Below are 143,623 nucleotides of genomic sequence, written 5' to 3' on the forward strand. Positions count from 1 at the left end.
GCAGCTATGATTTCTTTACTTTTGTGAAGTTCCTTCTACCTAGCACCTAAGGGGAACAATAGAAAAAAAGACTACAAGGTGCTGGAACTTCACTAGCAACTTATTTGAAAGTGTCTAATAATTGCAGTTATTTAATTCTTAGTTCAAAATTTGATTATGAGCACTTTGTCATAGACACATGAGGTGCTCTTCTGGGTGGCAAATGGCAATTATTTGGATTTAGTGAAACATTAATGTATTCTGATAATTTGTGGTTTGGTGTCACAATGTTTTTTGAATGTTGGGGGGGGGGGGGGGGGTTTGTCCCCCACAGATATGACAATTAAGTTCCTTCAGTTTAGATACTCTTTAGACTGAATTTCAATTTTAGAACTCCTGTAAGTAGAAATAAAAGCAAATACTGACTATCCCAATGAAGTCCAATGTCTTCTCAAAGCTGCTTGAAAATATGCAATTCTGATGATTTATTTCTTTGCTGTGTAAGGAATTAGTCTATCAAGCCTATTGTTTTCTTGAAAAGAGCTCTTAAATGCCAACATGCCATAACTTTTTACATTTTAGTCAGGAGGGAAACACTTACTGACTTTCTAATACACAGCCACGTTTCTTCTAATAAGAAGCAAAAAATGCATTCAACTAAGGTAGGCCAAAACTACTTTTCAAAACCTGGTCTCTCCTCCTTTTCCTGCTCTGCATTCCACAGTTCAGCAATGCATGTGTTTGTAACTCTAGCTTCTTGATTTAAATATAATTATACTGACAATGGGCCGGAAACTGCTGCTGTTCCTGTTTGTGATCTTATGAATGTGTAAGAAGTTTAGAAGAGGGAAATCTCAGTGGATTTTCCATAGAGCAAGTGTTTATTTGCAGCAAAATTAACTTTAATGAGTATCCTTGCTAAAGGTCCTTAAAAAAGAGGAAGGCTGAAAAGTGACAACTCCCACTGGGGCTGAGCTTCAGAAAATATGTGAGTGGTATGTACCACATTTGGGGGTTTTCCCTGTTTACTCTGAGGTAGAATATCTTCAACTTTTGCAGTGGGTCAGACTGCTTTTTAAAGAAGCAGTTTGCTTGATTTATTACGTTATCGGGTGAGAGGATCTGTTCCAAACACGTGTATGCTTCTTACACTTCTCAAGTAATTATGACTAGATCAGGAGCAGAAAGCTACAGAGGAATCTATACAAGAAAGAAAATTCTTTCTTTATAATGTAAGTTCTCTCTCACCCTGCACTGAAGAGGTAAAGCTTTTATTTTGCTTTCCATTGAAAGTGTATTTCACTTTTTAATAATTTCTTGGTTCAGTTTCTTCTTCTATTGTATCACCTTAGAAGAGTTTTCAGCTGAGACATTAGCCCTAGAGTATGTAGGAGTTAGATTAACTCTTAAGCAGTTGTTTGAAGCAAGTGTGATCTTAACTGATATGCTTAAAAGCTAGTCCCCACCTTATAAAAGAAATATTTTGTCTAATCCTTTTGATCCATATTTGCCTGTACATTGCCTATTACTGGTGCTGTTTGTTACAGTAGATGTCAAAGTATTTCTTGAGGTTTCCATAGACAACAACCTTTTTGTAAACCCCTCTCTGTTCTGTATTCTTTTATACCAGAAATCAGGAGGCTGGCGGTTCATAATGCCTATTTTGTAGACAACTTTGCCATAGCAACAATGTGGACTTAGATTTTGACTGTGATAAAGGTTTTTCTATTTTTCTAAATTCACCATTTTGTGGATGTGTTCTTGTATGCACATGTTTCCTTAGTCAGAGAAGCTCTTTTCCTTCAGTACCTGACATAACTGCTCACAGGTTACCAGTGCTTTCTGACTCATTGGTATCCTGACCAGCTGGGTTTTTTTGAAAAAAAGAAAAAAAACTTAAAAGTCTGAAATTCTTTGAGTCCACATAAAATTTAACTCCTCTCTCAAGTTCATCTCAAGTGTCCAACTTGTTTTGAAGCATGTGTTGCTGTGCTGCTAAATGTTTAGCCTTCACATCATAAAACAGATTTTAACTTGGGATTGTTTATGTAGTGGGGAATACCATGATCTACTGGTGACAGTAAAATCAAGGGCCAGATAGGAATGTCTCAAAGTGTTCAAGTAAGACAAAAATCTGTGAAAAAACTTTTCCTCATAAAGAATACATTTTTGAACACTCCTCTTTGTTCTTTCAGATTGCTTTCCTTAGCATTAGTCTTGAAGAGTGGTTAGTGTGTAAAAGTACTGACACGCTGATATTGGAAATAAATTACATTGTGCATTTTTCTATATTTCAATGAGTGTCTGGATTGCTACAAAGGGACTGTATTTATAAATTTCACTTCCCCTTAGTTGAAAAACCTCCAGTTTTTATCTAAACTACAGAAAATATTTGGTTTCAAACAGATTAGACTAAATAAAACTGTGTTTCTCAGACCTCTTGCAGGATTGAAATTTTAGGAAGAGAAAAAAAAAAAGAGAAGGAAGAATGATTGGGCTATTGATGACAGCTCTTGGGACCTGGCTGTGTTTTGTGCAGCAGCAGCAGCAGCAGCAGCAGCTTTGCTTGGGGCAGAGCCGTGTCCATGCACACAGCCCAGCCTTTGCCTGCCACAGAGCACATCCCAGCCTGCAAGGCAGCGCTGAGTGTGATCCTGGAAACTTTCGTGTGCCTGTGTGCCAGAGAGGGGGAGAGAGGGAGAGCAGAGACGAGTAGGGAGGAAGGCAGGGAGAGAAAGGAACTCTCCTGACACACTGCTGAGGGCTCTCAGAGGCAGGCTGTGCGTGCAGCTCTCTGGCTGGTGTGCACTTCGAGGGACAGCATTCACTGACTTTAGCCATTGAATCCCTGAAGGACAGATATGACACCCAACTGCTGCTTCTACATGCTCTTGCTTATTGGCACCAAGGGTAAGTGCCCCTGGCTTCCTTTCTTGTTTTGAACGTTGCAAAGCAGAGAGCTGATAAACTTCAGGAGCAGATTTCTTTTAAAAACCGTATCTCATGTTATTTTCCATTTCTTCATGTCAATTATTTTTCAATAGAATCTAAGTGTAATGCAGTCTCTCAAGGTTACTAGCTACATGTCAGGATCAGATGTTTTTTGCACTTAATGCCTTGAGTGTTACTATTAATAGTTATGAGCTGAAATTTTAGAATGAGAGAGAGCTTAAAGATTGCATAAATACTTGCTGTAAATATTTATTGAAGGTACCTGCAGAACGGACTTTACTCAGATGCCATGAAATCCGCATTTTAGACTCAGTTCAGTAGTTTGAAGTGATACTGTGCAAGTGCTACTAGAATAGGTAATTCTCAGAGAGCAGAATCTGTTCAGGTAATGGGAATTTTTAGCATGATAGGCAGTAAAACATGCAAGAGAGAGACTGAATTCAATTTTAGTTTTCCTTCAGATGCAAATCACTTCAGTGTGATGAGAGTTACACAAGACACACTGCTTACTTTAGCTGTGTTTTCTTCATTTCATTTGAGTACTCTGTTTGGAAGTGCTTCTTACGACTTGGTAAAGCTGTCCCTTTGAAGCTGCTGGTGCTGATCTATATGCTGAAAGTTCCTAATGATTATCATTTTCTTTACTTGTAATTTTTATTGTGCAATGCCGATACTACAATAGTGTTTCATTAATTGCATAGATGAAAATAGCTACTCTTTATAATATGAACAGTTTTGTTAAAATAATAGGAGCAAAAGGTCCAATTCTGTACTCTTCTTTTGTATTGTGCAACAGCTTGTTCTCCTTCCTGTTTTTAAATGAAATAACTTTGGGTTCATGTGTTCATAGGATGGTGCTTAAGATAAGATTTGTAAGGGGTATTGCCCCCACTAGGAGTTTGGGAAATAGAGCTCCATACACAGCTATTTTTCTACTTGCAAAACTCCGTTAAATCAGTGGAAAAACTCTAAGCAATTCCTCTATGGTTTAGAGGAATACATAATTGCAAGCTGCATGCATGAAAAAACCAGTGATATTTGGAATTTGGAATTAAGAAAGCAACAATATTGACATAGTATCAAACCTGTGAGCAAGGTCTGGTTTCATATGCACCTGCATTTTCTGTGAGCTATCATTCAATATTTAAAGTAGTACTTCCAGTTATGCAGAATAAAGGCTAAGTGTTTTCAACAAATTTAGCCTTTCACATTGCTGTTTTCTATGCCAAAACATTAAACATAAAATATGTGCCAATTGTTGCTATAATTTCTGCTGTTAAATTCATCTCTGCTATGGAGTTTATTAAACATACTGGAATATATTAAAGCATACTGCAAAATAGGATAGCAAGTGAGGACTGTAAATTACTACAAACCTACTAATTATGATGACCATTACCTTTTTAGGTTTATACATCATATATAGTGTATTACAGTAAAACCACATGGCTCATCTAGGTTTGTTAAAGTGAGGATTGAATTCATAGATTTAAGCACATCCATGCCCAGAGTCTCTGGCACCTGTTAGTGCTCTGTTTTGCACCAAAATTAGCTCCTGTTACTGTCACATCTCCTCACTGTGCACAGTTACAGCTTCACTGCCTTTCAGAGTTTTAGTCAACAATGCAAATTTTAACCACACCTACAAGCTGACTGATTTCATCTGCTCAATAGACATCAGCTCTGCTCAAGCCTTTAGGCTAGCTGCTATTAAACATTCCTGGAGTAAGGATAGCTGTCCTTAGAAATTGGATTTATTTTTTCTTTTTCTGTGGATGGATGCAAGTTCAGCTGCATTTTGTCATGGAGGTTTTTATGTTTGGTGCTGGTATATTTTTTTTTAATTTCTACAAAGTCACGTATCCTTCTAATTATCTTAAAAGTAAAATAAAAATGTATATATTGTACAAAAGCTGCTAGTTTGATTTACTTGGATCCATTCAAGCTGTGTCCCTTTAGTTTTCCATTCAACAGCTGAAGTTCAATCACTGTTTTTACTCTCTTCCTTGAGATTCTTCATTAAAATTTTTATTTTATGTATGAAAAACCTTTCCCTCCAAAATCTAAATAATCAAATTAATTCAAGCTATCAAGCTTTGTACGTACTGGCAACCACCTGAGTATCTTCCCAAGTGGAATACACTGTCCCAGGTAGAGCTTTCTATGAAAACAAAGCAGCATCTCTATCATGTTTTTTGTCCACACAACAGCAGTGGTTATAACATGGAGATAAGTAAATTCAGACTCCAGCTATGGAACTGGTGGCTCTGAATGTGTAGCCAGGATGAACTTCTGCCTGGGTGGGTCACCCCCCTTGCAAAGCTAGCAGGTCACTTCAGGTGTGTGGCTGGCATTGCTCTGGCTGCTGCTACATCTTAGCAAATACTCAGCTGTAACTGCTGCACCCTCTGGAGCGCACGTTTGTGCCCCTAGAGTGCCTTTGATTTTCTTTCTGGGGACAAAGGCTATTTTATCCTCCTGGACCTTGGCTAAGTGACAGGATCTCAAACAATTCATTTATCAATCATTAAGCAAAACAGAGGAGCGTTAGTATTGAAAGTGAGTTCCAAAAGGAATTTGGCAGGCTCCTTGTGAAAAACAATTACAACTCTTACAATTTTAACCCTTCATGCTCTGTGCCTCTACCTGATGCTTCCAATCCTATTTCTGTTTGTACCTCCAGCTCCTTTAGCCTCCTCCTTCTGTTCTTCCCTCATATTTTTTCCATCCTTTACCCTCACTTTAAAATGCCAAGGAAAACTTTCTTTAAACTATCTGAATCTCATTACTTGTTCTGGTACTTCATGCAGGTGACAGCTGTTTTCAAGGCCAAGATCTTTTATACCAAATGCTTTCTGTCAAATGTGGGAAAGAGACATTCCTGAATCCTTCAGAAAATTGCAAGTTTATGATTGTGCTCCTGTTTACATAGTTTGTAACATATTTTAAGATTCCTTCCAGATTTGTAAATAGGAAAGTGAAATTACTTCAGCCTTTGCACAAGCTGAAATAATCATTTTGTAATAATAATATTTGGTTATTTCTTTCATTTAACTTGGGCATTAATCTGTCTGGCTTTCCTGTAGTTAGAAGAACAGTGTGCATCTTGTGAATCTACATGTGGATAACAGTATATTTACAGAAAACTGGGGATTCAAGCTGCATTTCCTGAGGAAAATTTACTCTAGTATCAGTTAGAAGGTAGTGAAAAATCTACACAATGGTAAAATGAAGCTTTGAAAGTTAGATCCTGCAGCTGCTGCTTGGGCAAGAATGTTTTCACCTCTTTGTTAACAGCCCCAGGAGCTACCCAAGTTGAAAACTTGAGTGTTTAAAACTTGAGTTACTCTCTTGAGTGAGAGCAACTCTACCAGACTTGAACCATTTGCTCTGAAATTTTATGTGCAGTCTGTGGACCTTGAGCAAGAAGACAAGCAAAACTTTACTGCATTTTTTTCTGAGGAATATGAGGAATCGTTATTTTGCCTACAGAGATGAATTTGGATAATCTTGTATTGAGCAAAGCATTTTCTTAAACTGTACTTTTGAAGTATCCCTGTACAATATCACTGGGCTGAGAGACAATCCTCTGATGAGCCATCCCACTAGAGCTGATGAGGCTGCTCAAGCCTGGTTGCAGAAAAGTAAAAATAACCTTTTCTAATAGATGTTACTTGCTGCTAGAGACCAGTGTGACACTCAGAGGATCTGTCACCAGCCATCTCAGCATGAGTTTTCTCTTGAGTGCCATGACTTTGAAGCCATCAAATCAGACTTTGAAATGGCTGGTGCAAGGCTGGGAGGCACAGGAAGCTGAGAGGATCAGGAACTCATAATTGTGTGTCTGTAAAACAGAGAAGGTGACAATGTATTGGTAAGGACTGGAAAAGGACAATGAAAGCAGGGACAAAAGGGACAGGTAGATGGGACAATGGAAGAGAGAATTGAGGGGAAAGGCTGATGCTGCTTAGAAAGGGAAAATGGAAATCAGGAGGACTATTAATCCAGGAGAATAGAGACTGAGGAAAGGGATGTGAGAGAGGGAGCCATCAGGGAACAGAAAGTTAATTAAAGGAGAAGGACAGGGAGTTCTGAGAGAAGGGAGTGAGCATCTGAAGAATGAAGTCAGAGGATGGTGAGATCAGAACTAGGATTCTGTATGGAAAGAAGGGGATGAGATGATGGGAAGCAGACAAAAAAGGATGGGAGTGAAGCAGCTGGGTTGAGCCTGAGCAGAAAAAGAAGCCGTGCTTGGTAGGGTGAGCTTTGTATTACAAAGTCAGAATGAAGCCCAAGATTGTCCTGTGACTGACTTCTTTCAAAATGTCTCCTCCTGAGTAGCACTTCTGCTCAGAGGCTGGTAATCACTCTACCCTCTCAAAAAACAAAGGTCTGGAGAGCTAAAGCATCTGAACTAGTGATGCAGCGTGCTGTCCTATTATAAAATGCTGGAGGGAAACTGATTTCCTCTTCTAATAGTAAATGTTACATATGTCAGAGAAAGTTATTAATTTTGTAAACTCAGTGCTTAGGAATTTAGGCAAGAGACACAATCTTAATTTGTGCTGTGTTCCCATACTGAGTTTTCTTCATGTTATAACTGCACAAAAACACATGCTTTGTGTCGTGCATTAAAAGGATGAATCAAAAATTATGGTAAATTATGCTGCCTGTGTGATCCCTCCTTCATTTGCTGTAGAAGATTAAGATAAAATGTGGATGAGGCTGGGGATTACAAAATGAAGGCCATTTCATGAAAGCAACTGAACTCCGCGGTGGAAAACTTTTCCTGTTTTTTGCTCTAAAAGCCTTACAATTGGATAATAATTATATAGCAGATTTTCTGGGGTTTTTGGTTTGATCATTCTGATGTGGCAGCATTCATTGCATGGCTGCCACTGACATCTGTAAAAGCTGTGCTCTAAGTACTCTGTGAAACTGACTGATTCAGAAAGTAAAAACCTCAAATTAGCAGAAACCTTTGCCATACGTATGTTAATGTCTCAGCTCCCCATCTGAGCAGTAATATCATATTCTAAATTGTAATCTAAGAAATCTCTGAAGACTTAAAAATGGGAAGTCTAATTATTGTAGCAGTATAAGGAACTAATTGGGAATTTAATATTTTAGCTTCGAAGTGGTTAAACTGTAGACTAAAGAGCATGATGCCAGTAAGACACTAGAAAACTAATCAAAGCATAGATAAAATGCCTTTAGTAATATATGGAGGTGTTATCAGAAATGTATGAAATATAAGGATGTGGCACATAAAGTGGCTGTGGATAAGCAAAGAAGTATTGCAGACTCTTGTGCTCACTGCCTGCTTTGTCTCCCCCAGTGCTCATGGGGGATCCAGCATGCAGCTGATGGTGTGACAGGGCAAGACAAATACACCAGGAAGAGAGACTGATGGGAAAACAAGGTTTTGGACGAGTCTAAGGAGCCACCAGCTGTGGCCTGATGGGGAGATCCAGGCTGAATTCATGTCCTGGTGTGAGGGTGAGCTGGCAGTGGGAGGAAGAGCCCAGCAGCAGTGACTCTGATCCTGGGGGATCTGTGCATGGGAGATGACTTAGTGAGCTTATCCAGAGAGGATGTTAAATCACCCAGTCCCCTGTAGCACAGCTCATTGTGCTCCACCCAGCTGCTCTCTATCAATCCTAAGGCTTTATTTGGTCACAATGGTTTATCTCAGTCAAGTCAGTGCTTCCTCCAGAGAAGGGCAGGTGTCAATATGGCACTGGCAGTGGGAGAGGCTGTGCAGTCACTGGGGCTCAAAGGCATGCACAGGTCTGTCAAAGCAGGTGAACATTACCTCTTTCTCCTCTGTTCTGCAGAAGAAATAACTGGCTTGACCTGGGAGAAGAGACTTTCCCATCACAGACCTGATTGTCAATGTTATGCTCAACATAGGGAAAAAGGGATAGTGCTTGGGAGGGTAAAAGTGGTATTTTTAAACTTAGAAATATATTTTTGCCCTGTTTTTTTAGTTTTGTTTTGTTTTTAATAGATAGGAATAGATCAGCTCTTCTTTGGAGTAGGCTAAGAGCAGAATCCATTAATGAAACTGCCCACATCATAGTTAAGCCAAAATTTGTGTGTATGGGGGAGAAAAGGATTAAATTATTGAATTTAAAAGCCACATGATTGAATACCTTGATTAGTCTGGAGTACTTAATAGCAATACAGTTGACAAAGATAATCTACATTTTTAGAAGTTTTATTCAAGAAGGCCCATCTACTGTAAAAATATGCTTCTTGACCTCATTTTTTTTTTGACTCAAATTCCATGTAAAACATGTGAATCAGCTGTTATGTAGTCTTACCTAGAAATTATAGACACTGGTTTTCAGACAGGAATTCTTTTCTAGTAATCAAGTAACACTGCAAACATGCATTTATAAATCCTGCTTTTTCTTCAGTATGGATTCTCAGCACCATGCACAAAGAGTACAGCCACTTTCTACTTTTTCCAAAAACATATCAGAAACAGGTATTAAATAGTTGGTTTTTCTACACCCCTAAGACTTAGATATCATATGAGGTCTTTCTTTTTCTTAAAATGGTTTAGCAAAAATAAAACACCTTGTATATCTTTCTGTTCTGTCACTATTTGGTTAAATTTTCATTTTTTCTTTTAAAATCTTTCATTTTTATATGCATTGCTTTCACACTATCATTTAACTAGATTGGTTTCTTGGTTTCTAGATTGGCTCCACAGAGCACTCCACTGCTGGCAATGAGAAAACAGTGTCAGGAGCAGACACCATCCTCTTTTAGGTTAGATGAAGTGGCATGAAATGAAGAGAAGCAGGAACTATAGACTGTGTGAAGGTTAAATCCACAGCAATCCACACAAAAATATTGCTTAACCAAAGTGCATCCAAAACACACATTCAGAGCCACACTTCTGAGTGCTGTTTCTTGTTATATTTTCTAATTTGGATATACAAACTTCCAAATATGTGCTGCTAATGTGACATTTCTTTATGTACATTAATAAATGCATAAAATCTACAAGTTATAATTTAAAGATCTATTGTTCTCAATCTGCATGCACATGTTGATACAACCTGCAGAAGAAGAAACAAGTCAGATGTCTCTGGTCATGGGGTCCAGCAGCTGGATGACATGATCTCAGAGGCTTTTTCCAACCTAAACAAGTCCCCAGTTCTGTGGTTTAACCAGCTAACATTATTCACTTCACAGAGGTCAGAAATCCTATTAACTTGAGATAATTTCTGTTTTATGCACATAACTGGAGTGTCACAACTTTTAGTGGTGAGTTATGTGTACTCATAGTGGAATACAGTTGAGATTGGAAAACTTGTCATATTTAAATCGAAGCAAAGATTAATGAGTCAGAATCCAACAATAATGCATTTATTTAAGCACATTCTGCAAATTGATTTTTACAAAATAGGTCTGAGAGGTCTTAGAAAACAGATTTTCTAAAATATTTAACTTCAAAACAGAACAAAGGGTTCCATATTTTATAATATCTAAGGACGGTGGAATCTCGTAGGGCACAGGGCAGAACCACCTCCCAAATCTGAACTTGTAGTTCTATATTCTATTTAAATTCTTAATAGTTATAAATGGTTCTTAGTAACAAAGGTATATGAATTAATAAAGTATATCAGACAGTCCTGTCTCCAGCTGACCAAGAAATAATGTATTTTCATTGTTACAAGATTAATCTTGAGTGTGCTTCAGAGCTTCACTTCAAATTATGCTGGCTTAGTTCCATTGTAAGAACTATTATTGCAATCCTTTTAGTCTTTACTAAAGCCACAATAAAGGGAGAAAAAAGGAAAAAGAGGAAAAAAACCCAGATTATGTTTTATATTTCAAATACAGCATTAGGGCTCCCAGACTTTTTCTCTGTCTGGAGTCTTAGAAAAAGCATAACTGAGATTATTTTTTAAGGACTTACTTGGGATTGTGCTACTTGGGAGAAGAGGAAAAATAGTGGAATCTGAAATTGTGGCTGATGTCCAGCTTGCTTAGCTCTAGTGCCTCTGTAGCAAAATAAGAGGCTAGAGAGCAAAAGACAAAGATAATAGAATCTCCCGCTGCCACCCTTCAGGTTCTTTCCCTCAGACTGTTTGGGCTGGCTGTTCTCAAAGCTATTTTTCTATCATCAGCACTGCAAGATGCTCATTCTACCATGTTGTTGGGGTTTTGTGGGGTTTTTTTCCCCATCACAAAAACATACCAAAGTTGGAATAAATTGCATAACTTAGCTATAACCGCTGTTTTGGGGTGGGGGTGAGAGTGTAAATACTTCACAGGAAAAAAAGGAAGACAGGTTTGCCCTTTTTGACAGAAGAAAAGTTAGGCAATTGGTTATGATCTTTTAGATTGTTTCTGCCTTGAGGACAATTAATGATACACAGGTAATTCTTTTCTGTTCTGTTTTTTTTGCAAAATAGTGTGTTCCTACAATCTGAATATCAGCAAGTAATTTCCATGTTCATTGCCTCTCTAGTTTCATTCCCCTTTCTCATTGAAGCTTTCTCTTAAGGCTTTGCTGCAAGTACTTTCTGTCTGATCTGCTGGATTTCTTTTTGCTTCCATGCATGAATGCGCATGTACACAAACTTCCTCCTGTATATGACATTGTGTCATGAAGTCACTTAAATCTGCCTTTTGTTTATGGAAACTTAAGAGAAATATTACAAATGTCTGTTGTTTGTAATTTAAATAATTTAGTTTTCACTAGTCAGTGTTTCACTTTTGCTTACTTTATGCATGGCTGACTGGATTAACTCGCTGAAAGCAGCAAGTCAGAAATTAATTTCCTTATAGTAATCTCTACCTACTGTCCTTATGTATTGAAATTCAGAATTATCTAGATGAGGTGAATGACTGTTGCTTGAGAGACACTAGTTTATTGATAAATATATGTCCTTAATTTTTTTGGCTAAAGTGTATTTTCAATTATTGGATTGCTCAGATTTTAAACAATAAAGAACATTCACTAGCATACTACTATGTTATAAGATACAAAAATAATTGTAATATACCTGGCAAATACTGCAGTAGAAGAAACCTCTTACCCTAGGATTACAAAACTTCAGCAATGCCATTCCAGGTATGAAACTTCAGCGGTCTTATTTAATTTTTTTTTTTATTACATGTGTTTAAATTGTTACCTTATAAGTGCTGCTTTTCAAATGAGAGGGAAAAAATTACTTACAACAAACTTCTTTTCTCTTTGGAGCTCAAAGAACCAGGCCAAACACACTCAATAGTGGTTGTGAGAAAGAATTAACTCCTGGGAGAGCAGTTTCCTTTATTTTGATGGCTAACCCTTCCCTTTCCAGGCCTTCCAGGTGGGATGGTACTGACTAGTACAGTGTATTTAACACATTTGGATTGGTGCCTTCATTTCTACTCAATACCAAACACCATTTGAACAAAACCCCAGTGTTTCACATAGCCAGCTTTCAACTTGATATTGTCCTGCTGTGAAAAAGAAATTAGTGAAATTGAGGAGTAACACTGAGGCCAAAAACACAGGGGCAAAGGAAAGCTTACCTTGATGTATTTTCTATTGGAAAATCATGTCAGAATATGGAGCTAGAACTTTTTTCTAAACAGAAATAAGAGTCAGATATCATTTAAATTCTGTTTATTTGGGGAGAGAAAGAAGAGGGGAAGAGGAGCCATAAAAAGGTTTGGCCCTGTTCATTAATTTGTGTCTTTGTTGTGTCTTTGTTGTGTCTTATTATGCTGAACTCTCATCCTCTGGGAAAGCCCTACAAAATTTGAGGGTTTGGATTGAACTTATTTTACTTCATATTGAGGCTTTTAGAGGTATTATCTCTTTCAGTTCTTTATGCACTTATTCTAAATTCTGTACAATCAGAACAAAACAACAAATAAAAGGTATAAAAGTCAATGTGGCAATGTGCCATGTCACCAGTCTGAGTTGTTCTACTGGCAGTTTCCTGCCCTGGAGTGGATTTATCCGGCAGCTAGACAGAAAGGATCTTCCAACACTATAACTGCATTAATTAGACTGAATTATCTGTGGCATAACTGATAACTTGTGATGTTGTTGTGAGATTGGAGGTGATATTTTCAAAAAAGATAGCACAAATTTTCTGGTTTGGAAAATGCCTCTGAAATTAAAGCATTGTGTGATCCACAGCAAGGTATGAAGTTACTTTATGAAATTAAAATCCAGGATAGTTACCAGTTTGGTGTGCAAGAGTCATTATATATGCATCACTTTTGCTGAAATCCATTTCACTATATTGCGTTTCATGGAAGCAAATATAAACTTAGTTGTGCAGTTCAAGTACTACATATTCCTAGAGTGACATCTAATGTAGTTTGCTAAAGATAAATGTAATGCAGTAAAACTGAAAATGTATTTCTGGTTGCAAAGGTAATAGCTAAATATTCAAAACAATTTCTAGTGTTTTATAGATTAATCTGTTATACTGAATAAATGACACTGTGTCACTTGCACCCAATCAAACCTAGAATTAAAAACACAATGCATATGCACTAAATACATACATTTAGAAAATGTTATGGACTTCAGGGCTGGACAACTACCAAAGCAGAGGCACAAATTACAGAAAAGGCAGTGCAGTGATAACAGTTTGATTATGCTTCTCTCAGTGCACAGACATTTTGTCTCAAGGATTAATGCCAAAGAATCTATTGCCACTGGACCAAGGTCTGTTTTGGTATAGAAATTTTGCCCAGGGTGTTACCCCAAGTGTGTGTACATTAACAGCACTAAAGTACAAGTTTATGAACTCTGTTTTGTTCTTGTATGAATCTGGAATCTATTTTCAATATGCTATTTATGGAAAGTTTAAATTTTAGTTTTATTGACATTTAATAATATGAGAATCCTGTTACATTTTTCCAGATATCACTAGAAAGCTTTTCCTAAAAGAAAATTTTAGGAGAACTTTTATAAAATTACATGATGTAAAAAAAGCACTCTCACTGATAAATTCATAGTATGTTCAATGAAATTATGCAGAAGTTAATTTTTATTTCTATCGTTAAACATGATGGACTAACTTCATCCTTGTCTTGGTCATATATTACTCAAAAATCCCATGTTTAGTGGGAAAAAGCTGAAAATTCTGAACAAAACCAGGAAAATTAATCTAAGAATTAACTCCATCTCTTCATTCACTTCTACATATTGTTGGAATGGTCAAATTCAGACAACAAATTATTTTTTAAAAATATCTTTTTAAGTTGTCTCTTCTTTTCTGTCATTTGGTAATTCAAATACATCTGATCAAAGCTGGTCACTCACTAGTCACTTCTGTTCTTTGTTAATAATTAATTAAGCATCTTGTAAGGTTAAATAATTCATAGTTGTAAACTTTTATAACCTTGTTCTGATGATTCATCTTTACAAATGAAGGTAATAGGCCTATGAGACCTGTTCTATGTTATGTTAAAGGTTTTTCAAAACCATTTCACATGCCCTTAATATACCATTCAGCAGAACAGGATATTTTTTAGTCAACTGTCAGCTTGAAGTGTTCAAGCTAGCACAAAAATTACAGGTGAAATTGATTTTAACTTCAATATTTTCTGAGTAGATTCTGTTTTATTAGAACAAAACATTCTGTCTCAAAGCAAGAATATTTTCAGTCTTCTGTTTCTCCAGCCCATCTCCCACTGTGTCTAGAAGTACAGCAACTAAAAAAAGTTATGTAAGAGTGTAAAAGTGCCACTGGTTTTGCATGAGTGCATTTGAATAACTTGGGCCCTTGTAGGTAAAATAATTTTTCACCAGAAAAATACAGGGTGGATTCTTCAGGACCATAATCACTCCTCAGTTCTTGGCATCTAGGGAGCCTTTTTAAAAAGCAATTGGATTTCCTCAACCTTTTGAAGTGCTAATGCACTTAAAGTGAGGAAAAACAAGTTAGCTTAATTGGCTGATGGAACTCATGAGTCATTTTGGATTCATGACATTGGAGTTCATGTTATTCAAATTCTTGAAAATACAAAAATATTTTCCTGGTATTATGATATGCCTTTATTTGAAGCTATGTGTGGCACAGTTGAGACTGGTGTGACTAGTGGGTACCAAGCAATGAGTAATGCCTTTGGATGGTTTCAGTGCTCATGGCTCAGTCCCATCAGCCCAGAACTGTTCCCTTTATGGAGTCATCCTCGCTTCTTTTACGGAACCTCCAAGTGTTAAGTCTGTGTTCTTATAGTGCACGTGTGCCTTATTTGGTTTCTCAAACAGCACTTGTGACCCAATCACTGTATTTCAAAGAATGCACAAAACTAGCAAGCCTAATTAATCAATTCAGTTGGAAGCCAAGCCATGTTGTCCTGGGAACATCTTGTTCTTGGCTTTCCCAAATGCGTTCCTTCTTTCGATTTCATTTTATGACTGTTTAAAGAGGGGCTGTCATGTTCTTTCCCCAGTGATTCTGCATCCATGCTACAGAATTAAAAGGCTTATTTTATTTACTAGATGACAACCCAACTCATGCTTATTCCTTTAGCAAAGGAAAGCAGAGTTAACTCAGTTAGGTCTTTAAAGACAAGCAGGGAAAATTATCCACCTTCTTCCTTACCGCTCGCGTCTTATAGCAATAAGCATCTCAAAGCAGCCAGTCCGGACAAGCTTAAAAAGTGCACAACAGAAATTCTTCTTTTCTTTTTGAAAATTTGAGATTAATTTGGGGTATTTCAGGGGACCCTAAATACACAACAGTCAGAAATATTTAATTTGCAGTATCACGAACATGCTGCTAAGTAGAACATTTTTCTGTATTGAGACAAGAGTCAGAAAGAATTGGTTTTGCCATTTTGCCATTTGTACTGATACCAGTTCACTTATTTTTTTCTCTTTTTCTTGAAACATTGCAAATATTTTAATATTTATGCTTAACATTATGAAAAGAAATTTTCTGGTACAGAATAGCTGCAATGTCTGCAATTATCTCTATGTCACAGGAAGCAGAAGATGATTTTCTCTACGAGGTATATAAAGAAGAGGCCTCTTTACTTGGTATCTGTAAAAACAAACCTTCTGATAAGAAAGTCTGTCATGGGTTTATCACTTTTCATCTTCTTTCAGCTGCTAAAAAAAAAGAACAAACAAGATACAAGAAGAGTGGTTCAATTTTTTCACAGTGGAAAATCAATCAAATGTAGAAAAGCCAACAACCACATCACAAAGATGGAGTGATAGATCATTATCTTGTCATGGTGAACTCCAATGTCAGTAAAGTCTGTATTTGCAAAACAATAACCATAATTTTTAATTGCTGTTGTTGCATTGCTATCTTTATCCATTTTCCTCACATAAAAGACCGAAAGTTAATTTCCTCAATCTGAAAGATAATTGTTGGAATATTATCTAGCATTTTACAACAGTTTTTACTGTCTTATCTTCTGTCTACCTTCGTCAGCTTTACCAAATATTTCCCCAGAGAACCGGGGGCTTTTCCAGACATAAATCTCCTGCAATCAGCAGAGTCCAAACTTCTGTCTTTTTTTGCATAAACAAAGTGATGTTAACAAGTCAGTGGACAAAGACCAGTGCTTTCACTGATTTTATAACTGGGATGAAGTTGTTGAGTTTTGAAGCTGTGTTGTCTCCTTTCCCAGGCAGATATTTACATGCCAGGGTAATCCAACATAGCATAAATGAATAATGCAGAGATTCAGAATAGATATCATTGAGGCTATAAATGTACTGAGAATTCAAAACATTGAACATCGTGAGGGACTTACTCTTTGTGGCAAAGTAAAGATTTCTAAAATGCAACAGCATTATTAGTTCAGGGATTAATATTATTTGAATAATTAATAATAATTTTTGGAACATGCTGTGAAATTCCATTGAATGCTAGTGTGAGAAGATAAATGCTTTCATTTGAAATTTAAATTGCATGGAGATCAGCCCCTTTAAGCACAAGGTTCAGATCAGTCTAAATATGTCTCTAGCATGTAAGATAAAAAGCTTGACAAAATGTGTGAGGTTTTTTGATGATCTGTTTGGGATGTTTTCCTTTATGGTGGTTTTTTCTATGCAGGTGTCTCTTACCAATGGTTTGGTAGACTGTAACAGGTAATTGCTCTTAAGGGAGCCTCAGTTGCCTGCTCAGCTTTTTGCTAAGACAGAGACTTAAGACACTAAGTAGTACACATACACTCTTTGCTTAACAGTATGCCTACATAAGCTTTTCTTGCTGCTTCTTTTTGGGTGGAACAAGTTAATCATAATGTTCTGAATACAAGCACAGAGCAGCAGAGAAATTTATGAACAATATGCAAGTGTGAATTCACCCTGTGACTAGGATTTAGCTTTATTTTTGGTACCCATACATAAAAGCCTTAAGGATCTGATGATCTTTGAGTAATTGCATGGGTTATATACTTGTGGATAAAAGCAAATCAACTTTTCTAAATCATTCAGTGGTGGTTAGCTGGAATATAAGAATTTCTGTGCAGGATGCTTCTGACAGCAAGGATAATTCTGTACATATAGAGGATACTTATCTCCATTTTCTGCAGCTACAGCTCTTACATTCCAATTTTCAGAGTTTTAAACATTGTCAAGGGCTTAACTGGAAGTAAGTTCTTCTGGAAGGGATTTTTTATGAATCTGAAGTAATTGATTGAATTTCAGGTGATTTCTCTTAGTTCAAGAGAAAAATGAGTGCAAAAAATCAGATTTTCCAAGAAGATTCCTTGTTAATCTGGGAAAGTTGTGTGAAAGATTTATACTTTGTCTTGGAAAATAGCCTGGAAAAATAGTTGTGTGTTTCAGAATTAGCAGTTTACTATCTGAACAAGCATCACATCACAGTTAATAAAGTTTTTAGAGAGTATCTAAAGTGCTATAAGATCGCAATGAAATTTAAAATAAAGTCTGTATTTGATTTTTGGGTTTTTTTGTAACAGTATGCATTAAGTCAAATGGTAGCTCTAAAAAGAAAGTGATACTCCTTTTTGAAAGTGTTTCAAAAATTAAATTAGCAGAGCCTTGCAGAAAGGTACTAGGTAGGTTTAGGGAAGCTTTGGAAGTGAAGAACACTGGGTAGTGTCCTGTCCTAATGATGCTTTTCTCCATTTCCAATGTATTGCGGGCTGAACAAATTTAATTCTAGTGTAATTTTAAACTCTCTCCATAATATGCTCTTGGGAAGAAGTTGGTCTTGTACAACAAGAAATTTGACTTGGCATCCTGCAATCCATTACAGAAGTAGTAGTTAAGTCACCCTTTTTTGGGGAAGAAAATGGTGATGGCAGAATTTGTCCCTCAGGTGCACTGGTGGGACTGGTACCCTGGTGCACTGGTGAGGCATCTGCAGATGTGGGAGATTGCAGCTGCTGCAGCACAGAGAACTGAAGAAGAGATGACAAGCAGAGTGCTCCAGCTGCCCTGGCTGTCCCTCATCAGCATCTCTCAACCTTTCCCCTCAGCACTGCTTTAATGAAGTCCTGTGTTCTCTGAAATTCCTTCCTACAGAGCACGGGTTCAGCAGAACAGTACCTGTATATCTAAACTTCACACTGATATATTCTGACCAATATCTCCACAGTTTTTTGGATCAGACTGACGTCAGCTCTTCTGAAGGATTCATAACTGGCACCTTCATGATGTCTTACTAAGTTTTCAGCAAAACTGTGTCACGGATTTCATCTTAGTTTCCTTGTTTTTTGATCCTTGATCCATTTACACCAAGTAGTTTCTTTAGAATTGGAATATACACAAACATATATAGATCTGACTTTGTATAAAGGGGCTTATCTATCTGGATCTAAAATTTCAGCACAAATGAATGTCATAGAATGGTTTGGATTGGAAGGGACCCTAAAGATCATCTAGCTCCAACCACCCTTCCATAGGCAGGAATACCTATAGCTTATCTTGTATATCATTATAATAAATACTGAAAAAAATCCTTTTAAATGGTAGCCTTAGGTTGTTTGTCTTGTATAATTAACATTTTGATCTTATTCTGAGGAAGAATAGGGAGGAATTACCTGCTTGAGAATTACCTGTTTGCTTTATATCAAATGGAATTTTAATTAGCTAACAATATAAAATAATTTTGCCAAGTTTAACAAGTACTTCATATACTGTTTTTAATTTCATGTCCAATGAATTAAAACATTTCTGTTGCTTGATATTCACATTCAAATGTAAATGAGTACTTACAAAGGCATAATATCAAATACCCTTAAACACATCATAAAATAACATACTTTTTCTGTTCCTATTTAGTCATCTGTGACTCCTTGGAAGATCATGTTTCTGGAGCTGGAACCAGGTGCCCCCTGGGCTACTTTCCATGTGGCAATATCACAAAGTGTTTGCCCCAACAGCTGCACTGTAATGGTGAGGATGACTGCGGGAATCGGGCTGACGAAGAGAACTGCGGTAAGTGGCTGTGGCTTTGCTTTGTGCCTAGCACCTGTAGTCACTGAAACCCAGGCAGTGCTCACACCAAACAGGAGGCTGTGGAGTGCCAGCAGTAGGAAAGTTGCATGCTTTGCACAGGATGCAGCAGCTCTGCCTCAGCTGATAAAGCCACCCTCTTTCCCTAGCAAACCATTTGCTAGGGAAAGAGTGGGCCACATTTTTCTTTGTATATGGTAATAGTTATCAGTAACCAATTTTTTTCCCTGCTTTGAGCTTCTTTGAAAATGTCATTTTGATGTCTACAAAGGGATGTATGTGATCTATCAAAGACTGTTGCTGAGGAGTGTTAGATGTGCGTCCAACAGAATTTATGAAAAGCTTAATGTGACTTAATGTGGGAAATAGAATTTAGAAGAATTTTCAAGGTTTTCCAGGAATTATTTATGCCCTAATTTGGGAGAAACATGTGTATCTGTAAGTGTACTGTGCAAGCTGCACTACCAGCAGGCTTTGGTGGTTGGAAATGTAAAAATCCCACATACACATAGTCGTACACGTACGAGGTCATTTGTGCATGCTGTTTTGATCCTTGTCACTCCTAGCCCCTCTGGATGGTAGCTGTGATCTTGACTTGGCTTGTGGGCTCTGGCTTTACCTCTACTGCAAACCAGGAAGGGCTTTGCACGGGCACTTACCTATCCATGCCGCTTCTTTGTGAGCATGGCCCTGGCATAGCTCTTGTCCATGCTGAGCAGCATCTCCCATGCAGTGTTTGGACACAGCTCAGAGGTGGCACAGACCTGGGATAGTCTGGAAAGGGGCCTCTCTGTTCTGTGAAGAGAGAGCTTCACCATTTGTTTGTGAGCGAAGACCACAGGGAGAGAAAATGGACCCTAGCATATTTTATTTACTGTTATTGCCACCTTACTTACAGCCTGGATATTTCAGAGATGCTCTCCAGAGCTGCTGATCTGTGGCAGATGTGGGAAGTAAGCTTTGTACTCTTTGGTAGTTTTCCTGTAGCCATGGAGGACAGCCAGGTGCACCATGCCCTGCCCCACACTCTGCCTCCAGCCCCCAGAGCCAAGCAGCTGAACTGTTTGTCTGTCCCAGACAGGCACATCTGGAATCCAGGCCAACAGATCTGGGTGGGAAGACTGTGAAGAATTAAAATATTAAGTGAAAATTCCATGCTATGTATACTGAAAGAAATTTTGTGAAAGAAATTTCAAAAAAATACGGTAAAGGTATTTTTCACCAGCACTCTCAGTAAAGTCAATGAGGTTTTGAAAGTAGTTGTTCTAATTGCGTGTGAAGCTGATTTGTGTACCTATGAGAAGTATCTTATTATTATACCTATGCAATTTCAGGGTCTTACTCCATATGAAAGCAATTTTAAATTCTAATCCCATATAATGAACCTGCACCATTTTGTAGTTTTATACCATTTGTTGGTGCTATAAATGTACTTTCTGTTGTAAATAATCAAAATCCTGAACAAAAATGGCTTGCTCTGTTTTTTCTGTGGTCATCTTGACCTACAGTAGCAGGAATTGCCAATGATGATGCCCTCTCATGTTTAAGTCCAAGGACAATAAACAGTTGCTTTATCCATGTTTCATTTCTGATAATACCACAAAGTCTATCATACAAGGACTTGCTGGAAGATACAGCTTAGTATAGTAATAATTAGGATATACATGGATTTGTAATGGGAGTTACAAGACAATATAGGATCACAGAATTTTTTAGGTAGGAAAAGAAATTTAAGATCATTGAGACCATTAATCAAAGAGCTCTTTGCATCTCATCTTATTACTAACACAGAACTGAGGTATTCTTGGATTATGAATAACCAATTTCAAAAATTCAATTAGAAGTAACATGGGTTGTCAGTGAGCAGGGAGAGTGCTGCAAGTGATTTAATACTGAACCCTGTAGCAAGGAATAAAAAAGTCCTTAGTAATGCCTTAGTGTTCTTCTATAGAAATGAACATACAAAACAATTCAGCTGTGATATTGAATCCTCTTCTGTGTATTGTAATTCAAGAATGAGCTAGCCTTGATTTTTGAAAACCTAAATTACAAAAGATGAAAAGTCATTGTATGGATCTACAGGGAAAAACTATTCTGCTCATGTTTTTCTCATATATTGACCCCCTCTTCTCATTTAGAAATGCATTAGTGTAATATTCAGCAGGAATGTTTTCTCAAAAATTGATATTGCAGTCATACTTTGTTGTACAGTTCAAGAGTCACCTCCTTGTCTGAGTATAGGGAATGTTCTGAGATTTTCTGCAATGACTCCACACATAGGAAGTGGGGAGATCTTTGTGGGGTAACTCTGGTTTTGATTATTCATTTTGCTTAAAATACAAGAAAAGAGGCCTCAATGTTCCTGAGACAGAGAAACCAGATGTCTTTTCTTTTTTCCCCTGCCATTCCTAGGATCACTTCAGGATGTCTCCCTCATGCCAGCAGTTATATCTGGCTCCTTCTCCCCATTTTTTTTTTTTTAAATTTTCAACTAGTTTTCAGTTAAAGTCATTGCTCTTGGTTACAGAAAAGAAATTTAAAATTAAATTATGCCAGTGTAGTAATTGTTTCATTCAGTACCATAGAAATTTTAATCTTATATATGAGGTATTCTAATTAAATAACTCAGCTTCTCAATTCCTGACCACTTTTGCATCAATGTGGGGAGCTTGGAGGTGACCAGTCAACAGGATTCAACCCAACAAGTGTGGGAGGCAGAAAAACCTATGAAGACCCTCAAAGCAGTTCAAAAGTACCCCCTGTGTTTTGCTTTTTTTTAGTGCGTATATTTCAAACAAAGCTAGGTAAACCAACTGTTTCACTAACAGTAATGGTAAAGCACGATCTTAAGTCTATAGTAAAACCTATATAGCATAGGTTATATGCTATAGGTTATAGCTATAGTAAAGCTATATAGCATGGAAACACAAAGCAAAATATGTCATTAGATGTTTCACTTCAACTATCTTGTAATGGTTCCTTTCTTCTTTTAGTGAACAAATTTGTCTCATTCCCCATTTTATTTCTATAAGGAAATTATAGTTGTAATCTTTGTAAGATTATGTTTGTAAGAAATTATTGTTGTAAGAAATTGTTGCTGTAGTCTCTGATATTATTTGCACTATTAGTCTTGTTTCAGGCACTGTGTGCCTGGTAACAGCAAAGCATGATTATGAATATTTCAAACCAAACCAAATCCACACTGAGACATGTGTTATCAAATGTGCTGTGATAACGGCTCATTATCCAGTTTAGGCACACAAAGATTGGCTTTGTGGTGCCCTCTTCAATTCTGCTTCCTCTTTCACTTCCACCCTCCTTTCAACTTCCAAATAATAAACATCAAAATAAGGTCCAGAGTAGCGAAGATCTCAAATTAGGATCAAAGGTAGAGTTGGGATCAGACTCAGAATGCTGTGTTAGTGGTTAACCTCAGGGTGTGGATATCCTAGCTCTTCTTCAGCATTTCTTCCACTTCTGGAAAGGAATGAATTATAGCTGATATTTCACACTAGAGTGAAGCCACTCATCTTTGAAAATTCATGCCTTTGCCACTTAGCCTGCTTTCCAAAATCAATAAAATACTGTGTGCTATACCCTAATGGGGAAGAGCTTGAGGCAATGTAGTAAACTGCAATAAGAGGAGGCAGTTGGCAATTTATCCCTGCAGTGATGGGAGGCTCTGCTTGAACTATGGCTGGATAACCTTAAATGTGCATGGAAAATGTAATCTTACCTTTTGAACTCAAAAACATAGTCCACCAAGAGGAAGCAAGCATCTCAGAAAATCTGTCATGAAAATAATATTTTTAAATAAAAATAGTTTAAAGTTTTGTAATTTGTCATAAAGCTTATGGTTTTGAGGAATTTGCTTTTTTAGGCTCAAGAGAGCGGTAAATTTTACTCTGCTGTCCTGCTCCATGCTCATCCTTGCTGAAGTACCAAGTTCTTAATTAGGCTGAGGGCATTGTGAGGCAATTTAGCCTCTATCAAGTTTCATTTGGAGTTATTTTTGTATCTATTTGCAAAATTCAAAATGTGTAGGGAAATAAGAGATAGCAATTTCAGCATCCTTCTGCACCCAAGCTTGTTTAAAGATGAAGTTGGCAAAGCAGAGCAGATATTGTTTACACCTAGTATCTTTGATTTCAAACATAATGGCTTCAGCCTGATTTTACAGGGAAGAGCTTTTCCCATTTATTTACAGCTGGAAGGTTTGAATCTGTAGCTACTTGGCATTTATAGATGGGGGTTAGAACTTCTGTTTACTGCATAGCCTTTTAAACCTGAGCAAGGGTAAACAGGCATAATCACAAATTCTGCTCACATAATGCCATGGCAGTGTTGACATGGAAATTGTTCCTAAAACAAGTAACAAATATTTCTCTCATTGAAGACACTACTGCTGTCATATGAATGTTAATGCAGTCTAAACAAAATCTCTAGGCAAACTCTTTGATGGCCAGTGGCATACTAAACATGCCAGGTATGTGTTCCCAAGTACAAATTCATGGAAAGAAGAGTTTTGAGATCTCTGCCTTCACAGTGAAGTTTAATGATAAAATAAAAACAAAACTAACAATAGATAACAACAACAGTGATTAATGCAAAACAAAAATAACAGAACAACAATATTTATGATGTAGATTTGCAGTGAGCCTACGTGTGTTTTCTCATTACAAGGTGTGAGTTTCTTTAGATGAACAATCTTGACACACAAAATATTGAAAAAAATATTAAAAGTTATTCATAACATAAATGTACTCCATGCATTTGGAAGAAGACAGCTAACACTGTCAATAATGATCCATGGTTATTTCTGTTTTCAAAATATCTAGAATACCTTTAGACACAGGCAAAAAGGTTCTTTCATATGCTTCTAATGAAATATTTACATTTTAAATCTTACACTTTTTTTCTTTTTTTATTTCTCTGATATGCCTTGTACTTAGAGGGCTAAATGAACAAGTTTTTTTCCTAGATAAGAGTCTGCTTTCCCTGATTAAAATTGTCCTACTATTGGTTGCAGTGATAAAAGAGCAAAGTTCTCAATCGAACAACTTTTGTGTAATTATCTCTGCTGGATACAACACTGAGTCAGTTGCCATTTTGTAGTCATAACATACTAGTTAAAAATTAGTATGCAAAAATTCTAAATGCAGGTAAATTTTGAACCAGTGAAAGACTGAATAGATGTTTTTCCTGCCTGAGTTTCTAAGAAATTTGTTGCAATATTTTTTCTCACATTCCATATATTCTGCTTGGTGATTAGCACAGTTTGATCATCAGAATTGTAAATTAGCTCTGCTGTTAATATGATGCCAGTTTTTGGGGAGAAGCCTCCCAGTAAATTGCAGTGAAGGTTACCAGGTTACCTCCAGTTTCTTGTTTCAAAACCACCCATCAACTGTCAAATTTAGTTTGGGGAAAATATAGAAACAAAATCAGACTTCAAAAGGTACTGGGCTTTCCTCTGGACTTTACATCCTACCTGGCCAATTTGAAAACATATTTTATATGTCTGGAAGATTGAGATTAATCCCTATTGCTCTGTCACTAATATAACTAATGCTATGTGTCAGCATCCTGTAGCTACAGGTTCTGAAAATCCCTTGTATGTAAAGTAAAGCTGGACTCATTGCTTTATAAATAATCCTGCTGTCAGATTTAAAAGTTTTTTTCCTAACTTCCATTAGGGTTTGGTAGCACACAAACACGCAGTTTAAATCTATACAGTTATTGGATTTGTTATGTTCTGTTCCAATTTAAAATGCAAACAGCATGACTGATGTGATATCTGCAGTCACAACACCTGGCCTATGAAGCAAAGCCAAGCCCAGTGAGAGCTGGCCTGGACTGACTCCACTAAAATCAACAAAAAGATTCCCACTGTCTTCAGTGAGCAAAGAATCATACCTTCCCTAAATTAGGAAACTAATAAAATGCTCATATGCTTCAAAAACCCAGTATGTTACTCATGTACCAGCCTTCCTCAATAGATCTGGAAAAGATTGGAAGCACTCTGCTAGCAGTGGGGTTTTTTCCTTTAGATGAAGAAATCTAGGCTTTGCAACCTGTCAGAGAAATAATATAGGTATATTATGGTATACCTTTATATATTATTATACCTATATATATATTATTATAATATAGGTATATTATGGTATACCTTTATATTATTATTATTCCTATATATATATTAGTATAATATAGGTATATTATTATATTATACAGGTATAATATACAGTCTCTTCCCATGCAGTCTGTGATATATAGATTCCATAAATAAATGCCTCAATCCTTTTTATCTCAGACTTAATTTGTTGAGGAAGTACAGTTTATTCTTCGTTTAAAATTAGTGTTACTGTCATGTCACACTACTGAATAGGTCTTATGCTCCATCTCAGAGCTTGTTGTTAATATAGGCTCTTCATTTATAACTAATAAATCTCTAGAGGAAGTCTTTATGTGCAAGTAACACAGGTATAAGTCCTACTCAGGATAAAAAGTATTTTGATGTAAGAATTGTAAAAAATGCAAGCACCAGAATTCTTCTTAATTTCAAAACAAATATCACACATGTTGGCCCTAATCCCTTGCCCCTCTGCAAACCAGACTGTTTTGCCATGAATGGGGCATTATAAACCAGCAATTATTATTACACATTTGGCTACTCTTTACATAAAAGCAATAGTAATAGGGAGAATGGAAGAAAAAATGTGCTAGTGTTTAATTCTATCTTTTTTTGTAAGCAGTATCTTTAATTATGTAGAGCAGTTAATGGAACAAAGTAGCCTGAGCTATTTTGAGAGCACAAGTTTCCTCAGTGGTTAAAAATTTGGCTTCTGGACAATTTTGCTGATAGTTCTGTAAAACTGTTTTTTTGGCAGCTAGGCAATGGTTGCAGTGTGTCTGCATTTGTTTTTTAATCACAGTGTCATAGGCACATTTTTCCAGTCTAGTGAAGCAAGAACAGGCATGCAGATTTAATTTGTTTCTGACTCCAGAGGAGTTTTTTTGCTGGCTAAATGTATTTACTATTGTGTTGCTCTCAGCCCCAAGAGTTCCCTGAACAAAGGACAGCGTTCCGCTCCCCAGCTGTAAATTCACTTTTAGACGTTCATCACACACAGAGATTTCCTAAAGAACTGGGGCAGGGAGTGGCTGTTTGAAGTCTTGCACCTATTTGCCCCTAAAAACACAGACCTCATCTGTTACTGTGTGCCACACAGTCACCAGGGGACTGGCTTGCCTGAAGAAATAAGTTACTAGAGAGCAGCTCTTTTTTTAAAAGGGACCAATAAAAACTCAAAAGGATAAACATACTAACAACCTGTATAGTGTAATGCTGATTTGTATATGCTTCTTCGAAGGTCTATAATTGTTCACAGAATTATTGCAGTTCTGTAGGCTCATTAAATCATCTTCTAGATTTCCATAGCAGAAATCTAAATTTCTATGGGGTGTTTCAAAATATCTATAGAAAAGATTTATATTTTAATATTACAGGATTGCTCATAAGGGATGAGACATTTCATTTTTGTCTCAGCACACTCCAGAAGACCTTGTTGTTTTTATATTTCTAATTAATACTAGTAATGAATAATGTTATAGTTGGTCCTGTGTTTTCCTGGCATGGCATTTTCCCAGCATGGTATTTTCCCCATCATACTTAAAATACAGGCTTTGAATGTATGAGGTGCTACTCAGTTTTGAGCCTAGATAGCAAATTCTGCTTGTGAAGCATAAAGTAAATATTTGACAGTCAATAGTATACTCAAAATGTATCAAATACTTGGAAAAACATAGAATTTTCAAGCTTCACATGGAAATTTTTTTGTAATGGCCAAATTTTATTATCATTGCCATCCATCCCCGGTATATGGCATCAAAACAGGTGCCATAGGTTCACAATAAGGTTTACTCTGATGTGCAAGTATCAGCACATGGAATAGCTTTGCTGAAATTTTAAGGGTTTTTAATCACTTTTGCTACTGTGATTTTCAAATATTGTTGGTAATTAAGAGGAACTTGCATTTCATAAGACTTATGTCTCTCCTGGTCTCCACTGTAGTGGCTTACTGTCAAAGGAACTTTTAAGCAACTAAAGGTTCTATAGATGTATTCATGCTGTTAGATTATTTTAATTTTAAAAATATATTTCAAGAAAATCAGAACATAAAATCTAGAAAACTCTATGCACATGTTTCACAGGAATAAAGATTAAACATTGAGAAGATGTTCATCTTCTGGAAATTTTAACCTGCCTGTTTTCTTAAAAGTTGCACTAGCTTAATTAAGTTGTCCTAAAATCATAAAAAAACTTTTTATTATTAAGTATGTAATCTAGTTCATCCAGAGAACTGTAAACCTTATGCAAATTTATTTGTTTCCTGTCTGGTTTACTATGATTGCATTGTCACATATAAGATATATGTGATTGCAATTAATCATCAGGTAGAGGAGACGGTATATGTGCAGTGACATCTGGGGTAATTTACCTTTGAATTGACTGATAAGGTGTCCAGCTTTAAGTTCTTAATTTTTTCTGCTTGGATGCTTAAACTGAACCAGTGAAATTCCATCCCAACTTTGCCCTCCCTCCAGGCAGCAGAGCCCTTGGTTTTGTGAAATCTCTGTGTGGTTTTGGTCTTGCTGTAAGTTATGAGGCTGTATCAGGATGCCTCAACACTGTGGGAAAGGGCAATTATGTTCCTTAATTCGTAAATATTTTTAAAGGAAATGCTTCTTGTCTGAAGGACATGGGTCTTCCTTGTACCAAAAGATACTTTTGTGAAAAGCCTGAAATAATTCTTGCAGCGAGAAAAAGTTTATTTGAACAACTGACAAAAAGAAATATGTCCAAAGGTTATGACAAAAACAGCAAACTCAAAGGGTGACACAGTGTCTCCTTAGAGTGTTTATGCATTTAGCTGATAACATTTCTCTGTATAATACCCACGAAGACATGGCTGAGGGAAGGGGGAAGTCATACAGAGAGCATCCTCATCATAAACGCCATACTAAGTAAGAGATATGTCTTTAATTGAGAAAAGATGATATTTTCTTGGATCTGACACTGAAATGATTACTCAAATCTGTAGTTTGTCAGGATTGAGATGCTCTTTCTCATTCCCATCAGAAGTGGTAATTGGAAACTTTCAGTAAGAAAGAGCATATTAATCTCCAGTTAGATAAATCCAGTTTGCCACCACTTATTTCACTTATCCCATGTAGAGGAAGATTTGATGATGCTTTATTTTCTCAGATCTCTTTTTTTTAACAGAACTGCAGCCAACATAATCTATTTTAGAGCTGGCTCAGGGTAAAAGTAATTTCTCATCTGAGCTGTACAGCCTCAAATGATAGATTTGGGGTTTCAAGATCAGTATTATTACCAGTCATTTCTTAAAGTGTTTGGAGAACCTCACCTTGAAAGAGGTAAAAACAGGCCACAAACCTTCATCTAAACCCTAAATGACCAAAAAGTGATTTACAGTTCTGCCACTGAGTGTTTCACCAAATGGTCATACTAAACACATAGTTATTGGCACAATACATTCTTTCAGGATTTACAAAACAACTTGAATAAAATAGAGACTGTCCCATGTTTGGGCACAAAGTTTGGCCCAAAGCATATATTTCTGGAGGTCAAGGGATGCTTAGTAACTTGTTTTATTATATTCAGATATGTCTTTTTATTTCTAGTAGAAAGCATGCCATAAGAAAAGCCCATTATTTAAAATGAACTCACTAGAAACACCAAACAGCTGGAATGATTCCAGTACAAAATAATCCATCTTCTCTGTGAGTCTTTCCCCTTTATTTTTATGGCCACCCAAAAATACACAGCTGCCTCTAGACTTCCTCAAAAATGCTGAGGAACTTCCCTTTTGTAGCAAACTTCTCCATCATTCCTGTTAGTGTGGGAGGCACTTCTCATCCTTTTTCTCTGCAGATGTGAAATGCATTGATGGTTGCCTCTTGTACATGCTTTGTCACATGACAAGGCATTTTCAAAGTACAAAAATGTGGAATAAAATCTCATATATCCACTTTCTATGAACATAATAATAAATTAGAAAATCCAAGAGTACTTTCATACTATATTCCTGATTGCAAAGCATTCACTTGGTATAATTTATACTTCAAGAATAATCTCATTTTTAAACCTTTTTCCCAAGTTTCTATTTAAAAATCCTACTTTCTCTGTGTATGTTGAATTCCCACATATTGCTGAGTCCAGTCATACAAATGAAAGTCAATGGATGTGCTCCAGTTAAATATTTAGGAACAGTGGTAGAGAAGACCTCTTTATGGTCCCATCTACAGGGCAGTAGGTTTTAATGCACTTGCCACTTGACAAAGGGTCTATTCTCATCACTTCATCAACTACAGATTCCATGCTGCAGGCAGTCCTAAAACTGATCTTCTTTTGAGCATTTAAAGCAGGCAGGACAAGGTTGGCCAATACCTTTCATTTTGTCCAAAATGCATTAGGCTGCTTCTGAATATTAGCTTAATGATCTAGAACAGCAAAACTACTAATGGATCAGAGCATGCAAGGTGCTCTTGAGGAAGTTAGTAAAATGTTCTTAAATGTCTTATCAGGTCTGTCTTTTCTCTCACTGGAGCAATTCTTGAAGACAAGCACTTATGTTTGCTTTGAATCTTTCATCTTTTTAATTTATGCATAAGAAACAAATAACTAGATGAAGGATAATTTGCCTGAAGTTACTTAATATTTCATATTATCATTAATCAGTACCTATAACACACCTTTTCAGCTTAGACAGCAAAGAGGTAAGCATCTCTCAAAACCAGCTTCATCTGTAGGCAGGTGTCAGAAGATGCTTTCAAGGTCGTTTCCCTGCCTGTCTGAGAAAACAACAACTGAGTTGTAATGTGGCATGAAAAATGAGAAGCCATTTCAGAGCAAAGTAAATATTTTTTATTTCTCCCTGCCTATTTTGAAGCCTATATATATTATAATAATGCTTAGTTAAATATAGAGATTTATAGAGAAATATCCATGAGGAATTTTATTTAAGTATAACTAAACTATTAACCTGTGAAATTGCAGTGGTAAAGACTATTGCCAGTACATAAAGGTGAATATAAGACTCTAATTACTAGCAAAGCAGAGCCATCCTGAGAGCTCTCATAGAAATGTTTTGCAGTAGATATCCTTGAAGTGTGCTGCTTTCAATTGTCATGGATGCTTTGGTTCACCAGCTAGTGAGTGCCATCCCAAGGAGCATTTCTGCTACTGCTGCATGTTCATTAAAGGAGATGCTTGAAAAGCTGAAGAGAAGACAGGCTCAAATTCAGAAAACTAAAGTCAGATCCAAATTAAGAAAACTAAAATCCAATCACAACTTTTGAAGGCAAGTTCCCTTTCCCTTTCCAGCCTGTTTGGAAAGTTGCTACCTGATCAATCAATTTACAGGTCTCGGATATACAGTAGATTTTCAAGAAACAAGTTACTAACAGATCTGTAGCTATTTCTAGCATCACTATATCTTGAAATGTCCATTCTTTGGAAGGAACTAAAAGGTTTGCTCTTACATTTTGCTCTTACAGCCATTAACTACTCAGTCCTAGTACATCTATGCACAGTGACCAAAGGGGTAATATGGAATCATGCTTTGTTTAAGATGCATATTAAGCTTAACATGAACATTCTGACTTGAATATGTTACACTAAGTCCCTTCTTCTCCTGAAAAGCAGTGTTCCTTTGGCCTTCATCGAGATTTTCAGGAAAGAAATTATAGGCTGTGATAGTGCAGAAACCCTTCTGTACAAACTAGTCAGAGTCATAGTAATCATTTCAACATTCCTGGACAAAGTGGCAAACCTGCATGTTTAAGGAAGTATGAAAATATTGTTCCCTCTCATTTTTAGGCTTCTACATAAATAAACATTTCTGAAATCACAACTATGTTTTTTCAGTGTGACTGTCACAGCAAATGTTATTGAAGGTAGAATAAGCTGTTACTTCTATGCAGCTCATATCATTTGTAGACATGTAAGATTAAGCAGCTGTATAAAGTTATCTAATGGTGTGTGAAACACTCTGGAATAAAGACCTGTATTAATTAGACAAAAATTGATGCAACTACATTAAGTGAAGACATTTCTACCTTCCATTTATATATTGATATCTTCTATTTGTGGTCTGTTTATGTTGTGTGGTTTTTGTTTGTTTTTTTTTATTAGAGGACAACAATGGATGGTCTCTGCAATTTGATAAACATTATACAAAGGACAAATACAATAAATTGAAATCTCTGTATGCATTTCAGACAAAGACACCTGAGTGCTGTAAGTAAATTATAGATATTATTTTATTACTGATGATTCCTAGGAAGAAACACAGAACAAATATATTCTTAGCAGGAAATTTAGTGCTGTTTCATTTTTAGTTAAACAGCATAATATCTCAAATGAACAAATGCTAATTTGAAACTAATTTCAGTTCCATTAAGGATGATTTATTTTCTGCAAGAAAAGTGTCAAACATATTTTAATTAGCATATGCCAATTAGGAGGACAATATAAATGTTTATCTAAATATGCTCATACTGCTAGAGAGACCATAGTTCATTTCTTTGTACATCAAATGAAATTTGCAAATCCCCTCCATTTACACAGGTCTTTGCACAGACTTTTTGGTTCTGCTGTCTACTATATGAGCAAAGACTTCCTGACCCTTTCTTGACCTATTTTCACCCGTGGAAATTGTGTTCCTTCTAGTAATAAGATTGCTGAATAATCTAAAGTGTTGAAAAAATCGTATTCCAGATTCCTGTATATCGTGCCTAAGGTTCAAGAGTTTTTACAAGGTCTTTCACAGCAGTAATATAATTTTTGTGTCCCTTTATATTTATTGTTAGATTCTTCCAAGGTCTAAATCAATTTTGTAAAAAACATGTGCCTTAATTGTGTTTAAAAGAGCCTGCTATGTCTGTTTTTGTGCTTGTTGTTCTTTAATACCATATTTCTTTTCTCCACCTCCCATCACATCTCACATGCCACCTCTTGCCCTGACCATGTTCTTGCTCTCTGCAGTGGCTGGTGATGTGCCAGCAGAGTGCACCTGCCAAGGCCTGGAGGTTTTCTGTGATGCTGCCAAGCTACGTGCTGTCCCATCAGTCTCTTCAAACATAACCATATTGTAAGTAGAGAAGTAACCTGGTCTCTTGCTCTGTTCAGGTTTGACTGTCAATCCTACAACTTTTTCACAACTACAGCCTTATAATTATCATCAGCTGATGCTTGGGAAACACTGTGTCTCTCTGTTGACAAGTACCTTAATATTTTAAGTACAGATTTTCCTTGCACAAAAGGGGAGAAAAGAAACTGAGGAACCAAAAAACTCTGTGAACTGATCATTTCATGTTTGCAACAGTGACTTGAGCTACAAACAATTTCAGGATAAAGGAAAATCTACAAAAGAAATGCTTCCTTTTAAGAAAAAATGCTTAGAACCTGTTTCTTTTTCTATGATCATGCCAATATTCCTAGTCTGTGTTCCTGTCAATAAAGTCAATAACCTTGAACGTGGTGGTACTCCCTGCTGGAGCAAATCTATTTAGTTCTCATTTGATGTTTCTGAATATGCTGTTATTTAAAAGGATTTAATTGGTCTGACTCATCATGCAGATATGTATTTGGAAGCCAAACTCTTTTTTAAGAGACCAGAATATGGTTGATGTGCTCTTGATTTGCACATTGCTGTTTGAGAAGCAGTTTTAGATGTGGTGAGCAGGGAGCAGCATCCCATGTCCTTACCTGAGGTGCTCCCCTGCAGATCCAGGTCATGGATCTTTCCTTTTGGTACCAGCCTGTGTTCACATGTGGCTGAAGTTCTCCTTGTTGGGTCCACGTTCAAACACTGCAACCATTCATAACAAAAACTGATGTGGAATGTCAAAAATCTATTTCAACTGGCTTCTGGCTCAGGGTCAGAAAAGAGTTCAAAAATACTGACCCAGTTCTAGCTGTAGAAAAAGCAGTGAGTTCACCTGTCTTTCAGGCTAAATTCTCTTCTAATCAAACCACAACCTAAAGGAATTTTATTCTTGACAGGACACTTGATTGTCCCCAGTGGAGATGGGACATAGGGATGTATGAACTGGGAAATACACTCTGTGTGCATTTGAGGTTTGAAATAAACCTGTAGTTTATATTCAAATCTTTTTTATTCTTAGATTTAACTATTATTTTGCCAGTTTTTCCTGGGGACATGGATTTTTTTATTATAATGTATTTTTCTTACTGTTTAAGTAGACACAAACATACAGAAAAATGGAAGTAGCATGTTCAGATGGTTTCATGTTGTTTTCTTTATTTAGCAGAGTGAGAGCTGCCCTTATTAAATAACAGAAGTGCTGTAGGAACCTGGGACAGTAGTTTTACTGTATGCATTCATTCCTACAGGTCTCTTCAGAGGAATCTCCTGAGGAAACTTTCTGCTGATGTTTTCAAGAAATACCAAGATCTTAAAAATCTGTAAGGGAGCGCTATAACATAAAATACCTATTTAGTGTCTTAAACATTCATCCTTTCCTTCCCCCATACGTACACACGTGGAGCTTAACATTTGAGTACCAAAAGTCTTGTTTGTCTCACCCTTTGGTACCTCATGTGTACCCTGTTTTGCTCAAGTACCTTGATTTGACATCTGTCTTTTTGCAAGGCCATAATTTCTGCATATTCAATGGTTTATGTTTATAGACTGGTTTATACCAAAAAAATACTAAATTTTAATTTTGTCTGAAGGATGCTACATTTATAATAAATATGCCAAATCGAATTAAACTAAGTTAATTGATTTATTCTGGCAAAAAATTTGGAAACTCAAACTTTCTATTATCATGGGAAGTTCATTCCCATGGCACATGGTTTTACTCCTAATTATGTCTGGTATTGATTTGATAATGCCCAAAAAGTCAAATTATTATAGCAATATAATACTGTGTTATGTTTTCCAGGGTGTAACATACATACCATTCAAAAATCATAGCCTAAAACAAGTTTTCTTTATATAGAAGTAGTGAAATAAAAAATAAATGCAGAAGTCTGGAGTAGAGCTTCTATGTAACCTATTCAAAGTGTTCTTTCATGGGAACTGTGCTACACTGCAGCACCATCTTGTGTTCTGAAAGTTAAGTCCCATTATGTCCCTTAAATTCCTGAAAGGTATGTTTTCACTAAAATAAATAAATCCATACCTATCTATATATGCATAAAAAATTTGATTCTAATATCAGCTTCACACCCTTCTGATAGATAATTTTACATTTTCCAAAACGTCTTGAGCAGTGTTTGGCAGAAACCCATTTTGTAAAAGTCAATGTCCTATTTCTTACTGCTTTCCAGCAGGAATGCATCTACATGCTTCATTAGGTGGAATTTGATTTAAAGGACCTATGTTTAAATACTATTTAAAGAGAATAGTGTTATAATGCCTTAAAATTATTTGAAAAAGATTTGGCATTTGCAGTTGATACTTTTCAATTCATTACTTCATCAAAGTAGATAAAGAAATCCAGAATTTTAAAAAACAGTATCTATAGTTTACAGGAGATCAATAAGTTTTGCTGTATATTTTTAAATAACTTACAAATGCAATATTTTGAGAATTTTCAAGTACCCCCAAAAAAATTCAAAAATTAAAATAATTTTACATTTACTGTGCAAAATTTTGGTTGCAGCAGAGATCTTGGTAAACACAGCAATCACACAGGTGAGCACTGCAAGGTTAGGACCTAATCAAGGAGATTGCAAACCACCACTCCACTGTTCTTCTTTGGCAAAGCAAGCATCCATTGGAATGGTTTTTGTAATTTTGCTCTTTGTGGGAATTTCTTTGAAAACAACCCTGCAATCTTTCCAGCTATAGCTGTGAAATGGTTTTTGGAATTTGGAAATGGAAAAATTGGAAAAAATGGAAATTGTCAAATTCAAGGTGTAACAAATATAGCAGCTTCTTTTAAATTATCAAATGTGCATTCAGTTTAGCTGATAGATTTTAATTGGTTACTTATGTTTGCTTTAACTTCACTTGTTTAGAGAATAAATTGTTTTGGGTTTGTATCCTCTTAGGTATCTTCAGAATAATAAAATCAGAGCCATATCTGAACGTGCTTTCAAAGGTTTATACAACTTGACAAAACTGTAAGTATTGCTTTTAGAATACTGAAGGAAAAAACAGCAGGCAGAATTCTGAGAATCTCTCTCTTCCTGATTCCATATTAGGATCTTACAAAGTGGTCCAAAACTTTAATCCAATGACTGGATGGAGAAAGCAAAGACAGAATAAGAAGTATCTGTGCAAGTTTATCTTGTAGGACAGTATTTTGAAAAGACAAGCTGGCTCCATACTTCGATCCTATTCCCCAAATCCTCAGGATGGAAGAAGGAGACAGTATGGTAGTTACACTGCAGAAAGTCAAGGAGAATGAAAAAAGAGTAAAATGAAAGCAAGAGCTTGTGATGGGTGAAAATTCTTTAGCACGGTGTTTTGGTTTGCAAACACAATTCAAACTAACCAGTATAGGTGATGAAAGGAGCATTTTTTTATTTATTTTGAAGCAACTTGTTGAAAGGTGTTTCTAACTTTTAAGGGAAATGCTCAGTGAAAGATACAACAATACATAAATTGCACTGTTTGGTTCAGAACTTTTACTGCAATGTTTTCAGAAGGAAAGTTTTACAAAGCCGTACCTCTTATTGTTTCCATCACACAAGTGTGGCTGAATATCTGTTATTACAGCTGCTGTTATTATCTTCCCAGACCATTTATACTACCCCTCCCCATTCATTTTCAGCTTTTCTTTTTCCATTATTCTGGTATCTACATTTATGACTAATATCCTTAGCAAAGACTGAATGGGATCCTGGAAACTTTCATGGAACAAATCACTCCACAGAAGGAAACTGGAAAGGGTCTAAAATACGACACAGTGAAAATATTTAGCTGGCTGTGCTTTCTTATAGATAAGACAAAGTGCTGTACAGAATTGCTCTTAAAATCCTCACTAGAGAGAGTCCTGCCTTGATCTCAAACAGTGGCATGAAAATTACCAAAGTAAAATAAAAGATGTTTAAAATATAGGAGTATTCTGGTAAATTATCAAGGAAAAATAATCTTAAAACTCATCTTCATGTGTTTGTGGCTAAATGATCATTCCATTCATTCATCTTTGGTTGGTCTTGCTTTAGATACCTGAGCAACAACAAGATAACGAATTTGGAGCCTTTTGTCTTTGCAGACCTTCACAGACTTGAATGGCTGTATGTTGTTTTTCTATTTGTATATTTATTTACTCAAGAAATAATTAATTTTTATCTATAATTAAATATTTTGATTGCTTTCATTTTTGTGCATAGCATTACTTTGGACTAGCTAATAACTAAGGAACTCCTGTTAGACTGTGCAAGGTAAAAGTGCAATTGGCTTTGGTAAAAGCAGGAAATAGCTCTTGAGCCTTAATGGCTTCAATGATTGATAACTTTTAACAATGGTAAAAAATGTTTATTAATAATTGCTCGTTACAAAAGAATATATTAAGTAACCTAGGTACTACAAAACAGTAGACAAATATTTTTTGGGCAGGTCTTTTCCTGTAAATAGTGCTTAAAATGTCCAGACAAAATTACTGTCATAACCTGAAATATTGGCTCATTACTACTTTACTGAGAGATTTTGAATAAGTTATTAAAAATAAGCAAATACTGTCTTACATTCTCCTGCATGCTTGGGACTGTTGGATTGCCACAGAATACTGTTAGGTTGGGCCACTTTGTTTTTACAGAGAATCCTTTCAAAGTGTCTTGATCAAAGGATTTAAAAGCCTCAAAGGAAAACACTTTTTTCTAAGTTGAAAAATTTTTTTTTCTCTGAGTTACTTTTTTTATTAAATTTTTCTGAAAGGAAATTAATATCTTAAACCATCAAGGAATAGTGTGTTAATTTTTATAAGTAGTTTGACTGGACTTTTGAAGAAATTCACTACACAGTTTGTTAGCTTTAATTATCTCTTCAATTTAAGACTGAAGTCAATAATCAATCTGATACATATTCTGCTGTAATTTATAGGATAATTGAAAACAACAGGATAAATCGGATCTATCCATTAACATTCTATGGACTCAAATCTCTTATTCTTCTGTAAGTATGAAACAAGAGAAAAAAGGTGCTATTTAAAAGAACAGGATAGGAAGGGCATACACATATGAAAACATTTTTACACCGACTGTGCTTGCTCATCCCAGAGTGCTGGCAGTACCCCTGCAGTTTTCCCTTAACCCAGGCAAAATGTGCTATAGTGGGAGGATTTTGGCAGCAGTGGACACACAGTGTCTGGAGAAGTATAGAGAAAAGGGTGAGGAAAATGATAAAGGTGTCACTGAGAGGGCAGGGTGGAGGCAGCTGCAGCTCTGGGTCCAGGTGTCCTCCAGAGCCATGGTGGGACAGGAGGAACCCCGTAGTCCCTGCCCCCGGTGACACCCCAGCCACCCTCCCCAGTCTATGATCTGCCACTGCCCTCTCCAGCCTAAAAGATGAGGGACCCTCTTCCCCTGCATGCCAGAGGGAAACCTCCCTCCACATCCCACTTCCTCCATCACCCATAGAAATTACATGTTCTGACTGAACAGTAGATTTGTACTGGATTTCTATATTTCATTTCAATAGCAGTGAAGTGGAGTGAACATCTTTCCTTTATCTGGACATTAGCAAGCTAAGGATCAAATATTGCTGCACAGAATGCCACAGAGAAAATATGTGAATGTTGAAGAAAATAATACTACTTTCAAAACTATTCAAGATTGGAATGATTTTTTTCAGAAGTGCATAAGAGACATGAATTTTTTTTCTATTATATAACTGTGTAAATATAACCAGCTGTACTATTCCTTTTTTTTTTTTTTTTAGGGAGATGATGAATAATTCTCTTGCTCGTTTGCCTGACAAACCTCTGTGCCAATATATGCCAAGATTAAACTGGCTGTAAGTCTACCTTATTTCACTGGAAAAATATTATTTTGTTGTCTTTGTATGGCAGTTCCACACCACTTTTTCTTATGGGGTGCTGGATCTTGCAAAGTGCCTGCTGGGTCACTGCAGGGCTGATGGCCTGAAGTCATGAGTTGAGTGTGCAGAAGTATTCCATGTCTGCCCCCCACTCTCTTCTGTGTAGTCAAATTCTGGTAGTAGTTTTCTTCAATTACCTTAGAATAAGTGCCTGAGTTTATTTTCAATGACTTAATGGGGTTCTTTTATATCCCAGAGACCTTGAAGGCAACCATATCCATCACGTGAAAAATGCCACTTTCATGTCCTGCAGCACTCTAACTGTACTGTAAGTAATTGGATATGCTGGCTAGCCAGAGTGAGATGTGCTTATGCTGAACAGTCAAGTGATTCATTACAGCTAATATTAAAGTTCCCTGAGTATGGTGATTATTCATCTCTTGAGGATATTAAATTAAAATGTTTGGTTTGAAGTGAGCACCACACAGAATATCCACTGTTTATATTTTACAGCAAAGTTCAGTATTGAAATATATAACTGGACTTCACTGAAGAGACTTTGGCTGATACTAAGATTTAGAAATTTTCATTATAACCTTTGTATTGGAGTCAAAGATCTCATAATGAAAACTAGAAAACATAAAAATACATAGCTTGTTGCTTATTTTGATTGGCTGGTGGTTTGACTGGTTCGTCAATTTTAGAATTTTCTCCAAAGTTTCCTCAGTGATGATGTACCCATCTTCAGAAAATCCCTTTTTGGTAGATCAGTAGGCTCCATGGTAAGTGTCACTTTCATTTTTTAACACTTCTGCAATACCCATGTTCTTGGCTTTCTAAGCTCAGTGGCAGATGAAATAAGGGTGAATGAAAAATTGCACAACTGTGTACCTGTGTCTGAGACATGATTAGGTCACAAGTCTTTCAGCCCTCAGTCCTTCCATGGATGTACATGTGTGTACGTATACATATGGATATATGTAGAAGTACATGCATGTATAGGCAAAAAAAAGTTATTTATCAAATGATAAAATGGCAAACTTCTAGATGCAATTAGCTTGTTAACTGAGTTGAGCAAATATTTGAAGATGCAGAGAACTTTTAAAGTTTATAAAATCTTATATTCAAAATTAAATAGACACCAAGAAGAAGAAACATATGTTTGTTTTATTCTTTCAGGGTGATGAGACGAAATAAAATCAGTTCCCTAAATGAAAACAGTTTTTCTTCTCTCCAGATGTTAGATGAATTGTGAGTAGATTTTTTCTCTTATTTATAAAAACACACAGTTTTGTGATTTATATTAGAAATAACATTCATCATAAATTGTATTTCGTATAACATACTCTGGAGATGGCATCCTTCCTTAGGGTATTTTTTAAAGATATGTTGAACAGGAAAGAAATAATGAATAAAATACATCATCTGTATCAATCATATTGGGGTTTTTCTCACATTATGTTCCCTAAATATAATAATATTAATTATTCTTGTATCACTACAATCTAGGTGCATGTGTGCCTTCAGTGTCTTTTAGGCCAGTTTGACAGTTTTGGTTGGACTGAGACCTTTATTCCTCTGTTTTTAGGATTTCTGCACAGTTAAAGTAAGATGAAAGGTAGAAATAAAAACAAAAGTAAAGATATGCAGTTTAGTCCATGTGGAAACATTCCCATCATGAAAAAATATGTTTAATTAATTTGTAAGTTTCTACAAGCCAAATTAATGGTATTTTACTTTCTTTTTGATGGAAATAAAATAACAATAAATTATGTATCTAACAGCATATCTGAACTAATGAGACAAAGCAAGATCTGATAGATCTAGCTTCCCACCTTGTTTTAACATCATTCTTTCAAAATCCATATTTCTGATAACCTTTAGAATAAATAATATTCTATTAGGCAAATAAAATTGTGTATATTGGAACTGCAAAACTATTCAGTAAAATTACTGCGTGTAGAAAGAACTTACTGTAACCTGTGTGTTTCTGCAGAGATTTGGCTAGCAACAAGATTGAATCACTTCCTCCATATATATTTAAGGAACTAAAGGAGCTTTCACAACTGTAAGGATTCTTGTTTATTGTTATACATAACTGTATATTCATCATTTGATATGATGCTTTCAGTCATATGTGTCAGAAAAGAGAAGAGCACATTTATTTGTATGCATCATTTAAGTTCTGCCTAAAAAACAGATCAAAAGCAGTTTTATATAGCATTTTGACCAGAATAATTTTGTCAAAGATGTGCATTTTCATGTCCCAGAAGACAGCATGTCCAAATTCTACCTTTTTCTAGATCTTGTTAGTCCATACAAGATGAGCTATGCTAGCTACATCATGAGAAATTAATAATTTCGTGAAAACACTTAACATGATATCAGGATTTAACTTTAAAAGTAGATTGACTTTATTTTTAGAACAAGTTGTAAGGAATGTGGCCAAAGTTATTTTTGTTGCATTTACAGGAACCTTTCTTACAACCCCATCAAGAAAATACAAATAGACCAGTTTGATTTTCTAATTAAACTCAAATCCCTGTAAGTATCAAGTTTTTATATTTTTAGCTATATTTTCTTTGTGATTTTGCACATCTTCCTCAGTGGGACATGATCCAGAATATGTTTTGTAAGAAATTGCCCCTGCAGAGTTTAGGGGGAGTTTTGCAGGTGCACTAATACAGTAGCTCTAACTTGAATTCTGCCAGCAGAGCTCCTCCTAAAAATGTGAGATAGTGCAGCAACAATCTTGCAAATCTGAAATTATCCTGCAGGAGATTTAAGTACCTCTTCACTGGTCACTTCAGCTCTGAAGTATTGGTTCTTGTCAGACATCACTTCAAAATCATAGAATAGTTTGTTTTGGAAGTGACCATTAAATGTCATCTAGCTCAATTCCCCTGCAATGAGCAGGGACATCTTCAATTAGGCCAGGTTGCTCAGAGCTCTGTCCAGCCTGACCAGGAATGTTCCCAGGCATGGAGTATCTACCACCTTTCTAGACCACCTACTCCAGGTTTCACCACCTATTCATAAAGAATTTTTTCGTAGTATCTAGTCTAAATCTACCTTTTTTCATTTAAAACCGCTACCCCTTGTCCTATTGCAACAGGCCCTACTAGCAGTGGTTGTGGAGATCAAAAAACAGATGTTTTCTTGGACAGCAGTGCAGTAGGAGTTTATGGTTTGACCTGATGTGATTATGTGTGAGCTGTAGCCAGCAGCACACATACCTTTGTTGATCAAAACAGCTTCCTCACAGTGACTGCAATCCCCTGGCCAAATTCAACTTGGTACAAGGCTAATGAACTGAAAATACTAAATCTATGTAAGTGTTATGAAAATAAGCATCTGAGCACAGAAAATAATAACCAATTACCTCCTTAACAGTCAAGCTACAGCATGATTTTATCATTTTATCTATTATTTAACACCAAAGAAATCGTACAACTCAGTGGTGATGGCCTTCCACCTGTTTTAGTTAAAAAAAACTGTTAAATCTTGAGATAGAAACAGGCAACTGTATTTTGGCTGCTTGTAGAACACCAGTTCCCTCTTCATCTGTTTAAAATAGTAGAAATAGTTGGGGAAAGCACTCTCTAGGATTCATTGCAGCACTTAAATAAAAGTAGCACAATTCCATGTTGGGGCTTTTCACATCTGCCAGCAAAACTGCCCACCAATCCACATCAACTAACCAGTTCTCCATTTTTGCCTAAATGAATTCAGAACTCACAGGAATATTACATTCAAATCTTTAACAATAAATACAAATAAGGCTCCCCACAAGGAGAACCAAAGACCCCTGAACAAGTGCGCATCTAACCAGAGAATAGGAGGGACTGGAAGGATACAGAACCTGAAGTTCTAAGAGAATGTCTTAAATTTTACAGAGTTAAATTTTATTGATCTAGCACTGCAGGGGAGAAAATATTACTGCTTTCATATATGTAGGTGTAAAATTTGAAATAAGGAATCCCACCTGTGTGTCACAAAAAAGCCAGCATTTTTCCTTACATGCTGTGTTCTGTGTCCCAGCTTCCTGCTGGTTTTGACATAAAGAAGAGACTGAGTTCTTGAGTTGGTTTGTTTGTCCAATAAAGCACTCCCTGGGATAAAAGAGAGAAGAGATGTGTAAAAATATTACTACTAGACCAATTTATTATTTATTACTACTAGACCAATATATTATTTTATATGAAATTTATTATTTCATATTATTATATGATGAAAGAACATCAGTAGAATAGTATTTTGAAAGGGCAACATATTAATAAGACATTCATCAATTCTCATGACTGAGTGCAGCACTAAGAATTTTCTTCATGAATCTGGAAGAACAGTGAGTTTATTAAAATTATTTGCAATTCCTTTTAGTTCCACTCCAGATTTTACAAAGACTTTTTGGTCAGGTTTTGAAGGGTTGACAGATTAGATGCAATAAAGTTATTCTCTAGTTTCCTATAATCATAAAATCTCAACTAAATGCTCATAAAATCTGGGGGTTTGCCACTGAGTTTCTATGGCCTTTTACTGAGAATGTATTTTTACAGCAGCTTGGAGGGCATTGAAATTGCAAACATCCAGAGGAGAATGTTCAGTCCCTTGAGAAACCTTTCCCACATGTAAGTAGATTATTTTAGAAAGTTTGCTTTCCTTGGCCTGAATTTTACAATTACGGAATACTGGATAATTGAAAACAAAGGTGTATGAAAAGCAGTACATGAGCAGTTGTCAAATTTTGATCATTTTTGATTCACTTTCCTTCTTTCAAAATATGTTTTCTGAGCAGTTACTAGATAGTTTTGATATTCTGACAACCAATCTAGAATTATCTCTCATCTGTTTCTCACAACCAGATATTTTAAGAAATTCCAGTACTGTGGGTATGCTCCTCACGTGCGCAGCTGCAAACCCAACACTGATGGGATTTCCTCCCTCGAGAACCTTTTAGCCAGCATCATACAGAGAGTGTTTGTCTGGGTTGTATCTGCCATTACCTGCTTTGGGAACATTTTTGTTATCTGCATGAGGCCTTACATCAGATCAGAGAACAAGCTGCATGCCATCTCCATCATGTCTCTCTGCTGTGAGTACTCCATATCTACAGTATCGTTTTAGTCTGCTTGTAGCATGTATGATATTTGTTATTATAGTATACTGATGTATTTCCAGCACTGGATTAACTCTGCTTTCGTGACCCTGCAAATGAAAACACAAAATGCTGTGGTTTATATACCAAGAGGTCTCATTAAATGCTGCCTTTGGCAGCTGGGACATTCCAAAGGTTTCATGTTTGATTTTCATGCCGTGGGAATTCTGTCAAATTCCCACTTTTTTCAGCAAGAAGAAATAAAATTCCAATATTTCAAATGCCCAAAAACCTATATTTTACTATGCATTTCTCAGTAAGTAGTGATTTCTGCATGTAATTATTGTGTTCAAATATTCTATTCTTTGCACAAACAAAAGTTCCTTATGCAAATATAGAAAATTAATTTGTCCTAGCTCCCCAATATTAGGAATTGGGGTGATTTTTTTTTTTTATTTCAGTCCTGCAAGCACGACAAGTTTATGGATGAACTACTTGGCAATACAATCACTACAATCCTGAGTCTCTCAATACAGGAGAGTCTATAAGGATTGCACAAATGCAATTAGATGCATTTTGAGAAGTAGTTGTCAACATTTTCTAGAATTATCGCAACATTTCTAAATACAGCCTGTCAATGATTTTGAAACTTTGTTTTTCCCATAAGACAATCTGAATACTATGCAAAATTTTTAGCAAAATACCCATGAAGCCTTCAGTTCTGTGTTGACAGGTCATCTCCCCTTACTAGTCTTAGAAGACTATTCACATGAACTTTGAACTAGCAAAAGGTGGAAAAAATAAACTTTGAATTCAGCAGAGATGGCCTACTCATAGAAAATTATCTTAAGCCAAATGTTAATATAGAAATAAATAAAGAAATAAGACCTAATTAAAAAGGGTTGCAAGAATATTTCTATAAATAAAGCTGTATATTTTTCTATCTGCAAAACAATTTTACCAGAGCTTTAAAAAATGGAAACAAGTATGAAACATGAACTGTCAGACCAAATGAAAAGGAAAACAAAAAAAGGAAAAAGTAATATAATTACTTAATTACTAAGTAATTACTATAATTAAGTAATTATAATTACTTAATTGTAATTCATAACACGTAATTGTAATTCATAGTACTATTCCAGATGTAATATTGATTTGATATCTATGTAATATTGATTTTATATCTATATCTATGTAGTAGCTTACTTGTAAGTAGATACTTATATATTTATTTATGTGTGTATGTGTGTGTCTGTTTTCCAAGATACATGTACAGAGAGAATGGGAAATTCAGATGTGTAAATAATGATGTTAAGCACTGTGCCCACAGGTGCTGACTGTCTGATGGGGATATATTTATTTGTGATTGGAGCTTTTGATCTTAAATATCGTGGAGAATACAACAAGCACGCTCAGTTGTGGATGGACAGTATCCACTGTCAATTGGTTGGATCGCTGGCTATTCTGTCTACAGAGGTGTCAGTCTTACTGTTGACTTATCTGACTTTGGAAAAATACATCTGCATAGTTTATCCTTTTAGGTGTTTGAAGCCCAGAAAATGCAGGACAATTTCCATTTTGGTTCTTATCTGGATAATCGGGTTTGCTGTTGCTTTTATCCCACTGAGCAATAAGGAATTTTTCAGGAACTACTATGGCACCAATGGCGTCTGTTTTCCTCTTCACTCAGAACAATCAGAAAGTACAGGAAGTCAGATTTATTCTGTTGTGATTTTCTTAGGTAAGTTGATTTTCTTCTTTATGTATTACTAGAGCTGCAAAGGAACCAAGTTTTCAAACAATTAAGATAGCTGTGATGTTCACACCTCCTCGGATTTAGACGCTTCAGCAAGCATTTAAAGACTATTTCCAATATAAATACTTCACTGTGTTAAATGTGTGCCTACTTATCTTAAAATGCATGAAGGGATGAGAAAGTAGAAAGAAATTATTGATCATTATGTTCTTGAATTAACAGACTATGTTAGGGAGGTAAAGCAATGGTAAGGCTAGAGAAGAACTATTTAGTTTTAATCAGATGGCAATCTTTTGCCAATTATCAGTGAATAAAATTAATACCTGAGTAGAGACAAAAATTCAGTAATCAGGATGAGGACAGACTCAGATTTTCTGACCACTTAATTCCATGGGACTAGCAGTTTAGATGAAATATTCTTCTTTATTATCCAGAATGCAAATAGGTGATGTAGAATTGCAATTATTCTTTTAAGGTATAATTAATTTTAACTTTTAAACAGGTGTAAACTTGGCAGCTTTTATCATCATTGTGTTTTCCTATGGGAGTATGTTCTACAGTGTTCACCAGACAGCTATTATGGCTACTGAAATTCGGAATCATATTAAAAAAGAGATGATCCTTGCTAAACGTTTTTTCTTCATTGTATTTACTGATGCACTATGTTGGATACCTATTTTTATTTTGAAACTCCTTTCTTTACTTCGAGTAGAAATACCAGGTATGTCCTTTCTTTTATGAGGCTGTTTCAACAGTGCCTGCATGAAATGTTCCTTCTACTTCAGAAGAAAAATAATTTAATGAAATGAACTATGTTGCTGAAATCTATATCTATAAATATGTACACACAATATCATGAACTATATAGTTTTGCTATTTGATTAAACTCTATTACTATAATAATGAAAGATTAGTCACCTTTGAGTTACAGAAAAACCTCCAAAATTCAAATCATTAAAGTGTGTCTGCATATAATATCTATAAAGTGTAAAAAATATATTTTAAAATCAAGGCTGAGTTGCATTGGCTTTTCTCATCTTAGGACTTTTGCTGGTTCTGTTGCCTAAATGTCTCAGGACAATATAGTATTTTCTATCTTGATTTAATAACCTAACTTATTCTGAAATGACTTTATTTTACAAGCTGGTATTTATAGTTCAAATCATTAAGTCACATAAAGATCTGTTTATCTTCTTCATGCTGTGAATATACTCCCATGTCAAAATAGTGTAACTTAAAAGACTAAAATTGCACCTTAATTTTTTCCTTCTCTTTGCAATACCAGTAGATGCCAGAAAAAAGCCTCTTCGTGTGGGGCTTGTTAACCCTGTTAGAAAGGACATGTGAGCATGAACAGAACAATCAGCAACAGCGGATTCAGACTCAGTATACAGATGTATGTCACAATATTACATTGGCAAGAAAATGCTTCAGCTCAGATGATTTTGCCTTATGTGCTGACCAGGAGGGTTGGGAGTTGAAATTTTCAAAGTTTGGACTTGCATCTCAACTGTCTGGAAGTAACGCTGATTATGTTAAATATTTAGTTATTTCAAATATTTTTAAATTGTTCCTCAAGAAGCTATCAAACCACCTATGATATTTGAAAGAAAATATCTTGAAAAGTAGAAGCAGGTGTATTATAAGTCAAGAAACCTTGAAGAAATCTTGCTGAACCACAGGGTGATCTTGGGTTCAGCAAATTAATGTCCTGCGATAGATGAACCAGATTAAAGAGTAATTACTCAATTCGTGAAACTAAAGACATGACAGCTAGCTGTCCAAATTGACACAAATTGTAAACCTCCTTTGATAGCATTTGCTTTGTGTTGGTGATACATTGTGATAGTTTTAGAACAAAGCACCTGCTTGTTTCCAAAACTGTAGTCTATGAGATGGGTGCCAACAGGGATGTCTTGATATTGCAACAAAGTTGTAAAAGTGGAGAGGGGCGTGGAGGGGTGTCCTGTAAGGAGAAAGTCAATTAAGGTTTTTATGCCTCCTGGAACAGTTCTGTAACAATTTTATAAGTCAAACAACACAAGGGAGGGCACCCACTGGCATCTTTCAGCACTTTAATCCTGTCCCTTCTCCACCTGCCCCACAGGTAACTTATCTCCCAAACAGTAAAGGACGAGAAAGGGATGTTGTAAAGATGCACAGACTGACATAGGCAGACAGTGAACACAGAAACTCTTACCATCAGGAAAAGGCAATTAGGAGGATGTATCTTTTTCAGGGGGAGGAATAGAGAAGTCCTGGTGCAGAAGAGAAAACTAGGCTCTGAAGGGATACAGGGAATGGAAGATAGTTTTGCAGGACAGAACATCAGGGGCACGATTAGCGCTGCATGTCATCAGTCCTGGGAAGAGGATGAGGAACTGAGATCACAAGAAGAGATAAGGAGGAAAGCAGAGACAGAAGGTTTTGGGGCAAGAAAAAGGTGCTTAGCCAGAACAAGACGTCTGTCAGGGCAAATAGGGAGCTGTGGCATAGAAAAGAGGGATAAATGGAACTGCTGGGAGAATAATAAATGTCAGCTTTTGCAGGGAGTACTGAAAACAGAGGGAGATAAGAAGCAGTGCAAGTGTAACAGAAAGAAGAAAAAGAAATGCACCTGTTGTGCCAGGAGCTGAGCATAACATATAAATATATATAAATATATTTATATAAATATAACTAAATATACACTGGGGTGCATATTACAGCTGCCTCTCTTTTTCCCTCCCTAAGGTACCATAACTTCTTGGGTGGTGATTTTTATACTGCCAATAAATAGTGCTTTGAATCCTCTTCTCTACACTTTGACTACACGACCTTTCAAAGAAATGATTCACCAGGTTTGGTACAACTACAGACAGAGAAGATCCAAAAGAGGTAAAGGCAGCCAGAAACCGTATGGTCCATCATTCATTTGGGTAGAGATGTGGCCAATGCATGAAATCACGCCAAAGGTTATGAAGCCTGTGCTTTGTAACGACTCTTCTGATGCTTCAGTGACTACACAGTCAACAAGAATGAATTCCTACACGTAATGATGGCTTGAGTCCTCACGGTGACATCAGCACTGTTAGCGTCACATCCGTGGGCTTGCTGCTTTACAGCCACAGGAAAATGAGGGAGGTGTGACCCCAGGGCTCACCTGAACCACTGCGGGAAGAAGAGGGAGCCATGTGTCTGTTTGCAGGTAGAACTGGCATTTTACCATCTCACAGCAGCACCTGACATTTTGACAATTCATCCTAGATCAGAATGAGAAATCAGATGTTTGGGGATTTTTTCTTCCAGAAGCCAAGAGTGTGGAAAAAACATGAATTGTCATTTGAAACATCTCACCCTGAAAGCAGATTGTTTGAAAATCATCTATTTATGGGGAAGTGTGTGTGTGTGTGTGTGTGTGTCTGTGTTTTCTTTTTTCTTTTTTTCTTCTTGTAAGTTCCCATTTCAACAGGTGATTTTTTTAAGAGTTAAAGGTTTCCTCATTAAGAAATGTATTTTCTTCTCAAAGTTTCTGACTGGCTCTATTTAGGCTGCATCATCTCTTAAAAGCTTTAAGGAGCAATAGCTGTAAGAAAAACATTCAAATTTCATAATTAGGTCAGTTAACTATATTTGTCAAAGCCAAATAAGTGAAAATTTTATTTGTTTTATAAATTTACAGACTATTTCACTCATGTAAAGGCAATAGTGAAGTGGTAATGATAGTTCTAATGCAGTTGCCAGGTTGGACAAGGCCTTGGTCAGCCTGGTCTACTGGAAGGTGTCCCTGCCCATGGTAGGGAGAGGCTGGGACTAGATGATCTTTAAGATTCTAATTCAGGCAGAACTAGAACTGTGGTGAAGAAAAAAATAAAAATAAGGGGTTTGGTTTGTTTGGTTGTTGGTTTTTTTTTTTCCCAAGTGAGTGTCCCCCAGCTTTAACTGGTGGCAGTTTCTCCCTTCTTACTCTGGAAAGACTGGACTGAGTATCCCAGCACCTTGCTGCTGCTCTTTCCCTCACTTTTCTTAACAGGCTACCAAAAGTAGCTCACCACAGCTTGCAGACTTCAACAAATACCAGTCTTTAGATATCTCTCTATGTACAAGGGAGATGGTCAAATAGAAAATTATCAGTCTTAATAGGTGTCATGACATCTACACTTTAATCACTTTGTACATGACTGGATGCATTATAGTTAAAGTAATTTAAAGACCACAGCCATTCAGCGCTTTTTGAAGCATTATTTTACTTCCCAGAATTACAAGGGTAAAATAAAAAATTTCCCATCTGAATCAATCCCCTAGAGGCAGTTCCTTCACACATTCTTAATGAAGAGAATGTTTTCTATTATGAATTATTACAACTTCCCTTCTTCTTTCAGTACCGTATTCAGTCTGATGGCCTAGAAGCCCAAAAAGGTAAAAACAGCTTCTTTTTTGTATTGATTTGAAACTATTTAAAATTAAGTTAAAAGATACTTCCAATGTTTGCACTTAACTTCTTAGCAGTATAAGAAGTAAAATTTTGAAAAAGTGTGGCTCACACTTCAACTGTTTACAGAACTTTGGATTATCTTTTGATTTGAAACTGAAGATTGTTAAGCACCTTGTTCCCACTACTGTATGTTCTACTGAAATAAAATATTATCTGCTAAACAAAACTTCTTTTCCAAGCTGTTCAGCAACATTTCGGCTTGTTGGGGTTAAAAACACCTGAGCAAAATCCTGCCACATGGATTGTCTTTAACTAGGACAATTAGAACTCAATTCAATAGAAGTTCCTTACTCATGGGCCAAGGGCTGCAACCGCCTTTGGTGAAATGTGCAAGGATCCCTGACCTTGCCACTATCCGTTTTCCACTACACATGATTATGGTTATATTCACTGTCACCTTTGTTTCTATCAGTATCACAGTAACAGTCAATACTTGATGGTTTTTGCGACTTCTTTATTGTTTGGATAAGCAAGCTACAATGGGTCTTTCTCAAGGTCCTATAAGTAAAAATAAGGCCTGCTAATAAGTCATGGCAGAGTCACATTCTCCTGCAGCCTGCCCTTGCACCTCAGCATTACTTTTTTCCACAGTGCCTGGTTAAGGTACAGGAGTGTGAGGACAGCTATTTATTACAGATCAGCCATCCTTCAGACCAAAAGGTTCTATTGACAGTAAGCTCTAGACTATCAAACTAGTCACTGCTTAAGGCAAAGATAAAAAACCAAATACTGAAAAAGCTCTGAGGTGCTTCCCCAGGGATGGGAGAATACATGTCACAGATTCTATTCTAACTAATAGAAGCTTTTATTTACAGTTCAAAATAATCCATCCTATCAGTAAACAATGCTGCTAAATGTCTACCCTACAGAGATATAGGGTTCATCATAAGGCACTTTATTACAACAAAAGGTTGGGTAAAATTGTTTGCAGTAATAAAACATCTTGCAAAAAATAATCAGCAGCTTTATAGACATACATTGCAATACTGCTAAAAATAGTAAGGTTTGGGGTATAGGGTTTTTCTACAGCTTATAAATAAGCCACAACTTGTCTCATTATCCCATACTTCACATGAAAAAAAAGAGGGTGTAACAAAAAACTGAAGTTAGTTGAAGTTTCTCTGGGGTTGGCAGGGTTTCTGCTGGTGACAGCTCTTAAAAAGGAGGGCTGACAATTTTTTATCATAGGACGCCACTTCCCTACTAGTAAGGAGTTCTGAACGTAGCACACATACTAACTTTGTATCTACCACATTAGCACGAAAGAGAGAGAAAAAAAAAAAGACAGTATGTGATAGCTTGAGCTTCAACGAAGAATCTAAAAGTCAAAATTGATTCCCTAAACAAAGTTTTTTTATTCGGTAGGCTAACATAAAACATCCATACGAGAGCCCCCAAGTATTTGTGTAAGAACTCGGGGAAAACAAAGCTCCACGTGAGGTCCCTGAAGGCGGCTGTCGAAGAGAGCCCCGCCGCAGCGCGGGCCGGGCGGGCGGCTCGGCGGGCAGGGCCGGCCTCAGCCGCTGGGCTTCAGCGACTCGTAGCCCTCCCTCAGCAGGTCCCGCCACGTCCTGAGGAACCGGGCGTTCTCCGAGCACTTGGTGGCCAGCTCCTCCACCTGGGCCGACACGGCCGACGTCGCCTCCAGGATCTTCGCCAGCGAGAAGGCGGCCTGGAGGGACGGCAGAGAGGTTGGGGGTCACCGGCGCCCGGCAGCGTCCCCGAGGGGGCCCCGGAGCCCGCCCGCGGGCAGCGCGCCGCACTCACGTCGCCAATCTGCATCTCCACCTCCTCCAGCAGCTCCCGCGTGTCGCCACCGGGCAGCTCCGGCGACCCCGACCCCTCGCTCCCGCTGCGGACCCTCCGCGGGTGGGCGCCGGGCGATCCCTCGGGCACTGCGGCCGGCGGCAGCGGCCTCGCCTCGGCCATGTCCCGCTCGGCTCTCCCGCGCCGGGAGCTCCTCCCACCGAGCACCGCCCACGGCCCGCCCAGGCCCGCTCCCGCCGAGCGCCGCCCACGGCCCGCCCAGGGCCGCTCCGCCGAGCACCGCCCGGGCCGCGGATGGGCGGGCGGCCCTGGGAGCTGTAGTCCTGCCGCCCGCACGGGGCGGGGCCGTGGCCGGGCGCGCAGGCGCGGCGGGGCGAGGCTGGCGCGGTGAGCGCGGGGCGGTCGCGGGAAGCGGACGGTGCCGGGCCCGCTGCGATGCTGTTCCACCGCTGCCCGGCCGCCGGCCGAGGTAACGCGCCGGGCCCGGCGGGAGGGCCCGGGGCCTCGGCCCGGGCTGGGGCGGGCTGGGCTGGGGCGGCCGCTCGGCGCGGCGGGTGGGGCCGGCGGCTGGCGCGGCGCCGAGGAGGAGCAAAGGTCGCGGCTGGGTCGCGCCGGTGTCCGGCCGGGCGCGGGGCCGGAGCAGGGCCGGCGGGCGGGACCCCGGGTCTCCCCTTGCCCGGGTCTCCCCTTGCCCGGGGCTCCCCTTGCCCGGGGCTCCCCTTGCCCGGGGCTCCCCCTGCCCGAGGCCTCTGTGTGCCCGAGGGCCGGAGGACAGCGCTGTGCGTGAGCGCTGCCCGCGGCCCGGCTCCGTGATATTGACGTGGGTTATTCACCTGCAGCGGGGTGCCTAAAAACATGGGCGGGACGCTAGGTGTCATCTGCTTTAAAGGGTGAAATAAAGCAGCGGAACGAGTGTCCTTACTTGGGAAGTAGTTGTGGAGACAGCATCCCGACAGCTGTGACTGAAGAGCTGCCGCAAAGTTTCTCCTTGGGGATTGCCTGGGTCGTGCAGGCGTTTCCCATCGCTTTCCGAGTCCCTGAGCTCTCAATAGTCGTGGCCCAGGCACTGTGCGCTCGCTGGGCAAGAATCTGCCCTCTATTATCAGAGGTGTTCGGAGTAGAGTTTCACTTCTTTTGCATATGTGTAAATGAATTGGTTTGTTTTGGTTTTTTTTTTTAATATGCTGTGTGATTCTTAGTCCCATCACTTATGGTCAAATAAAAAAAGATCCTGAAAGTTAAGTTAAAGTTTCATTATATATATATATATGAGTGTAGTTATTATCAGCCTTATAGAGTACTTGTTCTCAGATCCTGCCTGGTTGCAGGTAAAGGATATCTAAGAATCATGAGGTGATATGGTAATACCACCTTTTATGTTATTTTGCTTAGGTACGGAATTCCTGTTAAGGAACCAACATGGATAATGCTTTCTACCTTGCATGTAGAGATCTCTGTCCTAATTGTCACCGGGCAGCGTTGTGACACGGGATGCTTGTGCTGGCCTTGCCAATTGCCATTCTCAACCAAACATTTCAGTCAAAGCACACCGGTGATTTTACTTATATAATTTTGCAGAAATACTGCACTTTAAGGATGGTATTCTGCATCCCTGAATAAAGCAAATTCTTTAAGGAAGGAATATTATTAAGGAAGGCACATTAGTTCACAGACCTTTTAACTAACTCATTTTCATACTAATGATACTAGGTTTTTTTAAAACAAATCACACACGTTGATTACTTGTTTCTAAAAGAGGGAAAATATGACATGTAATAGCCCTCTGAAAAGAGTCCTGGTAGGTTTGATAATTTGAAACTTTATTTTCCATCCATTTGCTTACACAGAAATTCTAATTTGTTTTCACAACAATTACTGTATCTGCAGCAAAGGTAATGGTTACCTGTATCTACTGTTCCTAGCTTTGGCTAAGCACACTTGGGTTCAGGTCTGTGCTTTTACTGCAGACCATGGCATGTACTTTAGGTGAACTGCCCTGTGTTAGTAGCCTCAAGCTGTGTGTCTCAACAGGTGTTGAGATGTCAGAGCTAAACTTGCATGTCCCGTTTCTACCATTGTTTGGTCACTATTAATGCAGTTTGAAATAAACCTTTTGAAGTTCAAAATTAAATCAGAACTTAAAGTGTGTTTGGCACCTGTGTATATTATCCTATGTCAGCTATGCATGGCTGGCCTGTGTACTGAGTAAAGAATGCTTAAAGGGGAAGCTGCTGATAAAAAATTACACAGCATCCTCCTTACTTGAAAATTTTAAAATCTGTGTTTATGGTTCCTCATCTTCACATCACCTGGTAGCCTTTGGGAGGGGGAAGCTGTCATATTTGTTGTGCTTCTTGCATCTCTGAAACTTTGAAAAATTTGAAAAGCTACTGATTTTCTAAAGTTGTTCCTGGTTTTTGCAGCGCATCAGTGCTTTCATGCTCTGAAGTTGGTAAAGAAGGATTGCCTTCAATCGCTGCGTGTCTCACGATGTGCCTCCACTGCCGCTGTGCCTCGCATAACCACACACTACACAATTCATCCTCGGGACAAAGACAAACGATGGGAAGGTAAAAACACTGCCTTCTTTGAAAGCTGCTTTATTATTATTGTCATTATTATTACAATTGTCATTGCCGAGTCTTAAAGACATTAAAATGTGTTGCTGGTTTTTTCTCATTATGGAAATTCTCTGTGCTTAAATACAGTACTAATATTTCAAATGAAATTTTTGCTTGCTATCTCATAATGAGTGTCTTTAGTGCTATATTATAATATCAGAAGAAACTTTATGCTTGTTTGAATAAAGAAAATATACAAGCAGCTTTTGGTTTAGCGATTATCACAACAAGATTTAGTTCTGTTCAGTATGTATCTGCTTGATTTTTTAAGTTGTTCTTACCATGAGGGTTTGGTTTTAGTGAGAGAGGTTGGAAGAAATTGGAGATTGGCTTATGTTATTATCATTTTTTTCTATTGAAGGGGTAAACATGGAAAGATTTGCAGAGGAAGCTGATGTTGTGGTTGTTGGAGCAGGCCCTGCAGGCCTTTCTGCAGCCATTCGACTCAAGCAGTTGGCTGCTGAGCACAGCAAAGAAGTGCGTGTGTGTCTGGTGGAAAAGGCTTCTCAGATTGGTGCACACACGTTGTCTGGTGCTTGTGTCGAGCCAAGGGCCTTAGAAGAACTCTTTCCAGACTGGAAAGAGCGAGGGGTATGTATGAGCATGTAAACACCAAAGTTCAGTGCTAGATTGTAATGAACTTCATATCTGACTCATTCAGGTATGAGTTAGTACCTGGTACCATTGGTAATAAGTACCATTTTAAAATACATTGATGGAACAAAACAAAAATGGGCACCTTCTTTTTAGTCTGTTTCCTGTAGTTCAACAATGCTAAAAGTTTTCTGTCTACACAGTTATGCTGTGACCCTTGCTTTTTTCTGCAGTAGTCCTACTGCACATACACAATATGTCTGGTGCAGCCTGGGGAGCCCTGCACTTGCTGCCTTTGTGCAAAGTCCAGCTCCTGTGTAAAAGGAGGAAGATGTTTGGTTCTTACCAATGACAGACGTGCTGGATCTGTACAATAGCTCTTCCTGGAGATGACTGATACTGACTTCTTTGCAGACACCCTGGTGTAGCAAAGGCCTAAGATGATTTTAGGAGAGAGGTCCCAGAACAGCTGTCTGACTTGCAGTCAGCTGCCTGCTATCACCTGAGAGCTGCAAGAAGTCAGCTGTCAACTCTTTAGTTTGCCTTATGGTGATAAATCTGCAGGTTGAGCTGCCTTCTTTAAAAAGGTAGATGTTATTTGCAAAGCCTTTTTTTTTTAACCTCAGTAGTTGTGTTGATTCTTGCCTCATGACTGCCTCGTAAAATACTTCATCTTCTCTCTTGTGATGCCTTCCTAAAGAAGTGCTGTAGTAAACCTGTACTTGACTGCCAGTTTGATTGTTTGATTTTGTTGTTTCTGTTGGATTGGCTGAGAAAACATAACTCTCTACTTCTTCTATTTTATTTTTTATAGGCTCCACTTAATACTCCTGTAACTGAAGACAAGTTTGGAATTTTAACAGAGACATCTAGAATTCCAGTGCCAATCCTTCCAGGTAAAGTTTAGTGAGGGACAAGAGAGTCAGCTTCCTCTGTGTCTTTTTGAACTTCTCCATGAATCAAAAGAAGTTTGATTTGGTGTAGTGCAGCAAGTGTATGTAGACTATAATAGGTTACAGTGATACACTCTGTGTAGGTGATGGCTCTGATAACACATGAGACTAGCTTGAAGGTAGTAGCTGTAGAGGTGACAGCTTTGGTTATTTTGCTTAGTGTCCCATGTGTTATATGTGTGTGTGTCTTTTTTTGCCTAGGGCTCCCGATGGTTAATCATGGAAATTACATAGTACGTCTGGGCCACCTTGTGAGTTGGCTAGGTGAACAAGCAGAAGCTTTGGGTGTTGAGATATATCCAGGCTATGCAGCAGCTGAGGTACTAATGACATCATGTGTGTTTGTGAAGAGTGGCTTTGGAACTCCCTTCAGTGCAGTCATGATCATTTGTACATGTGCAACATTCCTTTTAACTGATATGTATTGTGAAAACTGTGTTTCTCTGTCTCAATTCCCTGGCTCAGATCCAGCAAAGTGCACACAATACATCAATAAATACATAATCTTCATGTTTGACCATTTAAATCATAGTGTTTAGAAGTTCTGCTTTAGAACTTTTAATTAATAGATTCAAAGTACAGTTTCATTACAATGTTTTTTGTTTGTTTGTTTAAATATTTCCAAAGGTACTTTTTCATGAAGATGGTAGCGTGAAGGGGATAGCAACTAATGATGTAGGCATTCAGAAGGATGGAGCACCTAAAGTGAGTATCTATCTTCCCCAAAACTAGGGGTCTAATTATGAAAATTGTGGTACATCTGCTTCTACTGCCATCAGTAGTCTTGCTGCAGCATAAGAAAAGGTGTAAAATTCAGTACCTGTCTTCCCTCTCTATTAAATTTGATTGATTGGCCGTGTTCTCGTCTCAGAACATTGTAAAATTCTTCTGAGATTAGTAGAAAAAGCCTTTTCATAAAAGTTGTCTTGAAGAAGATTATGTAAGGGTGTTTTGGCATATGTGAAATCTGGAAACAACAGAAAGAACTTGAGGAACTCCTGGAAAAAAAGTCCAAAGGTGAAATAGAAAGTTTTAGTCCATCTGGTAACCAGCATCATGTAAGAGAGTGAACTTCTGGCTGGTTTGGTTTCCTTGATATTTACAGGCACAGTTGCACTTGCTAACAGTCTGTCTACCTTGTTGGGACAAGAGACACACTGGGCCTTTATGCCTCTATGCTGGTTGTTCATGTTTCTGCATCTAAAAGGATGCAGTAATCTGCCCTAGGTGTCAGACTTGGATTTTTGTTTTGTTCAGTGGAATCCAGAACCTGCCCTAAGTCTGCTGTTTCCCTGTAAAATATGTTGGGAAAATGTGGCACCTCAGATTTACTTGGAGCGACTTTCACACAGAATTATTTGACTACATAAATTAGGAGTACAAGTTTTTCCTTAACATTTACTTTCCTTTTTTTTAAAGTTTTGTATTCTGGTTTCCTAGAGTTTCAAAGAGGTATTGACTTGCACATAAAGTGTGGGCTATTTTTCCCCATTTAAGGCAGGGAGTGAGAAGAAAAGACTCGTTTTGAGAGAATAAAGCCAGTGGAGGAGTAATGTATTTTTCCAGTGTAATTTTTTTTTATCTGCTGTAGGGGACAGACACACAGACAGCTCTCATTTTCCAGTGCATGCTTTGTCCAGAAGATGGCACAAGTAACGTGTGCAGCTTCATTGGGAGTTTGGGTTTGTTTTAAGATGGGAAGGAACATTTTAGATGTATTTCTTAACATCCTCAAAACAAAGATAGATTCATTTTTTTTCTCTGTTTGTTCTGGGAGAACGCATCTCTTACTTCTTTCATGTACATAATGAGTATGCCTCTACTGCAGCTTTTTTTACTGCACTGTCACTCAATTCAAGTTTTTTAGCTGTCAGTTTTGTCAGTTGGTACTACCTCCAGTGCATAAAGGCTCAGGTAAATAGGTGTAGTTTGTATAACCTCCAAGGCAAGAGTATCTTCAACATGTTTATACAGAGCCTAATCAAATAGACTGTGGTTAATGAATAGATATTCACCTTGCAGTCAGCACCAACCAAATAAAAATGACAGTGGTAAAAAAGCATTGTAGCAAGTTGCATATTAATTCTTGTGTAGATACTGGAGATTGTTAAATGTGAAATACAGCTGTGTCACATTACTGAAATGTTTCAAATTAATGAATTTCTATTATTTACAATGTGGAGTTGTAGTTTGTTTCTTTTAAATAAAGCTACTTCAAAGTGGACACTATATATTCAAGAGGTAACTTTTGTTTAGAATTTTGTAAAATTAATTCAAGTTCACATTGACAATCAGAAATTCAAAGAGTACAAGAATTTCACAAAATCCTGTGACTCCTCTTTAAATGTAATTCTCAACTAGAGGGAACATTTTCATTTGTAAGTTACAAGCAGATTGCACCTGAGAGACAATTAAAAACCAAAGCAGCAAACTTCTTTTAAACTTATGCTGGCTTACCTTGAGATGGTTTAATTGAATACTGTTGATGAGGTCAGTCCAAAACTGTTTTCCTTGTCTTTTTCAACTATAAACTTTCTGACTGAAAGCGAGGTTTTTGCATTATGAAAAATTTGTAAACATAATCTATATCCTTGTCCAGTGTGCTCACAGATGCAGGTGATGTGCTCATACAGCAGTATGCCAATTCCCCTTACCTGGTTCTCAATCCTTGTTGGAATTTTTAATTAGAATTTTTTTATAGTTGTATTTTATTTAGTTTAATTTTATTGTGTGTTTTAACGTGCCAGACTGGGGTAATGTCATGTGATGGGTCCTTTTCGGAGCAGGTTCAGGTTTTTCAGATATGGTAGTTCTGTCTAGTCTATGACATTTGTGTTGGGGCACAAAACATTACAATGTAATGTGACTTCATGAGCAAAAATTGAAGTGTGATGTTACAGGTAAAGATTCTTTGTCAGAGTTCCTTTGCACCTTGTGAAGGAGCAGATCTGATATAAGTATTCTCTGACCTGGAAAGATTCTCTTTTTCAGCGATGAATAGCAGTTCACTGTGGGGCTGCTCTACTGGAATCCCCTTCCAAGACTTGCCAGGGGTGCGTCATGGTTGGGTGGAAAAGACAACTGAACTAGAGCCATAATTTGCAATGGTCTGTAGTGTCTGAGCTGTGTCACCAAGTAGTGTAAAATCACTTTATTACTCTCCATTTTCTTGCTGTGAGTTTGGTGTGGCACAGACCTAATTGCTGATGAAATGCTGTACTTTTGCAGGCTACCTTTGAAAGAGGCTTGGAACTCCATGCTAAAGTCACAGTCTTTGCTGAAGGTTGTCATGGACATCTAGCCAAACAGCTGTACAAGAGATACAATCTAAGGGAGAATTGTCAACCCCAGAGCTATGGCATTGGATTGAAAGAGGTACCACTTGCATCATTTTAACAATTAGAGAAAATAGCATAAGACTTTAAGGTAGATTCTGTTTGCTTTCTAGCTAATTTTTGTAAGACGTAAGAATTAAAGAATTTGAGTTACACTTTGAAAATTCAGAATCTTTGCTGTTCTGAGGCTGATCAGAGCAGATGCTCTCTGAATGTTGTGACTGTTCTACTTCAGTTGCTGCTTCTCTTGTATCTGTTATAACTAGAGGTACCTGTGAATCTGCTCTGTTAACATTTTCAAATTACAGTCACTTGTGATATCTGTTTTCTGTGTATCTGCTAAACAAGGAAGGAATTTGTGCTGCCTACTTTTGGGGGGACTTTAGTACATGAGGAAGGAAGAAAATACTTGCTGTGGGCTTTTCTGTATGTTAGTAAAAAGGGAGAGAGGAGAGCTGTTTCAGATGATGAGTTGTGGTCTCTGAAGCACCTTCTGGATGAGCCTTTCTTTAAAAAAAAACTCCCTTCATTGGGCATATAAAATTGGGATAGGAATGAGGTATGAGGTTTCCTTTTTAAAATATTCTTTACTCAGCAAATATCACTCATGAAAAAGAGCTGTATTATTTTAGAATATGTTCAGAGTTTTGACTGTAACAGAATTACTTAAATATTTTGTAGCTGTAAGCACGTACTAGTTAAATGATTAGTTTACACTCTGTAGAGAATAACCATTCTGTAAATATGACATAATCTTAGTTACAGTCTCTAATACTGAAATTGTCATTAAAGAAGGGTTTTCCTGTAGAGGTCCCTTACTTCCAGTTGAGACTGTCTGCTTTAGCAAATAGTGCAGTCCAGTAGCATTGGGTCTGATGTAGTTGGTGCTGAGGAGCTGTTGTCCATACTATGCACGCCTCAGGTTTATTTTTACTTTGGACTAGCTGTTATCTGGTCCCATGGACTGAGTGCCCTTCCATGACTGGAATGTTTTAGATGGACTTTTAGGACCCTGTCTTTGAGTTTCACATTGAATGAATCCAGTTCATGCCTTGGCTGCTGTATGATGTGAGTCAAAACACAGTAAGTGGGAGGAATCAGAAGTCCCACTCAAAAATGTGCTCTTTAATCTAAACTGGAACATTATTGTAGGTGTGCTCTCAATGCTTGAGCTGATCTATGGTGCTCAACTGCCCTCCTTTAATTAGACTGTGCCTGGCATGTACCTCCATGGAGCAAAGAAGTTTTGTGAAATGGGCAGAAAATTGACTCAATCTTGAAAACATGAAAATGCTTCTCTGAGTTCACCATGGGTCAGTGGAGCACTGAAAACGTGTAGAAGACAGCAGAGACAGGACAATTTGTTTGACAGAAAATATTTAGATCAACTCAGGCATATTGCTTTGTCCTGACCTTGAAAAACTGAGAAGATAATTCATAGAATCATATGAAAAAGTAATACTTTCAAAGAAAAAAGTCAACATAAGCATTGCATTCTGTGGCAGAAGTATCTGTCAAAGTCACTAGTATTAGGAATCTTGGAATGAAAATTTTGGGTGTAGTACTGGAGTCTCAGTCACATTTTCTGATACACAGCATTTTAAGAGAGGTATTGGGAAAACCTTAAATAGTAATCCAAAAAACTATACTGAACAGTTGGTATTTTGCTGTATGAATTTTTGCTCATAGGAGTAAATTAAGTTTCTCCTATATGTAATTGTGTGTTTGTCTCTTAATATATTATTAAAGGCCATTACTTTGCAATCTGAAGTAATTTTTTGGTCATCCTCATTTCAGTTATGGACTATTGATAAAACAAAATGGAAACCAGGAAGAGTGGAACATACTGTAGGCTGGCCATTAGACAGACATACGTATGGAGGATCCTTTCTTTATCACTTAAATGAGCCTGAGCCTTTAGTTGCTCTTGGATTTGTGGTAAGTGAAGTTAGTTTTGTCATTCTTACATGTTGTTTGATCTTCATTTTATGCAGTTTCTTTTCTCTGTTTTATTGAGAAAATGTAAATACAAGAATAGGAGCAGACCAAATTTAGTCCTGTCTCAATCTGAAGTGTGGTTATGCCCATATTAGGGAAGGCTAATTTGTCATATTAATCTGTCTTTAATCCAGTGTCTTTTATTGAGACCAGCTAGAAAACTTATTCATAATTTCTTTGCAAACAAAGCAAATTTTGGTAATGGCAAAACCAAATGACTAATCAAAACTGTGCTCAAAAAATTCTTGTAAGTTAGGAAATCTAAATCACATGCACTTTTTACAGTTCCATTTCCTAATCCATGTGTCAAACCTGTATGTAACTCCACTTTTTGAGAGAAGTCTCTAAAATGGAAGCACTGCAATGCTACTAGCAATGTCCCTTTCATTTCTGAGCTCTTCACTTTGGTTTTGGTATTCTCGACCCCTGTTGGCATTGCCCTCTTTAGCAACTGCCTTTCTGAATTGGGCAGGCAGCTTCTTCCTGCTTATTGCCACTTATCAGAAGTGTGAGATCTCTAGAGGTAGTCTAGTGTCATTCTGGCAGCCAGGTGATGCACGGAGCAGGGATTGGAAATTCTATCACCTACAGTTCAAAATAAAAAATTAACTATTTACCCTGTGCACGTGCTTCAACACAGATGTTGTAAGACCCAAGCATACAAATTGGACTTTCAGCAGCATGGGACTGAGCTGACACTTCTGTCTCCTAGATTTCAAAACGATTACAGACTGTGTGGAAAAATTCTATTTTTGTCTAAGTGTTTTGTAAGAAAAATTCATTGAAAAAAAATTGAAAAAAAATTGAAAAAAATTCATTTGTTTTCTCAGACACACATACTTGTCCTGTACAGATTTTCAGTATTGGAATTAATAAGTACATACAGTAGATACTCAATTTCTGTTTGATTTTAGAAGGGCTGAGAGCTCTGATTCTTGCAGAGAATGGTAGGTAATCAGTAACATTCATATTCTCTCCAGAGAGGAAAAAATCAACTTCTGTGTGAACACACAATCACTTTTTTGTCTTTGAACTTTATACCTATTTCAGTCTGAGATGATTCTTGTAGTAGGGTTATTTTACCCTTATTTTGGAACTTGTTCATTAATTTTGTCTTGTCAGCAACGCAGATGCAAGCACTGCTCTAAAAGCAGTGAGCTGCCACAGATACCAAAGTCTTGATTGCTGCTGACTCATGATGTATTTTGTTACTTATCTCCAATAAAGCTCACAGGAACCAGAAATAATCCCTTTCTCAAAAGAGAAAAATTCAGCAAGAGAATTCTTTTTAAGAATATCTTAAAGATGGGAAATGCAGAGTATATATTTGGTCAAATTCTCAAATGTATAAGTATCCTGAGCATCCAGCCCACTGGCAATCAATTTTACCCCATTTTCTGCTTTCATCATTGCTCCCCTGTGCTTTATTACAATGGTTCACCTAATTGGAAATTATAATTGAGTACTAAACAATTTGAAGAACTGTTTAAAGTATGAGAGCTCAAGGACATAACAATCAAAAAATAATTGTTTACTCTTTTTTCAGCTTTTTTTGGGCAGAGGTATGAAATGCAAATTTAAAACAAGTTTTGCTGCTTATCCCACCCATTAAATCATGCTTAATTTAATTCTTTTTGTACCAAAGACAGCTGAAGGGAGGTTACAATGCAATTAAATATTTTCTATATTTCAGGTGGGGACAAGAGCAGACTTGTAGCAGCAAATTTTTAGATTTGCTCCTGCTGTACCATTAATAAAATATATTTTTGGCAGTAGATTAAGTAGAATGATCCTGAGGTTGCTTTAGAATAAAATAGATTTAAAGACTTGATGTGGTAATATGCAATTGCTTTGATTTCAAATTTTTGTTGAAATTTCATACCTTGTTTTTATTGATGTGCACTTTTTTCTTTTTTTAAGGTTGGTTTAGATTATCAAAATCCCTATTTGAATCCATTTAGAGAATTTCAGAGGTGGAAGCATCATCCTAGTGTACAGCCTACTTTGGAAGGTGGAACAAGGATTGCTTATGGTGCCAGAGCGTTAAATGAAGGTGGTATCCAGGTAATTTTTTTTCACAAAGCTTTAATCTTTGAATTTTCTATAGCCATAAATTTAGTGCTGTAGATTTGGTTTGCATGCTATACCAAATGTTTTGCTGGACAGAAAAAGCTTTTTGTCTTGCTGGGTGCTGGCTGCTGAGATTAGCTAGTCTTAGGCTCTGTATACTGAAAATCTTCTGACATACTCACTTTACTTTCTAAATGAAATACAGAATCATAGAAACATTTAGATTGGAAAAGACCATTTACAACATTTAGTCCAATAACTAGTCCACCACTGCCAAGTCCACCACTAAACCATATCCCCAAGTGCCACATCTATATATCTTATCCAGGCATGGCAACTCAACCACTTCACTGGGCAGCTTGTGCAAGTGCTTGACAACCCTTCCTGTGAAGATATTTTTCCTAATATCCAATCTAAACCTCCTCTGGCACAACTTGAGCCCCTTTCCTCTCTTCCTGCCACTTGTGAGAAGAGACTGACCCTCACCTCAGTGTGCACCCTCCTTTCAGGTGGTTGTAGAGAGCAGTAAGGTTCCCCCTGAGCCTCCTTTTCTCCAGGTTAAACACCCCCAGCTCCCTCAGCTACTTCTCATAAGACCTGAGCCCCAGGCTCTTCATAAACTCCATTGCCCTTCCCTAGACACACTCCAGCATTTCTGTGTCTTGTGAGGGGCCCTAAACTGGGCAAAGGATTCAAGATACAACATCACCAGTGCTGACTACAGGGACATAATCACTGCCCTGGTCCTGCTGGCCACACTATTTGTGATCCAAGCTAGGATGCCATTGGCCTTCTTGGCCACCTGGGCACATGCTGGCTCATGTTCAGCTGGCAGGACTCCCCATGTCCTTTTTGCTGGGCAGTTTTCCAGTCTCTGCCCTTGGCCTAAGGCACTGCATGGAGCTGTTGTAACCCAAGGACAGGACACAGCACTTTGCCTTACTGGATGTCAGTATAATCAGCCTTGGTCCATAGAACCATCCTGTCCAGATCCCTCAGCATTCCCACCCATCTTTGTGCTGCCTGCAGACTGACTGAGGGTTCACTCAATCCCCTTGTCCAGGTCATTGATAAAGATATTAGCCAGGTCTGGCCCCAGTACTGAGCCCTGCAGAATCCTGCTAGTGGCTGGCTGCCAACTGGATGTAACTCCACTCACCAACATTCTCTGAGCCCAGACATCTGGAGATTTTACCCAGCAGAGTGTTTGTCCAAGCTATGAGCAGCCAGTGAAGTGGAATTTATATTGCAGTCAAGAATGTTCAGCAGCAAAGATGCCATATATCTTTTGTTTTGCCTGGAATCTTGGGGAAGACAGGGTAGTACCACTGATCTGTTCTTTTGGGGTCTTCCAAATTACTTATTTATCCCAGCAAAAAGAACTCCTTTTCAGTGCTTAACCTTAAGTCACTATTGATGCTGAAACTGTAATGTAGTTTGGCAGGTAAATCTTTACCTCTTCAAGTACAAATACCTTGAGTTTCTTTTATGCTCAACTTTGAATTTCTGCTTTCTTGGTAGGTGGAATACTTTGTTCATTTTGTTAACTTAAGTAGTGCAAAAGGTGAAATTTTGAATATGTATTATTCAAGACTTTCTAATTGATACATTTCCCTTTAAATACTGACCTTTCTGACTAAGGTCAGTTGAAAGGGCTGGAAAAGCCTGCAAAAAAATGGTCTGGAGTTTATATTTAACAGTTTTAAAGTACATTCAACCTGTTAGCTTCTCATCTTGAAACACAGGGTGTGGCAGTATGTTCTGTACACCCAGATCCATCTTCCAGATGCTCCTTTCAGTTTGGACCTTAAAACTAGCCTGAGTGTCCATGATCTGCAGCCTGTATGTGGGGCCATGCCACTCTGCCCTCTGACTACTTTGCCTTTCCTTTTTGAACCTCTTCTCATTATAAACGTGGCTTCACGAGGTTCTTGCAATACAAGCAGAATTTCATCACAGCTTCACTCTTGTCACAGTCATGTGGAGTTAGGCTTTGACCCCAGTGTGCATTCCTGGCAGTGAGTCATGTGAGTTCAGGAAGCAGCTTCTTGATTACACCCATGCTGCACATTTAATCAATCTGAGCGTTGATTTTGTCCACTCTGCAGTGGAAATATGTCATATCACATTGTAACACAGCTGTGTTACTGGCTTATTTCAAAAACCATTGCCACTCCACTATTAGCACAGACACCCTGGAAAATACCAAGATGTTCTAATCTAGACTTTTATGCAAGAGGGGCTTCTTTTTCCACCCTGTGCCCTGGTTTCTCTATCACACATAGTCATTAAATTTCTGGCTTTGGTGGAGTAGCCAGAGTGTGACTTTAGTTGCACCCTCCTTATACTCAAAACCTATAGCTGAAAAAATACAGTATTTTTAAGTCACTTACAGACATTGTGCTAAGTTACGTAGTAGAACTACATATCTTGCACATCTCTGCCTCATCTTTGAACATCTTTGTTGGATTTAAACCAATATGTCCCTTACTTTCCATTGTTCCTAATATAAAAGCATGTTTTGCTTCATTGGCTTTTTGGTGGGTTTTTTTAATTTCCTGTAGATAGATTTGATTAGGTGATTATGAAGTCACTCTTCTAAAAGACTTTTTTTAATACATGGCTTCAGTAAAAAAAAGCTTTATTGATGATTCACTTAGGAAGAGTTTTAAGATTAGCTCTTCTTTTGCATGTGTTGCTTTGATTAATAACTGTAGCAGTGTGACTCATTTGTATCACTGTAGTCCAGGAATATTTTCTTATGTAAGTCATTCCATAGCTCCAGTTTTTGATTTTGGTAACAGAATTGCATCAAATAGGTGTATAGAGTTACCACCAACTTCAGCTTTTTTGTTATAGATAACCTAATGACCATGATCTTCAATCTTTAGCACAGAGTGAAGGAGGAGAGAGAGTGCATGTGTTTTTTAATGTCTGTGGAAGGAAGGATGAGAGTTTAGTAACTTAATCTCTGTAGCTACTATTTATAATATTTATTAAAACTGCAAAACAAAGCACCTAAATTCCCATGCAGTCTCTATTTTGTCTCTATTTTATCAAAAGCTTTTGAAAGGTTTAAGAGTTTTGTGGAGAAAAAGGTGTTGCAGTTATTGAGCAGTGTATGCTATGAATATCGGGGGGGGAAAACCTGACAACTCATTTAAGTGTCACACATTAGACTCACTTAACAGATTTTAAGCCCTGGTCTGGAGCTAAGGGGAGGAAGAACATGAGGTTTCCTGTCTGCCAGCAGGAAAGACTCTGCAGGGAGCAGGTGTCTCCCCTTCTCTAAAACAGTCATGTTTTGTTTCTGTATCTCAGAGGCATGATGTGTTTCTTCCATTGACTATGAAAGCAGGCACCAAGTGCCATAGTACTAATAATGAGAATTACTACCAAAGCTGCAGTATGTGCTACCTTTTGTGTTACATGACTCATCCTTAATCTCATTTATTCTTTAGCAGTATGGTGGGTCACTGTGCATATTACATGAAACAGTGTTTGCAGAAGAAAAGTAATTGATCACCATCTTCCTATGCAATTCAGAGTCAGTCAAGAAGTCTTTCTATGCTTTTGTCAGTGCTGCACCATTGAATCCTAATAGATAACATAGGATGGCTGTTTTCTGAGAAAAGAGAGAGAACATCCCACATACTTAATCTCTTTGAAATAGTGTTATGTAGTTGAACTTGAAACTTCTTTTCCCAGAAAAGTAAGTTGTAGTTGTGTTTTCAGCCTGAATTACCTTTTCTGTGAACCAAATCACTAGGTCTCTGATTAAACAAATTGCACAAAACACAGAGGAAATGCTGTGTAATATAACTTTTTAGTGATTGCTATATGACTATACAAAAGTAAGCAGTCCTGGATGACTAGTAAAGAGGTAACAATTGAACAAGCAGAAGAAACAAAACTTTTGATTTGGGTTACCCTAAATTCCAAGGGATACATTTTTTTGACATTTTTCATGAAATTCAACTACTTGTTTAGTATTTAGGTTACTGCAAAATTAATTCTTTCAGACAGTTTTAATAAAAGCAGGATGCTAGATTAAGATGTGCTGCTCAGCACTAAAGACTTTAGGAAGAAGGGTATGTTCAAAACTTCAGCAATTTGTGACTTAGGCTTTGATCAGAGCTTTCTGCTCAAAGTTCTGCAGTCAGTCTGCACTTCGAAGCTGTTTCCAGTGTAAAATCTTAATCACCTTGATAGCTGAGGTATTCCTTAGTCAATATAGGTGTATAACGTAATATATTAATACTATTGACCTGACCAAATCATCTTGGCTGTGTTAGGTTTGTGAGTTGACCATACTCTATGACATTATGCTCACAGAATGGGAGTAAGATGGTGATTTTCCACCAAAATATATTTGCTGGCTGTGAGCAACTTCTAAAATAAGGAGATGGGGGGCAGGCATGATAGCATTGTGCAGTTTCACAGAAAAAGATTTGTGGAATACAGCCCTGTGAGGTGAGATGAGTACAACTCTCTGTGTGGAAATCAGGGAAGCAGATGGGAGTTTGGGTTTTTAATTTTAAAAAATTTACTTGAGCTTGAAGGAGGAACACCTATCGGTGGGTGACACTACTGAAGTTTTGCTGCAGATAAGGCAGCTGTGGAGAGGATATAAGGAAAATATCACTTTCATATTCAGCACAAGTAAAGTGTCTGTATTCCAATGTGCATACTATGCTCAAATTCCACGAGTAAGTGGAATAACTGGTGTATGTTTAGAGAGTACATGTGCCAAGTCTGAAAATGGAAAGGACACTCACGCCTTATGCCAGTTTAATTTCAGAATGTTATTTTCACTTCAACAAACAAAACCAAACAAGAACAAAACCTTTCTTTCTGTTTTCCTTTCAGTCAATACCGAAACTCACCTTCCCAGGTGGATTATTAATTGGTTGCAGTCCTGGACTCTTGAATGTTCCCAAGATCAAAGGAACACATACTGCAATGAAAAGTGGCATGTTGGCTTCAGAAGCCATTTTTAGTCGATTAACCAATGAAAATCTCCAATCAAAGACAATAGGTAAGATCATTTTACTTTGATTTGTAATTACCTTGTGTTCAATTAGAACCACCACCAACTAACAGCAGTAATTAATCAGGCTGAATGAAGTAGTTGGAAATGTGAATAAGTCATGAAATGGGTGTGTTTAAAATATATTTTATTGTTTATTTACTATTGATAATGTCAAATTATTTATTAAAGAAATGAATATTTGCTGTTATTCGTAAGTATTGATCTTACTGCTAGAAGCTCTAATAACCATCTGAAAAGTAAACTTATGCTTCCTGTGTAAGTAAACAAGAATAGTTTTGTTCCTACAAACACAATAAAAAGTAGTGCTTTATGATTCAGAAAGTGTTACTGAAAGCCTGCTGAAACAAGAAAAAAAAAGGGAATAGATTAGATGAAGCAAAACAGCATGAGATTTTTCAAATTTGCTCTTACTGTTGTTAGGATCCTGTTTTCATCCAGTCCTTTTTTCTGTCTTTTAATCTTTTAGTTGTCTCAGTTTGAGAATACGTGTATTTTATTTTATACATAATACATGCACATTGTAGTAATCACCTGGTCCTGACCACCTTGTAGTGATTTGTTTAAGCCTTAGTTGTCCCCTTAAATCTGTTAATAAAATCTGTAGGGAGAGTGAGAGAACTAGAATTTTGGTCACTCTGGAGCTAAGACTATATCTAGGTGCCACATGATGATTATTTTAGAAATCTTCTCTCTGTACTGGTGGATTGAGGCCTAATGAGCTCTCATTCAGCTGAAACACACCATACACAGAAGGTGTGCTGAACAATTAAAACTTCAGCTAGACATGCTAAAATGCTTAGAATCCATCTGAAGCTATAAACACTGTTGGTGGGTAGTGTGCCACTCCTGTTTGATTATGGACAGGTTTTATATGCTGTTTTCCAGTCTTGTCAAGACTGGACTGCTACAGCCCACTTCCTTCTCTTTGCAGAGATAATGGACTTTATAGGAAATATGGACTGAAGCATGCTTTTTGTATGTAGACAGGGCTTAAAACTCATTATTTAGAGCATTTATTCCTATACAGTAGTAATGGAGAGTGGTGAAGAGAAAGCTCTCAAATAATCATTTGAATATGATTATTTTTAAATATAATTACTTGACTTTACACTGTGGTAGATGTATCAAGTGTGAAATGTCTAGTATTTGTAAAGAATACAAAGAGTTTAAATCAAAAGTTTGCAGTCAAATACATCTCATGAATGTGCTAATTACAAAGGGAGAAATTATCTAGTATTGGCATTATCTGTTGGGCCATAGCTGTAGTTACTGAAATGGGACTTTGGTTGCAAAACTTCTTTGGAAAAAGCTTTAGAACTGGACATTAGTATTGCAAACCTGGCTTTGGATCACAGGTGGACTGTCCTGGTCAGCACTCAGGTTCTGTGAGTGAGTAGCTGCTTTCCCACAGAGGTGCCAATGGAGCCACCTGTCTGATTATATTTTGCTGAGTTTTGAGACAATTTAATGCTGCTTGTGGCTAATTTAATAGAGGCTACAAAGGAGCAGTACAGGTCTGCCAACAGAACACATCTCTTGATTCAAGAGGCTGAAACATGTTGTCTAGTATATTCCTAGCTTACAGTTCTGAAATTCTCATTTTGCTGATTTCATTGCTAGCAGTTGCTTTTATTCAGCATTTATTCTTTTATTTCAAGGATAGTCTTGATGTACTGTAGGTACCTAACAAGTAATGTACTGCCTTAGGACTTGATGTGCAAGAATATGAAGAGAACCTGAAGAAGTCCTGGGTGTGGAAAGAGCTGTATGCAGTGAGAAACATCCGACCATCCTGCCATACGGTACTTGGTGTGTATGGAGGAATGATATATACAGGCATATTTTATTGGATACTGAGAGGAATGGAACCATGGACATTAAAACATCCAGGTAATTCTCCTGAAGAAGATTCTAAATTTGTATGTCAATCTTTTCTGGTCTGTTTCGGCTAGTGCACATCCAGTCCAGTCATGAGGCCTTAAAGTGTACAAAAGAAATGGATGATAAAATTGAAGCAGACCCTCGTATCAGCTACCACACAATGTAAATTAAGACATTAAAACATTGCTTAGTATAACTTGGTATAGATATTTGTCTCATGAAAAAGGCTATCTTTTATGAAGTACTTCATTCTGATGACAAGGGGAGTTAAAACAGCTTAGTTAAATTGTCCTGGAGTAACTGCAAATTACAATAATTCTATACTGAAATTTATTAAAAATGTATTTAGGACCAGATTATGCTCAGCTCAAGCCAGCCAAAGACTGCACCCCTATTGAATACCCAAAGCCCGATGGAAAAATCAGTTTTGATCTCCTGTCATCTGTGGCTTTAAGTGGTACAAACCATGAAGATGACCAGCCCCCTCATTTAACTCTCAAAGATGACAGCGTCCCTGTGAGCAGGAATCTGGCTGTATTCGATGGACCGGAGCAAAGGTTTTGTCCTGCAGGTAGGTAACAAAAATGTGTGTGTCAGCTGTTTCTGCAAGATGAAAGACTAAGTACTTCAGGAAGGGTCCACCTGACCTCCTACTTACTTCAAGCATTCCATCCCAATTTTCCTCCAAGAAGGGGGATCAGTTGAAGGTCTTAAAACATGTTAGCAGTACTTATGTGATGAAATAACTGTTAAATGTGTTAAAAGGGAATTAAGTCACATTAATAATATTCTTCCCTTGTTACACTTGCTGGTAAGTAGAATATACATGCAGGGGGAAGCTGTTCAGCAAAGTGATAGCTCCCTTCTTGTCTTTGCAGGAGTCTATGAGTATGTTCCTCTGGAATCAGGAGAAGGATCAAGGCTGCAAATAAATGCTCAGAACTGTGTCCACTGCAAAACATGTGATATTAAAGACCCAAGTCAGAACATTAACTGGGTAGTACCTGAAGGTGGAGGAGGACCAGCTTATAATGGAATGTAAACTAACAGATCAATTCAGTGACTTCTGATCACCAACAAATATGTTGGAGTATTTTATGCTGCAGCATAATTAATGTACAGCACTGACTTGAATGTTAAAAGAGTTTGAGACTAATGTGCCATTCTGAATTTTACATTTGACTGTTGCATTAAATACAAAGTTAGTGCCTTCTGGTTAAACCCTAGCCTTATTTAATAGCACTTCTTTACAGGAGCTGTATGGCAGGCAAAAGTTCTTATCAGGACTGACAAAGGAGCTTTGGATCTTGGATTTACTGCTGAAGTTCAGTGATAGCAGGAGCCATATCCAGAAAGAACTGTGCGTATTACGGTGGAATAATTTAGTACCCACCTTTAAAAAAGTATTTTCTCTCTCTAGATGGAGTGATTTACATGTAATCATACCTGGCAGTCAGGGAAATAAATCAGTCTAGAAAATTGTCACTGCTTTAAAGTGTTACATCAAATTTTCAGTTTGGGGTGGGGTTTTGATTTGTTTTTTTTTTTCTGATGATGATAACAGGGAATACCTCTTGTAAAGTGGTTCTAAAAAAAAATCTGCATCTTCATTCTATGTAAGGAATAAAAATGCTGTTAGACATCAGGCCTGCTCTAATAGGAACTGTGAAAATGCCTACATTCTCTTCATGTGAAACCAAGCTGCTCAGGAAGCACTATTAAGCTGTGAAAACCACCATTGCTTTATACATTAGAAAAATACCTGAGTTGCAAAACACAAGTTACTACAGCTTAAAAGAGAGAAAACCACATCAACTTTGAACAGTTTGTCTTTATTATTAGACTTTTGTGTTGTAAACACTGAAAACTGCAGCAGAGGGCAAGTGAAAGAAGCAACTCCATTTATCCTTTTGCATGAATTGGTGCATAGATTGAAATGTTTAGGGAAAAAAGAATTCAAGCAAACATTTTAGCATAAGCTGCTTTCTCTTTCTCCTTTTGGGCTTTTATCTTCTGCTTGATTTTGAGTGTTTCCGTCTGGATAGCTGCTCAAAAAGAAAATGACAGAGTTACAGTAATCTCTTTACATTAGGTCTCCTCATAGGTTAACACCAGGTCACTGCTGGAACTTACCTATGTTATATTTCATAAAACTGCATTTAATCTTTGATTAGGTCAGATACTAGCAGCAAAAGCCTTGTCCCTTGCTTTGTGTCAACTAGTAAGGCAACCACATAGAAAAGCATGCAGCAAGAATGGTGTAGGTGCCAATACAGAACTTAGGAGATAAAAATGTCACGCAATTAGAGGAGGAAATTAAGCTAGTAAGAGCCCTGTGAGATACAGACATAGTTCAAGAGGAATGCTGCTGACCTACATAAGCAGGTTTTCCAGTGCAACAGAAGCATCACTGCTGTATAAAATCAGGTTTTCCACCTCAGTGGGTTCTGTGCTTAGAGAACATCAGTGTTTAAGAAGCTAGCATTTTAGGCATCACAGTGGTATTAATTCCAACTGAATACTACCCTGGATATTTTGCTAAATTCTTAAGGGAATTTTTAAAGAAACAGCTTATTTTACCTTTATCTTCAGGGGCTATTTCATGAGCCTTTTTAAGATCAGCCTTAAATAAAAGAAAAATATAAATTAATGATCTGACAGAACTTTAAATTTAAAAAGACAAAAAGAAGTGATCATTACCAGTGCTTGATCAAGATCTTTTATTCCCTGCCATCCTTGAGCCCGTCTGTAGAGAGCTTTAGTATTTGCTGGATCTATTTTAAGAGCCTGTAAATTTAATAAAATTGTCACATTAACATTTCTTATACTTCACAGCCTCCCATCTCCACAAATGGCACAATTCACACCAGCAGACAATCTTCACAGTTGGTTTGAGGGTAAGCTGTCAAAACATTAACTGTGTAAAAAGGAATGCTATAATGCAGCACACTGAATAGCAAGTAATCAGCTTCAGTATGGCTGCAGCAAAAGTGGTCTTTTGTGAAGGATGAGCACACACAAGGCCCAAATGGAACAGCTGCTGTGTGTGTATATATAGAGAGCTGTCAGGGCTGAGGAGTTGCTGCAGTTCAAATTATCCTAACCTCAAGTCTCACAGGGCATCTCTCTATTGCAGCTCCTTCCTTCGCACCAAAACCTCCTCAAATGGCATCATAAATAAAGAGATTTCCTGTAAAATTTTTTTCACTGTGGGCTAGAAAAATACATGCAAGCAATCCATCTCATCGTGCTTCAGGAACTTTGCCAAGTTCCAGTCATTATGCCTTTTTTAAGCTCAATGTTTTCAATAATGTGTATATGGCAGCTCTAATATGACAATATCAAAATAGGAAATACAGTGGCTGGGCAAAATGATTGTTCCACTATTTGATTACTTTGATCATTTTTTTCAAAATACCTCGGATAATTTGGTCAGCTAGCTGTTACCTTATCTTGCCTGTGAAGATCACATTTTTACTGCAGTTAGTTCTATAGTGTGTCTTTAATTTAAAGAATATAGCTTCTCAGTGTTTAGAGGAAATGTCTTCACAGCAATGTGTTGCTTTATTAATTTAATTTACTAACCTTAAGTCATTAATAGACAACACACCCATATTTTCTCAATCACTTGGGTATTGTCTGTTAATACAAAGGAAGTGTTACTGTGGGTGCTCCTATTGATCTGCCTGCTATAAAGCCTTCAGCCTCTTCTGTGCTAAGAATTAGTCTGGATTGTATACACAGAAGCAGCATTCTTTGGTTCTACCTTGACCATTGTGCTTACAGCTATTTCAATGCAAGGTCTGTTTGAACAGGTTCAGCTGTTCATAATTCATTATTTACACCAAACAATGCACGTATTCCAGGCTGTTAATTTAAACTGCTTTTGGCCTTGTGAAATCATAAAAGTAAAAGTGTACAGTTTCTCATTAACAATTACCTAGAACTTTACTAGCTAATTTTAGGAAACTGATGTTCTGATTAAAGCACTGACACAGTTATGGGACATAAGCTAAATGACTTACAGAAGTCTATTATAGCTATGGAGTTGCCTTCATCTAACAATTGTTTACTCTTAAAAAAAGGAAGTGCGATTTTCTTCCCACAATGGCAAGTATTATTAGTTATATTAATTTCTACCTGTAACACTTTTGTTTCAGTTTTTACCATTTTCTAGGTGACAGATAGCACATTACACAATATTTTTCCTATTTTCTTCTTTCCTCATTCCCCATTTGTCCGTTCTAAATATAGGTTTATGAAAGTTTTCCACCATCAGCAAGCTAGAAAGCAAGGCAGCATTCTAAGGACCTCACAGATAAGGTGAGACTCCTGCTTTCAGCACAAGGCCCTAGGAGATGCTGCTCAGGATCCTTTGCTAACAGATAAGAGCATTCTTTCCTCTGTTTCCTTCATATTATTGGAGTTTTACTGAATTATTTAAAGTTTCCTCAAATTTACTAAATTTTCACTATGCCCATGTCATGGTTCCTTTTTTTTTTCCCTTTAATTCTGCTGGTTTTCTTTTTTTTCCAGATTTATCATTTTATATACCTTGTTTCTTTCTTGCTATTTAGTCATTTTATTTCACTATTAAGCCTACCTGGAAGGTTAGTTATTTAGTTAAAGTCTCTGCCATGAATAAAATACAAGGCCATCAAATCGAGAGGCAAGTAAAACATTTTGCTCATACTTGTCTTCCAGAGAAAATTATTCCTCTTTCACTGAAAACAGTTTAACTCTTTGTAATGTAAGAAGTAGCTCTACAATCCAAACTGACAATGATCTGCATTTTTTATGGCAGTAAGCAACAGCCCTCTTTTGTTTGTTTCTAATGATTCATTTCAATTTCAGAATCTTTTTTAAAAGCCACATATTGGAAAGTTAGTACTAACTTCACCATGAGCTTCTACTTGCTTACTTTCAAATCTTAAGCTTGTCTGAAGACTTTAAAAAAGCTTTGTGGTCTTGTGTCTATACAGGCCAATTCTTGACCAATATATTAAACATTACATTTACCTCTGAACAGCTGTCAATGGCTCCCTGCCAATCTGACAGTTTTAGTTTGCAAGCACCAATGTTTAGAACACAGGTCAAAGCAACAGTCTTTAACTTGGGTTTGTCTGCCTCCTCTGCCACTTCTTCAGAAGCTTCTACATACCTGCAGAAAAACAGATTCATACACAACATGGATGAGTGTTGCAACTTCCATTTTGTCCTGCCCTTAGCTATCTCTCCACAGATATGTGTGAACCAACCTATCCACACTACTTCTAAAGCAGCTTCAATTCAACTGTTACAAATCCTTATTAAACTAAATACATAAACCCCACCCTAAAAAACCAATCAACTCGCACTAAGGAATGTTTTCCTGTAACTCTTAGTCTTCCACTGTATTAGCACATTCTTTTTCTTAGACAAATGCACTATTCTACTGCAGGAAAACATCAGAATTTATCTCAAGTTTATTCTCAAAAAACACACTGCTCATCAGTGCTAGAAAATCAACACCACCACTGCACCTTCCACATTCACGAGAAGCTTCATCTCTTCTTGAGTTCCCTCAATAATCTTTTAATTAGCTTAGGCATTTGTGGCTAAAATCTGAAGCTAACTTTACTTTGTAAAGGAGTGTGGTTTATGAGCATTAGTAACACCACCTTCTTCCCACTGTCCTCATGACTTTTCCTGAACTTCAAAACTGACGTTGGTTAAGGACAGAGCCACAGCAGTTACTACATCTCTGTTTTGAAATTACATTTCTTAATTTACAATGTGCTAATGCTGTCCAGTTTTTATTTCCAGTGGCAAAGGTCTGCTGTGGTTACAAAAGTTTTAACTCCTTAATGGTCTATTTGATAGAACTTCTCTGAGTTTTATTTAAAAAACAAAAATTGTAGTTGCATACATTCACATTTTAAGCATGCTATGAATTAATGTAGTCTTTGCAGAGGAGGGCCTATGGAAGTTCGCTTTTTGCATGCCCTGTCTTTTTTGTTGTTCATGTACAACCTTTGGATGACAAAAATTAGCAATACTTAAAAAGTAAATTAGAAGCTTTGTGCTTCTAAATTAGATGCAGTCCCAGTGCTTGTTCCACTTGCTGAAGATGAGAACAAGAAGAAAGAGCAAACATCTAAAAGGTAAGGAGAGTTATAACACAAATCTGTATTATGTTCAAAACAAATGGAACACATGTATAATATTTATAAATCACACCAAAACATTAAAGACTGCAACCATTCTGGACATAAGGTTAGAGCTTCCAAGTTAAAGAAATCAGTGAAGTAAGTATCGAGGGAGATAATAGGAAGTAATACTTTGTTTTAAAAAAAAGGTGTCAATTCTAACATGGAAAATGTATTTTTTAAAAAATGCTAAGAAGCAATAAAACAAGAAAAAGAACAGAAGATTATAATGGTTACTGTAGGTGAAAAGAAAAAAAAACATTTTCAGATGGTGTGCCAGGTGGATTGTACCTAAGCCATGGGATACCCTGGCAAGAGCTATTCTTTTCCTATCAGTTCTAGTGAAGTACCAGCTAAAGGCCACCATCCTACATGAAGTATTAGGTTCTAAGCTGCAGTTACAGGGCATGTCCATAAAAGCATGGCCTATAAGGAAAAGCTGGAAAGATCAGATTCATTTAGTCTAGAAAAATTACTATGATTTCCACCTACAAGGACAAATAAGCACCAAAGCAGCTCAGACAGGAAGAGCTTTCATTGGGTGAGCTTAAAAGTCAGCAAGACACCTAACTGGAAGGGACACCTAACTTTTACTGTACTTTTTAGCTGCCATTGCCCAATTTTGCGATTTGAAGAAAGTATTTCCTATATTCTTTGTGTCTTCTGCTATGGCCACAATCTTGTATACCTGGCATTTACTTAAGAATGGGGAGAGAAAATGGACAGATACAACAAAGGTCCTTCAAGATGCATTACAGCCTTTTTTATGTACAGTTTCCAAAAGGTTTGCATAGAAATCCCTTTTATTTTGGGGTTTCTGTTTCTATAATGGGCTTTTTGAGGGCAGGTTGAGACACTGCATCTTGGGTTAATATCTGCAATTAAAGGATTCATTTTATGGTTCAGAAAGGTGACATTTATTTGAAACCCAGTCTGCTAAAATCTCAGCTGAAGCATTAAATATGCCTGATTTTTTTTCTTACATTTTTGTCATTGTTGCTTAACCAGTGATCATTAAGAAGGCTGGGATAAAGGTCAGTTAGTATAACTTTATTTTTAAGGGATGTTCATATACTTAAAGCAAAAAGCATGAAAATATGAAAGGAACAGTATGGAAGCAAAAGCAGAAAGACTATGATTTTGAAGGCAAGTCTGAATTATTCATGAAGTGAGGATGATGGTATGGACCCACAGAAAAAAAAAAACCAATAATGAATGAGTAAGGGCCACATTTGTCTTTTGAACTTAGCAATTTCCTAAAGCTACTGCTTTTTATAAATCATAGAAAATCATTTCCCTTCCTTGCTGTCCATTAACTACCCTGGATACTACTATGCTTTTCTTCCCAGGTATGTACCAGCACAGTGGCAGTATTATAAAGAGTATTTAGGCAGTTCTCAACAATACTTCTTACCTAGCAAAGAGTAGAAGACTTACTTGATTATGTAGCTAAAAATCAACCAGATGTTTTCAAGATTCAGAAGGATCTTTGTTTAAAAAAGAAAAGAGAAGAGCACTGCACCAGGCACCTTTTAAAGGCACAAATCATTGCTTAATAGTGGTGTTCATTTGGATTACAGGAACTACCTGATTGAGGGATGAGAGCCTTACCGTAAACTTTTACTATACTTTTTAGCTGCCATTGCCCAATTTTGCGATTTGAAGAAAGTATTTCCTATATTCTTTGTGTCTTCTGCTATGGCCACAATCTTGTCAACCTAATAAAATAGATGGGAAATATAAAGAATGAATGTATTTATGAAAGAAGTCATGAATTAACTAATGTTTAACAGTACGATCCCAGGCCCATCCTCTTTCAAGGTTTATAAGATCTCAGAATAGAAATACTCCAATTTTAAACAAAATACTAACTTCAAACCACTTCTGTAATATTCTCTACTTTATGTAACACAAATATCTGAAAGATGAAATTCCTAGTGGCTTTCCTACAGTATAAAGGGTGAGAAAATACTAGAGAAGACAGAGTAGTGCAATTCTTTTCCCTAAATGCTGCTACCCACATAGAGCTATATATAAAGGTGTTGACCATTATTCAAAGAAAAGAAGATAAATTTACCAGCTAAGTATTCAACCAAGACTGCCTTATTCCTGATGAAATGTTGTCTTCTGCTTCTCAAAACAGTATCACTCACATGAACTCTGCATACGCTCAAAGTGGAAGTAATGTCAACACAATTCTCCTCTCTGGACACTTAACATATCAATGGAAGGAGAAAAGAACTGCCTGTCTTTAGCAAGTCCATAATTTCACTTCCACAACTGTATACACTTCAAGTTACTTCTCTAGTGGTAATTATAAATAGTTTATCATTACAGCTGTTTATTCTACCCTACTAGAATCAGTAACCTTGGCAAAAACTGATCAGTGTGAGATCAATGTCACCATGGTTTCTGTAGTTGGTTTACATGAACAAGTTTTAAGTTAAAGGGCACAGACACCTGCCAACTTCAATTCTGCACCACGTCAAAGGCTATCCAAAAACATTTTCATAAGTTGAAGTGCTTCTCAACAGCCAAGGAGTTTGTTTTCTAGCACAAATGGATTATTACTATTTTAATTCTCTATTTAGAATCTACTCATGCAGCCCCCTTTTCTTCCCTCTCTCACAAATCACTGTTTGACTTACACAGTTTGTCTAGTTCACCTACATGAGAAATTAAAACCCTGCAGAAGAGCTGCTTTCACCAGTCTGCCCCTAACTCCCAACAACAGATCTTCTGCAGGTTTAAACAATCTAAAAAGTAAACAACTACTGGGAATAATGAACAACTACCTCTGATGCAGAAAAAAACCTTTTTAAAAGGCCAATCCTTTATTTCTAATAAGTGGGGCAGAGTCTGTTGAAGGGTGAGTATTTTAAAAAGTGTGTAGATAACAATATTAAGTTAGTTGTCTGCAGGATGGAGTACTAGTAATTGCAACCTGACATTACAGCACAAACAGAAATAAAAAGAAATCAAGAATAGAAAATAAGTATGACAATTTTAAGTGAGATTTTTGTTATTGGGGGAAAAAAATGGGCTGAAATTAGCACTGAAAAAAAAGAGATCACAATCCCTTCCCACACAGCCTTCTCTTTCTTAAAATGGAATGTCACCATTTAACCAGGACCTCGATCCATCCTTAAGAAAAAAGCTTAATGAACATCATTACAGACACCACGTAACTCAGATCACCTACAAGTCTTGAAATCTGTAAAATACCCAAGAGGAAAAATACTTACATCTTTCAAGTCTACATCTGAATCTTCAGGAAAATCTGGATGAGCATCTCCAGATCCATCCTGGGGAGTAATTCCCCAGTCATCTCCTTCCTTTAGCTCTCCACATTCGGCGATGACACACAACTGAAAAAATGAAGTGTAAATAGTAGTATTGCTTATTAAGACAATTTTTAAAAAGGCAGTAACTTCCAAGTGCTCTTTGAAATTTTTGAAAGTCCATAAAAAGGCTTTTTCATCTGTTGTTTGGGTGCATTTATTTCAGAAACCCATCACATCATTAGCCTATCCTCATCAAAAGGCTTTTATCACACCAAGTGTTGTGTTCAGAGGATCAGCATTCCTAAAACACCATACCCACGCTTCACGGGGAGGCTGGAAGAGGAACTGGCAGCAAGCTGAAGTGCAGCAAAAAAACAAGACATGGAAATTCTACTACATTAGAGAAGATGGTTCTTTCTTCAACTGCCAAGACTTTTAAAGTTAGAGGTATTAATTCATCCAACACCCACAAGCTGCTATGACCTACACACCAATTGCTTTTTCAGAAACATGACTTCTGACATAAAAATTATAAGAATTACATATCATTTAGGTGGGATTGTGAATTCCACCTTTTCATTTCATCGCCCATCCTACACTTCTGGCAAAGGCTTCCACCCTCACAGCTGTGTTGAACAATAAATGGTTTGTGCAAGGAAAATGTACAATGCAAGAACAAAAGCCTCTTAACAAGGACAGTAAAATGGAAATTACCAGTTAGTAAAAATAACTAACATTTAATAGTTCTAAATATTACACCAGGAATTTAGAAGAAATGATTATACATCATATAATGAAATAATAAACATCATCCCTCAATGCTTTGCATTTTGCTTACCTTAGCAGGATTTTCTCCTTTTACTTCAACATTTTCTAGTAATTTAACTACACCCATTCCTTTGATCACTTGGCCGAACACCACATGTTTCCCATCCAGGTGAGGAGTAGGCACCGTTGTAATAAAGAACTGAGAGCCATTAGTACCAGGTCCTGCATTTGCCATGCTCAGCAGACCTGGTTTGTCATGCTGCATTGGGGGGGAAAAGATCACCATCAGCATTTAAAACATGTTATAAAACCATATGGAAGGTTCTGTAAGGCTGATCATAAGCATAGCCAGGACAGCCATAGCAACTTGGTAAACCAATTACATACAGGTGCCAACTAATTTTACCCACCATGACTGAAGAGGGCAAATGCTCAGCTCAGGGTCTTTACCTGCCCCCTACCAATCCAGCAAGCACAGCCACGTGTTAATGCTGTAACACCTGTCTGCTTCTACACTCCACCCCCTACACAGCTCAGATCACCTGAGAAAGGAGTGAAGTTCCTCACTGAATTATTTAAGACCACTGGCCTTAAGAAATGAGGTTAAACACTACTGAAACCAACTTTAACGTTGAGCTGCTAAGATGGGTATGTAATGTGAATTTTATAAGGGCTACTCCCACAAAGTCTGGTGTAGAACTGTGGAGTTTAGAGGACTGTGGTCTTTGAAATTCATGATTTGGTGATTTTGTATCTCCTTCACTTTCCTAGAGACACAGCTTTTAGTCTGTTGGGATTTTTAACTATGTAATTGTTTTGCCACTTAAGCCACGAGGCCTCAAACTAAAAGAAAATTCTTAAACAGTCTAATGTAAGAAGATACTGTTTATCCTGTTTCTTGCAAGAACTTTTTCCTTTTTTGAATTACAACTTTTCTTGTCCTAGCGCATAGATTATTCTGCACTGCAAAAATCTATTTTTTCTTATGTGTTGTGAATGTCTTGTTTAAATGGCATAACCTGGCCATGAAGATGTAATTCTCACCAAGTTGGTCTGGTTATTAAGTGCAAGGAACTCCATTTAATATAAGTGAGGATGTTATACCTAGACACTGGTAGACATCTAAAGCATTCATGCTGTGGTACTGTTAAGAAGCTTGATACTCAAGCTTCTTAATGATTGAGTAGGGAAGGATGATAGCACAGAGGACATAGAAACAGATTTCAGAGCTCAATGAGAGGTTGATTAGTTTGAGATAACAGTCTGAGCCTGGTGTATTTAAGCATCTGCTTTTTCCCTACATTCTCTACCAGTTTCAAGAACCTGCTGTTTTGAAAATTGTTTCCCCACACAGTGTTTGGATTTCCGTAGTGGCAGGGAGACCTCCCTGCCTGAACTGTTCATCTGCTCATAAGGCACAGTAAGCCTGAATCTTTTCAGTCAGGATTTGGCTTAGGAACTCTGGGAAAAGGTTCTACAGCTAAGAGCCAGAATCACACCCAGCCAACAGAAAGCTACTGGATTCTTGGCTTTATCTGTTCTAACCTTGAAACTTGCCCTGGGAGTCAGAGATGGCAAATGACAGAGGAACCTGTGTCCCAGAGCAAGAGAAGGCAGCTGGTAGGATTGCAGCCTCCAAAACAAATATCTGACACTTTGCATTGTAGTTGCTGGCAAACAAGTTAAACAGAAGGGTTGGTTGCCCCACAGCAGTTTTGCAAATACCATTTGAGGCTGGTCACTGCTTCACTGCCTAAGACCTGTAAACCTTAGCTTCCCACCCCCCACCTAGTTACAGCTAGTGCTAGACAGCAATGGTTTGTAAACAAAAAAACAAGTAACAGTAAGTTCTGGTGTAGCCTTATACCTGCAGGTTTACCTTTTGTCTGTAAAGATGTGGGGGGACAAGTTGGAAATTACAGAGAGCAGTCTGGTGCTTTCAGTCTCCCCACCTATACCCAACCCCATTTTGTCTGGGACCAACTATCAATTTTAGTCCCAAATTATGAGAGTCTCTATAAAGAAAACTGTTGTCACTCATGAATTTTCTTGCTGTGTTTTGAAAAACACTGCAGACAGATGGAGTGTCTTTTTCATTATGGTTTCTGTGGTCATTTTGTAAGCTTATAAAGCAAGCAAAAAAATCTGGACAAAATCAGATTCTCTGACAGATCCAAGGCTTGCAAAACTATGCCATAGTAACAGTGCTTGGGGTTGTGTAAGCTGGGTGTTCCCCAACAGCAGGGCCATTAGCTGGAGAAGTGGCATCAAGAAAAGCCTAGTGGGATTGATCTGAGATGATAAGCTGACTACTGACAGAAGTTTTGCAGTTTACTGCAATTTGCAACAGTCCATGCACCCAGCACAAGAAGAAACAGTTCCAGTGTCCTCAAACATCAACAAAAACAACTCTTTGTTTTCTGAGATAGTGGGTGAGAACACTGCAGGGCTGCTGGATTAAGTGCAAGAGCCAGTGAATTTCTACGTAACAGAGACATTTAAACTCCCAGTAAAATCCTAACGTACTCGGCAAATGGATAACAGGAATCAAGCTCTTAGACTCTGTACAGGATCCAAATGGGTTCTTCAACATATCTCTGGCACTCTGACAACATTTGTTAGAGCTGAGAAGTACAGAAATGGGAATACAGAAATACAGAATGGGAATCATTTGTATCATGTTTATAATTACCTCCAGATCTCAAAGAACAACCAAAAATGTAAGGACACAAAGTCATCTTCAGGGATGTGATCCTGTGACAGTACCAATGAACAGACACTGTTAGCAGCAGTGCTGTGGGCACAACCAGAGTGTCAGACTTCAGAGAACACAACTGGAATTATCTTTATGAGGAACACTGGAGTCACATCTCCAGTTTGTGCTCCAAACTTAAGTCCTTTCAGTCCTGTGAGGAGTGGCTGAGGGAGCTGAGGATTTTTGAGAAAAAAATGTTCAAGGGTGACCTCATCATTCCCTACAACTACCTGAAAGCAAGGTGGGGGGGGTCAGTCAGTTCTCCCAGGCAATCAGCAACAGGATAAGAGGAAATGGCCTCAAGTTGCACAAGGAGAGGTTAAGGTTGGACATTGTGAGGAATTTCTTGACAGAAGGGGATGGGCTGCCCAGGGAAGTGGTGGAGTCATCATCCCTGGAGGTATTCAAGACCTGACTGTATATAGCACTTAGTGCTATACTCTAGCTGGCAAGGTGGTGTTTGGTCAAGGCTTGGACTTGTTGATGCTACAAGTGTTTCCCAACCTAACAGACTCTGTGACTTTGTAAGTCTGATACAGGATTTTGTTATCTGATTAGTGGAGGATTGCTGTATTTTCTTCTCCTAAAATAATGTTTAGGGGCAAGTACAGCTGCAGTCAGGGCTTTGCTTTACCCATGGGACCGTGATATCTCTAAGTTTTTCAGTCAGTTTGGCTCATATGCTACCACACATAACATGATATGTAAATGGTTAGTGTTCATGCTGACAATTGTTATTACTGCAGCAGGAGTAACATCACTGAAACATCACAACTGAATAGAATCAGTGTTTTCAATGGAGTACCTGATAATGAAAGTTTTCATCTTCAAATTTTTCACCATATATACTTTCTCCACCTGTGCCATTTTGGTTTGAGAAGTCTCCACCTTGAACCATAAATTCCTTAATAACTGTAAGAGAAAACAGTTATAAAATCTATCAGCAAGGCACAAAAGCACAAGGAAAAAAACCTAAACAATTCAAAGATGAAAAGCAATCCTTGTCACCAGAACCTAAATGGAACCAAAATCCATCTTTTATTTACCAAGTCACCTAAGTACTCCTTTTCAGTTATGTGGATATCACTTGATATTTAAACCTTTACCTGAAATTCATTTCAACCTGTTTACAACTCAGAGTAAACTAGTTTTGCAAAATTCCTACTAAATTTATAATTTACTATTGTCAGTGCATGGTAAGAACGCATAATCATTCAGAGGATCAAAAAGTGAAAAACTTTCCTTCAGTAAAGTTTCTTTAACAAGTACTTGAAATATTTTTTAATATTATTTCAATGGTAGACAACTTTTGTTACCAATAGGAAAACAGAGGATTTCCCAGAACTTACTCCTGTGGAAAGGACATCCTTTATAATGGAGAGGTTTTCCAGTGGTCGGCCCTGTTCCTTTTTCTCCTGTACACAACGCACGGAAATTCTCAGCAGTTTTAGGTACAACGTCAGCAAATAATTCAAAGACAATGCGTCCAACTGAAATGACAAAGAGAGAATAAGACATTTATAAGTCTTGTCCTTGGCATGGCGATGCGTTGAGCATTATATGTCAAAAGAAATTAATGTTTCAAACTTTATTATTATTATTTTTATTTAGATTACTATTTGATTTCCATCTTAGGGTTACTCCATGGCAATTGCTTGCGGAGTTACACTGGGTTTTTAGCAGCGTTATTACTAACAGTGAATTCCCCTGTCAAGAATAATGTAGCAGGAATAAAGGCAGATTCTGCCAAAAACTAATGAAAATGCCAAACACATTTTCTGCCAAAAAAAAGGTGTGTGGGAAATCACACCACATATACTAAAGCTAAATTATGAATTTTAATATGCACATTTATTTTATGTAAATTTTAGCATATATGTAGTTTGTTCAATCAAAAGTAGCTACAATACAAAAAGACTGTTTTGTGGAGACTTTTAATTCATAAAAAATCTCCTGCTAAACACATCCCTTACCCTTACTCTCTTAAACCTGAATTTTACTAAGACACAGTGATACACTTTATATGCATATGAATAATGGCTATTTACAATTGGAGACACCACAAGCAATTGTTTAACAATTGCTGTACATGTTTTAACTGAAGGGAATTAGACTTGAGTAGCAAACAGATCCTATAATTGCTAATAAATGGATCCTGTGCTGAATTGTCATTCCTTCACTAACTGGCTTCTCACAGAGCTATTTCTCACTCCTAGCAGCCTCCATCAGTTGACGCTCCTGTTTTCTCATCAGCCTCACAGTCAATTAATTAACATAACTTCACTCTACCGGTAGCTAAATGTAAATATATTGATTCTAATTAATACAGGAATGAAAACAAATTAGACAACTGAAAGTCAATAAAAGGCAAATCATCTCTTAGACTTTCTTCTTTTATTCTTCTGATTAACAGAATGAATAAGTGAAAAGCAGTATCCTGACATGATTTAGGTAGTCTCTATCTTTTTCCATGTAAAATTTTTAAACCTTTCAAGTAGCATCCCAGCTAACTTGCTGTTGTTTCCTTATTTCGATTTTGACCGTTCGCCCAGATTTTTGAGTGACCTCTGGCAGCACTGGCGCTGCCAAGAGAACCAGGGCTGCGGTTTCCCCGAGCTTTCCCCGCGCAGCCCCCGCTGCCGGCCAGGCTCGCCGTGCTGCGGCAGCTCCGGGGCCCAGGGATGGGAGCCGGGGGGCAGCTCCAGGCGAGGCCGCGCTCGGCACGGCGCAGCACGTGGAGAGCGGCGCGGGAGCGGCCGCACACGTGGGCAGCGCCGGGAGCCGAGGCCGGGCGGCGCCGACTGCCATGGGAACGCCGTGCCCGACCCCCGGCATCGCCCCCGGGGCCCCCGGCCGGGTGCCTGTGCTGCCATGTTGCCTTTCTCGCCATGTTCCCCGGGCCTGTTCGCTCTGCCGGGGGAGGCCCGTTCGCGGCGGGGCACCCTCCTCCTCCCGCTGCCGGGGCCGAGCGCTCGCAGCCCGCAGGGCAGCGCCCGGCCCGGCCCAAGGTCCCCCCACGTCCTGAGCGCTGCGGCCCGGCCCGGCCCGGAGCCGCTCCTGCAGCCGGGCCCGGGCTCCGCGCGGCCCGCACTGCGCCCCGGCCCGGGGCGCTCGCCCGGGCTCCGTCGCGCCCCCTCCCCACCTCGCTCGCCCCCGATGTCCACATCGAAGAAGGCGCGGGGGTTGCTGGCCTTGCCGGGCCGGGCGACAGGGGACGGGTGCGACATGCCGCAGCTGCCCGCTGGCGCGGTGGCTCCGCCCGCTCGGCCGCCCGCGATCCCGGCCGCCCGCGGGTCGGGGCCGCTCGGCGCTCCTCCCACCGGCGGGGGCGGGCGGGCGGCCGGGCCCCTGGAGCCGGGAGCCCGCGGGCGGCTGCAGCACTGGCCCGCCCCTGGTCCTGCCTCTCGGCGGCCTTAAGTGACTCGGAGATAATCCGCTGAGAAGGAGCCCTGCTTTCTCGAGGTTACACACACGCACGAGGCCTGGAAATAGGGGGAAGGAGAGAGATTTTAGGTTTTGCCTGGGTTTGTATTTTATGAGAGAAATGGCAGGCTATGTGAAAAGTGGTGATCTGTGGTAAAATGGGCAAATTGTCCGAAGTGACTATTATCCCATAAAGATTTAGAAATCCAGAATAACTCCAGCCTTCCTAAGGTCTGAAAACGAAATATTTTTCATCTCAAAGGATGAATGTCACAATAATTGCTCCAAGGCAAACAATCTCTTTCGGACATTTGTGTTGACTAATGGACGTACTATCTATCAATACACTTGGTTTGGGCTCCTCAGGGTGTTCCTTGATTCCCAAGCAGACGAATGGTGCAACATGGCCATGTCCTGTACTCAAAGGCATCATGGAGACAAGGTACCTGTGGCAAAAACAGAAGAGGCAGAAGAGTTCTGGGGTCTGACTTCTGCAAAGTTATAGTCCTTCTGGGAATGCTGCTGATCAAAATAAGCCTCTTTATTTCTTGGACTTCTCTAATCCATCCCAGAAACCTCTCATTCTTTGATTCCTTGTGTTCTCTGAAGGCTTTCTCCTGTAATTCATGTCTATATGTCTGGACTTGAGTGCCATCAAGCTGGTTTTCATCTCTCTCTCAGCATGTTCTCAATATTGGATGTGTCAGAGGGCAGTTGTAATTCCCAGATTGAAAGAAAATATAAAGTAGCATTTATATTAATCACTGCAGTCCATATACTGCATTGTAATCATTCCCACACATCTGTACAGATGTTGGGTGGGAGAGGTGATCGGCACGGAGTGCTGTTACACATTGCATCTGGGAACCCTTAACAGAAGGAAAAGCCATCTGCTACCATCTGGGAACACTTAGTGAGAAATCAGTGGAACCACACTGAGGCATTTCTCTCTGAGCCAGGTCATGCAGCTGTGTCAGGGATTTCACATGCTCCACGATGTCAGAGGCCACCAAAGCTTTGAGTCATCTGTAATTCACGAGGCATTTGGCCACGGTCACTGGCTGAGATATTTTTATCATTATGCTTAGTCTAGATGAGGTGCAGTGGTGTGGTCTCACACCAGCAATGTGCACTTGCCACGCTGTAAGCCAACCATATCCTGGACTACATTAAAAGCAGTGTGGCCAGCAGGGCCAGGGAGACTATTCTGCCCTTCTGCTCTGCCCTCGTGACCCCACCTGCAGTGCTGCACCCATCTCTGGGGTCCCCAGCACAGGAAGGATGACAGCCTGTTAGAGAGAGTCCAGAGGAAGGACACCAAGATCATGTAAAGGATGAAGGGATGATTACAGGACCTCTTCTATGAGGAAGGGATGAGGGAACTGGGATTGTTCAGTCTGGAGAAGAGAAGGCTCTGGGGGGAGAACTTAATGGAGCAGCACTTCAGGGAGCCTATAAGAAAGACAGGGACAAACTTTTTAGTAGGGCCTGTTGTGATATGGCAGGGACTAATGGTTTTAAACAGAGGAAGGGTCAGTTTAGATTAGATAAAAGAAAGAAAGGTGTTACGATGAGGATGGTGAAAGACTGGAACAGGTTGCCCCAAGAAGTGGCAGATACATCATGCCTGGAAACATTCAAGGCCAGGATGGGCCTTGAAAAGGTCTGCACTACCTAGCCTAATTGAAGATGTCCTTGCTCATTGCAGGGGAGTTGGGCTAGAAGACCTTTAAAAGTCCCTCCCAACCTAAAATATTCTATGATCTCAGTGAGTCAGTTGCTAGCCAAGTGAGTAGAGTCTATAAGAGATTTCTGTAGCAGACAGCAGAGTAAAGTGTGTGTTGTTGGTGTGTGTCCCCCGCAAGAGCTGTTGGCAGCTTCCTCTCAGGAAGAAGCAATGATTCATTCTTCCAGGAGTAGACTTATTCAGTCCCTACAGGCTTTTTTGCTGGTGAAGTTGGAATAGTCTAGATTCTAGATGAGTAATTCTTTTTACACTAGTTGCTTGGAAGTCCCTATGTGCAATATCCTTCAGCAGTACAAAGAAAGATGCATCTCATGATAATTTGGAGATGTGAGCTGAACAAGAGAGAAATCAAGTGATTTTCTCAGTGTCAGTAGGAGATTCTGGAAAATATGTGATCTGAATTAATATCTCCCAAGCACTGCAGTAGCTCAATTAGTTTCACATTAATTTATAGTCATTCACAGATTGTAAAAAACAAGCATAATGTGACTTCTGTCAAGAATTTACTGAGTGATTTCATGTTCAAATTCATATATTAAATTATACACTGAATTTATATACAAATAACTTCTTACAAAGTCAGACTTCCATTATGAAGTCCTCTAAAATCTGTTTTCAAGCAGTAAAATCTCCCATGATCCTCTAATCCTTTGTGATCTTGTAATTTAAAAGTATTTCTTATCACCAAAATACCTCTTTTCTTTTGACACTTCCAATAGTTTATGTAGTAAATGCATGTAAAACAGTACATTGAAAATACTCACTATAACTGAACTGTCTGTTAATATTTTAATTCACATATTTATTTTTCCACACATACAGGTTTCGCTACCCAGTAAAGTAGATCGAGTATTATCAATGGATAAATGAGCTGTGAGCCCTAAAATCCTGAAGCAAATGGCTTCAAGTACAGGTCCCCCTTCTACCAAGTACATCATACTTGCTGGAGTATGACCCTCCAGCCTAATTAAACTCAAAGATCAGCCCATTATAAAATCCTTGGTTTTACCTCTTCTTCCTTCACTGACTAAATAAGCAAGCAATCATTGATAAATACAGAGAAATACATATGTAATTCTAAAACTGTGACTCTGATGGAATACACAACAAGTGGATTTATTTCATAATTATTCTAGCCTGTCAATTTGCATTCAAGAAAGAATAAACTGCAAAATAAAGATTATTTATAGTTGCTGCAGATTGTGTTAAAATGGGGAAATGTGCACACATACAGACTAGGATTTTTTTTCTTTTCGTTTTTCTTGCTTTTTTTTCACCTTTAAATCTTATTTGACACTGTAAAGAAAATAGAGGCTTAAATATGCTAATTCCACTGGAAAGTGAGTGCTTTGGCTCAGTGCAGGACTGCCTTGTCTAAGGATATTGAAAGCCATTTTGCTTTGTACAGAAGTAATCATATGTGAGGTTCTCATTGGACTGAACTGCAGCTTCAGAATATGGTGCAGTACTGATGGGATCCATCTGACAAGCAATTCAAACACATACCTCATCAGCTTTTCAGAACAGCTATCAAGAAGCTCCCAACATGCAAACATTCTTGAAAAGGATGCTTTCACTGCTGGCTGTGAAAGAGAGCAGCCACTCAGCCTTCCCTGTGCCCTGTGACACACAGGGTGCAGCATCATGTGCTATTCCCATGTGACCTGGCACATCAAGCATGTCACCTTCATGAGAGACACACGAGACAGGAAAAATAAATCTGGTTTTTCACTGTCAGGTTTATTGTTACTCACCTGCACCAAGCCTTTTTCTGCATAAAACTGAATAAAGAGGGCCCAGATTAAACTGATACTGAGCAGTTACTAACTAGTGCAGATTCCTCTAAGCTGAGTTAAAATGCAATGTTAAACAATGAAAGAACTACATGTTCTTGTCTGAGGATGTTTTAAAAAGAAAATTTTCCACACAGAGATGACATGACAGAAACTGAAAATAAAGTCATGTGTTCACTTGTCACTAACATTCAGAGATACTGATCCCTGAAGAAATGGTTAAGATCCAAGCAAGAATAAGCAGACTTTTTTTGCTATATATTTTAGGTCTGCTTAAAACATGTTTTAGATGCAAATATTCAGATTAGTGCTTAGGAACTTAGGATGTGAGGAGGCATGGAAGAGGGTGCCTGTGACTTGTTGATAACAGTAGAAGCCATGGCTTTCAAGGAAAGGCCCGAGGTGTCAGCTAGCTGCTGGTCACTGCTGCAGCATTGCAGGCTATCCGTTTTGCTGCTAAATTTCTGTCCTCAGCTTTGATACAAATGTATGTCCTGATATCATTGCAATTTCATGTAAATGCCTGTTTATCACAGTTACCACCAAAAGGTACTGAATTATCAATTATAATGACTGCAGTCCTTCTTATGTAAAAAATGGTTTTGGTCTGCACCTAATGTGGGTAGGATGGAGTTCCAGGTGAACTACATCTGCATGGAGTTAAAGACAAGAGTACAGCCAACAAATAGGAAGGCCCATGGCAGATTTCACCATTGAAAATCAAGGACACAAGGATTTCCAGCCAGACTCTGGATGGAGTCCTGGGCAGGAGACTTACAAATACAATTTACCATTGCTAAGAGCTTTATTGAAAAGAGGAACCAAACCAGGTTCTAAACAAGTGTTTGAACATTCACAGGTATGTACATTTTTAGGCTCTTCTGGGGGAAAAATAGTGAGTGTACTTTTGCTTTAGGAAATTTGACAAGATACTTATGTACAGTAGTGATTCCAGAGGACTGTACTTATCATCTTCACACAATCCAGTTCTCTCCATATTACTTGATATTTATATATTGGTGATTAAAAAAAGACATTCCTCATCTGGCCATTCTCTTTGCTTTTAACACCAAAGACTATTGAAAATTAAATGTTTCATAACACACATCAATATTTCCCAGTAATTTTGAAACAATTAAATTAATATTTCCCTTCAAACTTTCTTTTGTTTCTAACTGAATATGTGTTCCATGTAAAAAGGCAGTGAAACTGCTTATCTGTATTATGGCAGCACCTTTGTGGCTCTGTTCAGGGGCTGGGGAAAGTTGCTGCAGCAACAGCTCAAGTTATGTAATGCTTCAATGAAGGATGAGTAAGCTGGTTTGCAGGGGGCTGCAAGCCCAAGCTTTCCTTTTCTGTCAGTTTCTGCCTGTGCATGGGAAGTGAAATACATTTTACAATAGGTTTTTAAATCCTCTATGGAGAGTAATTTAGATTTAATGTGCTAAATAGTAATAAGAACAATATGGAGAGAGAATAATTCTGGGTATTTCTTAATATCACATTTTACTTGGCATGTTTGAATAGGCATAAAAAAATGGATTTTATTTATTTTACAGAATCAAAAATGTTGCTGATGCATTGCAAAGTGTAGCAAGACTTACCTGTGTTCATGTAACCTAAACAGCATGAATTACTGCACTAAGTAGTAAATCATAAACGAACATCTCAGATTACCAAACTTTTTGTTAAATCTTCAGAGTGTTCCTGTTCTGGCCTCTCACTTCTCTTTGCAGTAATTCCAAAGGTTAGTTCTGACAACAGAGGTTTAGGAGCATTTTGGAATTGTACATTCAGGACTGAGCAGAGTGGAATGAAAGCATCCATAAAGAAACTCAACATTTCATCCAGGTGTAAGTGATGGGGAAGCAAAGTGTGACTCAGGAGACTTGGCTTTTAATCCTGCCTGTCCTGGCTATTAAACCTGGCTACATTTTCAGGAAAGAATTTTAAAAGAGATTTATGCAGTATGAAACATTGATATGCTTTTCCAAGCATTCAGCGATGCTGGATTTGAATGATCCTTTTTATGTATTGTCAGTTTCCTAACAAGGTCTCATCTATTTCTGCATTGAGAATCTGGCTCCTTTTCTGACTGAAATTTAAACAACTAAATTGTCTTTCTCTGCACATAAAGAGTCTTACCCTCAGGCAGAATATCAGTTTTTGATTTTTAAATGCCATTTTTATTTCCTGTATTTCCTAGAAGAGTGAGGGCTGTAGACACACTATCTCGCTGTAAATGATCTTTGCTTGACAGTGATATGGCTATTTTCTTTACATCTGCTCCTGTTTTGCACTCTGAGGTTAGTGAAAAATCAGAGTGCAAAATCAATCACTGGCATTGGCTTTGCCAGGGGTTCTTTATAGCCCTACTCTCTTTGGGGTGTGACAGTGCATTCTGATTGTGAAAATTATTTTGCAGTGCTTTGCTGATTGTGCTGTTTTCCCTTTCTGTTTTATTTTTTCAGAAATAGCCTTCAGAACACTAGTGTCTCAATGTGTTGTTATCAATTTCAGTAGTGATGGTCACACACATTAACAGAACACACTGAGAACTAATTTTGCACTGAGCATCAGCCAACATGTAGGGTGCATTTACACTGGTATTTGTGAAGAGAGTATCCCAATTGTCTTCACTGACTTTGTTTTGCTTCACATTTTGGAGTGGCATCCAGCCATATAAAATGGATCATTTTCAGATGAAACTAAACCACATATTTTTCAGAAATGCATTCACTGCTCTTCAGCCACTGACATGCATTCTGCTGCCAGGACCAGACTGCAATCAGTCGAAAATAAATGGACTGGTGAAATGTTTGTGTAAAATGTAAAATGTTTGTGGTGTGGACACTAGGAGATGACTGGTTGTTAGCCTCTGATTCTGTCCCCATTGGTCAGCACTCCTTGCTACACTGATGCACCTTAGAGGGGCAGCCACAGTATTTGCAACTTTAAAGTTTCTCAGGACTGTTCCTTGAGAAATGCAGTCCAGTGATTACTTCTGGAGCTGGATGCCTAGATTCTCATTTGTGTTGATTACTGTGTTAACTATGATGTCTTTCATCTTGTCCAGCCCCGCCCTGCTATTCACCTTTCTGGGTGCTATCATCATCACACCCTCTCTCTTCTGTCCTTCAGCTTTGTTTGAGTAGATTGACTCTAATAACTGGGGGCAGTAACAACATCCAGGCTGAAAGATTTACATTGGGTATTCAGTCTCACAGAGGAAGTGGTGAAAGCCCTCCTGAGAATGGACCTTCATACAGGATCAGTTGAGCCTTACAAGATTCAGTCGGGTGTTATCAAGGGTGCAGCTGATTAGATTATCAGGCCAGTAGACAGTCACCTCTTATTTTAAAGAGAAATCAGCTTCTCCAGACAGTGAAAGGCTGACTCTGAAATACCTTCACCACCTCTTCTACCACTGCTGGATGCTGAGATTGCAGACAACAATTGTAATGATTCTTTATAACCATTATAATAACCACTGTTCCCCATGTCTCATCTTCCAGTTTCCTAAAAAGAGCAGGAAGTAAATGTGATTCTGCTTTTCTTGGGGTTTTGGGGGGATTTGTTTGGTTGGTTTTTGTTCCACCACGGTATGCAGTGACTTAGGTGGTTGAAAAACAGCATTTGAAATCATGTTCTCTTGCTAGGTACATCGAGGTGTCATCCTGCTGCTGGGAAAAGCCACACAAACAATCCTTTCCCTCAAATTAAACAAACATAAAGCTCCAAATGATACCTAAATACTGTAGCCTCATCTAATTATTTGTGAATAGGATAGATCTGTGTGAAAATAGGCACCATTCCAGCAGACCTACCTTCCTGCAAAAATATTGCTGCTTGCCTGTTCAAAGATTAAAGTAAAGGTTCACACTCTCCAAGGGAATCACAGTGCTTCTACAACTGTATGCCAGGGATTTCTCTATTACAGATATTCTAGTCCTGACTAGGGAGAAAATCCCATGAAAATCTTCCTGGACCAGTGACAGATTTGCTCCAGTATGGAGCAAAACGAGGGATGTGAGCTTCCTGAAACCCAATGGATTTGTGTCAGTCTGTGGGTTTGGCTGGTGTGAGAAGGATGGGAGGACACTTGGACACCACATTCTGCTATCACCCCAAGTAGGGAGCCCTTTCTGACACAGGCAGTGCTTTGTTCTTGCTTCACTGCAGAAATACAGTGTTGTAAATCACAAACACACCATTTACATGTGTGCACACATATGTATGCAAACAGCTGTAGAGAAATGTATTGTAAAAGACACATTATCCATGTGTGGATGTGGATGAAAAACTCAACACACGCTGGCAATGTGTGCTTGCAGGTGAGAAAGCCAATGAAATCCTGGGCTACATCAAAAGCAGAGTGGCCTGCAGGTCGAGGGAGGTGGTTTCCCCCCTCTGCTCTGCTCGTGAGACCACACCTGGAGAACTCCATGCAGTTCTGGTGTCCCCAACATAAGGAGTTGTAACCATTGGAGCAAGCCCAGAGGAGAACCACAAGTTTAAGAGGACCGGAGCACCTCCCATAGGGAGACAGGTGAGAGAATTGGGGCTGTTCAGCCTGGAGAAAAGAAGGTTGTGTGGAGAGCTCTTTGCATCCTTCCAGGATCTGAAGGGGACTACCTGGAAGCCAGAGAGGGACTGTCAGGAACTGTAGCGATAGGACAAGAAATTATGGGTTCAAACTGAAACAGGGGACGTTTAGGTTAGATATTACAAAGAATTCTTTTATTGTGAGGGTGGTGAGGAGCTGGAACAGGTTCACGGAGGTTGTGGATGCCCCAACCCTGGAGGTATTCAAAGCCAGACTGGATAAGCCCTTAGGAAATTTGGCCTAGTGGGAGGTGTCCGTGTCCATGGGAGTGCAGTCTGTGACTAGATGAACTTTAAGGCCCCTTCCAGCCCCTTCACACGGGTTCTCCGGTCGGATGCATCGGCGCACGCCGCTCCCCGCGGGCCGTACCCCGGCACAGGCGGCGCGGCCCGACCGGGCCCTGTCCCTTTAAGGCCGCCTCCGCGCCCTACCACGTGCTGGGGCTGGGCGGGGGCGCCGCGCAGCCAATGGGGACGGCCCGAGGGGCGCGGCGCCACCGCAGCCCCGGCCCCATCTCTGTCTGCCGGCGGCGCGGGGAGCGCTGCCTCGCTCTGCCCTGCCCTGCCCGGTGCACGGCCGGTGTCAGCGCCGCCGCCGGGAGCGCCCGGCCCCTCGGTCAGGTGACGGCTGGCGGCCGGCAGCGGCGCGGCTGAGCGGCCCGGCGCTCCTTTCGCCTCCTCTCGCCTCCGCGGAATGCTGGGCGGCTCCGCAGCGGCTCCGGGGATGCTGCCGCGGCCGCCGCCGCTCGCCGCCCGCTGAGCCGCTGCGAGGGGCGCGGCGGGGCCGCCGCCGGGCGGGAGGGCGGCATGGCCCCCACCCTGCTCCAGAAGCTCTTCAACAAAAGGGGCGGCGGCGCGGCGGCCCCGCACGGCCGGGCTCCGGGGGAGGGGCCCGCCTTCAGGTGAGCCGGGCGGGCGGCGGCGGGCGGCGGCGGGCGGCGGCGGGCGGGCCCGGGGGCTGCCCCGGCGAGGCGGCAGAGAGGCCGGCGTGGGGCGCAGGTGTGCCGCAGCCCCGCGGGGTCCCCCGCCGCAGAGTTTCCGGGGGAACGGCCGGGGAAAGGGGGTGCGGCGGGAGGCACGGCCGCGCCGGGGTGGCTCTTCTCCCGCCTTTCCCTCCCGTTGGATCTCTCAGCCATTTTCTGCTCGAGTTGGCGGTGGCACGCCCGGGAGCCTGGGGCGTTCGCCCCTCGGCAGCGCTGCGGGAGAGGCAGCGGGCCCCCTGTCTGGCGTTTGTGCGCGGTTGATGGGATAACTCATGCCCGGGTCTCATCAGCACCGGACAATTAAGAAACGGCTTAATTGTTATGACCTAAATACACGTGCGCAGTCTGGTGACCCGCTAAGCATTAGGCACCTTTCACTGCCCCCTGCTTTTGATACCGTGCGTGCTGAAACGTGAGGCTCCGTAGCTATGGATGCTTCGGGGTTTATGTGTATAACCTCTATATAATATCGATTCTCTGTGTAATATTGAACTTTTAATGTTTTCTGAACCTTCGGGGGCAGCGTTTTGCTCAGGCTGGTGCTTTGGAGCTTTGTTCGTGTGGCATCTGTGCTGCTCACAAGACCGAGCGGCCCGGTGAGCACGGTGACAATCACATGGTGCCCCGTAACCCCTGTGCCTGTTTTGCTGTGCGGCATGAGTTGGCTGGTCTTGTGATCAGATGGTCCACGGGGCTGAGTTGGAATCTGGGCTTTAAACGCTGAAACTACTAAGGATGGTCAGGGAGAGCTGTGGGCAATATTTTGATCCACAAAATGCCATCGTGCCAAGTATGAAAGATGACGGTTGTGGAACCATTATAATTCCAAAGATGATCTGTGCAGCATATTGCCATTTGTGGGCTAAAGTTACAAGATAATGGAGAACAGTAGTGTAAGATGAAAATGACAATATATTTGGGTTACAAGGTGATTCCTTTGAAAGTGATTGGACACAGTCTTGGAGCTGCAGTCAGAGAACAAATCTGGTGAATTTTGTGAAGCTGCAGAGTCGATATGTTGCACTTGTAACTGCAGATTATTTTTCTGTAACTGCCACTTCTTTTAGCACTTATTCACCTTATGAGTTAAATATCTCCTTTAATGTGGAAGAAAACAGTTCCAGACTAACTATTATTTTACATTGTACTTATAAATATTCTGTGTCAGAGACCAGTGTTGTGAGTTCTGGATTATTGGATTGTAATTGGATTATCAAGTGTCTCCATGAAGGCAGATTCCTTGCACAGTGTGTTTCCCCCTAAAATCAGTAAGATTATTCTGTCTGGAGTATTTAGTGAAGTTAGGGATTGTACTTTCTCCTTCTTTCTGTTTTTTGGATAAGATATTCCACACTTGGTTTTCAGCTTAAGTAACATTTAAGTTATGTGATGCTTTGCATAAAAGCTATTATAATGAAAATACTTCTGTAGGTACCCTTCACTCTTTTTATCCCCTATTTTTCCTCATTCCCTTTCTATCTGCCTTTTTTTGATGCACCTAAGGTTAATAAAATTTTTGAAGTGTTTTACATGTGAATGGAGGGGTTTTTTGCTTGTTAATATTAAGCTTCTTCCTTACAACTTTTAAGTATGCTGTAATGCTTTTTCTTTCTTTCCAGTGATCTGTTCATGATCTGCAAGAGCATGCTTACAGGGTCTGAGGAGCTTTGCTGCAATGCTTTTAATAGACTTTCTGTTCAACAGTAATCTCTGTTTGAGTGGAGAGATGTGATTTGATCTAAGTAAAGTAGGAAACATAATCCTTTGGTAGCTTCTGCATTAAGCACATACTGCTGTTCAATGTTGGATGCAAAGTGGCAGAATCATTTTCTAATGACAAGGCTGTCTTTTTAAGGATCTTTAGTTAGTTTTATTCCTTCCAGGTTTTGGTTAGTGAGGTCCCTCCATGCTCAATATGTCTGACAGTGTTTAGCTCAGCTCAGGGGTCCTGTGAGACCAATAACAATCTGTATCCTTGGACTTTCAATTGTTATGAATGCCTTGAAAGCTTAAGTGTATTCACACACCCTCCTTACCCTGAAAAAGAGAGGAATCACCAAAAATCTCTTTAGTAGATAATGCTCCTCAAATTAATGTGATTTGACAACTTTTTCCAACTATGTTGTTGGAAAAACTTTGTGTTTTCTAGTCTTCCCAGGAACACCAGAAAAAGTTCTGTTGCAGGGGGCTATCAACCAGGCTTTCATTTTGCCTGTAACAGGCACTGCATGTGCTCATTCTGTTGCACTCTCTCCTTTAATGGGAACTACATCTTGGCTTCTGAAGGAAGCATCAAGCTTCAAGGTCTGTGCTGCTTACCAGGATGAGCTGGCACTGCCTCAAAGAGCAAGAGACATGGAGCCTATGGATGAATGTGGAGCCACAGGAAATTATTTCTTGGGTGCATGAATATGAACATATTAATTTGACTCAGGAGTGCTCTTTTAAAGAAAACCTCTAAATTGTCCCACTAACTGCACTTTGGCTCACAAAGCCAAGGGGCTTCAGTACATAAACTGGATTCCTGTTGGAATGAATGAAATTAGAAAGTGTGTTCCAACCACTAATGGGTATTCAATCCCTGGGACCATACTACAGCTGGTCAAAAGTAAAACTCCAGAGCACATGTAGTGTGGGTGTCAGGTCCTTAGCAGCAATTAATGCACTCTGTGGAGCTAGTCTGAGCTGCATTACATGTTCACATAAGCACAACCTTTACCTGCAGGGTGAGGAGAGTGTAAACATGAGATGCAGATGCTAATATGGAGCTATTGGGATAGTAGGACTTTCTACTGGCCCAGGCCTCCCTTCAAGATAATGGAAGTATGAAGTGCTAGAAGGGTAGTAGTTAGAATTATAGGATAGCTTAATTCCTTTTTTACAAAAATTATAAACCAGCTGGAGAATAGATGTGTATTAGTGAGATATTACATTTGTTCTAAGCAGTTTTGTATACAGACTTGAGCTTCTCTTTTTTTACTGCTGCTTCTTGCTTCCCTTAACTAAAAATATATATATCTATGTGTGTAATACATATGTAAAGATGGATGTGTGTGTATACACACATCCCCTTCAACAGAGGCACTTGAGTGACTGTAATTGAATATATTTCTTCTTAGCCTCTGAGGCTCTGGGAAAACCCTAATTACTTTGTGTGCAAGCAATGTGTATTTATGTGGCTGAATTCCCCTAAAACTTCTTATTTCCTTATCAAATGTTGCTTCCCATACAAAATTGGTTTAGCATAGTTTGTACAATATTTTGGAGTGCTACCAGGGTCATGTATTCAGCAGAATCATAGATCAGCTTGTGTTGGAAGAGACCTTAGAGATCCTCTAGTTCCAACCACTGCTGCCTTAGACAGGGATACCTTCCACTAGACCACACTGATCAGAGCCCTATCCAACCTGGCCTTCAACATTTACAGGGATGGGGCATCCGCTGCTTTTCTGGGCAGAATCTTCCAGTGTTTCACCACCCTCACAGTAAAGAATTTTTCCTAATATCTCATCTAAACCTATTCTCCTCATTTGAAGCCATTCCCCCTTGTCCTGTCGCTGCATGTGTTTTAAAATTTCTCTCTCCATAATTTTGTAGGCTCCCTTCAGGTACTGGAAAGCAGCAATGAGGTTGTCCTAAAGCCTTCTCTTTTCCCGTTTGAACAGCCTCAGTTCTCTCAGTCTTTCATCACAGGAGAGATGCTCCATCCCTCTAATCATGTGTCTCTCCTCTGGACTTGCTCCAACAGGTCAGTGTCCTTCCTCTGATCCCCCAGAGCTGGATGCAGCACGGCAGGTGGGGTCTCACAAGGGTGGAGTAGAAGGGCAGAATAATCTCCCTGGTCCTGCTGGCCACGCTGCTTTTAATGTAGTTTGGGACATGTTTGGCTTCCTGGGTTGCAAGTGCACATGGCTGGGTCATGTCCAGCCTCTCGCCCACCGGCGCCCCCAAGTCCTTCTGGGCAGGGCTGCTCTGAATCTGTCCATCCCCAGCCTGTGTTGATACCAGGGTTTGCTCTGACCCTGGTGCAGCACCTTGCATTTGGTCTTGTTAAACCTCATGAGATTGCCATGGGCCCGCTTCTTGAGCTTACCTAGGTCCCTTGGGCTGGCATCGCATCCTTCAGGTGTGCAGACATGCACAGCTTGGTGTCATCTGCAGATTTGCTGAGGGTGCACACAATTCCATCGCTGATATTCCCCAAGGGACACCATTTGTCACTGATGTCCATCAGGACTCTGAGCCATTGACCAGTGCCCTCTGGATGTGGCCATCCAACCAGTTCCTTGCCCACTGAACAGCCCATGAAGTTTTAGGGATTGCATAGAGTATAAGCACATAGTATCTCAAGACTAGAATGTCTCAAGTGCTAAGCATGTATTTGAGTAAGGTATTGGGGGATGGCCTTAAGGAAATTGATCTGGGTTGCAGATAGTTTGATTTTACTTAAACTGATAGCAGTTTTTCTGTAATTGTGTTTACCCGATTCTAGAAGAAATTTCACATCTCTGCTTTTCTGCATTTTTCAACATAAAGTCTGAGGTTGTCCTTAAGCTGTGGATTCAGACTTCACCTTAATTTCAGTCTTTTGTAGTTTGATTTGGTTTTGGGTTTTTTAAATGAAAATAAATGTCTTGGAGTTTTTGGAAGACTGCTTTCACTGCTGAATATATAATTTATGCATTGCAACCTGTGATTAAATTTCTTTGATATTGGTATGTGTAGTGAAGGTCTGTTGTAAAGTAGGGAATAACTTCATTTCAAGTGTTTTGGTTTTTTTTTAAAGGTTGTGTTATTTCAGCTGTGTTTGAAACTTGCATGCAGTCTATTTCCTCAGCTTTAAGTATCAGCTGCTCCTTCTGGTGTCTATAATGGAACGAATGTCATGTTGTAGCTGCAGGATATCTATCTGGTAACAGTTTGTTAGCTTTGGTATATGAGATCATTTGTTTGGCAGCTGGTACTAGTGATTCCTTTGGTCATAGTACTGAAATGCTTGGTGAGCTCCTACTTGCTAAGCATTATTTCACAGCATTTATTACCAGCCTGGCAATGTTCCACCTTCTGAAAAAGGAAAGAAAGCAGTAGTGAGCTTGGAGTCTGCTTGTATGTCAGTTTGTTCAAATGAAACACTCCTCAGAATGTTCTTGTGACCTAATATGGGTTTTTTCTTGAGCTTCTTGCAGTTTTGTAGAGGTCCACACAGCACTTACCCTACTGAGCACACATGTACATCTTCATACATGGAAATACCCATAAACATCTGTCTGTAAAGCTTTTGAAAAGTATTTGAAAAAAATTCACTGTTTGACGTGCTGTAAAAGGGCAATCCAGCCCAAGGCCAGACCTGAGCATGGGGGCAGGACAGGTCAAAGAGCAGATCTAAACTGTACACCATTTCACAGACAGCTGAAGATGAGCCTCAGGCTGCAGTATTACACCTTTGCACTGGTCTTTCATCCATAAAGTGAGCTATAGAATAAGTTCTGCAGAAAGAGATTTATTAGAGTCTCACTCAAAAAACCAGCTTAGACAGGAAGTAATTGCAAGTATGGTCTTTTGACATGGAAACCACACTTCCAGCCTGGGGCTTTTTTGGAGGAAAACAAGCCCCAAGTCCTCTGGTTTTGAGCTTAGCAGGAGCTAAGGCCATTTCTGCACTAGTTGTTTGAATTTCCCCTCCCCTAAACACTGCTGTCACTGAACAAACCCTTGGTTTGCTCTAGCTTTGCTCTGATCTAGTTCCATCTCTCTTAACGTTGCAAGAAGACACCCTGTTTTTTGTTTTGGTTTTTGTCTTTGTCAAAAATGACAAAAAATGTGTGGGAATGCACAAGCTACTGACATTCTGAGAGGGATGGCTGTACCTTGATTATTTAGTTCCATGAAAAGATGCATTATTGCCTCACAGTCAAATGAGTTTTCCCTGTGGGTTATCTTGTTTCTGATTTACAAGTAACTTATCCATGGAGTTCCATGTGTTTATTCTAAAATTGGTGTGCAGTTGGATAGTAGATGCTTGATTCCTTATTCTTAGGGCACTTCTGCTGTTGACATGTCCAAAACTGGGTGAGTACTGTGCCACATACCGTGCTCAGTGGAAAGTGATTTGGGGAATGGTAGCAGCAGAAAGCCTTGGAGGTATCTTTCCTTGGTGGCACAACTTAAAGCAGGAAACACTGCAATTTAACACAGTGATGCTAATGCTGTAGGGGAATAGCTGTAAATGGCTTGATGTGAATGGGAAAATAAAGCTGTTTGGGGCTGAAAAATGTGGACAAGCATTCATAAAAGCTGAATTTGTGGAGGTACGTTTTAAAAACTGATGGAGGTCTTTGTTGCCAGCAGCGGGTGGCTTAATGTAAACTTACATAAACTTTGTAACTTTTCTTATGTAAACTAAGTTCAAGTTGCAAAATAGCTTTATTAAATTTTGGGGGAAGTAAGATGGAAGAGTTTTCACAAAAATGTTTTAGTCATTAGTCATCATATCATCCCACTTTGAGGTTGTGGGATGTAGGTGTTTCTAGTGCATGTTAGGGGCCTTCAGCTGTTGCTTTGGTCTGAACAGTGGGTAACAGCAGACCAAATGCCCTGAGATAGCAGATGAGACAAAGGAGTTTGGGTCAGGGGGGACAGAAAATGCAGTAATTTTTCTCATACAGATAATCCCTTGTTCTCGCATTTTGGTATTATTGAAGATGCTGAGGACTTCCTTTGCAAAGAAAATTCTTTAGATTAATACTCACCATATGTGCTACAAACCGTGGTGATGTACCTGTTCCTTTAAGAATCCCTTCTGACTCTAACAATCATGTACTTTCATCATGTACTTTGCACCTTAGTGATGTTCGTGGATAGCTTCTGAAGAGTAAATTCAGATTTGGAGTCATGTGTTGTGTTTTATATTTGTCAAGAGTTACTGCTAAGTGCACCCTTGATTAAGAGCACACTGTTGTCTTGTATGCAGCTTAGATGAAGCATTGTAAGAAGAATGTTCTTAGGCTGTCCTAATTACCAGTATTTGCTGTGTGAAGGTTTCCATGGGTACATTTCTTAGGCAAAAGATGAGGAATGCAGTTCTGTAGGGTGGCGGTGAACAGGCTTGCTAGAGAGAATAAGCAGGAAAAGGAGGACTTTGAATGGGGTACTCATGTGAAGACAGCAAATATCTGTCTGCACTTTTTCAGTGTGCTTCCTGTGATAGTGTCAGATTACTGCTGATCTGACTAACAGGCATGGACAGGGCAGTTCACCTTTGCCTGTCATGAATCAGCTCCTCTGTGTGTGCTCCACCTATGCTGCTTCTTAATCTTCATGCTCAGGTTCTTCTCTGTTCTGCTCTCTCCCCACTGTAAGTGCCCTTCTCAAGTCACCCCATTTGCCCTATTTGCCTGGGTTTGTCACTTGAATACCTCAGTAATGTCTTGTTTTAATGTGCAAGGCTGAGGTCTCAAGACAAGCTCCTGTGCAGGCTACAAGACAAAGTGTTCTGAGACACTCACTGAGCAAACGAGCGTAGGAGTTCTGGCAACAGTGCTCGTGTCTTCCCCACATCCATTAGGGCAAGTGCAGGTGCATTTACCTGACCAGCAGCTGAAATGTCTGTGGTCAGTCAGCACACTTCTCATAGGGGTGAGATTCTTACAATTGTACTGATAAACGGGCACGAGGGCTTTACATCACACTTGCTACTGTTAGAACTGAGTCATGATTCTGCTTCCATGGACTTTGCTGAAGTGAAACTTGAGCTGTGTGTGATGTAATTATTGAATCAGTGTGGAGCTTTCTCTGCAGGATGCTCTCACTTCAGTGCAATACAGCTCAACTTTTCTCCTCCAAGGTGCTCAGTGAAATTTTAGATGTACTAATGAAATCAGCTGTATTAAGTAAACAATTGACAATATTTATTCATTTTGCTAATAGAGGTGCCAGCAGTCTGAATTTGGTATTAGCACTTTCAAATTAGAAATCTGAACACAGTAGTACTTATTTTTTTATAATGGAATTGGGAAGTGTCTTACAATAACTCAGCTTTTGTTTTCACTGAGTTTACCGACTTTTATGAAAGAAAACAGGCTTGAATGAACTCAGTGCTCTGAATTTCTGTGCAGAGTATTTGTACTGAATTCTGAATCTGGATGTTATCCAACACCTGGAATTGCTCAACTCTTGGGGTTGGGTTTGTAATGCACAGCTCCAGGAGTACAGAAAATCTGAGCAGAGTACATTAGATAAAGTTTTTGAAGGAAACCCCAGAGAGAAAGCTGTACAAACTGTTGAATACATAGTCCTGAGCAAGTTATTATTATTATTATTTCACTGAATGTGGATAATTTTACAGAATGTAATGTTATAATGTTAAAACCCTCTGTGGTCTGGAAAAGATAGTTACTGGAACTTTTTGAAATCTGCAATTCACAGAAATTAGTTTATGTTCAGACAAATTTTTGTTGTATCTTCTGTTTTTTTTATGTGGGCACATGAGCTTGTCCAGCTATTGCTGAACAGTTGAGTGCTTGTGTCTGTCACATTTGCTTGCTTTTCCTTCACGTTCCCCCAAAATGACCTTTTAAAATCTTCACATTTAACGCCCTGCTCTCTAACTTGCGCTCTAAAATGGATTGTACTTTTTAGGACAAATCATTCTATAGGAAATGTCATGAGCCTTTTGTTTCTGAAGTGTCCTGTCTTGTTTAACAGCTTGGGTTGAACAAGGTGGGTGGAGACCTGTGAGGTGCTGGGAAGGAAGGTACAGGAGCAAGGAAGAAGAAATTTGGTGCAGAAACCACTTTGCTCAGCTATGGAGCAGCAGGGTTAGTCCATGCATATGAAGGCTTGGTCTTGGTGAATGGCTCCAATGTTACAAGATGCTACTGCATTCTCCTGTTCAGTGCTGGAATTGGGTATTGCCTGGACATTTGTCATTTCCACAGTAGCACTGATAGAACAGTGTTGAGACGCTGTCAGTGGTGTCTGTGTAAAGGTCAGGGATAGAACCAGCTCTTCTTACAGTAGTCTGTGTAAAGCTGTCACACCACATAGGAATGGTTATGGAGGGCTAATCCTCGGCTGTGTTGAGAAGGCTGGAATAGAGAACAGGGATTTAGTGGCCACTTCAGTTCACTTAGCAGACAACCATAGTGACATGCATCTTAGCTCCTACTTGTCTTGGCTTTTAGCCTGGAGGAAGGTTGCTCTCCCTTGTTAGCCACTTCAGAGGAGTGCAACCTCTGGGCTCCCAACTGTTAGAAGCATTTCTAGATCACATCAAGTTAAAGAGTTGGAGAAATTAACCCTTTCTCCTTATAAAGGTAGTTATGAGATTTGCCTGTGCATATAAATCGTGCTTACAAAGCACTAAAATGATTTCAGACACAATTCTAACTTAGGGAGTGGGTGAGTAATACCTATCACCAATGACTTTGGTACTTGGGAGACTTGGGGATAGATGTCAGTCATACATCTGCTGGATGGTGTAGGACATGCTCTGGACTAGATCACAGTACAGTTGAGTTCAAAAAAGTTCAGGTACTAAATTTCTTGTGCTCAGAAGTTCCTGGAAGCAGTCTTACAAACAGGGATATATTTGGGAATGCTTTTGAATGGAACTGGGGAAATAACATCTATTTGAAAATAGCTATTTCTGTTTGTCACTTTATCATAGCACTTGGTGCTTATGTACAGCTAGACTGGATAATAGGTGTGCAAAGAAGATGAAAATGCAAACAGAACAATGTATTTTTGTAGTGAATGTGGGTTTTTTGAAACAGTCGACTCAATGAACCTATGTGCACATTGATAATGTATCTGTCCAGTTTCTTCATTTTTAAGCAAAACACATCTGTGTAGAGTGCCAAAGATGACTTGAACCTCTGATTAAAGAAATAATTCTGTATTTGGATTGAAATGTGTTAGCATGTGAACTAGAAATTTGATTGAAATTTGATTTGATGTTCGCTTTTTGTTCACATTACTGAAGCATTAAAGTTGACTGTAGTCTTCATCAGAGTTGTATCCTTGGTCCCTGTTTTGACAGAAAGTGAAAAGAAAGTGAGTTTTCTTTGTATTTAAATGAAGTTATCCTGAATCTGTAGTTGTTAGGATGGCTTCTAGAGAGTCTTCTCTGATAGACTTCATCTCAGGAGTAAATCAGGTCTGTTATAAAGGATTTTCTTGTACACTGTTTTTTTGGGGAACACTAAAGGAGCTTGACCAGTTTTTACCTTCTTGTGAGGAGGAAGGTTTCTAATTTGTCTAATAATTGCTACATAAGCTTGCTGACTGAAATTTGTTTGCATCTATCAATGTGCAAATCATTCTTATTGCAGGACAAGGATGCAACTGAATTTTCTGTGTGATTTTTATTTTTTTTCCTCAAACATTTCAGGATTGATGGACTGATACTTGGCAGCCAAATGCTAGTTGGGTGCGGTCAGCTGTAATTACAAACAAACCTGACTGGATAAACTTCTAAGTCTACTATAATACCAGTGTTTTTGAGAAAATGTTTGAGATCCTATGTGAGTAGTTTAGAGTGGTTGGTCTGCTTTAAGGAGGGGAGATTGTTTCATAACTTAATGACTATTTATACATTCAAAGTCCTACGCAATTGGTGGTAAACAGAACGTAAGTCTTTAGCATAGTGGCTTGCAGCAAGGGTAGGTTTGCCCATGCCAGTCAGCTGCAGGACTGTGGTTTGTTTGGTTGGTTTTGTATTTTTTTCACTGAGAAGGTATATGGTATGAGTGATTTAATTGCCATGATCTTCTGCACATGGTCCCAAGGTGTTCCTCCTTCCCTTTCCAGTGAAACTTGAAAATAAATCTATGTAAGCCTTCAAGATTCAGTTCTAGTTACTAGAAAGCTACTCCGTGTGTTGTCTATAACAGAGAGTTAAGGAAAGTGTTTTGGATGGAATAGACAAATTATGATAACAAAAACAAGAGGAGCAAAATGTATTTTTGGCCATAACTAGTGAAAAATGCCGGAGCTGACGTTATATCCGTCCATGTTATCACTTCATTCAATCTAAGTCAGGATTTCCTGGCATTCATCTAGACCGAAGCAATGGACTTTGCTGTTCATGCTGCAGCAACTTTGGGTGATCAAGCATGGCTACTTGTGTATGTGTTCTTTCCCATATTCTTGCTAGTTGGGTAAATCAGTACTTTCTCGTAAATATTCAACTTAGTTTTTCTTCCTTCCCTTCCTGGTTATTGCAGACTAACTTTTCAGCTGCATTCTCTGTTTTAGAAGGATCAAAACACATCTTGTTCTTACAACAGTTTAACATAACCATTTACAGAGGTCTTACCAATATTGTGTTAGCTGGTCAAAAAAACTGGGCTGCTTCAGCTCTCAGCACTGTTAGAGAGCCACATGTGATATCTTTTCATAGAATAGGAATTTAGGAGGTAAATATTAATTTCTTTTTAAGTGAAGTGATACTGCTGAGTTTGTGCTTTTGGGTTAGATGAAACTGACCCCTTCTGAAGCAATTTCCCTTGGAAGAGGGCCATGGGGTCCTTGGATAGCACTTGCCTCTAGCCCTCCTTGAGTGTGTTCTTTTGTACAGTGGGAGTGCGTGTTCTGAACAATGATGAGAAATGGGGATTTGCAATCTTTCTGTGCCCCTGGAGAGAGTACCCTAAACTTCTGTCTGTAAAGCTTGAGAAAGTGCCACATCCTCTGCAGTTCACAAAGGCCTCTTGTGAATGTAGCCTTTTCATAGTAGAAGTGGAAGAAATTTCTAAAGAAATGGTTGCTGTTAACATGCGGGTGTTTTTAGCTACTTGGAGTGAAGGTGTTTGTGTGTGTTACAGCAGAAAAAATTCATTTAGCTAGAAAAAATTGGGGGGAAATGTTCAACGCCAGGCATTGTTTATCTCTCTGTATCTATGTATTTACATATGTCCAATAAATAACATTTTTTCTTAGTAATTTTTTTTCATATTCTGAAAATAATCCTTTGAACAAAGGTTTAAAAGCTGTATACAGAATCTTCCTTAAATAAAAAGAATAAAATATAGAATACAGGGCTTTATAGAGGAGGGAGAAGGAACAGGAAGGAACAGGCAACCAAACCCATGCCTCAGGATACCAACCCTAAGGTGTGGTGATGTCTGACTTGGCTTGCTCACTTATGTAGGAGATACTAAGGTCTGAGATCTGTCAGGACTTTTATACAGCACTGCAATGGAGTAAGAGCCAGTACAGTGCTATAAATACCAGATTCTGCCTTGCATTGTTGCTCAGAATTCTCCTTCAGACAGATGTACAATGTGTAGTTCTTCCTTGTGTTCAAGAGAAGGTGGGGAAAGGCAGAGGCAGGATAAAGGATTTCTCTTAATCTCATTTTCTGGCAGAGGCAGTTCCCAGACGTGCCTTGGCAGTGTCTGTATTTAGTAGCTGTGTTCCTGGCTGCTGGCCCAGTCACATGGCGCCGCTGGAACAAGTGCCACGGGAATGATGCATTAGCTGGGACCCAGCGCTGCGTGCCGGAGGAGCTGGGGTGGCCTGGCCAGCCCGGCCACGCAGCACAGGCGCCCGACCCAGCGCTGCCTGCTCCCGGATGGCCGCTGCTGTTTGGCTCCAGTCAAAGCTGGAAGCTGGTTATTGCAGGTGCCTTGAAAAAATAAACAGGGAAAGGAGCACAGTCAAATCCTAGAGAGTGTTAAGTTACAAGCAAATTTTCAGTTCTTTGAAATGATAAAGATCATCGCTCTGGAACAGCTTCTGCAAAATGCTTGACTTACTTTGGGTCAGCTGAGCTCTCCTGACTGTTGGAAGCTATGGAGATGATGGCAGAAGGTGGGATGCAAAGGGGAAAGTTGATAAAACTAAGCACAGCTTTCTGTGTGGATGAAAGAGCTAGGTGGTGGACCAAGGGTGCTAACCTTACTGCAGACTTTACCTTTCTTTGTTTAAAGACCTAGTTTAACGGAAACCACACTTTTCTTCATTAAGAAAGAAGAAAACCATTGTAAAACACAATTAAATGCATGCCTTTTTTTCATGCAATTACAAGTCTTTAGCTCTTCTCTTTGCTAATGAGGAATTCCACTTCTGGAGTTAGCAACTGAGAGTGCTGTATCTGTGCTATTTGTGGTCCTACTTCAAACAATGTACTTGCTGGGTGTTTTCTTTGATTAGGGTTTTGTTGTATTTGTGGGTTTTTTTTTTTTATTTCTACATTATTACTGAGATACTCTATGAAAGCTAACTCCCAAACTTCAGACTTGTAGATAAGCCAGTGAGCAGTGATTCCTGATAACTTAGCTCTAAGTTGAGTTCTGACGCACTGGTTTAATGGGCTGCTCTTTATGTTTGTGGAAAGCTGATGTCTGCACTTCATGGCGACTCCAACTTGCGTAGATCTGTTTGTTAACTTCTATCAGCAGTGTGTGTGTCTTGTCATTTTTTGTGCATGTCTGTGATAATACTGCTTTGTAGCAACAAAGATGAAGAAAAAATGCTTCCAGCCTTACAAAAATCCAGCATATTGTCCTTGCCTAAGCAGGGAATCTGTGGAATTCTAGCTTTTCAATGAACAAATATATCCAATATTGTTTTGGCTTTCATAGAGGAACATATAGAATTATCCTAAAAAAAAGTGACCCTTCTGTACAGTGATTTGATACCTAGAACTTTATTTTTCTTCACCTGCACTTTTTCTTCAGGAAAATTTGTGTTGAGAGAGAGAGCAGTGCTCCAAATAATACCTTCCTTCACTTGTTGCGTGACTAATCTGCAATGTATCCCGCCTAACCTGTGTGAAACTAGTAACTATGTATCATCCTTGAACAAGGTAGTTCATCTGAGGTTAATAGAGCTTTGCCATATTAGGACTACTTTAAGTCATTGTGGAAAAGGAATGTGGTGTGGCATCAGCACAACTCTTCTATATCTGAGGTTTCAGAACGAGAAGAAACAATGCAGGGTAAATGAGGCAAATTAGGAGGGAGGATAGAAACCTGTGTTCCCCATAAGCTATTCAATGGACTAAAAGAGGGAAAATCATTATTAAGCAATCCAAAAGATATTCCACTTCTTCTTTAAATACGTGTTTTGGCACTAATCCTGAACGTCTGGGTCTAGGCATTTTTTGTGTATCAATCTTGCTAAGTGTATGTTTTGCAAAAAGAAATGCTCACTGAAACAGCAGGTATGATTCAAACTTTGTTTCCTTAAGCTTCTCTAGCTGCTTCTAAAAGCTGTTTGGAAAATAAAGCCTTGCATGGGTCTCAGAAAATATTCTCTTATATTGAAAACAGTGCTTAAGTTAGTGGACAGCTGTAACTTATACAGAAAATTATTCTGAACTACATTGCATACATTTATTTCTCCTCCCCCACCCCAAATTTTCTTGCTAAAGTCTTACCTTGAGTCGAAATCGTTTAGGCAGTTGTCTTGCAGTGAAGATGGACAGGAAATGACCTTCAAACAGAGCAGGTGACATGCTGTCACATAGCCTAGAAAAAGAGTGATTAAATTCTGCTTCACAGAGGATTATATCTGCAGAGCAGGACACTTTCTTCGATTTTCTGTGTTATCTACTTTATGGACTGTGTGTGTTTTCCATGCGTGGATTTATGTAGTATTTTGTTGTTGTTTAGAAACTATTCTGTGGATTTGCCATGTTAATTCCCCAGGTACTTTAGGATTTGTATTATTCTACAGATGATTGCATTTACAGAAGTACTGTTGTGAAGCACGTCTATTTAGTGAGCTTACAGGAGTTCCTTGTTCTAATGCCTGATGGGAATTTGGTAGTTTGATGAATATTCCAGAATTTTGGTTTGTTTGGGGAAAGGGTAGTACAGAAGTGAAAGCTATGATTTCCTGATCTTAGTCTAAGTGTATTATTTCACTTATTTCATTCACACTTTGAAGATTACTGGTGGCACTGGTGTTTAAAGTAGTCTTCCTCAATGAGGTGAGGTCTAGAGTTGTCTTCTCCTAGATCATTTAAGTCACTTGAGAACAGGCCAAAGATTTCACTTGTTTGCCATACTCGGGAGGAGGAGTAGTGATCAGTACTTGTCACTTCTCTGGGGATTGAAGTGGAGTTTTTTTTATTGCTATAGGTTTCCCTCAGCAACAGAGCAAGTTGTTCAACCTAACCTTGCTCAAGTTTTTTGCTTTGCTTCTATCCAGATTTTGGAGGTTGGGGTTAACTGTGATTACAAAATCATTTTAAGGATGCTGTGCTATTTAGCAGGTAGCACGTAGCACTGGGTTTTGAAATCTTGCTTCTAACTCTACTGCTTGTCTGGTTGACCATTAACGAAGTTATTTTCCCTTTTTAACCTGGAAGGGAAATTGCAGTACAGCTGTTATCTTATAAAATGTTTAAAATTTTACTGATGGGGAGAAAGCCCATCATAATTCATGAGAGATGTGAATTATGAGCAGATATGTCTGGATAACTTTTTTTAGTGCAAAGATGGGGAAAAGGACTTTGTGCTGCAGTAGAATTACCAGAGTCTAAGAGAACATCCTGTGTGCAGCTTTGGTCACTGCAATACAAAAAAAGATATTTAAGCTATCAGAGAGTGCCCAGAGGAGGAGGGCAACAAAAATGATGGGGAGAAGGCCTTGGGGAGAAGCCATGTGAGGAATGGCTGAGGCCACTCAGTTTGTTGAGCCTGGAGAAGAGATCAGGGCAGGCACTGATCTCTTGTCTGTGGTGACCAGTGGCAGGACCCAAGATGGCCTGAAGTTGTGCCGGGGAGGTTTAAGTTGCATATTAGAAAAAAGTTACTCACCTAGAGGGTGTTTGGGCACTCAAACAGGTTCCGCAGGAAAGTGGTCACAGGACCAATCCTGACAGAGTTCAAGAAGTGTTTGACAACACTTTGGGGCACAAGTGTGACTCTTGGGGATGCTCCTGTGTGGACCCAAGAGTTGGACTCTATGATATTCTGTCTTCTGTGGTCTGATTCCTTTGTTCTGTTCAAAAACTTAAATTTACTTGGTCAGGAGTATTTTATTAGATATTTTTGTCATCAGGTACTTTATTGAATTATTTTAAGAGGCACATGACTATAAATTCTCATCAAGCATCTTGAAGTCCACAACCTTTTCTCATTGTTTTCTTTCATACTTTTTCAAAAAAACTTTTCAAAGTAGTAGTGCCAAGTTCTTGTCCAAGTATAAGTAGTTCTTGTCCTTAGAAGTAAAAGCATTACAGTGCAGAATATCTAGCATGTTTCTTGGTGTTGGTAGTTGGGTTTTTTAAACTGATAACCATATGGCAATGATGACAGATTCTTACTTGCTCCTAAGCTATACGAGGTTGCTAGGGGTTGTCAGATGACACTTGCTCACATGAGAGCCATTAACAGGGTGTTGTAGCCAGTGTTAGAACAACCTTGCAACTAAGGGCGAGTCACTGCAGAAGCAACTATGCTTTTTTTTTTTTTTTTTAAAGAGGCCATATGGTTCAGTCTTGTGACTACATAATTGCCAGCTACCTAAATCACATACCAGGAAACAAACATAGCTAAAGTCAATATTAGCTGTTGTATCTGCTACAGCTTTGCACCAGGCTTAGTAGGAAAACCTCTGACAGCAGCAAGAGCAAGTCCGCGATGGCTTCTGAAACCTGAAAGTCATGTCTGTTCTGTCTGGAATAACTGCAGAAGTACATTAGCAACAGCTGTCCTTTTGTATTAATGGCTTATAGAATATATGAAGATCGCTTTGCCTTTTTTTCCCCCAGCTGGAAATTCGGCAGACTGTGTTCCTTTATAGGGAAGAAAGCTGATGGTAAATTACCATTGTTAATGGTTGATCGATAGTGAAGAAACTTGCTTGAGGCTGTTTCTCTTCAGCAGGTATTTAGTTTCTTTGAGGGAGCTTTACAAGAGGATTTGTAGCTTAGAAAATGTGTGGAGGTACACCAAAAACTGCAAATGGCACTGGGGGACGAATAGAAAGAACAAGAAACAACAGTGATGTACCACTTGGAAATAATCTCTCTTGTACCAAATTGGATGAAAGAATTAGAAAGTCTTTGAGAGACGAAAGTGTCAGCTGTGCCAACAAAGTGACTAGACTGCTGCAAAACAGGTATGCATGTAACTTTTTTGACATATGATTTTTGATGAAGAAAGGACATTTTTATGTAACACTAGATTTATAATCATGTGCTGAAAGGCTCTTTTGTAAATAATTGAAAAAGTTCTGTTAGAAACTTATTCTTGATGATGATGATGACTGAAACTCCAGAAAGTCTTTCCTTTTTGAAACTGAACCGACATACTTGACTGACATGCTTGACTCTGATGTGTAAGATTTATGTATATGCAAACTGAGGCATAAAGGGTAATGGCCTTTCTTTTCAATTAAGGTTAAATAATCTTACCTTCTCTTTCTAGTTTCCTAATTAGTTTCCCCTCTTTTACTTTTTTTTGCCACCTCCTGTGTTAGTGGGTCAAGTACTAACTGTGTGGAGCTGACAGGAGAGAATGCTGTGATGTGAGGGAAGAACAGAGAGGGGAACCCTCTGCTTTACTTGTAAATTACCTCTAATTCAAGCATTATATCAGAGTAATATGAAGGGGGAATAGTATTTATTTAACTTTTGTGTTGTCCTTTTCAGACATGTGCCAGCATGTCTCCAGTGTCTGACTCTTTAGAGCTATGTAGCTGTGTAAAAATATGGTTCAGGGTGGCTTTTTCCAAATTCTAGCACCCAAGGGTCTTAGAATTAGTATTCTACATTCAGGATTGCTGGCCTAAGAACCAGAAAAATGTAGATAAATATACATAGATGTTTCAGTCTGTGTGGTTCTCTAGCCTGTAGATGTTGCACTGGAGGAGTGAGGAGTTAGTCACTTTCAAAAACAGTTTAAGGTCAGCTGAAGTAGTTTTTGAATATAAATGAATAGGTCACTCTTCAGTTATTGCATGCATGCTGATAATTATAAAGGTGAAGCAAAAGCTTTCTTTGTAAACATTAGAGTTTGGAGATCTATATTAACTGAAAGTATTTATTCAGGGCAGAATGTGGCAAATTTTGGTTTTGTTTTTTTTTTTCCCCCAGAACAAACAAGTTTGCTCTCCCCTAAGTAATAGAGATCTTACCTTCATGTTTCATAACTGTAATTGAAGAAATGTTGAAAAGAACAAGGGAAAGTAGCATGTGTAGGAGAAAATAAAGCAAGCTTAAGCTTCTCTGGGGAGGGACAAAACTTTTTAGGATATCAATAAGCTGTTCCAAACTTGTGGCTTCCTTTCAAAAATTAAAAAAAATCAGTAGCATTTTAGTATCTGTGCTAGACCTGGTTCTACTGTCATATGAGCACAGCTTGATTTGGTTTATTTATTTTGACTTGAAGATAGTGTTTTTAGTTCTAGTGTCTTCCACCTACAGTAAGGGTACAATCTGAAGGTGAGGCTGGGTAATCTGTGCTGCTCAAACAGACTGATGGTGTTGAAGGAGCCACTTCTTCCTTTGATTTTTGGCATCATGCTCTTGTCCTTTTTCCCCTTGTTCTGGCCTTGGCCTTTTAAGTCCTTTTGGAACTGGCTCCCCTTAGGGAGTCAGCTCACTAAGCAGACAGGGAACTGACTTGGGAACAAGAAAACTCAATTAAAATCCCAACTAGCCTCAATACTTACTTGGAATGGATTGGGAGCATTTTCTGTGTGCCCTTTCCTAAAGGTATATAGGAACTAACTCACTTCCATGGACAAAGTGAGTTATTCTAAGTCATGCTGCCACCAAGAGGTGCAGGTTCTTCTTCCTTTCTACTTTCCTTCTTTCAGGTGCCTGCCTTCTACTTCTTCCTTTCTCCACCCATGTTTCTGGTCCACTTTCATGTGCTTGGACAGGCTTCTGTTGCTGCAGAGAATTCCGTTTATGAGAGGGTCCAACAATTACCAGCACAGACATAAGTAACAGAAAGGGTCGCATAGTTATGAAAAGGGGTGAAAAGACATGTGGGGCTCTTACTTCTGTGGTTAAATTAGAAATCATGTTTAGTCAGAACAGCCACATTTAACCTGAAATGTGAACATGTACACAAGATCATGTTAATTCAGCTGATTTTTAAGAATATGCAGGACTTGGCATTGCTAAATAAGGAATAAGCTGATACAGAGGTAAGGAAGTAACATTTTGGGGTTTTGGTTTTTATGTGTGTGAAAACAGAGCTGACCAATAAGTCATCCTGTCTGTATTCTTCAACACTTTGCTTTTAGGAGATGACTGAATACTCCTGTCCCTGTTTTGGGGGAACTGTTACATAACCTCGCTTAAACAATAAAGGGTGGAAGTACTGTAAGCAGTGCTCATCAGCTTTTGTGATGGGCATAAACATCCCGGTCATCTGACTGGTCTTGGGCCTGCTGCTGGATTCCATGTGGAAGTAATGAGGCTACATGGACTAGTATGCCTGTATAAGTTGCCTATAGATGTGCTTGATGTTGTCAAATGAGGATCTCTTCTGTAATGGGTAGGTTTGCTGCAGGAAATGCATCTGTAAGCAATGGCATCATTAAAACATAAGTTTGATATTTGGTTAGAACTATAAGAAGCATTATCTGACATTACTTCCTTAGATTTGGTTTGCTGGTCACATAAAGCTCTGTATGATAGATTTTGTTTAATTTCTTAGCTTGTTGCTGTCTGGCATTAAAGAATCTGTTTGTAGTTTTGGCAGATTGCAGCAATCTTTAGTTCTAGCATGTTGTGTGGAAAAGACTTAAGTTGGCTTCTACTTGAACATAAAATCCAGTTCATGTCTTATACAGAAGTCAGCACTGCATGAACAACATGAGGTTTGCTTTAGTGTGTAATGAGGGAGAGTTTATTTGTTCATAAGGAAACCTGAATTCATGCAACCCAGCCTGCATGCAACCCTGCATCAGTGGGCAGATGCAGGTCCAAATTGGTTCAATCTGTGTCTGAAATGAATCTTTCTCAGTTTAGACTTGTAAGTCTGTTGTCTGAAGTATGGATGCTGCTGTGCCAGTCATGGAGATAAATAAGGCTTTACTCTTGCACAGAATTTAAGCTAAAGCCATAGATATGTAACTTTTCTTTGTTGTTAAAGAAAGGAATGACCTGCAGACTTTTTAAGAAAACAGCATAATTACTTCAGGTTGTCTGTTGCAGCAAGTAAGTAAATAGATAGCTGTGTAACTGAAGAGATATTGGGGTATCTGGTACTGAAGAGTATCAGATTCATGTGGCAGACTAGGATGAAGTGTATTGATGGCTCTGACTTCTCTTGCATTCAGTATAACTGGATTTTGTAATACCATTGCATAGGCAGTGGGCTGAGAAACTAGTAACAGACTTCTTACACAGATGGTGTAGTTGCAGCTCTCTGTGTAAGCAAGGTGTGTAGGAAATTTGTTGGGCAACTATCAACAATGGTATCAGGTCTGGTCTCATGTAGGTTAGCATGATGCTCTGACTGTCTATGTAAGGGAAGGCTTGAAAAGAGATCTGCCTGACACTCTCAGCAGTTCTGGAGGGAACATGTTACATACAGGTCAAGAAGTTTCCTCACTGTGGATGGCAAAACAGCCTTTAGCATCATTCCATGATGAGAAACCTTGTATGTTATGTACATAGAGCATACTTGTATTAGAGTAACTTACAGCGGAGATAGGTATCTGGCTTATTCTGCCTCAAGGTGTTTAAAAATAGACCTCTAGATAGAGTTCTTTCAGGTTTGAAAAAGATGTCTATTTAGGCTTTTTTTTTCTTAGTTAGTTACATAGAAATAGCACAAAGAAGAAATTAAGCTGGCTTTACTTAAAATTATTTTAAAATCACAAGTCTGCAAGTGTACTTCTAAAGCAGTTGTTCTGACTCTAGCAGGATTTGATAGTGTTTACCTCACTGTTGATTTATGGATGTTGACAGAGCATGGAATAAAAGAAATAGCTTCATAAATTCTAGTCTTTCATCTGTATAGGGGTTTTATGCTCTTCTTTCAATTATCCACCTTCTGTTTCTGTAAAGCACAGTTTGGGGAAATTCCAAAATGTAAACCCCCTTTTGGGTGGAAGATCAGTGTGGCCTTGACTGAAGTCTGTTGTGCAGTTTGTTAAACCAACAACTATTAATAACAGTTGTACTCTCACCCCCCAGGTGCAGTCCATCCAGGTCAGGGCTGGGGCAGTGTGACTGAGCATCAGTCCTCTGTGGCACTGCTTCATGCAGTAGTAGGTTTTTTCCATTGATTTCAGCTTGTCAGCTACATAACCTGGAAGTGTTTTCTGTAGCTAAAGCTGAGGCCAAGCAAATCTCCATGCTCTGATGTGTAGACTGACTCCTTTTGGAATTAGAAAATGAGGTTTCTTGTCATTGCCACAATAATCTCTTTGGCTTCTCAGCCTCTGTGGTAGTGCAGTGAGGCAGGTCGTGTGCCATGTTGCATCTTTGCAGAATGGACAGATTCTGGCTTGAGAGAATTGTTTGGCTTCAGATTGAAGTTCAAGTATCTTGGTTTCATGTACTAAATTATTTTCATTGTAGCTGGACATCGTCTCAGTACTCAATGGCTGCTCTGTAACCCCTGAAATGTCTCCGAAAAGGGAGAAGAAAAATGGAACAACATAAACCTTGTCTATCCATTGCAAGGTTTAAACTTTGGGAAAATCTTAACTTGCATTGTCAGGAATACATCAAAAGGAATTATTAGGTTTGTGTTGTTTAGAGAAGGAAGAGAGAGGATGTAAGCCTTGTGCTTTTGAAAGACTGCAGTAGAGAGGATAGTAATCCTGTGTTTTATTGCCACTGGGAGTATTGCATAAAATAGTATGCTTACCTTATAATAAGGATGATCCAGGCTGTGTACAGAGAAGAGAATAATAATAGTTAAGCCTGGAGCAGATTGCTGAGACTAAGTTTTGTGTTCTCTTTCTGGAAAATTTTGGAACAAGATTGGATGAAAATTGGTCTGGCTGTGCCTGCCTCTGTCAGTGACACTGAGCTTAGACACTCCTTTGGAGTTCCTTTTTTCTTGGAGCTATGTGATTCGCAACCTGGATTCTGTAAATGTTGAGTAAAGCAGATATTTGCCTAATACCCGTTTCTTCACTTAAATGAACCTGCAGAGTAAACACACTATTTTAATATCTCGTGTTTCTAATCCGTAGCTGGTCCTCGTCGGAGCTGGACTTGAATGAAATTCGCCTGATAGTTTACCAAGACTGTGAGAGGAGAGGCAGACAGGTCTTGTTTGATTCCAAAGCAGTCCGCAAAATTGATGAAGCTGTGGTTCAGGTATGAAATTTTCATTTTGCTGTTGTCTTACTGCTCTTTTGTTTTCCTTTCCAAAAGTAGTTCTTTTAATAGGACAGTATTAACTTCTTAATCTGGTGGTCTTTCAGTGTGATAGCTGCAGCAAGCATCATTCCAACAAGCCTATGATCATGTCTGGTATTTAGTATTTATAATATAAATATGGTATTCAAATGTAACAATACAGATTTGCTTTCAGGCAGAGAAATCTATTTACCCTTAAATTGAGATTGCTTCAGCCTTTCTAATGTTGACTGTTTGCTTTTTGTTGCTTTCCCTGGCTGTGCAATCTGTTTCAGTGATGTACACCATGTGTCTAAAGGTGCTTTTTTCCTTTGGTGTTTGGAGTAGTAAAGCTGTTGTCTTTACGTGAATTAAAACAACTTCAGTGGCTAACCACGTAAGCATGACACATGGTGGTTTATATGGCCATGTAAGTTTTGGTGACACATAGAAGCAAGTGCAGATGCTGTCAAGGTGCAAGTTCTTTTTTTTCTCTCCAAGCACACTAATTGTGGAGTAAAGCTTTCAGCAAACTTAGGTCATTTTACGATCAGGAAGCCAACAGTGTTTTCTGTTTTGTGGTGGTTTTGCTTGTTTTTTTCCCACTGCCTCCGTTTCTCTTCTACATTAAATTATTTCTAATTTTTGTTTGGTTTGAAGTTGTTTTTTAGAACCAACACCTTCAGCTTGTTAGACTAACATGGTTTGTTGCAGAGCTATATATATACACCTGTATAAGCCATAGAAGAACAGTCACAACTTGTAGGATTTAGTTATGAAAATGCTTTAAAAGCACCAGTCTGTATTTCGGTCACACTGTAAATATGCCATTGTGCTGAATCAGTAAGACTGATGAGCATCATCAGCTGATGTCTGATCATCTACTTAAGAGCGTAAATGGGTCAGACTGCTTGTTAATCTTGCATCCCCTCTTCCCCCACCCCCTGCCCAAAATCAAGGTCATTACTAAGTATCTTAAAGTTGTTTTAAAACCAATAGCATCTTAGCAAAAAATGCATTTCTGGCTTCATTTAAATACTCAAATTATTCCACTTGCTTGAATACCTTAGCTAAAAGTTAACTACAAAATGTCCTACCAGAAACACTCTATGCAACACTGACATAAAACAGATTATAGCCTCCCTCATAACACATGATACATGCTATAATCTCTTTTCTATCCAGACACGCACTAATCTAAGTACCCTTTTAAAACAGCCATAGTACTTTGAATGCCATGCAAACACATGGATGTTAAAAATAATTTTGAGTATTTCGTTGTTGTCAAATACCAAAACTAAAACTTGATTCATTTAAAATTAAGACAGAACTACTTTCAAATTCAGTCCTGTTTAAATTGAAGTCAAAGGAGTGTATGTGTGTTTACTGTGTGTTTTTCTGAAATACACTAAAGCCTATTCACATTGAGTATTCAAATACATTGTTTGTCTTTAACCTGCTAATTCTACCAAATAATGGATTATCTATCCCTTGTTTTTGCTGGCTGTTCTTCTGTTTTAGAAATGTGTTAATCATTTGGGGAGCAAAAGTTATATGCAATTTGAGTGATTAATTGTGCAAATGATCACAGGAATTGGTTTGTAAGAAACCCATATAAACTGAGATTTTGTTTACATAAATTTTGGCAAAGATTGCAAAGAGTAATTCATAACAATTGGGAATGATCTTCCTGTGAAACTGATTACTCTGATTATATGTGATACTATGAAAACCTATCTGACAGTGTGAATGTGAGAGCAGTTCTCCACTTGCTCTGATGCTGGCATTTGAAAAAATATTTTAAAACCGATACATTTTTTTGAACCAAATAAGAGTATTCTTTATCTGTTGCTTTCCTGTAGTTTTAAGGAGATTCTTGCCATGATATGTTTAGAATGGGAGTTCTCAGATTTACTTTTTATCACATTGTTCTGTTTTAACATAGAAAATGGCAGATGAGGCTTCTGTAAAGACTTCTGCCAAGAGCTGCCAAGCAAGCAATGGGAACAACAGTGTTTCTTCCCATGGTCCCTCTGTAAGCTGTATGCAAAATATCAAAGAACAGATACCGAAGTATCAGGTAATATTTGTTACTTTGTTACTTTTGTTTTTCCATTTTACTGAAGGAGTTAGTTTATTAAAGCCTGTGCTTAGATGCCTTGAATGACTTTGGCTTCTATTACATTGCAGCTTAATCTGAACCTTGAGGTCTACTCTATCCTCAAAGTGTTGTAGAATAAAAATATGTGTTGGGTGCATCTTAACCTTTTAGTCTATCTTGGTCATACCTTTCAAGGAGTTGTGAAATATATCTAATAGCATTTTGTCATAAGAAGGTTGTAAGAAGCACTATACTGTTCTCTGTTCATGTGTGCTTGTGGTTCAGGTCAGTTCTGAAGAGGCTGTTGAACATAGTTTATTAAGAATCCCTTTAGTCTGTCTTACTATAACATTAAATTTTAAGTACTTTGTCACTTAGTAAAAGCATTAGCATTTCACCTAGAAAAATGAAGTTTGAAGGATGTATAGGTTAAGGTGGGAAAAGAAAATGATGATATTTAACTGAAAGGTTATTTTCTTCAGCATTAACAAACTTCTCTTTGTATTTGCTATTGATGATCAGTCTTTGAAACAAAATAAGCAACTGATCTGAAGACTGCATTTCTAAGTATAATCACAAATAATTTTCCAATAAAAAACGTTTCCAAGAAGTTTTCTACAAAGACAGGGAAGGTGAATTTACTCATTTGGATAAGGAAGGCAGTTTATTTTTTGGGGATCCAGACCACAGAATCCAAGTCCTGTGAACATTTACAGCTTTTATCAAACATTCTGTTATATGGGAATGTTGCTGGATGCAATTATTTCTTTAGAAATGCAGAAGATCTTTTTTTCTCTCTTGCCTTTGGGGGTCTGCCCAGAACAAGGATAGCACTGCTCATCTAGTGAGCAAAATGCAGGTTTTCTTCCTGCTGAACTTGCTAAATCCACAGTGTTCAACCCACACTGAGTGCACACTGATCTTGCTTTGCATGAAAAAGATGAACTTCTTTGTTCTCCATTCCCCATGTGTTGCTGTGGCACTATGGTAAGTTGAAATAGTATGCCAAGTTATTTTTGACTTTGCTGTTCCTGTCTTCTTGTCTGTGTAGTACACCAGACCAGCCTCCGATGTCAATATGCTGGGAGAAATGATGTTTGGCTCAGTGGCAATGAGTTACAAAGGCTCCACCTTGAAAATTCACTACATACGGTGAGTGTCCTTTTCTGTGATGCACTGTCTTTTCAGGCACTGGGAATTGATGACTCAGTGAAATAAATGACTGTTTATCCTTTCAGCTCTCCCCCACAGCTGATGATAAGTAAAGTCTTCTCAGCCAGGGTAGGAAGCTTCAGTGGAAGCAACAATAAGTAAGAACATCTTTTTTTATATATAATTTCTTTCCTTTCCCAGCCAGTGCAGTTGTCTGTCTTTCTTTCTCCTTTTGTAGTTCTGGTAGAAAATCGAGAAGGCAGCTGTGGAGAAGAATTCTCTTAATAGATCCTAGGCCAGCCAAGTTTTTAATTAAAAAAGAAAATCTCCAAGTTTCTGCTTCCTAATTTGTTCGGGTCATGCAATAAAGTTCAGAGGTTGGGTGCTTTGGACAATCAAAATATCCATCTCTTACTGCTGTCAGAAGGGTGAGGCAGGGATAGGCTGAGAATGTTTTGACCCCGTATCCCACTTCTGTTTCCTTCAACAAATACGCTGTTCTGTTGTACCTCCTCCCCAAAACAGACAAATATGAATAAATTGAATCCCAAGTGTCCTAGAAAGAAGCTTCCAATAATTTAAATATAAAAAATAGATGCCTGCTTCCTTCCAGTTTCAGAAACCAACTTGTCCTTCGGTTTGGTTTTAAAGTTAATATTCAGCCTTCTTTTTTTATAAAATGAACCTAATTCTTAAGCTAATATTAATGCCTATTGATCATATTCTGAAGGAATACTGGCTTCTCCCCCTATTTTAGCTTGCAAGATAGCTTTGAATGCATCAACCAGGATCCCAGTCTGGGAAAGCTGAGCTCCAATCAGAATGGTTTGGGAACCTGTCGCAGTGGAAGTAATCTAGGTAAATATTTCCAGGTTCTGTGTCTTTCTGACAACACGAGGCCATCTGTTCATTCAGTTTTGGCTTTTTTTTTCCCAGTACATCACCTCCTTGGGTTTTTTACCTTTTATTTGGCTTGGTTGGTTTTTTTTTGTTTGTTTTTGTTTTGTTTTGTTTTTGGCTTTTTTTTCCCCATTTTTTTTCCATTTTCTCTACGTTGCTTTTGTTTCCTAGGTGTGTTACAGCTGTGTAGCAGCAAACTGCTGCAGGGTGTGTCTGAAGGAGGTCCCCTCCGGCTCATCCGCAGTGCTTCTTTCTTTGCAGGTTTGTGTGGAATGCCAGCCACAGTGTGACCCATCCATATGCACACACAAATCCAGCTCCTTCTGAATCTTTGCGGGACATGCATAATTAGTCTCTAGAAACAGAGGGCTGAAATAGTGACAACAGGTGTATCCGGTATATACTTAAAAAATATGTGTTCTGAAAAGATAGCTAAGCTAAATTACTGTGTTTTGTTTTAAAGATATTTTATGCAGTCTTTTAAAGATGAATTAGCCCTTATGTTTCTTAGAGAACTTATGTTTCCTGGCTTGGTGCTGGTTTCTTGCTAACATGCAGGTGTCTTGCTAGTGTACAGCTTTTTCTTCTCTGATCTCTTGCTACTTTTTAATTTGGTGGCAGACATTCAAAATTTTTGAGCTAAATCTGGGAGGCTTTAAAGGTTTTTTTCCTTAAGCAATATTAATTTCTTTAATTCTCAAAACTTTAGGCTGCATAAAGTCTCTTTTTACAGGCAGAATGATGATCCATGCAGGTGGGTAGACCTCAGGCCTAATTACTTCTGTTAATTGCAAAAATGTGAACTGAAATACCAATGCAGTTTCTTCACAGCCATTGCAAATCTTGCATGCTCTACAATTTGAGTTACTCTGCACTACTAACACTTTGATGTAATCTGACATAGACTGAGTATTTCTTATGGTGAGGCTTTGTGGACAGTAAATCTCAGCTCAGCAAGTGAAACAGAAGCTTTTAATGGACCTTGTGCTAGACTATTTCATTCTGATCTTAACCTGTGTCAAAGGGCAATCTTGCATACTCAGTTTATCAAGAGTGATGTGGATACCACCAGCCCTCACTTTCAAAGTATATCTGATTTCTGATAATGCAGACTGTATTCATATTCTTAAGCTCCTTAGAGATGTTTTTACATTTGGGCAAATAACCTTCCTGTGGTAACATGATACTCAGCACAGGCTACTGTTTGCTGCCACCTCTCTTCACACCATACTGATTTTGAGCAACAGTACAGGATGTAATTTTTTTGGTGTATGACCTTTAAACTTAAACATTTTTTTAAAATGCTGACAGATAGTATGATGAATTATGTAATATTTTCTATTGATCTGCTCTGTTTGTTTTAGCACACAGCACACCTGTTGATATGCCTAGCAGAGGACAAAATGAGGACAGAGACAGCGGCATTGCTCGGTCAGGTATCTGCTGTCTATCTTGTTTGCCTGCTTTTGTAATTGTTACAATTCCTGGCTGCAGTGATTTACCTGAAATATAGACACCTCATGACCTGTAAATCCATAATTGTTTTTATCTGCTAGGTGGTTTGCCTTCTGCATTTGCCCCAAGCCTTTATGCAAAAATATTTGCAATTATATTCTTTGTTTACAGCCACCATGTTCTGGGCTCTTAACCAGTTTATAATTTGGAGGAAGAACTGGTTGGAGCCTTTACTAGAGCAAATAAAGAGAAATGGCTTTTTACACTGAATAGGAAAATGAAGACAAGAAGTCATGCTGTCTATTGTAATGGGAGTGCAACAACTCGTGGGAGAGAGCACTTTTAATGAGAATAAGATACATTTTAGTATGTTTAAGTAGGGATGATCTCCTACTTTATAACTAATTAATGTCCTCAAGCAGCAAGATTTATTTTAAATAATAGTCTCTCCTGTTGCAAGTGAGTTGTGTGAAAAAGACCAGAAAGCAAGAGCAATATTTGTGAGAAATTATTGTTAGAGTATGAAGAAAAGTATTTAACCAGCATTCTTTGTGATTCATTGTATGTGGGGTTTCTTGCTTTCTTCATAGCATCTCTGAGCAGTCTTCTGGTTACTCCTTTTCCATCTCCAAGCTCTTCATCATCATCTTCGAGCAGCTATCAACGTCGCTGGCTCCGAAGTCAGACAACCAGTTTAGAGAATGGAATTATTCCAAGATGGTGAGTGTAGCCCCTTTCTTCTTACAACAAGTTTTTGAGAGCTTAAGCCTCCTTTCTTTAAAAGCACTAACCCTGTTATTAAATGCTCTCGACTCAGTCTATCTTCTGTGCGTGTTACATAAGATTGCCAATATAAAAAAAGGTGAAATTTTGGCTGAACATGAACTTCAAAGCCCAATTTGGAATATAATTCTTTTTATTGAATACATAGGCTGTATATTAATATGGTGTGAATGTATAGGCTGTGTATGAAACCATATTCTGAAAAATAAATTAAATTGTTTCTGAAGGAGCAGAGCATCCTCTTGAGATGAAAAGGACTGTAACAGCACTGCTGCCATAATGACTTTATGCTGTGATCAAGTCTGACCAGTGAGCAGTTAGTGAAATTTTGGAGTAATAGCCCATGACGACTCTCTTAGCTGGTACAGGATGTTCCTGATGTGACTTCTGCCAAAACAGGAAGAAAAGAAAAGCTGTGATCAAAAAGCTTGGCTTCTGTTTTGGAATTTTATTAGCTTTTGTAGCTCAGTGGCATAACAAAGCATGGAATGCAGCAGACTTTTCATAGCTAATAAGCAAATTCTTCTCTTGTCATTTGCAAAATAGCAAATGGTTCTTGATTATCCTCTCTCTGTACTCATCCACCTGTACCCAGAGACAGAATGGAATTAGTGGAGACCTACAAGAAATTCATGCTGTTTGGCCTCTCTCCCTTGTCAGTTAAGAGAAGCATAAAAGCTGCCAGTTAAAATATGTAGTCAGTAAAAAATAAAAATTAAACCTCATTTGCAAAGCTTTCCCTAGTGTAAATCAACACTTGCAGCATTTTTTCTAGATATTCTTAGTGAATAATTTTTAAGATGAAGAATTGTGCCATGGTATTAAAGTAGCAGTTGTGCTGTCTAAATCACACTTGCAGTTGAGAATAAACTGGTTGCTTTAAGTAAACTGAAGTACTTTTTCCTAAAGAAAAAAGGCTGAGAGCAGCCCATGTAAAAAAGGTTAAAACATCTAGGGTAAATAAGATCATTTCAGCCCAGTTTAAGAAGCAGCCAAATTTTCACAAATATAAATTTGTGCAAAATGTTCTGAAAGTTACAAATTGTCTAGAGGAAGGCCTTTTTGGGCTGCTTATTTGCTGTCTGGAGCAGGGTTGTTGGTTTTTTTCCCCACTGGAGAACCTGTGCTGGGGAAAGATACTGGAAACAGCACATCATTATTTTTACTGTCTAGAATTATTCTTGAACTGGGATTCTTTCTAAGCCAAAAGGCCTCTTCAGATACTTGTTTTCTGGTTACTTGCTAGAGAAACAGTAGGCTTCTGGTTGAATATTTCAGTGCCACAGAGTTTGCACCCCAGGTTGTTACAGCCAAGATTCTACAGTCTCTGTGACTGATGTTTTAGGCCAATAGCTCAAAGAAATTGAGATGTCTAGTTGGAACTCCACATAGTCAATTGGCAAGCAAGCTAGATTAGCAGTTTTGTTGAAAAGGCTTCTCTCTCAGACCTAAATTCCCCAATTTCTGTTCCTGGGAAGCAGTACAAAAGCTTGTGATGTTTCTTAGATGCTGACTGACCATCCTTTCCCGACTTCCTTGGGAATTTCTGTCTCTGTATGCAAGTTCCTGAAGTTCAGATGAGGTTATGTTTTTGTCTTGAACTCTGTTTTCCCACAAGCTGTTTTTTTGCTGGGGTTTAATTGTCTGTTTTGTCCTGTGTTCATGGACTCATATTTCTGTGATGAGAATTTTTTGTATATTTAACTTTGTCAAACCAATTAAACTGTAAACTAAGTATTTTTAGAATGGACTAAGAATGAATGCTTAGCCCTGAGTCTTTCCTTTTGTTAATTGCTTCATAGTGTTCTATAAATACTACAGACTCCATTTCAAGATACTTCTGATATGAAAAGACTTCAAACTTTTAATTACCATTCACTGGTATTGCAGTCTTAACTTAAAAGAAACTCTAAAACCAAGCTATTTCCAGATGAGTGCTGCTCAGAATGTCTCCATGGCTTCTTTGTATTTTACCTTTTTCTCCTATAATTTCTCACTAGATTAAAACCCATTATTCAGTTGAAATTCCTTACAACAGACATTTTTCCATACTATTTTACTTATTTATGTATACATATTATATATATATATATGTATGGATGTATGTAGTGGTTTTTTCAGTTAAATTGATCAAGACTCTTTAAGCAAGAAAAAATAGTAATTTTGTTAATTCAGCAGTATCAATATCTAGTGCTGCAAGGCTAGTATTTATAGAAGAACAGGGTGAGGGATTTGTCACCCTTTTGTATAATCACAGTAAAAATTATGCTGGGCTGAGACTTGTGGGTATCATCCAAATCAGTTGCCTGTGCCAAGCAGTAGCTTGGAATTTACATCAGGTGTCTGTGGAACTTGACTCTTGAGTAAGTCTTTAAAATCTCCAAGGATAGAGATTCCACAGCCTTTCTGAACACTGCCATCCCCTTGACTGACCAATTTCCCCCCATTTGAGATTATCTGCAAACTCACTGAAGGTGTGTTTTGGTCCACAGGCCAGGCTCATAATCAAAACATTGAGCAGTATTGGTCCTAGTAGCAACCCATGTGTAATATTGAGAAAAGACAATTGTTGAAAGAAATGTGGCAGCACTCTCAAGGAAATAAGCAGAACTTGGGGAAATAATAATGGTTATGAAATAGCCACTGGATGGGTGGTTTTTTTTTCTTTCTGGTATTTTTTATAGTTTTAAGCAGAAAAATCTTTCTAAGCTAAAGTCTACACAACTTGGAGCTGGGCAAACATGTATTTGTATGCATTAAGTTTGTGTTTTTACAGTAATTACTGGATGGTGACATTTTGTCTTCAGTTAAAATAGAAAGTTTTATTTTGTATGCAAACATCCATCTTAAGATGCCAGAACAATATAGATAGTATAGGTTATATGTTTCCCAACTTCCCTCATGAGCAACAGTCCAGATTCAAGAGCATCATAGATATGCAGCTGAGCACCTAGAGAGGAGCTCGAGTGCTGGATGCAGTTCACAGCTCCCAAGTTACCTTTAAGCTTTTTTGGTTATGATTTTGTGTGATGTATCTCTGTTCCCTTTTCTTTGTCTCCCTCAAAGTTAAATCCAGGTGGGAATCTATTAGTTCTGTTTCAGAGGAAAGTGTTCACACCAGGCCTCTCTGGGGATTGTCTTCTTCCTATTTGAACAAGCACAGAACTTATCCATCAAAATGTCAGGCATCCTCTGTTCAGAAACATGTGACAGCAAAGCCTTATGTAGTCAGTCAAAGGAGTCCTACAAATGAGTTACCTTCCACTATATAGAGAGCTATGGATAGAAGCTGAATTCTCTCTCAGTACACAGGTAACTGTCCTAACAAATCTGTCTTACAGGTCCACTGAAGAAATGTTTAGTATGGCTGATGAAAGCTGCAGCTCCAATCCTGCGATGGTTCGGAGGAAAAAAATTGCTATCAGCATCATCTTTTCTCTGCCTGAAAAAGAAGAAGCTCAGAGAAACTTCCAGGATTTCTTTTTCTCTCACTTTCCTCTTTTTGAGTCTCACATGAACAAGCTGAAATATGCAATAGAAAAGGTACAGAATACTAATTTGGCATAATGTGGAAAAATGTCAATCAGAATGAAGTATTCTAGAATCTGATAGATGAAGAGTGGGAGAAGGTGCGTGGTTTCAAGCTTGCCTCCCTCCTTACACATGCAGTCTTGAGCTTGAGCCCAGTGTAGGAACTCAGCATTTGCTGAAAGAGGTGCAGTTTCTTTTCTAGACAGAATTAGAATGGAGAGTTTTATGCTATGGGTGGTTTTTCCTTCGTTCTTGCCATATTTCACTCTGAGGTTTTCTTGACTCCTTAGAGACTGTGGAAATGATGGTACTCTGACCTTTCATGCAGTGTCTCAAAGAGAGACACAAAATATTTGTGTCTTGCTGTTGTCTTCTTCTCAGAAATGTTCTCTTCTCTCCCCTTGTCCAGTATTAAGGATTGGTCTCCTATGAGTTGGAGGGAGGTTGGCATTTGTTGCTGTCCTGAGTGGCTGTATAGGACTGGGGCTAGATCTTAGTTATTTTGACATGTGTAATGAAGTTTAAAAAGATGAAGAATGTGAATCCTTTAAGCAGCTGTTTTGTGTCTTTAACTCTTAATCAAGGCCATGATCTCATGTAGAAAAATAGCAGAATCCAGCCAGAGAGTGCAGGTTTATATCAGCCGTGTCATGGATGCCCTGGGAGAATTCAGGTGAGTTGATGGAATTCTGAATTACAAGGAGAGCACTTTTCATGCCCCATGAAAGATATTTGTCACTTCCAGTTATAAGCAACTTGAATGTAAGGTCTTGTATTTTAGACAGTCTTGCAGTTGGTGTGAATGAATTTTCTGCATTGGTTGTTGGGGAAATGTTTTCAGAAAACTTTAGCAAACCAGCTCAGCCATTTTCCAAATGAGAATGAAAGTAGTTCTGTTGCACTCACATGTTCCTGTGATTGTCAGTTAAAGTCTAAACATCTCATCAAGAGCTGGCTTCTGCTGATGACTGTACAGTTGGGTGGAGTGAGGTACTCAGGCAGGTAGATGTGTCTACTCCTAGCCAGGGATGTTGAACGATGTAACTGGCAAGAAAGTTGCAGTCAAAAGCTCTCTTTTCTGTAGTTGAGAAAGGAAGGAATGGTCAAAGGCTAAGAAAGTCAGCCCAGGAGAGAGAGAAGGCTTTAATGGAATGGAGGTTCTGTAATATCTGGAATGTAGAATCAAATCTGTGCAATGAATAGAATGGGTTCTTCTTCCCCTCAAATTTATTTCTGAATGGTTTCACTGAATAAAATTCACATGGGAATGCAAAAAAGAGAAGCCAAATATGTAATTCATATGAATACACTGGGTTACTGATAATATGAATTGAACAGACTAGTGTTCTGAACACTAGTAATTACTGGAAGAGTAAAAACTCTTCCAGTTTGTTTAGTCTCCTAAATCTTAAAAAAAAAAAAGGCAGCAAATTATAATCTGGACAACAGAAGAGGAAAGGGGCTACTTATATTTATTTGCAGAATTGAGATGTGCATGTTAACACTGACTTTTTGGGACTTATCTTTGGGCAGAGTTACCATCTGGAACCTATATTCTGTTCCAAGGATTGCAGAGCCTGTGTGGCTTAATATGATGTCCAGCACCCTGGAAAAGAATCAGCTATGCCAGCGTTTTCTTAAAGAATTTACCTTTCTGATAGAACAGATCAACAAAAATCAGTAAGCTTCCCCCACTCCCTTTATTTTTAAGAAAAAGTTTTTGTGCTTCCCAGTGCAAAGCACTTAATGGGGTGCTCTTTTGCTGGACAAGCTTTTTTAAACTTTTTTCCCTCCTAGGTTCTTTGCTGCTTTGCTGACCGCAGTGCTGACATATCACCTGGCGTGGGTCCCAACAGTGATGCCTGTTGACCATCCTCCCATCAAGGCTTTCGCTGAGAAGCGCACATCCCAGTCTGTCAACATGCTGGCAAAATCCCACCCATATAACCCTCTCTGGGCACAGCTGGGTCAGTATGATTGGGAAAGCTTCAGCTTATAACAAGCACCTTTGTGCATCCACTCCTTTTAGATAAGGGCTGCATGTAGTCCAGGTCATGTTTCCTCCTACCAACAGGTGTCTTTTGCCTGATTAATCAGAGAATTTGGAGGTCTCTTTGCATATCCTACTTTTTATTCTTGTTCCTTGTTGACATCCTCTGTTACACTGTCTGGTTAACTTGTTATAGAGGTATTAAGATGATGCAAGTGCTATGAATGGTCTGAGCAGTTTGGGAAAAAACAAAACGAAATAGACTGGATTGAGAGGAGTTACCTGGGCCTTGGAGGTCCTTTGTAGTTGAAATTGGCTACCTCCCTTTGTCTCTTTCTCACATAGCTAGAATAGAGAGCAGGGCGATAGATTAGAAGTCTGGCAAGTGCCAGTAGCTCCATTCACTTACTGTTACATGAATGGGCTTGGGGCAAGATTTTTTTTCTATGCTCTGTGCCTCAGGCTGGTCTCTGACAAATTTTATAGCTTGTAAATTATCTTGATGCAAGGGACTAGATAACTGATGTCAAATGAGTAGGTGAATGAAAGCTCAGAAAGTAATTCTGTCAGTGGTAAATATTTAAAAATTCCTCCTCTTCTTGGCAGCAGATGAAAATCTGACATCAGATAGCCCTTCACTTTAGCTGATGTACTATATTGTCATGTAAAATAACACACATGCACACTGAGGCAGTGATGTGACTTACTCTGTGATGCTGGTGCTGTCTCTTCCTGATTGTCTCAGGCTTCTTTTTTTCAGTAACCTCTATGAAAGCTTTGCTACTTTGGCCGTGTAGTTGTAGTGAATTGTTTCCTGGTAAAAGATGTCATTTAAACATTGTGCAGAGGTTAGACTGAAAGGGAAATTAGAAGTGTGCTCGTGGTGTTGAGGACAGAGCCAGGCCTGGAGTTACAAAAACCAGCTGGACTGGAGGCGTAAGCTCAGTAGTAGCTCTTGTGGTCGCTCCCAGGAGTCACCACTGGTGACTAGTCAAGAGTCTGTTTCTCTTTTTGTCCTGCCAAGTTCTCAGTGCCTGAACTCAAAATGCTCTCTGATTTTGTTTCATTCTTATAAAGCCCAAAAAGCTGTTACTCTTGTGGTTGCAAAAGTTGATTGTGAAAGGGAGATGTTGCCCTCTGCTGGCCCTCTTCTTTAGGAACAGGGAGGAAAAACAAAAAATCAAGTCTTGGTGCTTAGAAATGGAAATGACAGGATTTTGATGTACCCGTCTTTCCACCTTCAGACCTGTATTTTCATTACATATTACATATCAACTGCAATTATGTACTAATACAATTGTAAGTCCTTCTGTCATGAAGACATACTGTCTCTTAAATCCCAGCTTCAATCTAATGGTAGTAACAAGTATTAGTGCTTTTTCAAGATCATGATTTTGACTTGTACTGTCTTATTAGTATTTATATAAAAGCCAGTTATGCAAATGAACATGAAGCCTTAATCTGATTTCCATAGCAACTGTGCTCAACTCAGAAGTAAAACAATATATTCCAGTTTCATTTCAATATTGCTTGTCCTTGTGACCTACCAGCCTTTTAGATTAATTGAGGAGTCTGAAGCCCACTTTTGGTTCCTGAGGAATGAATTTGCTCACTTGTTAGGATCTGGGCTTGGCTGCAAGGGTGTCTCTAACAGAAGGAGAACAGCACCACTGATGTTACCTACCACCCAGGAACCTCTCCAGTGCATTGCTGTCATAGTGGGAAATGGCAGATCTTAGCAGGGGAGACAGTAAGAGAGCCATGGAATTACAGTCTCATCGATCCTTGTTTTGTAGGAATGGAGTTGGGAGCCTTATTCCTTTTATGTTCTGTATAACGAGGAGAGGAGGCTGGACATAAATGTGCTCTTGGGGTTTTTTTTTTTTTTTGCTGTGTTAGTGTCAAAACCAGAGGCCTCCTTGCCCTTGGAAGAAGCCTTTCTGAAGCTCTGTTTGTAACTCTTAATATAGTGTTGCTTCTTGAGGTCTAGTACAAAATCCTGATGGCAAGCTCTGTCCAGAACAAAATTTGAGCAGCCCAGAGGAAGGATTTAGCACCTGAAAGCAGTCTGATAGATTAGCAGGTAGCTGATCAAGCCTCAAGGTAGAGAAGCCTGCTTTCCACACTTCAGGTAGCTGCAGAAAATTGAGTGTTTGCTGGTTGTCTCCCATGTGCTGGTGAGACCAGACATAGATTGGTTAACCAAAGACAATTTAGTGAGTGTGCTCTGATGGGTGTCATGTGAAGACAACTGGGTTAACTCATCCTAGGAATAGACACTTGTTTGAGTTAGCTGATCTTTTACCAATAGGGAATGTGAACATTCCCTTACTGGCTATCTATGTTTACTTCTCCCAGAACTCTGGAGTACGAACCCTTTAGCTGATAGATGATTATAAGCAGCTGGAAGATAATTGCCACTCTCCCAAAGAAATATGTTGAAAGTAGGATATGTACAATCTTAGTTCTGTTAAAAATCAGACATTCAGGATAAATAGCAAATAAGTCATTCTTGGGGGGACTCAGATGATGATGTTGTAGTGCTTACCTTTCATATTGCAGTTGTATTTTGATTTTCTGCTTCTTCACTCCCCCTGCCAAAGTTAAATGCTCGTGTGAGTGAGGTTGGCTCCCACATACACAGCACGTGCCTTGCTCAATAAGGTAGTTATGTGCCTCTTTTTTCTGAACCTCATTTATTAAGCTAATATTTATTTCTTTTTTTCTTTTTTGATATCTTAGTCCTGAAAAACATAATTAAGATTTTATTTGTGTAAAAATGCCTGTGTTTAACAGAAGGGTCACTGCACTAACACAGAAAAACTTTGATGTGAAAGAAAACTAGTAGAAAAACAGAAAATAGTATAGCTGGCTTCAGAGTTTTGCTGGACCTACATTCTTCTTTGCTCCATCTTGTGTCAGTTTCCAGGTGATAATGTCTTGTAAGCAGAGTGTAAATTCAATCTTAGTGCCTCTTAACAGAAAGAAAATGAGTAATAGCAGCTGATTCCTCACAAAAGCGCTTCTGGACAAAAGCCGGGTGTAAGAAGCATTAGGTGACTTTCTTTGTTACTCTTTGTTTAAGACTTTGATGAATTCACTGTGGAAGAAATTAACTGCCTAATTGTGTCCATAGTAAATGCTGTTTCAAAATGTGTTGAACTTGAACAGTGTAAGTTATATTACAATGCAACATAAGCCTGTGACATTTTTGCTTTCCTGTGTAGGTGATCTCTATGGTGCCATAGGCTCTCCAGTTAGACTGACTCGGACTGTGATTGTTGGGAAGCGCAAGGAGCTGGTGCAGCGCTTGCTCTATGTTCTAACTTACTTCATCCGGTGCTCTGAGCTGCAGGAAAATCAGCTGACCTGGAGTGAGAAGGCTGGGGAGGGAGAGCAGGTGCTAAATGGAAGCAAGATCACAACTGCACTAGAAAAGGGAGAGGTAGAGGAATCTGATTATGTGGTTGTCACTGTTAAAAATGACCCTGCTCTTGTGCCTCCAATCCTACCTCCAAAGAATGATGGAAGTAAGAACAGTACTGCAGAGTGGGTGCATGAACCAGAAAGCACTCAGGCTGTCCCAGCCTCTTCAAAAGAAAAGAGGGAAGCAATAGAAAAGGCCAGTCAGACCTCTGAAACATCTGTTGACTGTCTAACTGGCAGTTTCTGTAAAGGAGCAGCTGATGGTAGGAAAAGAACTGTCACTGATACAGGAGTCCTATCCTACCACTCTGAAGAATCATCTAAATTAGAGGATGTAATGGATGTAAAGAAGAACAAGAACCAGAATGAGAGAAAAGTGGAGAAGCAGTTTTCTAGTAGGTCATCTGCTGTACCTTGTCCTGAAAGGTCTGGCTACAGGAATTCACACTTAGAAAAGGTCACGTTTCAGATTGGAAGTTCAGCATCACCAGAGTCAGACTTAGAAACTCATAGAAGAGAAATGGAAGAAAATCTGAAGGCATTAATTAAACATCCAGAGGTGATACGTTGTGCCTCAAGTTCCACAAATCTGACTGTGGATGCTTCTCAGAATCAAGACAGTTGTGAAGCTGCCTTTATCAGTAAACATAATGTTTGTTATGCACAAATCCCCCCGTGTGAGGAGAAGGAAAGTACACTTCACCAACATGTGGAAAGTAAAGGAACTGAAGTGAATTTAGTTAATTCAATATCTAGTGAAATGCTTTTGCCCACAGATAACATAGAAACTGTAAAATTGCCAAACATGAAAGAAAATAGAACTTTATGCTCTGGCAATCTGGAGAACTATTCTTCTGACTGTGTAGAAGCAGATTCTGCTGTCAAACAGGATTCTTCTAAAGTAGGTGCTAAAGATGTCCCCTATGGGGATTCTGGAAGGAAAACCTCCTTCAGGGTTGAAGGGGACATTCCAAGGAACGAGAGTTCAGACAGCGCTCTTGGAGCTAGTGATGAAGAAGGTGATTGTTGTATCCCTGATGAAGTGCATCACGATAACATCAGCAAGCGGCTTGAAGAATTTGCAGAAGTGGAACTTCCTTTGCCAAGGTAAAGAAGTCTGATTAATTTAGAACTAAATGGAGTCAAAAGCTGTTGCTACTTTGGAGTTGTTTAAAGTTTCAAGTCTGAAGTCTTCTGGGAACCTGACTAAGTTCCTTGCAGGAACAAATCAGTAGCAGACAGTGATGTAGTTAGAGTTCTTATAAGCAGATTTGGCAGGAAGGAAACATAGCAGATTTAATAAAGTTTTATGACAAAGGTATATTTCACATGCCTAAAAAAGGTGATCAAACTTTTTATGTAAGCTGACTGAAACATTTAGTGTAGACATGTAGATAGAACATCTGAGGACAGGCAAAACTTTGCTTAAAAAGATAACTGTTTAGATTTGACATAATTCTTAAATGAAACACCAATTTGGAATAAACATGGGCATGCTGTTTGAAAATTTTTGAGCATTCCAGGTGCATATGAAGTTTGGTACTTAAGGTCAGTTTCTAGACTTACCTTCAGCATGAGAATTGAAGAAAACTCGAATTTAGCAAAACTGTAAGCTGCAGAACATGGAGCCCATATATCCCACAAACTCCAGTGCATATAAATTTTCTTATGTACAAGTTTGAGGAAATCAATACACTGTTAAATTTTAGCTTTTAAAATTCTCGTTTCAAGGAGTGGCAGTAGATGTTTACTGGTGTGGACATTTATGTATACTTGTAGTACAACTGTTGATTAATATTTGCAGTAGAAAGAGGCATGACTTTGCATTTATGTAAAATCTGAATGCAGGTTGTCAAGCAAGAGTCTCACCTGCTTTGTATTTCTGTATTTCAGGTCAAATACCATCAGCAGTCAATGTGTGAAAAACTTTGGAAGATCACTTCTGGGTGGTTACTGTCATACATATATACCAGATCTAGTGCTGCATGGAATAAACAATGATGAAAAACTCAAGCAGTGTCTACTAGCAGATCTACTTCATGCAATGCATGTGAGTTGAAGTGCTGAGTCAGAGTTGTGATATTACTGAAATCTACAGAAGTAGGTTTTTTCAGTAGGTGACTTTTTTTTACTTACCTGTTCTGAACAGCCACAACTGCCATGTCTGCCTTTTTCAAAGATGTAAGCCCTTAATTTACTATATGCAATGCTTGTTCATGCAAAAATCATGTGCTTTCCTTTATTACTTTTAAGGCTTTTCTTCCAATATTAACACAAGGAAGATTGTTTGCAACTGCAATTTACAAACAAGGAAAAGAACCCTTGAGCTGCTTCTCTTTCCCATCACAATAGCAGACAAAATTACCTGCATTTCAGAAAAATTATGTGCAAGTTGAAACATCTTATTTTGCTACTTAGTGGTATGTGTTGCAGGTGAGGTAAAGTCATGTTGAGGCCTGTATGATGCTAGTCTGTAGCAGAAATGACTGACTACAGAAGATAATTGTATATAGATAAGAAATTTGCTGTGTTCTTTCTCCACTGTAAGTACTCCTACATTATAAAATTTATAACTAAGCTTTCACTGGAATAACTGTGTGACCTCAGTATGCAATTTAAAATGCTTATCTAGTAATTGTCAGCAGCTTCTTTCTGCAGCAAGAATGATTCTGCTGGTGTAACTGCATGTACTATCCAGAGCAGTGATGTGTGTGTCTGTCTGTTCCTTAAGGAGCATCAGATTGGTCTGGTGTGATAGTGTGGCTCTTCTTTGGTGGATGACAAGTGGGCCGTGAGCTTGCACAGCTCTTGCTGCCAGGAGAGCCAGTGCTCTCCTGGGGTGCATAGCAAGAGCATTCTAGCAGGTCAGGGGAGGTGAACCTGCCCCTTTACTCAGCTCTAGTGAGGTCACATCTGGAGTGCTGTGTCCACTCCTGGGCTCCACAGGTCAAGAAGGATGAGGAGCTACTGGAGAGAGAGCCCCAAAGATCATTAGGGATCTGGAACATCTCTCTTCTCAGAGGAGACTAGACTGAGAGGGGATCTCATTGATGCATATTAGTATCCTAAAGGCAGGTGTCAAGAGAGTGGTGCTCAGCAACAGGACAAGGAGCAATGGCCATAAACTAAACCACAAGAAGTTCCACCTCAGGAAGTTGCACCTTCTGAGGAAGAACTTTATGTTGAGGGTGGCAGAGCACTGGAACCAGCTGCTCAGGGAGGTCATGGAATCTCCCTCACTAGAGACATTCAAAACCCGCCCGGCCTTGTTCCTGTGTCACCTGCTCTAGGGGACACTGCCTTGGCAAGGAGTTGGATTAGAGGATCTCCAGAGGTGCCCTCCAACCCTCACTTTTCTGTTATATCTGTCTTGGTTGTGCATAGTAAAATCCCTCACATATCTCTGAAACATTGAAATTCTTTCACCATACTGGATCAGTGTAATTATTACACTCTTCATTTTGAAAGAAACTAATCTCTTCAGGGTAGGGGGAATACATGAAGAAAAATAAAATTGAGTAGTGACTTTTAGGCACTAATGAAAATTAAATGTCTCAATCAAATTGGCAGATGCAGTGCTGCTGGATGCTGAATGTAAATCTTGTCACTGTCTTGTCATTTTTTGAGATGCCTTTGGTCCCCTAATGGACAAAAAATGCATTGAATCACTTCCTTATTTGCTACATCAGTCTGTAAAAGTAGAACATCAAACTGAGCTGTGGAAATGTATATGAAAGTATCACATAATTGTATTTTGTTTCTGTTGCAGCATCCAGTGCTAGATGAGCCTATAGCAGAAGCTGTCTGCATTATTGCAGACACAGATAAATGGAATGTACAAGTAGCTACAAGCCAGAGGAAGATGATGGACAGTGTGAAGTTAGGCAAGGATGTTCTGGTTTCAAGTCAAGTATCCAGTCTGTTGCAGTCTATTTTACAGCTTTACAAACTGAACGTCCCTGCTGACTTTGTAAGTATTTCTTTATTGAAGGCTGAAGCTAATGGAAATGGCTTAGCTCAGATAGCAAGCATAGAGTTCTGTAACTGTGTTGCAATATCAATGAACTGAAGCCTGATATAATGCAGAGCTGTTACAACATGTTGAAAAGAATCCATCCAGTAATGGATACCAATGGGAACCAAGTTGGTTCTGGCAAACAGCTTCCTATTCTTGGAGTTTCTATTCAATGCTGCCATGTTGCATACTCCCTATGCCACAGCATCCTTTGCTGTCCTCATTTGTAGTGGAGTTCATCAGAGCAAATCAGTAATGCTGGTTTTGCTGATTACAACAAAATTACCCCCAAGTCTGACTGCAATAACTATAGTTCAATTTTTAGCACTTGATTATTGGTGAGGGGAGATGGAGGGGTTTTTCAGTAATCACCCCTTTTCTAATAAACAGAATTGATTTGTCCTTCAGCAGATAGTTTTGAGAAATTTTCTAGGAATCTCGTGTAATGACTGTGCTGGCAGATGGAAGAGAAAGATAGAGCTAAACACTAACAACCCTAAATAGTATTAGTTGGCACTGTTTTGGGTTAAATTGGTGGTATTGATTACAGTAAGTTCTTCAAGTCAAATACTAGGCAAAATATTTTTGAGTGTTTTCTCTGGATTCTTGTGGGCATTGAAAAATACACAACTGTGGTTGAAATTGTATCTTAACACTTGCACAGTCACACCTTAAATCCTGGCATTTTTAAACTGAGTAGTTGATTTTGCAACTGAAGTGTTCTTTCCAGTGTTTCCTTAGGATTTGTGTATGCAGTTTCTATAGGCATTGTGTGGTTTGGGAGGTGTCTGGAGGCAGAGTGATTTTCAGGGGTTTTTATTTCCTTTTTCCTACAAAAAGGAACTGTGAAGTGACAGTGCTAGTTGTTTGTAAATTTTTCATCATTTGTGTTAGAAATACTTTGATCCTTCTGTCAGGAGATTTTGCAACTCTGCTAAAACAACATCAATGCATGGAAGCCAAGTGTTCCTAAACTCTAGGAGAAGTATGACATTTTCATAGTAGTATGTCTGTTGATTTAAATTTGGATAGAAACATATGTATTGATGTACTCATATCAACCAGAAATGACCACAGTGCAGTATGTTTGAAGCTTCCTTAAGGAGTGCAAATCTCTTTACATGCAGTTACTGTTCAGATGAGTAAGTATTTTTGCAGTTTTGTGGTACCAACAAAAAACAACGCAATTTGAGACCAGATGAAAAGCAAGTGGTGATATCTTTATTTTACCACTTCAGACTGATAGTTGTGCTGCAGAGAGCTTTGCAGTATGCCCTGGTGAAAGGAAAGTGCTGGTTGCAACTGCTGCATTTTAGCAAAAGTTTTACCTGCACCTTTAAGCTCAGTTTAAGGTACTCTTCTATTCTTAGAAGTGACTTGACTTTTTTTCCTTTTGGTCAATGAGAAACTGCAGAGGACGCTAATATAAAAACTAAAAAAGAAAAAAAAAATACTTGTGGACACTGAACAAGATGGGTTAATGTACCAAGCCTGTGGGCAGAAACTTCTTTTGATTTTTTGCTGGTGTTCAGAAGGAACAGATCATATGATGTAAACAACCCTTCTTTTAAAATAATGTGGGATTCTTCCTTACTTGCTCCCTCATAACTTAAAAAAAAAATCCATAATCCTTAACACAAATTCTGGTATTGAAACAGATTGAACTGCTACTTTGTGAATCAGCTGCATGCCCCCCATAACCACTGAGAAAGTGCTCATAGGCTTTTTGCATGAGGGTTACCTGTAATGGAAAAGATAAGAGTGCTTGCTTCCCTTTTGGCCAGAATCAGAAGTGTTATGATTATAATGACTTGAGTGAAAATTTGCTTGAAGCAAATTGATCAAACTATTGTCAAAAACCTTCTGCCTTTCCTCCATTGGTGGCAGTGATTTTACTCTACTACCATGAAAGCACATTTTTTAAAATGCCTCTTTATTTTTTCATTATTAAGACTTGATATTAGCTCATTGAAAGAATAATTAAACATCTTCATCGTGCTTCAGATGATCAGAAAAATGCATCTTAGGCTACCTACAAGCCTGAGTCTTATTTTTCCCACCAGTTTTTTAATTAGCAAAACTGGTCTCACCAGGTCTCACTTCTAATACTTAGGGTTTTCATTCAGCTCCAGCACATGGGATGATGGCCTGAAGCTATTTGCTGCTACTGTTTCTAATTGCTGTCTGTGCCTGCTGGTTGATTATATGTTTGATAATGTGAGGTTCTGTATTGCTTCCTGCTTTCATCTCCTGATTTCAGAGAGCTGACCTAATTTAACTTTTTTGAAGTGGTTATCCCTGTGAAAAGAAGGAATATATCAAATTGAATGTACCTTTGTCCTACAACAAAATACCTGATAAGACTTCCTACCTAATCAGCTTGTGAAGACATGCTGCCTGCTGACCTTGTCTTGCCAGAATAACCCCTCTCTCTCCTTGAAGCCAAGGTTCCTCTGCTCTCTTGTAGTTGGTATATGAGAAATTGCCATGAATCACATGACTGTATTTAAAAATAATATGCATTTCTAGCATTCAACTACTGGAAGTGGAATGATTAACCTGATGTTTCAACTTGAACTATTACCTTTTGGCAATCAGCATCAAATGTTTAAGCAATTTTAAACTAGAAGTACTTAGGAATTATGAAAACAAATGCCTAAAATGGATTTGTAACTTAGTTGCTACAGAAAAGCAGTCAGCAAAAGAGTGATAATTCTCTTACCAATAAGGTTCTGGTGTCTTCCATATCTTGAGTCTTAGTTTCTTGAATGGCACTAGAGCCTTAGAGCTAGAATGATCATTTTAGAAAATGTTGTTTAAGTCTTCCAGAAAAATAGTACTAACTTATAACAAAGACATCTTGATCCAAGAATACTACCTTAATTCTTAGTAAGATATCTTGAGTTGTTTTGAACCTCATTAAAACTGTTTCAGTTGGCAGAAATGCAGTGATGTGAGTAGAAATGTGAGGTGCAGTTTACGCAACAAACTTGCTGCCCAGGAGAGCTGGAATACCCCAGTTCTATGAGGGGTTTTCTCTTTGTGGAGTAGTGTAACTTTTTTATGTTTATAGCACAATTGTAATAAATCCAATTGCCTCTTCTAGATTTTGGAGTGGAAGCTTAGTTTATCTTCTGAGATAGAAGGTAAAGTGATGTGCTTACATTTCTGTAATATTTGCATGTGATTGCAAAAGGTATTCTGAGCTTTGTGGTCTGTGTTTGCAGTGCATAATGCATCTTGAGGATAGACTGCAAGAGATGTATCTCAAAAGCAAAATGCTTTCAGAATATCTGCGAGGACATACAAGAGTGCATGTAAAAGAACTAGGAATTGTATTGGGGTGAGTATTGCAGGTATCAGTCTTCAGCAATGGCAAAAGCTGAGGCAATTATTTTTCCTTTTCATCTGAGTGTTGACAGCTTGTTCTCATGAGGATTTGCTTCATATTTAACACTCCTCTTTCATGTGCCTAATAAGTTGCAAAAATGGCTCTACTGAGCTATCTCAAAATCAGGAGGAGACATTTATACAACAGCAACAAACTACTTGTCATTTTTAAATTTTCAGTATTAAGAGAGTTTGGATTTTGATCATTAGGAAGTTATCCAAGCATTCATACATGCTCTGTCTGTTGTGATCTCCTTACTGAGAACTTCATCCCAACAAATACTTCGGAATTTTTGGAATGAAAAGGGTGCGTTTGTACTTAAGTGACAAGAGGGTCTCAAAAATCAGGTGTATAAAAATAAACAGCTGTCCTGTCAACAGCTGTCTTCTAATAATAGTACTTGATTGGCATATAACCTTTAGGGAGCTGCCTGCTGACAGCAGAAAAGGGGGAAGAAGTAAATACACTTTCTCAAGATGTTTTTTAACACTGTAGATTAAATCTAATTTATCTTTTTCTAGACTGTTCAAGATTTCATACTCAGAAATGCAGCTGTAGATAGTGAAACAGTGCAATAAGCACTTTTCTCAGTGTGTGTGTACCTGTTAAATATATATAAATATGTACATACATCCTGGCCTCTGAGCAGCTTCACATTTGGAAATTGTTGGAAAGTGACCATTGCACTTGAGAGACATTCCTTGAACTGTTACTGCATAATAATTAATAATTTCAGCTTTTGGTAATTTTTGGTAAGAAAGTGCTACTATGTAACAAACTTAATTATATTCGAAACCTGAAATGCATAATCTTCCATAAGCTGATACTACTTTGTTAAACTGGGCTTATTGGTGCCTACTGAGAGACTACAAGCTGAGGCTTAGGGTTTAGCAAATACATAAAAGATTTTTTATTTAAACCAGAAGAGATTATATAGCACAGAATGTAATACTGCTTGCTATCTTTTGTTGTAAGTGCTAACATACTTCTTGGTTTTAAGCATTATTTACCTACCTTTACTGGAAGGACATGATTATTGACAATAAATAGTAATTAAACTATGAATTTATTAGTAGCAAGACACTTCTAGTTTCTTTAAAGTGGATGAAAAGTATCATTTTGTACTTCTCTTGTGAAAGTGACTGTATATTATTTTAAAGGCTGTCTCTTTTTTTTTAATTTCTAGGATTGAATCCAATGACTTGCCTTTGTTGGCTGCTATAGCAAGTACTCATTCCCCATATGTTGCTCAAATACTCTTATAAATTAAATTCTCAGGATAGTCATTCCCTTAAAGTACAATTATGAAAATGGGAATGTTGAATGAAGAACAGAGGTGCCAAACACTGGTAAAGGGGAGCACTGATGAAAGCAGGTGATGACTGTACATTCTGCCACCTTCCGATTCTGATTTCAACCGGATGTTTTATCGGAGGACTTCAGTTTACATAACACAAAAGGCATTCAGGTTTTTCTTACAATCTCACTTCTGACTTTAATCAAGAGACTGCATCCTTGCATTTTATTTTTATTCAAAGGACAAAAGTTAACACTATGTGGCAGACCGGGTGCTGCCATCCGAAACGCTGCTCAAAACCATGAAGTACCAGTTAAAAGAACAAGTGGGTTAGAATGGATTTCATAATACTATGCTTGTGAGTGTGGTGTGGTGTATGTCTCTTTGCTGGGGAGGAGGAGGAGGAGTAGCTGTTAACTCTGTATATAGCATTCCTATACAAAAGTGTATTCGGTGGGACATGATTTTCTTGCAGAACATAAGCGTGGTTTTGTATAGTAGAAGTGATGGGCCCAGAACAAGGAACTTGGATTCAGCAGCCAGATGTCATGTGGGAATGGAGGTGTGCGTGAGGTTGATGTGACTTTTCCATTTAAGGACAAGAGGTTGAGAGCTGTGGCTGCTTCTGTTTTAATGAGGAGGCATTCTAATGGGCCCATGGCTACAAGTGGAATGGAATGGACTTCCAAGAGAGGGATTTTGTGGGAAAGCCTTATGGAACTTCTGCTACAAGTTTACATTTGTTGCTGATGCAACCTCAGTAACTGTTGATTTGCTGTATGACTGTGGTCCTGGGAACTAAACTTGTCTTGGTGTCATCAAGTATTGCTATCTCCAAGGAGTATGAATTTGGAAAACTTGTGAACGATGCCAGTGCTGTGTGAGCATGTGTCCGTGTGCACATACACCAAACAATTGGCACAAACTGAAGACAATCGTATTGGGGAAATACAAGACATCAAACGACCCCCACCAAACCTTTAGTCAAAAGTATTACATTTTTCCAGCTATGAGTTGTCACTCTGAGTAGGAATAGAAGAGGAACGTTGTTTGAAGTAAAATGAAATGTGGGGGCAAACCCCAATATTTGATATTACTCTGAATGTTTGCAATTTCCCTTTTTGATTCTACAGAAATCTTGAACTATTATCCAGGTGCCTTTCCTTACTAGGTTATCTACTCTGACACCAGAAACTACTTCTCCACTAGTTGATACTGGCCTTTGGTGTTTCTAGAAAGCAAAATAAAATTTTGTACTTCACTGTTTTCACGTGGTTGATTAAAATGAATGTAAAAAATACCTTTTTTTGCATAAAGCACTGTTAAGCTGGATATGAAACTATGGACCAGACTAAGGAGAGAACAAAGGATCAAAACATACTTAAATGGAAAACTCAATGTTGGACTGTTCTGTTGTGAGCCACTGTGAATACGGTGTCTGAAATTGTCATCTTGCGAGCAAATTTCTGGCAACGCAATTGCTTGAAAATAGTGAATTCTAAAAAGAAACTCCTGGTCACCAGTTGTGAGTTCTCCTTGTTGGTGGTTACAGATTTTTAACACTGAAGGGACACACTTTTATTAAAAGTGTTTTTATTTCCTACTACCTTGATGTTTGGACTTTTCTACAGTAAACTTTCAATTATTTGAAAAAATGAAATGTGCTTATTGTGAATTGTTTAAATGTGATGGGGTTTTATTAACCTTGTGTTGCTTTTTGAGGGAAATAGGTAGACTGGCCTACTGTGAAAAGAGGTTGTTTCCACGTG

The 143,623-nt window shown here is 38.7% G+C and overlaps 5 protein-coding genes across 7 annotated transcripts in view; 3 read left to right on the forward strand and 2 right to left on the reverse strand.

The window, feature by feature from the left end:
- Positions 1-2,276: 2,276 nt before the first annotated feature.
- On the forward strand, positions 2,277-49,888 carry RXFP1 (relaxin family peptide receptor 1). 2 transcript variants are annotated; one of them, XM_071431960.1, is made up of 18 exons: positions 2,277-2,889; positions 19,181-19,336; positions 31,575-31,679; positions 32,427-32,532; positions 33,798-33,869; positions 35,466-35,537; positions 36,585-36,656; positions 37,462-37,533; positions 38,299-38,373; positions 38,654-38,725; positions 39,577-39,648; positions 40,394-40,465; positions 40,870-40,941; positions 42,957-43,025; positions 43,260-43,489; positions 44,823-45,233; positions 45,751-45,969; positions 47,982-49,888. In XM_071431960.1, the coding sequence occupies exons 1-18, from the start codon at positions 2,841-2,843 to the stop codon at positions 48,281-48,283; spliced, it is 2,298 nt and encodes a 765-aa protein (XP_071288061.1). In that variant the 5' UTR covers positions 2,277-2,840; the 3' UTR covers positions 48,284-49,888. The 2 variants fall into 2 exon arrangements, with proteins under 2 accessions (XP_071288061.1, XP_071288060.1); XM_071431959.1 differs by having other exon boundaries at positions 2,278-2,889; positions 42,954-43,025.
- A 273-nt stretch (positions 49,889-50,161) lies between these two features.
- On the reverse strand, positions 50,162-51,724 carry CUNH4orf46 (chromosome unknown C4orf46 homolog). Its single transcript, XM_071431963.1, has 2 exons — positions 51,490-51,724; positions 50,162-51,394 (listed from the first exon to the last, which is right to left on the reverse strand). The coding sequence occupies exons 1-2, from the start codon at positions 51,649-51,651 to the stop codon at positions 51,239-51,241; spliced, it is 318 nt and encodes a 105-aa protein (XP_071288064.1). The 5' UTR covers positions 51,652-51,724; the 3' UTR covers positions 50,162-51,238.
- A 104-nt stretch (positions 51,725-51,828) lies between these two features.
- On the forward strand, positions 51,829-71,479 carry ETFDH (electron transfer flavoprotein dehydrogenase). The gene is made up of 13 exons (XM_071431961.1): positions 51,829-51,958; positions 53,913-54,059; positions 54,472-54,701; positions 55,519-55,600; positions 55,859-55,977; positions 56,285-56,362; positions 58,886-59,032; positions 60,790-60,930; positions 62,911-63,054; positions 67,930-68,098; positions 69,821-70,003; positions 70,344-70,565; positions 70,873-71,479. The coding sequence occupies exons 1-13, from the start codon at positions 51,925-51,927 to the stop codon at positions 71,034-71,036; spliced, it is 1,860 nt and encodes a 619-aa protein (XP_071288062.1). The 5' UTR covers positions 51,829-51,924; the 3' UTR covers positions 71,037-71,479.
- A 328-nt stretch (positions 71,480-71,807) lies between these two features.
- On the reverse strand, positions 71,808-86,321 carry PPID (peptidylprolyl isomerase D). Its single transcript, XM_071431962.1, has 10 exons — positions 86,132-86,321; positions 84,339-84,479; positions 83,795-83,901; positions 80,305-80,493; positions 79,428-79,550; positions 77,794-77,900; positions 75,014-75,155; positions 72,695-72,781; positions 72,575-72,617; positions 71,808-72,039 (listed from the first exon to the last, which is right to left on the reverse strand). Exons 1-10 carry the CDS (start codon positions 86,214-86,216, stop codon positions 71,951-71,953), a joined length of 1,113 nt encoding a protein of 370 aa, XP_071288063.1. The 5' UTR covers positions 86,217-86,321; the 3' UTR covers positions 71,808-71,950.
- An 8,718-nt stretch (positions 86,322-95,039) lies between these two features.
- The window catches only part of FNIP2 (folliculin interacting protein 2), a 50,571-nt gene continuing 1,987 nt past the window's right edge, over positions 95,040-143,623 (forward strand). Inside the window, exons 1-17 of one of the 2 annotated variants that reach the window (XM_071431964.1) lie at positions 95,040-95,459; positions 117,666-117,792; positions 119,759-119,893; positions 120,966-121,066; positions 121,153-121,224; positions 121,824-121,924; positions 123,331-123,402; positions 124,012-124,141; positions 127,546-127,747; positions 128,320-128,408; positions 129,269-129,415; positions 129,533-129,702; positions 132,953-134,258; positions 135,045-135,201; positions 136,921-137,121; positions 140,394-140,509; positions 141,744-143,623. The exon at positions 141,744-143,623 is cut by the window's right edge and continues 1,987 nt beyond it. In XM_071431964.1, the coding sequence (XP_071288065.1) occupies positions 95,365-95,459; positions 117,666-117,792; positions 119,759-119,893; positions 120,966-121,066; positions 121,153-121,224; positions 121,824-121,924; positions 123,331-123,402; positions 124,012-124,141; positions 127,546-127,747; positions 128,320-128,408; positions 129,269-129,415; positions 129,533-129,702; positions 132,953-134,258; positions 135,045-135,201; positions 136,921-137,121; positions 140,394-140,509; positions 141,744-141,822 (3,300 nt within the window). In that variant the 5' untranslated portion in view covers positions 95,040-95,364 and the 3' untranslated portion in view covers positions 141,823-143,623. Of the gene's footprint in view, positions 95,460-117,665; positions 117,793-119,758; positions 119,894-120,965; positions 121,067-121,152; positions 121,225-121,823; positions 121,925-122,205; positions 122,228-123,330; positions 123,403-124,011; positions 124,142-127,545; positions 127,748-128,319; positions 128,409-129,268; positions 129,416-129,532; positions 129,703-132,952; positions 134,259-135,044; positions 135,202-136,920; positions 137,122-140,393; positions 140,510-141,743 lie in introns of those variants that run through there. The other variant, XM_071431965.1, reaches the window with a different exon arrangement.

The sequence above is a fragment of the Agelaius tricolor genome, unplaced genomic scaffold (genome assembly GCF_023055355.1).
Source record: "Agelaius tricolor isolate 1412-34295 unplaced genomic scaffold, bAgeTri1.0.p SCAF_8, whole genome shotgun sequence".
NCBI classification, from domain to species: Eukaryota; Metazoa; Chordata; class Aves; order Passeriformes; family Icteridae; genus Agelaius; species Agelaius tricolor.

Bases quoted from the DNA above. Each gene is read 5' to 3' on its own strand.
- RXFP1 (XM_071431959.1), top strand. From the start codon at position 2,841: ATGACACCCAACTGCTGCTTCTACATGCTCTTGCTTATTGGCACCAAG. The intron at 36,657-37,461 runs GTATGTTGTTTT...TGTAATTTATAG, and splicing joins CTTCACAGACTTGAATGGCT to GATAATTGAAAACAACAGGA. The intron at 39,649-40,393 runs GTGAGTAGATTT...GTGTTTCTGCAG, and splicing joins CTCCAGATGTTAGATGAATT to AGATTTGGCTAGCAACAAGA.
- CUNH4orf46 (XM_071431963.1), bottom strand. From the start codon at position 51,651: ATGGCCGAGGCGAGGCCGCTGCCGCCGGCCGCAGTGCCCGAGGGATCG. The intron at 51,395-51,489 runs GTGAGTGCGGCG...CCGTCCCTCCAG, and splicing joins TGGAGATGCAGATTGGCGAC to GCCGCCTTCTCGCTGGCGAA.
- ETFDH (XM_071431961.1), top strand. From the start codon at position 51,925: ATGCTGTTCCACCGCTGCCCGGCCGCCGGCCGAG. The intron at 55,978-56,284 runs GTACTAATGACA...ATATTTCCAAAG, and splicing joins CAGGCTATGCAGCAGCTGAG to GTACTTTTTCATGAAGATGG. The intron at 70,566-70,872 runs GTAGGTAACAAA...TTGTCTTTGCAG, and splicing joins GCAAAGGTTTTGTCCTGCAG to GAGTCTATGAGTATGTTCCT.
- PPID (XM_071431962.1), bottom strand. From the start codon at position 86,216: ATGTCGCACCCGTCCCCTGTCGCCCGGCCCGGCAAGGCCAGCAACCCC. The intron at 84,480-86,131 runs GTGGGGAGGGGG...TTGTCATTTCAG, and splicing joins GGACATCGGGGGCGAGCGAG to TTGGACGCATTGTCTTTGAA. The intron at 80,494-83,794 runs GTACTCCATTGA...CCCCCAATGCAG, and splicing joins ATGAAAACTTTCATTATCAG to CATGACAAACCAGGTCTGCT.